Here is a 115,571-nt window from a genome sequence, read left to right as displayed (position 1 = left end):
TCCCCTGTAATATAAACTCATAGAGTATTGTCGGGATTACCAGTCCAGGCTAAATCCCCTGCAACGACAATTACTCTAATGAGCTTGGATCTGAATTACCAGTCCAGGCTAAATTCAGACCCTAATTCAGATTACCCGTCTGGGCTAAATCCATTTTCCACATATTCTTCGGGAGGGTATATCAGGGTAGGATCACCCGTCCGAGCTAGATCCTTTTTACCGTCAATTCCTTCTCAGAGATCCGTCGAAATTTCCTTTCATTCAACCGGGATTTCTTCCCCTTTTTATCAAATATATCAATGTTTCATAAATTTTCATACAATGAACTTTCAAATCATATTCACATCAATAACATACATTTCAAGCATTTAAGAATATAATTCAAGTTATACGAACTTACCTAGCGAAATTGCAAAAATATCAAGATTCAGAGACATTTTGGTAATTTACCATTTTCCCAATTTTCACTCGATCTTAAATTGACAATTTCATTCAATTTATTAATTTGAATAATAAAAAAATTCATTCCCTTCAATTTGGTCATTTTGACATTTTTATAAAATTGCCCCCTGAAGTTTTACTTTTATTCAATTTAGTCCTTAAGCCTAAAACATGCAAATTAGCCATGCTAGCTGAATATTCATATATATTTTCCTCCTCCTCCTCCTCTCTATTCCACATCCTTAATGTATATAACACACTTGGAAGTAACATCATCTATAATTTTTATTATTTACTTTTATGAATATTCAAACTGTCCATCTGTGTCATAGTCACTAAATTATTTATATCTGGAGCTATAGAGCTCCAAATTAAGATCCGATAATTTTTCCTGAAACTAGACTCATATATATTCTTTCCATAAAAGTTTCAAAATTTTTGGTTTAGTCAATAAGTACAGTTTATTCTTTAAATTTACCCCTATTCTGTTGTCTGACAGTTCTGACCCTTCTTCACTAAAAATTAATTATCTCCTCATACAGAATTCAAATAATGTTCCCGTTTGTTTCTCTTGAAAATAGACTCATTTTTTATTCTAAATATATAAATTTAACCCCACAATTATTTTTATCCAATTTTTTTTAATTTTACAAAGTCAAAACAGGGGAACCCGAATTCATTCTGACCTTGTCTCACAAAATTCATTATATCTCATGATTTACAAATCCATTACTTACACAGTTTCTTCTATAAGAAACTAGTCTCAATAAGATTTAATCTCATATTTTATTCATCCTATAATTCAATTTCTAAAATTTCTTGTGGTTTTTCAAAGTTAGACTACTGCTGCTGTCTAGAACTGTTTTAGTGCAAGATATTAATTACCATGTTATAACACCCTTATTTTCTTTTTCTACACCATTTCTCATCACTTTCTCTTATTTTCTCTTCACTAACATATCAAGAACATAGGACCTTATGTAAGAAAACTCTACTATAACATTATTTCCATGCTTTGTTAATAATAACAAACTTAAAAACATATTGAAATCTTAATGTACTTACCTTTTCTTATTGACTTCAATCTTTAACTTGATTTTTCTCTCTCCTCCAGCTTCTATTTCTTGAATCCAACTTGATATTCTTGCTCCCCATCATCTCTTTTCTATCTTTATCTCTTGATGGCTATGGAAATTCTTTCAATTTTTAGGTGAAAATAATGAATTTTTGGAGGAAGGACTAAATTGTAAGAAAATGAAAACTTTCTTTCTTCTTCTTCTTCTCACGTTGGTTGCATGAGAAAGGTGATCATATCCTCCTCCCCTTTCTTTCCTTTTATATATATATATATATTAAATAAAATAATAATAAAATAATAAAATATCATTTAAAAATCAATTTTTATTTAATTTATCTAAAATATCTCCAACATCATCATTGTCTCTAGATTTCTCTCTCTTCCAATTGACCATTTTGCCCTTCGTGATCTTTTAAAATTCCATTCTTGAGTCATCACTTAATTTGGTAAAATTACAATTTAGTCCCTCATAATTCTTCACCTATTCAATTTGGTCCTAATTCATCAATTTTCCTTGGTTTCTAGATCATTCCACCCTTAAAATGTTTGCACTATTAGTCCTTCAAATTTTCATATTTACACTTTAATCCTTCAAATTTTGAGTATTTACTCTTGGGCCACAAAATTTTTCTCACTTTTACAATTTAATCCTTTCTTGAATCAATATGTCATAATATACTTCCCAATATTGACATAACTCAAAATTTCCCTTTTTGTCACTTTATTTCCTTATTTTACTATATCACGGATAATATTTTACTATAAAAATTTTTAGGGTATTACAGGATCTAGTGAAGAGTCTAGGGGAACCGGATTCACATCGATCAAGTCACCACTATCTTATGAATCCACTTTCTCCGTCTTATCAATGTCATCAATGGTCTGATCCTCAATGAAGACAACATCTCTACTTCTCATGAGTTTCTTCTGAACTGGATCATAAAGTCTATAACCAAACTCACCATCTAGACCATAACCAATAAAAATGCATTGTCGAGTCTTGGCATCCAACTTGGATCTTTCATCCTTTGGAACATGAACAAATACTTTACAACCGAACACACGTAGATGATCATATGACACGTCTTTACCAAACCAAACTCTATCTGGCACATCACCTTGCAAAAGAACACTAGGAGACAGATTTATCACATGTGTCACTGTATTCAAAGCTTCAGCCCAAAACGATCTTGGCAACTTTGCATCTGACAAAAAACATCTGACTTTCTCAATCAATGTTTGGTTCATTATTTCAGCTAACCCATTTAACTGTGGAGGCTTTGGTGATGTTCTCTAATGTCTGATTCCCTGTCGCAGACAATACTCATGAAAAGACCCTTTGTACTCGCCACCATTATCAATACGAATGCACTTCAACTTCTTTCCTGTTTTCCTTTTAACTGATGCTTGAAACTGTTTAAACACCTCAAAGACTTGATTTTTAGACTTCAAAGTGTAAACCCACAGTTTTCTTGAACAGTCATCAATGAAAGTCACAAAATAAAGTGCACCGCCATGTGACCTTACTTTTATCAGACCACAAACATCTGAATGGACCAACTCTAGCAACTCTGATCTTCTATGAGAAGGCGGCTTCTAAATAAAACTCTTCTCTGCTTTCCTGCTAGACAATGAGCACAATTCTTCAGTGTAGCATTCTTCAAACCCGAAAGTTGATTCTTCCTTGCTAAACAGTTAAGCCCCTTCTCACTCATGTGAGTGGGTTGTTTATGCCACAACTCAATTAAGGTATCATTCACTGTCACATTCACCGTCTCTCGAGAAGTCAAAGCTTGTATCAAGTATAAATTTAAGCTCTTCTTTCCTCGAGCCACAACCAAGGAGCCTTTAGTCAGCTTCCACTGCCCCTCACTGAAGGTGTTACAGAATCCCTCATCATCAAGCTTTCCTGCAGAAACCAAATTCAAACGGATATCCGGTGCATGTCTGACATCCTTGAGAGTTAACTTTGTTCCATTGTTACTCACCAAGCTAACATCTCCCATACCAATAACCGAAACCAAACCGTCATTACCCATCTTCAATACCCCAAAATCACCAGGAGTATAAGATGTGAAGAAATCCTTCCTCGATGTGACATGAAGTGATGCACCAGTATCAATCACCCTACTAGTCTCGTCGCATGCTAGGTTGACCAAATTCTCATCACAAATAACCATCAGATCTTCACGAGTAACAGTAGCAACACGCTCGGATTTTTCATCATCATTCTGATCGTGTTTATCACCACCACCTTTGTTCTCTTTCTTCCACTTGAAGCAATATTTCTTGATATAGCCTTTCTTACCACAATGATGGCACTCAAGATTCTTGTATCTCGATCTTAACTTGCTTCAGTTTTTATCTGTGCCCTTTCCATCTTTGTCTCTGTTCTTCCCCCTGTTCTCGATAACCAACACCTCGAACTGTGATGTAGGACCCTGAGATCTTTTTCTAACCTCTTCATTCAACACACCACTCTTAGCCAAATCCAAAGTAATAATACCTTGTGGGGCAGAATTAATAAGTGAGACCCGAAAGGTCTCCCAAGAGTCTGGTATAGTAGCAAGCAACCAAAGCCCTAAAATCTCATCATCAAATTTGACACCCATACCAAGCAACTGATTCATCACACTCTGAAATTCACTAACATGGTCAACTATAGATGTTCCTTCTTTGTATTTCAACGCTATCATTTTCTTCAGCAAAAACAACTTGTTATTGCCCGACCTCGAAGCATACTTTAAAGTCCACTATCATCAAATATTCAACTACAAGATCATAATATCAAGCCTACAACAAGCATTCAACTCCAACAAGGCTAACAATATGTAATCTTTAGCAAAAGAGAGAAAAATGGGAGAACATCACCAAAAATACAATAACTGAAAAAGGGTATTTCTGACGCTACAAGGCTCGGATGAAAAATCTGACCGTACAAAGTAAAGAACACCTTACCTTATCGCCTAGCTGTTGTCCAAAAATCAGCTCAATTGAACTACGGATGGACCTTCGATCGAAGGGTTGATCACTGCTGCACTAAACTTGAAAAAAACTGATTTCTCCTCTCCTATTTTGTTTTTTTTTTTTGACAAGCTTCAATCTCTCTGTTTCAAAATTAGATTTTTGGCTCTCAATAAATGGCTGCCCACATCCACACATAAAATCCAAAAAGAATGGCTTTTTGTCAAATTTAAAAAGGGTAATAAATATGTGGCAGAAGCTTTCCTTTTTGTAACCAAACAAAAGAAATAAACAACCACTTTTAAGTTGGGTTGACCGATGTAAGGGTTCCCCACATAATGGGACCCACACTCAACAGCGACAATAAAGAGAGCCATCAATAGAAGCATCTTCAAAGAAAGTTTCGAAAATAACAGAGGATGTCATTGGAGTGGCCACGCCTTTACAATTTTCCATGTTAACTTCATGTAGCAAATCCAAAATATATTTACTTTGACTTAAGAAAAGACCATCAGAATGTGAAAGTAAGTCAACACCAAGGAAGTATTAAAGAGAGCCCATGTCCTTTAAAGAAAATATGTTGGAAAGAGTATAAAAAATGTATCGAACTCTGTTAGGAATATTGCCAGCCACAATTATGTCATTAACATAGACTTCAAAATGATGAAGAATAAATAATGAGGAATTTGACTAAGACTTCACCAACCCCAAACATAAGAAGATAAGTTTTTAACTCATTATACCAAGCACGTGATGCTTATTTCATGCCATAGATTGCTTTGTTTAACTTGCAAACATGTGTTGGTAAATCAATATTTTCAAAACTGATTAATCAGCCAACCATTTTGCAAAGCAAGTTTCACAATGGGACTGAAAGTACCGTGATAATCAAGTCCATGACATAACCTGAAACGAAATTAAATCCAAGTTAGATAAAATAATTAAAACAAATAATAAATCAAAGATTAAGGAAGTGAATAAAGAAGATAAATGGAAAGATAGAACGTGGCGTGTAGAAGTCCTAAGAAGCCTTGGAAACACGAAGAATCCACAACCCCCTTCAAGCGGCTCTAATTTCCCCTCCAAGATAAAAACCTTGGCAAGAAAAAGTTTGAAGATGATCCCTACAATCTAAAAAGATTGTTAAAACTCTTCTAAAAGAAACTCAAGAGAAATTCTTGAAAAGAAAAACTCAGAGAGAATTTATTAACTCAAAAGAGAAATAAAATAATAATGACTTGTCTGTTTTGTATACAATGCGAAGGCCTATATATAGGCTAGCTAAATAAATCTAAATAAAACTCCTAAGTATGCTAGAACTCTAATTTAATCTAAACAAGAAGTAGTTTTAAATTAAACTTTCTTGTTAACATAAAATTCCTAAATAAATTTAAATACTTAATAATTATCAAAAATTCGGAATAAAACAATAATAAAATAATAAGGGCTGATAAATAAAATATTGGGCTCATATATAATAAAAATTAAGCCTAAAACTCAAACCCAATATGATTTAAACTTGAATTAAACTCGTAATTCCCGTCATAATCCCGTTCAGAAATTCTGCTCGCGCAGTCTTCACTAAAACGGTCATAACTTGAGCTCCCGAACTCAAAATCGAGTGATTCAAAATGCATTTCGAAGTTAAGAGATAGATCTTCAAACACCATGAGACATCTCAACCCAGAAATGCCAGGATCCCATCCAAAAAGTCGTCGAAATTCTGCTGATTTCCCAAGCCTGAAAATTGGCAATTTTTATGATTGAAATCTAATAAATTTCACCCCATTTGTGCAAGTATCATTGAGTATATCCTTTGGCAACAAGATAGACTTTATACCTTCAACAGAGCCATCTGGGTTGGACTTTATACCTTTCAACAGAGCCATCTGGGTTATGTTTGATCCGAAACAACCACTTACAGTCCACCACATTCTTAGAAGAATCATATGGAACAAAGTCCCATGTTCAATTGCACACAAGGGTATTAATTTTGGCTTGCATGGCTAAATTCCAGTGGGGGATTAGCTTAGCATGTTTTAAAGAACAAGGTATAGAGTTGGTGGATGTAATGGTGGCTTGGTATTGACGAGGCTTGAGACTATTAGTTTTGGAGCGGGTGATAATTGGGTGGTGGTAAGCAATGTTGGAAGTGTAGGAATACAAGAATAAGACGCCATTGCGGTAGTATAAGGAGAAGGTTGAATGAAAGAAATTAGTGGCGGTTGTTGTTTGTGGTGACATTGGTAAGTGATTAGTTTAGAGGGTGTGGTATTTATGGTGACGGTGGGGTTAATTGTAAAATAGGAGTGAAATTTTGGTGAGTAGAGTCAAAGGGACAAGATAGAGGTAAAGTATTTGATCACCGAGAGGTGTCGCTGGACACGGGAGGTGTCGAGTCTAATATCGATGGATGCGTGGGCAATTGCATACGTAGTGGTGGAACATATAAAGAACTTTAAATAGAATTTAGATTAAGATTTTTATTTTGAGCATTTTGAAATGAGATCGTCTCACAAAATATTATTAATTTTAAGATTAGATATTTGTAAAAAGATAATTATCTTAATAAAAAAACATATCATGATAAGTAAAATTTCGGACTTATAGAATCAAAACAGTGTAGATTATAAATTTTGTTCAAAAATCCCAAGTAAACGCATAGTGTAAAACGTGGCTCAAGTTTATTTTTGACATATGGTTTAAGCCAAGGTAGCATAGACAACCAAATACTTTTATGCATTCAAAATTTGGTGGTTTTTGAAATTTCAAAAAGAGATTGATGTTGTGAAATGGGAGTGGACAAACAATTAATTAAATATACTGCCTGATGACAGGCATAAGTCCAAAATAGTGATGGTAAGGATGCTTGATGTACCAATGTGCAAGCAGTTTCGAGAATATGTTTATGTTGTCTTTCAATTATGCTGTCCTCTGTGGTGTATATAGAGGTGATATCTGTCAGAAAAAATGTAATTTTTAAAAATTTTAACGCATATTTTCAATTGATAGAGGTTTAAAATAAATGACTGAGAAATTGATACTCAAAGTAAGTTACTTGTGAATATTTATTGAAGAAAAGAAAAGTTTAGATCTCACATTGGTTAAATACCAACTGTGGGATATATATATGAGGACCCGCTTCAGGGTTATCGAATGACTAAGCTTGATATTTTGCCTTGCATGCAAGAGGAAATGTTTAGACCGATTGAGCCCAAGAAGGACCTGCAGATATTTTAGCCTAACATAAAAATAAATTTCTCAGTAAATATACAAAATCTGTTTTAATTCAAATTGAGTAGAAGACACAACGAATTTTTTCACTCTCAAAAATTCTTTTCTATTTTCTTTCCAAAATTCCAAACGTTTTGATGATAGAAGAATGCAAGGTTTGTTCGTTGACCATTGCAGATGTACTACTATCGCGATCATTTTGTTGTTATATCCTGTGACACATACGACTAATGTTTCTCCAAGTATCATTAGAGCGGCCGAATCTGTTTTAAGAAAACTGTGAAAACAAACCTTAACATCTAATAAAACCCAATTCCCTTATTCGATTTCTGATTTTTCAAGATCTTATTTATTTAATTGTTTTTCAGATTTGATGTTTTAAATAAATATAAATATTTATTTAATTTATTTTGTTTAGATATGGTGCATTTACGTAAATATAAATATTTATATTTATATTTATTCACTAACGCGTTTATATTTGATGAAGCAATGTGCAAGCAATTTCAAGAATATGTCTCTGTTGTCTTTCAATTATGCTGCCCTCTGCTGTGTATACAGAGGTGATAGCGAATGTTATACATCATAAGAGTGAAAGATAAGATTGAAGATTTTGAAATTCTCCACCATCATCAGTTGTGTGAAATTGATGCTCTAGTAAAGGGTGCAATGTTTTAAAGATGTTTAAATTCTCTATCTTGGTTTTTAAAGTGAACAGCCACATGTAATTCGAAAATTGATAGACAAATAATACATAGTATTGTTTTTTTGCCAATAGATAGAACAGGGGAGAGTCCCCCATAAGTCACTGTAAATTAATTGCAAAGGCTTTTAACTTTGCAAAGAATTTTTTGGAAAAAGGTTGTTTGTGGTTTTTATTAGATCTATATGAGTAACACATGTGCAGAATGGTCAGGTCGTTCACAAAGTTGGCAGTACACGATGTATGTGGAATGTTGTTACTGCTGAGTGTTACGTGGTGGACACCAAGGTTGATTGAGTTCGTTGGGATTGTTATTAGAGTTTTGTAAAGGGTTTTTTGTGTTGTTGCCTGAACGTGATGAAGTGAATGATGAGCTGTGGACAATATTTGCTGTGATAGGTGTTATTAGAGCCTTTTTTGTTGTCTTTATGTAGTAAAAAGATATCATGATCGAGGAGCTTGTTGTAAAGCCCTTCATAAGTGATGGGAGTGTCACTAGATCAGATGGTTGCAGAGATGTTTTTGCATTTGGGACAAGACCTTGTAGGATCCGAACAATGAGGTGAGAATTGGTGAGGGGTTCACCAGCAGTGGCAAGCTCGTAGCAATAGACCATAACTACGAGTTTGAGCTACTAGAGAATATTCTATTGTTGTTGCATTATGATCTATATGCCCTTCTTTTGATCTCAATAAGGGGACATCCATTATGGAAAAAATCAAAATTTTGGTTTAAGAAACACTTATGGATATATAATGGTATATAATGTAGAAAAGAATGTCTTGGGTTTACTTTGAAAAAAAGTACCAAAGGAGATTGGTTATTTATAGATTAGAGTTTTATTAGGATTTTTTCAAGAAACTTGACATCCATATATATCGACTTCAATTGAAATTGTTAAAATAAATTTTCGATAATGGTAAGAAAAAAGAGAAAATAAAACACACAGAGTGAATTCAAATGATACAAGAAAAGAGACGACTACATCTATTTATAGGTTTATAAAACTATATTCTAATTGAAGTCAAATAAAAATAATGCAGTAAGATTAAAACACCTTATTATAATAAACATCAAATAAAGAAAGTATATTTTTATACGGATTTCACTTGTGCAGCCTATACTGTGTCGCAGGAGCCTTCGACCTCCGCACCCCCAATTACAACCTCAGCCTAGTATCTTGTTTATTGGGGATTTACGATGAGCTACGGCTTTCGCCATCATAAAGCCATCATAAATTCCCTTATCTTGCCACTTATATTTTTATTTAACAAAAATTTGGGTCACATATCTTTAACAGAAATAATCACTTTACTTTTCAAATAAATAATTACAATTAATGATAATTTTTTTAAAAATTTTAAAACAAACATCTTCACCACCATTTGATTTGAATTTTATCTAAACTCATCACAAAATCAAATTCTATTGTTGCAATTTGAAATTTAAGTAATTTATTAAAAACTCGACACCCATAAATGCAGGGGGCGATATGGGTTCGATTTCTGTTAATGTTTTTGGATTTTTTGAACTGCACGTCATAATTTAGTTAGGTTCTTGATTTTTCCATCTTAATTTTAGGTTTTAAATTTTTAAACTTACTTCGACAAAGTAAATTTTGTTTTTATGACTTTTGAATGGGTGAATTACCTAAAAATACGGAGAATTATGGAAAATTACTGGATTAGGCCAATTTTTCTAAAATTTACCAGACGTATTTTCTCTAACGGTTACCCCAAACGGTCGAATTCCAATAACTTCCTCTCCCCTCCCCCCAAACGACTTTTTTTTCCTATTTAAAGCCCTAATTTCTTACTTTTTCAATTCTCACTCAATTTTCAATCCTCTCCCAACTCTCATTTTTTATTAAAATTGTATTAAGGTTTTTTTAATTATTTTTGTATTATGATTTTTTTGTATTTATTTAAATTAGTAATTGCAAATTCTCTAATTCATTTAGATGTCAAGCACACTTCGATCGTTCAATTGCAAATGGTAAGAATTTTTTTATTATATTTAATTTAATTATTTTGTTGTTATATTGAAATTTAATATTTTATTTTTTTTATAATTAGCTGGAAGATCGGATTTTAGAGACGTATATTTACAATCTATCCGCTCTTCCATTGTCTTTAATCGAACCATACTTGAGAGATGCGAGATTTTGCACGTGACCTTAAAAAAACCCCTAAACCCTAACCCTAAAAATCCCCTAAATAGAGAAAGAAGGACGTGTTGTCCTAAATTGGCCTAATTCGCTAATTTTTCAAAATTATCAACATTTTTGGGTAATTCACCCCTTTTGAATATTATTTGGTAAGATTCAAACACTTTTCATAAATATTTTTAAAAAATAAATTTTCAAATAAATAAAAAAATCAATAATTTTATATGATATTTTTTGAAAAATATTTTTATATAGAACTTTTAAGTTATTTTTATTATTTTAAACATGAAAGTGTTGTTTTTTACTTCATAAAAATTTAAAATTATTATAAATTAAAGGCATAATGATAAATTTAGCCATTTAATATTCACATATTTTTCAATTTGGCTCTTATTCATTTTTAGCTAAATTTGGCCTTCAACATTTTAAAAAGAGTTGAATTTGACAATCAATCTTTAAAAAAGAATCGAATTATATTTTTTAAACAAAAATAATGGTTAAAACGTTAAATTTTTAAACATGGAGGCCCTCATGGCCATTCACATTTACTTCATGCTAATTTTTTTTTATGAATTTTTTTATATTTAATTTTTTTTGAATATTTTTATATTTTTAAATTATTATTGATGTGGAATATAAGACAAAAAGTGTCAAGACAGAATGAAGTACACATGAATTGCCACTGGTTGCAAGCTAACATAGTTAAAAATTAATATTTTAGTCAATATTTTCATTTTAAAAAAAGATATTTGACTATTTTTGAAAGGTCAATGATTAATTTTAGCTAAAAAAATAAAAGTCAAATTAATAAAAAAATATAAATATTAAGAACTAAATTTATTATTCTACCTAAACTATATAAAAAATAGAATTCAATTCGATTTAAATAACTGCAATTTGTTAACTTTTATTCTATAAACTATCCAAACATCTTTATTCAAATCAATTTTTTCTACTCTAACCTTATATCAATATCAAAATATATTTAAATCATTTGATAATTATTACCTTAATTTCAATAAGATGTGAAAAATTTAAAATTTAAAATTTAAATCGATACACTAAACTCGACACTGATGCAACAAATAAATTGACAACCATTTTTAAAAATACATATTATAATAAACAACAAGTATTTTCAAGTGAAAGTACATAACCGAAGCAAGCAGTTAGAACAAAAAGCACATAAAAGCAAAAGGAAAATGAGTTTAGGAAACCAGAGAAATGATTTTATGACTGGTGAGAGAATTGAAACGGCGAGAGACAGCGCCGCCCACATGACAAGCCATAGTGCCGAAAGTTTTCACTATCACCTGTTTGATATCTATATTTAATTCTTTTTTCCTAATATAATACTTGATTTTGACTTCAAACCTTACTTTAGCACTTAATTTTTTTCGATTTGATATTAAAGATTTTTTATTTTAATTTAATACTTAAATTTGATTTTTATATTTAATTTCCTACATAATTTTTTTGTCCTAATTAAATATTTATATTTTTTATTAGAGAACATGTATCAAACTTTAATTACGTTACATTATGTTATTTGACCTAAATACTAAATTAAATTTTAAAATTGAATTTAAATGCAAAATTAAAACAAAAAACTCAAATATTAAATTAAATATTAAAATCAAATTAACCGGAGTATAAAATTAAAATTCAAAAACGATTTATATTATTAGCCAGCTTTCTTTCGTTACGTAAACGATTATACGGTCGCACCTAACCCAACCATCCTCGTTCCTTTATGGGATACTTTATTTTTATTTTATTTATATTTGATGATGTCCGTATGTTATTATTACTACTATATAAGAAAAAAAGCAATTTTGAAAAAAAAATGTGAAAGGGCAACTTAGTTTTTTATTTAATAAAACAATTTTTCATTGAATGAATTATTTTTATCAAATTACTAATACTCTTTTCTTAAAAATCACGTATGTGTTAGGAATTTATTTATAAAAAAAATCATTTTGTGACATGTCTATACCATTAATAATAAGTTATGGTCATGAGTTAATGAAAACTGAAAAAAAAAAAAAGAGCAACGATATTATTTGAATGTAAAATTATTATTATTTTGTAGATAAGGTTTTGTTTTAAGTTTTTAAATTTAAGTAATGAGTTTGTTTAAGTATATTTTAATTTGTTACTTTAATAGTTTAATTTTTTTATGTTTATTTGATGGTTTATATTTGAGATTTGTAATTACTCTTTTTAATAAAATCGTTTTCAAAGTTTAAAATTATATTCACTTTTTAAAAATACAATATGTTTTACTATTAAATTTAACACATATTGATAATTACTTATTTAATGATATATGAATATAAAGATTTATGGTGATTGATGATAAAACTAGTACTTTTCCATAAAAGTAGAAGACTAGTGGGCATATAAAAAAAAAAAAAAAGAAAGGAATGGTTTCATTTTACATGAATTTTCGTAAATATGATAATAGAGTTATAAATTTTAGTGGAGCAAGTAGCTAGATGTTTTAATGAATATGTGAAATTCTTAGGGTGTAATTGGAGGATTTTGAATGGTGGCATGCACTTTGTGCTATATAATTTAATTTAGACGTAATACTATTGAGTGAGAACCACATAAGTTCATCAACACTTATGCCACCATTAAAAAAACATGAAAGAAAACTTGCAAATCAATACGTTGTCATTTTTTGTTTTGTGATCAAGCAATCTTTTACATCTTATTGATATCGCTAATGAAAAACAAGTTTTAATAAGAAAAGTCATTAACATAAGATTTAAAACCAAAACTGACTTTTAGCGGTGTTTTTTTAGGCCTTTAGCGGCGCTTTTAAGCGCCACTAAAACTATTAGCGGCGTTTTTGCAAGCGCCGCAAAAAACGCAGCTACAGATGGCGCCGCTAAATTTTGCGGCCGCTAAAGGTCAGAACATTTAGCGGCACTTTTCCCACAAACGTCGCTAAAGGTCAGGGCCTTTAGCCGCGCTTTTCCCACGAACGCCGCTAAAGGTCATAAAAATTAAAAATAAAATAAAATATTATAAAACATTGTAAAAGTCCTGAAAAATATAAAAAAAAAATTAAAATTCATTATCAAAATATTGAGAAGAAGAATAATATATGATATAAATACATCCCGCCAAACAAAATACCGCACTTATCATACTACACCAGAAATCTAACAAAATACAAAAAAGAACAAAATAAGGATGAATGAAAGACATTAATGATATATAAAATCATTGTTTCTAATGCATATGTAGAAATCAAGCCATGGTGTGCACTAAGAATTCGGCTCTCGTAATAGCACCAGGCCTTGATCAAAATAATACTGCGTTTGAAAAGATGATCTTTTTCAATTAGCTGGTCAACCTGAAAAACAAACCGTTCAAAAGAAGTCATGTGTCAATTAAACTTGCCACCCTTGATATTGCTATAAGAATTAATGCATGGAGAGTGATGGAGATGGGATTGGGGATTCCTCAAGGCTGCAGCAGTAAATTTAAGCAACAGTGTGGGAAAAGGTGAAATGAGAGATTTTAGACTAAATCCAAAGCATTAATTTCTATCAAATGAAAACAAACAAACAAATATAATTGTTAATGAAACATTAATTTCTCTTAAATCCGGTAAAATCTTAAATCCGGTAACATTCGAACTATTCCATTACTCAGTGCATTCAAAGTTTCAGAATAGAGAGATGAATACAGTTAGCAGTAGGAAGCAAATACAGACAATTGCCACATTTTCAGTCGTCGTAGCTATAAACTTAGTTACTGAATTCATAAATCGTGCCTGCCATTTGCAGCCCAAATGCACACACACACATATATATATTTAAAAAAAGCAGCACTTTATAGTGTTGATTGCAACCAAAGAAATTCAAACATACCATCAAAACCCTCCAAGATGCAAGGGTTGCCAGAATCTTTAGTGGCCTTCAAAATTTTTGCTCGAGTTGGCCCCTTTCTAAGGAAATATTAAGCTTTTGGTTTCTTCCAAACAAATTTCTATGAGAATATGCAAAGCTGCACATAGGACATAACAAATGAGACAAGATAAATAGCATAAAACATTGCATCAGATATATATAGAAGACTCAAATTCCTCTCCCTTTAGTCTCAAGAACAATAGGACAGAAATCAAGCAATGCTAAAGGCTCAAAGCGACATAAACAGGTCAGTGAGATGAAACATAACGGTCCTGCAGTAGCAGCAGTCTCCAAGACTGCACTATGCTGCTACAACCCTGAGAATTTGAATCAGACTTGTAATAGCCAGAAGAAACATAGTAACAGTCTTAAAATACATTAAGCATAGTAACATGTTTATTTCATCATGCTTTGAACAACAATAAACAACCATTAAGCATTATATTAAATCAACTCTTTAACACATTCAAACAACTTAAAATACATCATTCGAATATCATAAATCACAAATTTCAGACACCATAAATTGCAACATTTAACACCTAAATTTTCAGCATTTAACACATAAAATGGTTTTCTCTTTATTAAACACTTATACGACCTTCAAAGCCAAAGTATGCACCTGTAAGCCAAAGTATATCAAGAAGTCACTTAAGTAGATATGCTTAACAGAATTAAAAGAAAGAAAAGAAAAGAACTAGTCTCATCCTTCAAGTCGAAGAAGGGAGCCAAATAACTATAGTACTGTCCGTAATGTCTAATTACTGTAGTCCAGTTCCATGTATGTAGCTAGAAACAGATCGAACTGCTATTTGTATCTTCCTTATGTACCTGTTAAGGAAGAATATGCAAGTGTATCAGAAAAACAATGAAAATACAATGAGTTACTCGCCAAACATTTGTATCTAAAGAAAAAATGAAGAGAGAAACAGAATTGCGCATGGAGAGCATTAAGAATTCACTCATACACCTTCAAATTACTTTACTTCAAGGTTAAACAATACAGTTAAATATCAGTTTAGTAGTGATGGTGGTTAGACCAAGCAGGGTTAACACTCTTAACTACCAGTTGTCGAAGAATTGGTTCAGGTTTTAAAGTTCTTACCTATTAAGTGATGATTAATAGAGAAATGGGTTTAATACAGTACCAACAACAAGACCATATATAATCATATTGATTGGCTATTCCAGTGAATATCTAACCTTGATATGCACGTAGATTGGCAAGTGAACTCTCAATAATAGACAGATCCTGCAGAAAAAGAAGAAAAACAAAAAACAAAGATATCAACCTAAGTTAAAAAAGTTATATGCTATGCTTCTCAAAATATAAAGACCCCATTAGACAACCACACCTTCCCACTAATTTCCTATTGATGCATACCCCGATTGATCTCCTTCACTATCATCGTTCTAGAAAGTTATGAAAAACATGTTAGTAGATTGGTAAATCAAAATTTAAATGCAGAAGGAATACTCCAGAGGTCTTTTGAGGTACTCACCAATCCAGAGTCCTGGTCACTGCAGGACCGAATGTATATGTCTTGGCCACCATAGTAGATCGATGAACTTAGATGACATGGTTCTATTTGCTCCTGATAGATGGAACCCACTCTTCCATTTTCTGCACTTCGAACTTCACCTGCATGCCCTTTAGAATGATTACCTGACAAGTTTGGATTGATTATTTAGAGAGTTTTCAAACACAAAAACAAGGATTCAAGAACCAGTGCAGTGCATCAAGTCATTGAACGACATAAAATAAGTGTATTCAAAACACGAGCAAAGAATATTATCAAGAAACTAATTTCAATATCAATATTGGCACAAGAATATTATCAAGAAAGGCATGCTCCTAATTCAATTTAGCTATAAAAAGGCAGTTCTTATGGTAAAAGAAAAAAAATATATATATATAGCTAGCTAGCTATACCAAGCACTTACTTGATCTATATACATATGCATAATATTAACAAAAAAACACACGCACACACACAATGGTAAAGCAAGTAATATAGTGAGAATGGAAGTTTATTATAGCATAACACTGCTGAATGCTTCTAATTTTGCTTAATTAATTTATCAAAAACACAAAAATAAACCAACTTATAATTAATCACTCAAGTCATGAATGAAGAAAAAAATTGAGGGAAAGTAGGGATTAAAAATGTTATTTGTTAAATATTGTTAATGAGGAATTCAAGTCCTGTAAGACATCAAAATGAATACTCGAATATGCATGAAAAAATTGTTTAAGAAGGAAAAATTAGTTCTAATCCAGTTTAATTAAGCCTATTTAAAGTTTTAATTCACTTTAATTAAAATAATAGAAAGAATAAGAACAGCAGGACAATTAAACAACAACATAATCACAGCCCCTTTGGGTAATTTTAAATTCAGATGGAACATACACAAAAAAGAACACTGGCAAGTTTTTAATATTAACAAATTATTTTCATCGGAACATCCGAAATGGGAAATTTTCCCACTTTCCAAATTCGGCTATTTAATACAAAAGACAAACTTCATTAAATATTGCTCCAAACTTGAATACCTAGTTAAACAGACACCATACATTAGACCCTGGCAAATTCGACACTGACATGGGGAACTCAACCCCTTTATTTAGCAACTTCTGCACATGTATTTAACTAAAAAAACCCACTTATCTGTTTATCTTCAATTCCTTGTCGGAAGCAGTTCACCAATTTTCTTCTTAAAAACTTGTAAGAAGGAATTAGATGACATGGTTCTATTTGCTCCTGATAGATGGAACCCACTCTTCCATTTTCTGCACTTCGAACTTCACCTGCATGCCCTTTAGAATGATTACCTGACAAGTTTGGATTGATTATTTAAAGAGTTTTCAAACACAAAAACAAGGATTCAAGAACCACTGCAGTGCATCAAGTCATTGAACGACATAAAATAAGTGTATTCAAAACACGAGCAAAGAGTATAATCTAATTTCTACCATAATCTCTTAAGTTACCAAATAGTGTTAAATCAAATACCAGAGTTATAAAGACTCTAGCAAGACAAAAACTTGAGCAAATTCTTGTCCATAAATATACGAATGATTTTAATAAAATCCTGAAAAGGCTAAAAATGATGTACAAACCATTGGTTGTAGGCTTTGCATTCTGGGGCACATTCAGGGAATCCTGTGGTAAAGCCACCATACCAGGACGAAAATACCTTCCTCCTGACACCTAAACCAACACCAACATGGTGTAATTAACAAAAACTAAAACTTCAACGATCGAAACAAAAAAGAAAAGCAGAAACAGAAAATTGGGCTGAAAAGAGAACTTACATATGAGATAACACTGGCAAAGAACTATACAAAATACGCTAAAAAACAACAGAACAAGACCAATACTAAGAAACAATGTCAAGTCTTTGTTTCCTTAAGCATCAATAACGTTTAGAGAAGATTAAAAAAATTTTCCACTCGTAAAAAAAAAAAAAGAAGAACAAAAATCTTTAAAACAAAAATCTTTTATTCAGCATCAAATAACCCAATTGAAAGAAGAACGGATTCAACCTTTGAAGCTTTATGTGACTAGAAACTCCATTAACAAAAGAATTAAAGTCCAAAGAAATGAAAGAGAAATCAAACCCCATAAAGATATAACTTTTGAATATGATAAAAGAAAATACCTTAGATTGAGGAGACAATAGAGCCCTTAAAGCCTCATTACTTGTATGTTGTTGCAAATCTCAGCTCCTCTGCTAGACTCAGGATCTCCATGAATACTAACAGGATTTGTGAGCTTTTGGTTCTGTAGCCTTCCTAAATAAGGATCCAAAACTTCGATTACCATATTTTTTACTATGCTAAACAAGTTATCCCCTGTGATTAATTGTTGCATTTGGTTCCAAGGTATCGTATGGGTTTTTTCAAAACCTTAAGTCATAAAACATATATAAACCCTAAACTTTTACCCATTAACCTCTAACCCTTACCCCCTATCATCTAAACTTTAAACGATTAAATTTTAGCATATATTTTTATAATTTTGAAACGATTAAATCAAAAATTTTCCATTATTCAAAGAGATGAAGTGCAATTTTACCTTTAGAATTTTTAAAAATTTCAAAAAATCGAAATAGAAAATTTTTCATTTTAGAAGGGCAAAGACCCTTTCAACCCCTACTTATGCCCCTAAATATATATTAATTATAGGGTTTAAGATTTAATTGAATATGTTCACTTGAGATTAACATACTACCCATGGCCATTAAACTTTAAACCGCATAAAACCCTAAATCATAGACCTTAAATCTTAAATATTAAATCCTAAACCCAAAAATAAATTTAATCAATATTAAGTATTGCTTCCGTAATTTATTATGAACATAAGCTTTTACATTAATATCTATGTATATACACATCAACATCCATATGATGTTTTTTGAGGTTTAAGATTTTAAGGGTTATAGATTAGTGTTTAGGGTTTTATTAGGTTTAGGGGTTTAAGAGTTTAGGATTTTAGAGTTAATTTGATGATAATTCATGTTTAGATAATAATATTAGTTATTAATTTTTGCTAAAACAACCTTAAAATCATAATTAAATTAGATCCATAAATGAAAATTTAAATAAATTCACAATTCACAATTGGCGTTGAATGTTAATTGCTAAGACTCAGTCAACAGTTGGGTGACATCCCAATACCATCAAACATGTCATCTAATTTGTATGCCAACACACCAATGTTGTTCAATTGTAGTTCATGTTTCAAAGGTTTAGACCTTTTTCTTCCCTTTCAAACCCCATTCAGTTTTAAGCTACACTCTTTCAAATTGAAATTCTTTAATTGTATGTGATATCGTTTCAAACCCCATTCAATTTTAATTCCATAATTTATTATGAACATAAGCTTTTACATTAATATCTATGTATATACACATCAACATCCATATGATGTTTTTTGGAGTTTAGGGTTTTAGGGGTTATAGTTTAGTTTTTAGGGGTTTTTAGGATTTAGGGGTTTAGTTTTTTAGGGGTTATAGATTAGTGTTTATTATTTTTTTGGGGTTTAGGGTTTTAGGGATTATATGACTTTTAGCGGCGTTTTATCGAAAGCGCCGCTAATGCTCTAGTTTTTAGCGGCGCTTTACCAAAAGCGCCGCTATTGCTCTGTTTTTAGCGGCGTTTTAACAAAAAACGCTGCTATTGCTCTGGTTTTTAGCGGCGTTTCACCAAAAGCGCCGCTAATGCTCTGGTTTTTAGCGGAGTTTTTGTTAAAACGCCGCTATTGCTCTGTTTTTAGCGGCATTTTCACAAAAAAGCCATTATTGCTTTGTTTTTAGCGGCGTTTTTGGTAAAACGCCGCTATTGCCCTATTTTCCTGTACTACTATGTGAATATTTTGATTAACCTATAATACAATTTTCTATATGTTTAATTACCATGAGATTTTCTACCAATTAGATTAACTTAAAACTAAATTAGAATATTTTGTTCAAGGAATGATTTCCCCCGAAGTCTTGGAAATTTTCTTTGTCATGTAATAGAGTTGTTATTCTTTTTAAGATAAAAGGAAGTCAGATTGCATTTAGTTAGAGCGTACATTATAATAGCATGAGAAAACACAAAGTGAGTTGAAGTAAAACATTTTTTTTACATATCCTTCAACTTAGAACTTCTAAAGAGAAACATTTTTTCTACATATCCTTCAACTTAGAACTTCTAAAGAGAACATTTGTCGCACTGTGAGGCCTTTCCGTTTCTTTGCAAGTTGGCTACAAGACCCCTTGTTTAAGGATTTAGTGCAATCTAACCGAAATGATAAGGGAAATATGGACAAGACTTGGGGGCTTCATAAAATCAGCTCAAGAGTGGAACAGGTGACTTTTGGAAACATCTTCATTCGCAAGAATCATATCATAGCAATGCTTAGGGGTGTTCAACAGGCTTTAGACAGATTGAATTCTAATAATTTGAGGAAACTTGATATTAAACTCAGAGAGTAGCCCGAAGAAATATTGGGTCTTGAAGAACTCTTATGGCGTCAGAAGGTTAGATGTGAATGGTTAATGGATGGGGACCGTAACACCAAATATTTCCAAAGCAGAACGATGACCAAAAGAACTAATAGAATTGAGGCTTTTAGGCTAGAAGATGGAGGTCGGTGCTTTGATGAGGAGAGGCTTAAAAGGGAAGCTGCCAACTTTTTTATAAGTCTATATACAAACGACAAGGCGGGTGATGGGTATTTCCTGATTAAAAGCTAATTTTCGAAAATTTCTGATGTTGTTAGTAATTTACTCAATTTTGATGTTACAAACTAAAGCACTTTTTTGAGATTTTGCCTTTCAAAAGCTTCGAGAAGGGATGGGTTACATGCTAAGTTCTTTAAGAGTCAATGGGATACTGTTGGCATTTCAATTTACAAACTGATTTGGAGAATTTATCGAGGAGAGATTTTGCTCTCAGTAGCACTTTCATTGTTTATTGGCCTAAAGTCGACCACTTAATTCCATCTGATTAGCCTATGTTTCGTCATCTATAAAATCCTAACAAAGACCATTATTAACAGATCAAGGCCGATTTTACAAGATATTATCAGGTTAGCTTCATTGAAGGTAGGTCCATCACAGATACCATCACCATTGCGTAAAAAGTTATCCACACTATGCATACTTGTAAAGGGCATAATGCATGGATAAATATTAAAGTGGATCTTGGAAGGGCTTACGACAAAATCATATAGGAATTTCTCAAAACTGTTTTGCATACAGGTTTTTCGCATAAAATGATTCATCTCAGTATGTACTAAATTTGTTATTCTACTACGCAAATTGTATGAAACGAAGGTATAATTGAGGAATTCAAACCTTCTAAACGGATTCGCGAAGGGGATCCTCTATCACCATATCTATTTGTTACGGGCATAGAAAGATTAGCTCACGATATTAACTAAGTAATTGAGAACAAGAATTGAGTTCCTTCTGAACTTTCAAAAAGAGGGCTAAAAATCTCATACCCTCTTTTTGTTTTTGCAAATGACTTGGTTTTTTTTTGTTTCCCCCGAGTTGATATGGAGCAAGTAGATGTAATTAGCAATATGCTAAACACTTTCTGCTATTTCTCAAGTCACAAAGTTAATGTTTGAGAAACTCAAATCTTCTTTTCAAAGGATACTAAGAAGAGTGTAGGGCAAGCTATCAGTGCAAAACTAGATTTTCATATGGTGTACTATCTAGGTTGGTATTTAGGAGTCCCTTTATTTCACAAGAGAGTGATAAAAGGATACTTATAAGTTTGTTCTAAATACTATTCAGACACGTCTTAATGGGTGGGATGCTAAGAGGCTTTCAATGGCAGGAAGAGTGACACTTACTAAATTGATCATTTTATCAATTCCTTACTACTTTATGATCATTTTGTCAATTCCTTACTACTTTATACAGTTTGCTCTCATTCCAAAAGGCATGTGTGATGAAATAGTGAAACTAGTCAAAAAATTTATTTAGGGCTCTACGTTTAAATCAAGAAAGCTAGCTCTTATTGGATAAAACCGATACATGTTTATTTTATTCCATATAGAGGATCCAATCGAGCTGAATTAAGGGGAGATAAAGTTCACATTGGTTGTAGTTTTGACAAACTAATACATGTTTATTTAGTAAAACTTAAACCATGTCTTGTATTAAAGATTGATAGTGAATTATTTTTTAGGTAAGACTCCACAAACATAACAAATGTAAGAAGTTTTCGAACTACACAACCAACTTTTATATCCATCTATTAATTTTACTCTATTAACTAATAAAGCTAGTTTCAATTAAATATGCAACTGAAAGACATAAGAGGACAAAGGACCTCCCCCTCCCCCTCGCACCTATAAATACCTTGAAAAACGAAGAAGGAATGATTGAACCCTCGACTCTTTTACTAGCCCTAGTCCTTTATCTTCCTCAACATACAACATTTTCCTCCTCCTTTACCTGCTTGCATTTTTCCAGCTTTATATATGTTTAGATGAATTGATCTTCTTTGCACCATCACCTTCTGTTCTTTTATCTTCTCTATTGCTGATACCTATTTCAATAAATATTTTGAATTTCAATACAATTCAAAGAAAAAAATTCCATCACTATCTTTCTTTCTCGTATAGAAGAACTTTTTTTGTAAGGGACAAAAATCTTAAGACATCTCAGGCGTAAGAGGGAAATGATTGTTTTCAAGTTAATTTAGTTGGAAGCTTTTCGACCAGCTATGAATTTTGCTGTTGCTTATTTTACAAGAAAAAAATAAAACAAATTAATTTTTTTCTTCTTTTTTCCCTTGTGATTCCATAAATTTTTTTTCTCGTGAATAACCCTTGTTTTAATAAATAAATAAATAAAAACAAAAAGTGAAAAAGAGTGAACGTACATGATTGGTTGCATAAATCTCGCGTACTTTTTAAATAAACTTCAAATCAAATGCAAGGTGAAAAGGGTAATAGAGTAAATTTAAATAATTCAATATTCGCCTGCCAATCTTTGTCTCATATACGCTTTCCTCCAACTCAGAAATTTTCAGTTCTCTTAAACAAGGAGAAAACAGGGAAAAAAAGCGAAAATTTTCGAAACCGAGTCGTTTTTTTTCCTGTTCTTTTCTTTGTATTTGAAATTTCAAAGAAAAAAAAGCAACATATTTTGATTCTATGCCACCTCATTTCTGGGGATCGGAGGATCAAATTATCATTACATTTCCATAGATTTTTTTTTTAAATTCTGTGTTTGTCTGGCAAAGAGCTCTCCTCCTCTGTGTTTTTGAAGAAAAAAAGAAAGAAGAAAAGGAAAAATGGCTGGTTCGCAGAGCGGAGATTTAAAAATGGAAGGATGGTTACATATAATTCGTTCGAATCGGATTGGATTACAGTACTCAAGCAAACGTTACTTTGTTCTTGAAGATCATCTTCTTAAGAGCTTCAAATCCATGCCCATTTCCAATCTCCAGGTTTCTCCCCTCTTTACTTTTTTAGTATTTTTTTTTGTGCGTGTGTGAAGAAGCTTATATTGCAAGCTTCGTTACTCATTTACGAATATTGTGAACAAATAATGGCATTTAACTTTAATCTGATTCTCTTTTCTTTTTGATTAATCGATCTAGCTGCTATAATGAAGGAATAACGAATTTTTAAAGTAACGGTTCTTATATTTATTTATTGGTCGTATTTTTTTTATTCGTTCATTTAATAGTGGTTTTGGTTGCTTTTGCGAATTAGTTGAATATACTTAATAATTTCATAACAGACGCGTTTCTCACTAGGTATAGTATGAGTATTTCGATAAGGAGGGAGAGTATTTCGATACTATACTAACCCGGTTGAAATTCTTTGCTGACTTCTTTTTTAGTTTTTTTGAATAGTTTCTTTCAATAGAGCTGTCTTTCAAATTTACTACTTTTTTTCTTTTCTTTTTGTTAGAGAAATGACTGTGTACAGGTAAATCTGGGGAATTGTACTGTCAACTTTGTGTCAGGAATACTTTACTTTAGCATACATATGTCAGTCTTGTGTTCTTTAATCTTTAGTTTCTTTTTGAAAGTTAAGTTGATTTGATGATAATTTTAAGCCAAGCTAATAAGTGGCTATGAATAATTGTACAAGTGATGAAGCCAGGTCTTTATTTTAGTGCGAAGTGGCTTAATTTAATTTGATGACTATCATAAGCCAAAATAATACGTTTATACATAATTATACAATGATGATGAGGCCACGTCTTTGCTTTAGTGGGAAATGGCTTAAGCAGCCTCGAAGAATACTCCACGATCAAGCTATCTTGTGCCTCTGTTTCTAGATGTTGCAGTTCATTTTTAGTTTTGTGAAAGTATTGTGTATATGATTTGATTAATCAATAAATGGGGATGCTAAGATAGTATTTAGGCTCAAATTCATTGAGTTAATGTTCTTTTTGTTTGTAGCTTCACATTTGCATACCGTTTATTTTTCAGACATGACAATATTATTGGGCATAAAAGATAAACCTCTGATTTTCTTTTTAGGAACCTGGTAGAAGTGCAATCATTGATTCTTCCATTCGAGTGACAGACAATGGGAGGGAAAGCATTCACAGAAAAGTATGTGGTTTTTTCCCTCTAGGACAGTGGTAAATTTTCTGATTTATGTTTTCTGATTGGTTCATGCTATTGGACCCTTGTAATGACAGTTCTTTGTTCAACTTATAGGTGTTCTTCATATTCACCCTTTACAATAGTTCTAATCACAATGATCAACTTAAGGTGAGGCAAATACAAAGATTCTTAGTCAATATATATCATACTTTCACCTTCATGTATGAGATATGGAATCTAAATTTTATAGCTAGGAGCTAGCAGTCCTGAAGAAGCTGCAAGATGGATTCAATCCTTGCAGGAAGCAGCCTTAAAGGTGCTGAACTGCTTTCTCTTGTTATTGCGCATCTTAACTATCTGGCATTAGATGATATGAGACGACTTGATTGTATATATGCAGGGCGGTCCATACTCTGGAAATGATGCTGCTTATTCAAAGAGCAGATGGCAGTCCTTCAGGTATAATAAAGAGACCATCTAGTATTTCTATTCAGCATGAGCTTCTGCCCCTTTCTTTTTTGTCTGTTCACCTATGCTTGCAAATGATTTGCAAATTGCTTGAATAACTTAAGTTGGATTATTTGGGATAGTTAGTAGTGATGAGTGTGATAGGACATGATGCTCTTTTTTATCAAGTATTCTCTCATATTTGTTCCCTATAACCATATATCAGTTTCTTATAAGGATTCTGTGCATGCAGGTCGAGTGGTTCAACTAATGAACATCACAATAATTCTCTTGACTGGACTCTTTATTCATCCACGAAGATGGACAGAGTGACATCTGATGTTGTAGCACCATCACCTTGGACAATCTTTGGATGCCAAAATGGTAAGTACAAATCAAATATTTGTGATTTTTTAGATTGAGTTATTTGTCTAAAACCATGAGGCAATGCAGGTCTCAGACTGTTTAAAGAAGCTAAAGAAAGGGATTCTCATAGAAAGGTTGGTAGCTTTTGATTCACAAGTCAAGGATATTCGTGCAATTGCATTTGACTTTTTTCTCTCCTTCCTCCATTGGCAGTGGGATGACCATCCTGCAATCATGGCTGTGGGCGTTGTAGATGAAACTTCGGAAGCCATTTTTCAAACACTTATGTCTCTTGGACCCTCAAGATCACAGTAAGCTTCCAATTACTCTTTAGTTTCTTAAAATAAAGCTCTTATATTCTTTTGCAAGAGGCATGGTTTAATTTCAATATCAAGTGGTACTTTAGATCTATGCATATTAGCAATCATAGTAGATCTAGCATTGTGATTTGTTGGAACAGACTGCACTGTGATTGCTATTCTTACTGGCCATATTTAAATGAGCTGTTAGAGCTCATGTGTCACTTCTGTTGTAATAGAGAAGAAATGTCAACTTAAGTTTGATGGATGATAGAAATAGAAACCAAGTAATTATTTCCCTTGTTAATATGAATCCAATCTCTTTAGAAACTCTTAATCCACAAACGTTTATTAGCTACACAAAACCATAAGAAGAAATCCATATTCTGAAGATGACTCTATGCAAGGATTTAGCATCAGTATTTGGTGCCTGTTTTAATGCATATATATTTATTTGTTTTTACTTACTGATGCTCTCTTGTATGTCCTAAAGTTGTGCAAAATTAGAGTAATATTCATCTAGCAATTTTTTTGTCTTATCTGGCAAGCTTTCTGTTTCTTTTTCTAAAACCAAGGGTAATTTTGCAAATTATGTTGCAGATGGGACTTCTGTTTCTACAAGGGTTGTGTGGTTGAACATCTTGATGGTCATACTGATATTGTTCACAAGCAACTCTATAGTGATTGGTTACCTTGGTCAGATCCGAACTTCTGATTTAGTCATTATATCTTGCAAGTCGGAGATTTCTGTATATATGTCTTCTCTAACTCATTATACTTGCAGGGCAACGAAAAGGAGGGATCTCTTGTTGCGGCGCTATTGGAGAAGAGAAGATGATGGAACATATGGTACTAATTGTTCTGAGGGAACTCTTAACATTTGTATTCAAAGTTGGAACAGATCAAGTTAAACTGCAAACTAACTTATTTTGGTTGATATTATGACAGTTATCCTCTATCACTCAGTGTTTCACAAGACTTGTCCCCCGCAGAAAAGCTATGTTCGTGCCTGCCTTAAAAGTAATGTATGCCTGAAATATATAATAAGAAAAGATAACTTTTCTACATTTTCTGAGTTCACCATATTATTCTGTTATACATAAGTAAATACATTATAAGTCGCATGAGCTGGTTTTGGTTTAAATTTAGCATACAAGAGCCTTGTCTCCTTAGTATCTCATGTGTGCATGATCACATGCAATTTACTGGTTTGTGTTTGAAGCATCTTTGGCTTCTCAATTTGGATACTGCTCATTGGTTCATATTCTATTGCTTTAGTTTGGTTTGATCAATTTCGCCATTTTTCTTGTATACCACATAGAAATTTGTGGGTTGCTGCACACATGATGCATTTTTTTTTATGTGTGTGTGTGTGTGTGTGTTAAGGAGCGATGTGGAGATGTATTTTTAAAAGCAGCAAAATCAAAACTTAATCTACAACGTTATTGTTTGATGCTTATTTGCAGGTGGTGGATATGTCATATCTCCTGTGAATGAAGGAAAACAGTCTGTTGTAAAACACATGCTTGCAATTGATTGGAAATTCTGGAAATCTTATCTTCGAACTTCAGCAGCTCGGCCTATTACCATTAGGATGCTTGAGAGAGTTGCTGGTAAATCATTTATTTGTGTTTTAACTCTGTGGGATTTGTCATCCTAAGCTTCAACTGCTGTTATAATCTTATTTATTTGTTCATAATATTTTGTTTGTGGTTTGTGCATCTGTCTTATAACTTTGTGTGATCATTTGAGCCATTAAATTTCTAGGCATTTATATCATGTACTTGCAGCATTACGAGAATTATTCAGAGCAAAGCAAGTAAAATATCCTTCGGACGATCTTTCTTCTGGAGAGTTGACACGGAAAGTTAGGTTGCACCAGAGTGTGGAGGATGGCTCAATTGATATGTGTACACAAATAGAGGCTGGGAAATCTAAGGAAACTACAAGTGAAGTAATGGAAAGGGCTCCTTCAGAACATTCAAGTCTGTTAGGTCTTAATGATGCAGCTGATGAATTCTTTGATGTTCCCGAACCAACAGACTATGAGCAATCAGAAGATGGTTGGACTTCTGACTTTGGTCCTGAAGTATCTCAGGTGCACATCAAAGTAATTATTGTTTTTTTACATGAAAGTGAATTTGCAGTTAACTTGTGGTTGTATTGCTGTTACTCTTAGCATTAAATGAGGCTATTACAAGTTCTGCGTGTATTATTTTGCCATGAGTTTCTCACTTGATTTCTATGTGACTGAGAAATTTGTAGGATACACGTCATCCAAAGTTATCAACTGCTGCTGTTTTTGTGAAGAAGTTACATGGTCTTGCAGGTGGTTCCTTTTTGGATGATCAGTATTTCACCTTAACTTCTTAATGTGGCAATGAAGTTTTTTTTTTTCTCCAAGAAAGTTGTGGAAAGATAAATTGCTGATAACTTACAGTTCTTCCATGTTGCAGTTCAAAAACGAGGCTACATGGACTTACAAGACATGACGAGGGAAGATGGTATATGTTGCTCCTATGGAAACACTCTTCCCAAGGATCCAACTTGTACATTGCCTTGTAGTTGGACAGCTGCAGAACCCTCAACATTTTTAATTCGCGGAGAGAATTACCTAGAGGACCGTAAGAAGGTATGAAGAACAATGCTTAAATGAGGACAAAGTTGAAGTCTATGAGAAAAATTCAGCTGGTGTGTTCTATGATGATTCATCCATTGTACGTGTGATTGCATGATCATGCCGTGAACTGACATTTTGTCTCTGATGATCTCTGACTATACTGTCTATGGCTCTGTACATGTCCTTCCATATTTTGCATATCATGTTTGGATACAATCTATTGTCAGCTTTTGTAGATATCAAATAGTGATCAACTTCTAGAAGTCATGGATATCCCCATTGAATTCACTGACTTTCATTTTATATAGCTCCAATTTTAGTTTTCCTGCATTAAATTTCAACTTCCAGTTTAAAATTATTATATATTTGCTTTGCTTTCAGTTTAAGGCAAAGGGCACTTTGATGCAAATGGTTGCTGCAGATTGGCTAAGATCTGACACAAGAGAAGACGATCTAGGAGGACGTCCTGGGAGCATCGTTCAGGTTCTTTTCATTTCTTTTTTCTTTAAATATATGTCATCACTAATTTTTCAGATTGAGATTTGAGGTCATTGTTTGTGAGTCACCTATAAGCAAAACTAGTTGCATTTGCAATATGCTGCCTGTACGTTAAAATAATGTTACAAAAATTGTTGGTCTTGCAGAAATATGCTGAGCAGGGAGGGCCAGAGTATTTCTTCATTATAAACATACAGGTATTCGAGTTTCTGCTTGCTTTTAATTCCGCCAAGCTATATTTCCATCTAGGCTAATGTACTAAAAAGGCCCTTAAACTACTACACTGTGTTTAAACAAGCCCTTAACCTATTTTTGTAGTTAAATAAGCCCTTAACCTATGATTTTTACTCATAAAAGCCCTTCATTTTAATATTAAAGTAAATATATTTGAAATTTCAAGCTCTTATCTTAATTTTTTGTTGATGCAATAAAAATTATATACACTTTAACATCAACATAAAATCTAAAAGAGTAATCAAAATTTTCAAAAGAGTAATTATATCATGTATCTAAGCGCTTTCAAGAAATTTTAATATTTTATTTTATTTTTTATTTAGTAAACTATTCTCATCAAATTCACATCAGCATAAAATGCAAATTAATTTAATTTTTTTAAATAGTTTTACTTTAATATTAAAATTAAGGGTTTTCATGGGTAAAAATCATGGTTTGAGGGCTTATTTAACTACAAAAATAGTATAAGGGCTTGTTTAAACAAAGTATAATAGTTTAAGGGCTTTTTTAGTGTATTAGCCTTCCATCTATGTTTTCATCGGTTCTTAAGCATTGAAAATAGTCAAACTATTTCCTGCAATGCAGGTGCCAGGTTCAACAACATATAGTCTAGCACTATATTATATGATGAGTAGTCCAGTGGAAGATTCACCCTTGCTATACAACTTCATCAATGGAGACGATGCATATAGAAATTCACGGTTTAAGCTCATTCCATACATATCAAAGGTTGGTATTTGCAGCATTTTGCAGTTGAGATCGGGAATCTTTTCTATTCTAGTGAGCTCACTTGTCACCAGTGGGTTACGTAATAAACTCAAAGAGAAACAAACAATCGAACTTACATTTAACTCCATTTAAATTGAACAGGAGAAACTACGTTTTCCGAATTCTCTGCACCTTTTTTGACAGGTCACTTAGTTTATACTTACTACTGCTTTCAAAGATTTGCATTGTAAGAAATCCCTAAGCTTAAGGTGTCAGTACTGAGCCTACCCAGACCTTATGACCTATGAAGAAAAGTAATTGCATGCAATCTTTACCATGAAGACTAGCCGGTTTAAACTCATACCGCATATAGCTTCATTTCACAATTTGCATTGTACAAAGAAAAAGGGTTTTGATAGATGACTTTGTTTTGTTAGGGATCGTGGATAGTCAAGCAGAGTGTCGGAAAGAAAGCTTGCCTCATCGGCCAAGCTCTGGAAATAAATTACTTCCAAGGGAAGAACTACTTGGAGGTAAATTTATAACATTGCCTCATTTTTAAACAATCAGTGTTCAAAGTGGATTTTGACAATTGTAAATAGCATGAGAAACTCCGGCATACTGAAACTTCGTAATTTTTTGTTTTCAGCTTGGGATCGACATCGGATCATCAACAGTGGCAAGAGGTGTAGTCAGTCTTGTGCTTGGTTACCTCAACAATCTGGTTATTGAAATGGCATTTTTGATACAGGTAAAACAACAAACACTTAGCAAAAACAATGAATGGAAAAATAAAATGGAATTTCAGTGTCTTTGATCTTACACTTCCATAAATGTCCAAAATTGTAAATATTTCATGCGGAAACCTACAGGCAAATACAAAGGAGGAGCTGCCGGAGTACCTTCTCGGGACGTGCCGGCTTAACCATCTGGATGCAGCCAAGTCTGTTCCGGTAAAAGTATGATTGAAAAATAAAATTCTTAAATCTGATGAAAGAATGAATCCCAAAATCAAATCAAACGGGCTTTATCAATCAATACCCATTGATATTAAAAAAACAGCTCTTTCTTTTTTCTTTTTCTTTTTCTTTTTTTTTTGTATAGATGACAGTGTTGGTTAATATTGTATTCAAAAAATTTTCCCATTTTGATTTCTTTCTTAATTTAGTTGTTAGCTTATCGTTTTCTTTTCTAAATTGAGTGATTGCATGGTCTGGTAAAGATTGAGTTCAAATCAAAACCATTCTTTTATTTCCTTAGAGAAAATCAATCATATTTCTAGAAAATTTATTAGTACATTGTTTTTTTCTTAGATTTGATAAACAAATTAAATGATGACAAGTGTTAAACTAAAAATTAATTAAAAAGTTATATGTTCCTATTCTTATTTTCGTGACTATTCTTATAAAGTAGATAAAGAAGCAAGAATTTGTATCTATCTGATAAATTATGGAAAATTTTCAATATTTAATTTTTAAATTGTGTTGGATACTTATTTAACTTTTTAAGTAATATAATTTTCTTTTTTAAAAAAAATGTGAATATGATAAGTAGATGATTATTTAATCACTTGAAAAATATTAGGCATTAAAACTATGAAGAAGTCCATTTATACCGGTGTAAAATTTAAATAGTTTTTCATCCTCTATAATTTTTTATATGATTAGTATTTTAATAATTCAATCATTAAATTTATATCAATCTAAAATAATGTATATATTAATATATATTTAATGGTTGAAATTTTTTTATGTAAAACAAATAGTTAGAACTTTTTAATTAATACTAAACATATATGATCTACATAAATAAAATATGAAATATGACAGTTAAATTATTAAAATATTAATAGTATAAAAAAATATAGAAAAATACAAAATTACTAAAATTTGATATTGGTGTAAATAAATTCTTCCCCTTTTATTAATATATCAAACAATTTTATAATATAAAATTAATGCTAAAACTAAGTAGTTAAATTTTTAATATTAAAATTTTCAATTGATCATACCCTTTAGCTTCTTTTCTTTTTGCATTTACACTGAATTGGACTGTAAATATCAAGTTTTTCTAGAATTATGTATTTCATTTCAGCCCGAAATTTGATTTAAAAAATAATTGAATTTTACTGAAGGTATTATTTTATTTTACTTGGCTGCTTTAAACGTGAGCCTCAATACAAGATGACATTAGATTGAGAAGGAAAACGAAAAGGGATTACTTGTTTTCCGCACTTAAATGATGATGTTGTACAGTTAAAAAGTTCCTTTCAGCTGCTTTGATAGGATGTTCCTTTACAAACACACTTTTCACCAAATTGGCAGACATAGCTGCCTCAATCAATTATTTGCCTGCAATTGCATTTCTCTTTTAACAGATAATATCATAGTAATAATAATAATAATAATTCTCCAAAGATATTTAATATTAAATAATTTCTTTTATTATTTTACTCGTGATTATTTACATTTTAACTTTGTGTTTATAAAACATGGAAAAGGTGTTATGGTTTCGTGGTCAAAGGTCTACTGATGTATTGTAGGCTTGTTATATTTTTTGTGGAAACAGTGAACCAATCTGTACTTAAAAAAGCAGAATCTTGGCTTCTAAACAGCCAGTTCACAATTTGGCAGGTTGTCCGTTTCAAATATAGATACCTATTCATAAAAAACTAAATTATCTAAAGATAAATTTAATAGAAATAATATAAAAATATAAATTAAATTATAAATTCAATAAAAATAGAACTCCATGATAATAGTCAATTTTTTTTCTAATTTGGAAATAAAAAATTTAACTAAACTGAATAAATTATAATAATATTTGATTAAAAAACAATTAGAATCCAAATAGATTTTTGATTTTCTCGGAATTTCTTTAAACCCTAATAAATCTCTTACCAACCCAATCAAATTCAATAATGTTAATTTTCTTTATAACCTAATTTAATCAATACAAACTAATTAATTATGATCTATCAAAATCTTGAAATATTATACAAAATCTCGTTATAATAATTGATTAGATGGTTGACGAAATCTTTTACTGCTTACGTAAATGAGTAAAAAAGAAAAACAAACGGGGAAAGACCAAAAAAATAAAAATCTTACAATAAGAGGAAATAAGATAAAATCAATTTTTAAAATATATATAACCAGAAAAAAAAAAAGGAAAAAGGGACCACAGGCATGTGAGAAGCTACAACTAAATAATAATTGCAATACCAAAAAGACAATGATTTGTTTCTCTTCCTCCAACTCACTCCATCTCCTCTCGTCGGTGATCTCTTCTTTTTCTTTTTCTTTTTTAATTACTTAATATATTATTTGATACTTATATTTCATTTCAATATTTAATTTGATACTGAAGTTTTTTCCCAATTTGGTATGGAGGTTTTTTTTTTTTTGAGATTTGGTACATGATTTTAGCTTCAACATTCAATTTGGTATTTAAGTTTTTCAAATTAATACTTGAGTTTTTTTTGTCTCATACAAGTACCTAATTTAGATTTTAATATTCAATTTAGTATCTGAAATTTTCTTTTGTTCCAATTAAGTACCTATATTTTTTACTAGATCACACATGTCAAATGTTTTGGGCCATAAAATGTTGTTTAGTTTGGATACTGTTAGGATTTTAACCCGATTAAGTAACGAACAAGAAAATAGCAGAATAAATTGAGAAATTGAACACACAAATTTAACGTGGAAAAACCCCTCCAAAGAGGATAAAAACCCATGGGCAAAGATAATTTTACTATAATGCAAAAGAACGAAGAGTACAAAAGATGGAAATAAAAACTAAACCCCGAAAACCCGAAAACAAAGAACCCACAAAACGTAAATACAAAATTCTCTAAATGTGTTATGAGTTCTAATCTCTAATGGGTGTGTTTTCTAAGGTTGTAAAAGAGCCTATTTATAGGCTAAATTCATAGATCAAATAATAATAAAATAATCTAAACTAATCAGTGTTTGATTGAAACAAGTAAACAGAGTTTAATTGAAAGACTATTTTTCAAATTTGACTGAAAATAGGAGTCATATTTAACAAATCTCCACCTTGACTCATATTTCCACAACGCCATCTTTGCCAAAGCCCGCCACGAGCCTATCTTGAATTATGCAGGGAATTAACTGAGTGGAATTTGTGCTTAGAAACTGGAAGACTTCTAGCCTTCGACTTGTACACTGCCAAATCAAAACTAACCGGGTCTGATTTTCACGAACACAGTGCCCTAACTTTTCAAAACCTGCATCCAAAAGAGAACCTCTCTTCAACGAAACAGTCATACATTTTTCCCTCCTATGACTAAGTTGCCTCCGCTCCAAACAAGTTGACTTCAACTCCGTAACGGACGAGGGACGTCCGATTTCACCGGTCACTGTGTAACCTTCCAGAATATAAAGACTGCTGGTTCTTTTACCTTTTAACAAAACAAGAGCTCCACGAGATACTTTAATACCGCTCGACTCGATGTTGATTTTGCATCCTTTCAAGTCTAAAATACTTAAGGAGATGAGATTCTTTCGTAAATCAGGTACATACCTGACATTTAAGAGTGTCCTAATCGTCCTATCGTGCATCTTAATTTTAACAGTACCAATACCAATTACCTTACTAGATGAATCGTTTCCCATGCGCACAACTCCACCTTCAATCGAACTGTATGTGGAGAACCATTCTCTATTGGGACACATGTGGAAAGAACATCCTGAATCTAGGATCCACTCGGACGTGAGCTTGGTGTTATCACTTGTTGACACTAACAATAAATCATCCCCATTTTCATCGGCCAAATTAGCACCAGCTACATCTTCCTCGTTACTCTCAGCAGCTTTTTTATTTCGCAGTTTATAACAATCTGCTTTGACGTGACCTAACTTTTTACAAAAGCGACACCTTTTATCTCGTTTCTTTGATGCTACCAAAACGGAAGCTTGCCTATCTGTCTTGCTATCCAAATGAAGCTCATTGTCGAGTTTGTCTCTACTCAACAAATGACCCTTCACATCTTCGAACGAGAGTTTGTCTCTGCCATAAATTAGGGTCTCCCTGAAAAGACTTGTATGAAGGGGGTAAAGAGCACAATAATAGCATAGCCTGATCTTCATCGTCAATATGAACCTCAACATTCTTTAAATCATTTAAAAGAGTAATGAATTGACTGATGTGATCTCTAAGAAGCTCACCTTTGTTCATGCGAAACCTAAATAGACGTTGTTTCAACACTAAATGGTTAGCTAGAGACTTAGTCGCATAAAGAGTTTCTAATCTTTTCCACAAGGCAGATGAGGTCTTCTCCATCAATACCTCTTGCAATACCGTATTCGTGAGGCACAACTGGATTGCAGATAAAGCATTTTCATCAAGCTCTTCCCATTCTGTTTTATTTAGATTCTCAGGCTTTTTCCCGATAACAACCTTTTTCAAGCCTGATTGAACTAGAATTGCCATCATCCGAACTTGCCACAGATTGAAATTTGTCTCACCATCGAACTTCTCAATTTCAAACCTTGTTGTTGCCATCTCTGAACGGGCTGATCTATGAAAATTGAACTAGCTCTGATACCACTTGTTATGATTTTAACCCGATTAAGTAACGAACAAGAAAATAGCAGAATAGATTGAGAAATTGAACACACAAATTTAACGTGGAAAAACCCCTCCAAAGAGGATAAAAAACCACGGGTAAAGATAATTTTACTATAATGGCAAAAGAACGAATAGTACAAAATATGGAAATAAAAACTAAAACCCAAAAACAAAGAACCCACAAAACGTAAACACAAAATTCTCTAAATGTGTTATGAGTTCTAATCTCTAATGGGTGTGTTTTTTAAGGTTGTAAAAGAGCATATTTATAGGCTAAATTCATAGATCAAATAATAATAAAATAATCTAAACTAATCAGTGTTTGATTGAAACAAGTAAACAGAGTTTAACTGAAAGACTATTTTTCAAATTTGACTGAAAATAGGAGTCATATTTAACAGATACTAAATTGTATATTGAAAGCAAACTTAAGTACCAAATTGAAAAGAAAACTCCAATTAACAAATTAAACATTAAATAGCAAATGGTATATTAAATTTATTAAAAAAATTAAAATCACATTTAAATTATTTTCAATTTAAACAATTACAATACAATTATGTAATAGGAAGGAGAATGAGTTATAAACAGAGATTAAATCTAAATCAAACATGAATGGACTAAAAATCATATTTACATTGCACATACGTAAATTATCAAAAAATTTAATTTCTTTTCTATTTCAAACCCCTTTTTTAATTTTTAATCATAACCTTATTTTCCTCTTTCCTTTGGTTTGAGTTAAAAAATAAATAAACAAACCAATATTATATTTTATCAAAAAATCTACTAGGGGTTACATTATTAATTTCTCATCTAGATACTTAAAGTTTTCTTAATAAAAAGTAATATTTAAATTATTAATTTTGTTTCATTTTGTCCAAAAGCATAATACTTACCAATAAGAGTGTGACATGTGGAATTGTTTAGGTAAATTGAAATGAAATTGATAATTTAGATACGTTTAAATAATAATAATTTAGGTATTTTAGTGGAAAAGTGGTACAGTGTGAGGGTCAATTTTGTAGCTAAGCCAATTAATAAATAATTGACAGATGAGCGGTGATGAAAAGTGAAACCGTACAGTCACCTCCATGTGCGTCATCCCACATTAACTTTTGCTCCCTCTCTCACACACACACACACAAAATCCCTAAAAATCCCAATGTCAGACACGGTAATAATATCATCTCCTCTCTCATTTTCTCTCATTTTCCTCTAATCCAAACAATGCCTCTCCTTCAATTCTCTCCTTGAAACAAGGTCCCCTCTCTCTCTCTTTGCATTTTGTTTTTCTTCTTCCTGTTCAGAGAATAAAAAAACATTTTAAATGTTAGCATTTCATTTGCAATTTTTCTATCAATTTCTCCTCTGCAGTTTAGCTTTGTTCTCTGTTTGATGACTCAGGAAATGAAGAAAATGGCACTTGGAACTCTTTTCTTTGTAATTATTTACTAATTGTTAGAAATTTCATTTTGCTACATTTTTATTTTCCATTTATCCAAACAAGCTCTTGAAATTATTATTACTTTATTTGGTTAAATTTTTTCATGCTAAAATGACGACTTAACTGGTTCTCTAAGATATTTATTTCCTTGTATAAAACCCACCTAAATAGGTTGTTTATTTATTTATTTGGTTAACCTTTCACACCTAGGAAACTTTATTTTTTATTAGTTTAGTCTCCTTAATTTCTTCAATTTTTTTATATAAAATAAATAAGTTGTTGCTTGCTTTGCCAATTAGGCTACTTGTTTAGTAGCAAATCTAAAAAGAGACATTTATTTCCATATATAAAATCACCTGTATTGGAAACTTTATTATTTTTGCCTTAAATAGTATCCTATACTCCTTAATTTCTTAAAAAATAATTTTTATAAATAAAAAAGTTATTGCTCAAGACATTATTGCTTTGTAAATAATAATAAAATGATAAAAGAAAAACGGAATGTTAGCTAGAGAAGCTGATTTCCATATTGGATAATAACTTATTACAAACCCCTTTTTTGTAGGCGTTTAAATTAAATTTTCCACTTATTTTGTCATAAATGTTTACATTAAACGCGTTTTTATCATACTTTTGTATATAATAGTAATTAACATTCATTTTTTTTTCTTTATTTTGTGAACAGAAAAATAAAGAAGAGCAAAATCAGAGAAAAAAACTATGAATAATTCTTGGTTTAACAAATGCTTCGATGGGTTTGGGGTCAATGATGGTTTATTTGATGACTTAGTGAAGTATTTAGATTTCCCATTGGAAGATGTTGAAGGAACGGATGATGATGGTGCTAGTGGTGAAGGTGTTGTAAAAGATTTTCATCTGCCTCTCGATGATGTTGAAGATAAAAGTTGTGTTGGTGGTGGCGGTGATGATGCTGGTGAAGATTGGGATTGTAACTTCCAAAACTTAGAGCCGCCGCCTGCTAATGTTTTGGCTAGCTTGTCTTCTGGTTTTTGTGGCGATTTTTTCAGTGATACTTTGGAGAATAAGTTTCCAGTTTCTGTGAGTTACCTTTGTTTCTCCTTATGCTAGTGATGTCTAATGATATTTATGGAGTTATTAGTTACTATGCTTTAGTGTGTATTAGATTAGTGTTCTGTGTTTTGGCAATACAGTTTACAAATCTAACATGTGCACTTTCAGGATGTACTTCCCAGAAAGCAACCATTAATGGGCAATATGTTAATTATTCGTTAGTCTTTGTTAAAAAGCAATGTTATGCAAAACAATTTTGTTTCGCAGGAGTTGTGCAGTGTTTCTCAACCTCCTTGTAGTTATTAAACATTAGGCTCTTTATTGACAAAATTCTTCTGTGAAGGATGCTCTGGGAAAAGCTTTGGTTAAAGCTGGTTATATGGTGTGACAAAGAGTCACAAATGAAAATACTTGATACAATAAGAGCATGAGGCATATTATGTGCACTGGTGCAGTCATGCTGTTATAGTGTGGTACATGTTTTTGATCAGAGAAAGCAAGCAGGTTAATCAATGCTTGGTTTGCCTTACCAAGAAATGAAGTTGATTGTGACTCTCTGGTTACTGTTCAATGGCACAGTGGTTCTTTTTAAGATAAATTTTAGTATTAGAGATTCATGCAATTGTTCTAGTAGCCGATGGTGTTTTCTATTATCATTTTCAATTGGATCCTCGTACAGCCACTAAAATGAATGACTAATTCTTTAGAGTGTATTTTTTCTTCCTATTAAACTCTTCCTTAACCTCACATCCGACTTATTGCTTAATTCTTCTTCCCTTTTGTATCTAGTGTGATGAGTCTTCAGAGCTAAACCAGTTGTCAGGCATTACCAAAGCATCCTCCAGCAGAAGCACTACTACCCTAAACGGAGAATCTGTGGGTGTCAAAGGTTCAACTTGGTTCCAGACTTCTAGTCCAGTGTCTGTACTTGAAACCAGTAGCGCTTGCTCATCTGCAAAGCCTGCACCTATCAACCCTAAGCTAAGTTTCCTGGTGAAACGTGACCGAAGCAAGCGCAGGCGAGCATCTACCTTTAACCTGCAGTTCACATTGCCTTTCATATCCTCCACAGGATCTACTTCCTTGGTTGGTTCTGAATCAGAATCAGAAAGCCATTTAACAGAGAAATCTGCCAAAAAGAGACAGAAGAAAAAGAACCTGACATGGCTTTCAGGTTCCAGTGAGAATGACAGATCCTCCTCCGAAGAGGCTGCTGTTGTTAGGAAATGTACGCACTGTGAAGTTACAAAAACTCCACAATGGAGAGAAGGACCCAAGGGTCCAAAGACCCTTTGTAATGCATGTGGGGTTCGCTACAGGTCTGGCCGCCTCTTTCCAGAATACCGTCCTGCTGCAAGTCCTACATTTGTTGCATCATTGCACTCCAACTCTCACAAGAAGGTGATAGAGATGAGGAAACAATGCCAAGCTGCTGAAGTCGGTAACACCATCTACGGTGTTAATTCCACCAGAAATAGCAACCGCATTGATTATTAGTTTAGCAGGCATTTAGCAGGGAGCTTCCTTGTTCTGTGTTTTACTATTACTATTATTATTATCATTATTTTCCTTGTTTGTCAGTGTGTACATTAGTGGAATAAGTAGGATGTTAGATGATGACATGTTTGGTAGGAGGAGTAGGCAGAAAATATAAAATCAGCGGGAAGTAGAGGGTGGATTTTCAAATTAGGGTTAGTGAGTGGTAATGCCATTTAGATGTTCTTTTTAACATGTTTGACAGTATCAGGTCTCACCCTATTCATTTATTCTTCTTAAATGCAATTAATTTAGTGTCTTTTTCTCCATATTATCTTCTATTCTTCCACTTCTCCCATACTCACCCAGTCTTCCTCAAACTCTGCAATCCATACACTATGTTTTGGAACAAATTTGCCCAAAGGGTTCATAAAACTAAGGCTGAGCAAGAAAATTCCATCCGAATATGGTTACTCGAACAAAATTAAAAATTATTTTTATTTAGTTTATAATTTATTTTATTTTTGTAAAAAGTAATTTTTAGCTCTTTAAATTTTATATAATTTTAAGTTTGTAAATGATATCTTCTAAAAATGATAATTTTTTAATTTAATTCTTTAAAAATTGAAAAAAATATAAACTATTAAAATAATAAAATTATATTTTAACTCTCATAAAAAATATAATTTCATTTCAATCCCTCTTAAAATTTTCTAACTTCGGCCTTTTTCAATGGAAACAAATGTTGAACTAAAGAAGCCCTAAGAAAACAGATTGGTTGGGACTTTTGGCAAATGCAAAGGCAGTGCAACCAAGTGTAGAGAGTGTAGGCACAAAGATTAACAAATTTTACTAATTGAATTAGATTTTATGTGCACTTTTAGTTTGAACTTCGTCTTGTCATAGAGTTGGAAATCTCTACCACCACAATATCATACACCATCTAGTAAAGTTTGTCAAAGACTTTTAATTTACCATTCATTTTCATGGTAAGATTGAACATACACTAAGTTATTTTGTTTTTCTATCTTGATACATATACTACTCAAAATTTCTCCATCCATTCTAATAAATCCTTTACTCTCTCCCGTAACAAGTTCTAATCTCAAGTATGACCACTCATCAGGTTAACTGTCTCTATATAGATATTCTTAATTCCCTTTTCACACGCTAGCTTAACTCCCTCAAAAGCCAGCCCCCCCCCCCCCCCCCCCAAAACTCAGCTTCCAACACCGGGCAAATCCCTATTTTATGGGAAAACCCCTATAGCCAACGTCCCATTGTCCCTGACCACTCCCGCCACTGCAGCAACAAATGAGCCCACTGCTGCATCAGTATTTACCTTTATCGACTCCCATTTCGGCACCTCCCATCGTATCCCCACTCCTCCCCTACTTATGCTATCCAACCCCTTTCGAAATAAACATTCGGCACTACTAACCTTATCCACAAGCCACAAACACCACTGCAGAAATCCTGCTTTCTTTTCAAAGTTAGGATAAAAACTTCTTTTGTTTCGCGCCTCAACAAATAATCCCAAATACCACATCGCAATTATCACTTACTATTGGAAAGTACTCCGGTCTAGATATATTAATGAGTATCCAATCTTTGAGGCTCAAAGATATGAATTCAGTAAGTTTTGAAGGCTGAATATTAGCCGACCGAGTTTTAACTGCCCTAAAACAAAGCCTCAACACATGATCCGTGTCTTCCACCTACATCCACAACTGCTGCAATTTGCCTCCTCCGTCATATGTCTCCGCACTCGTGAGGAGTCCGTCATTCAATACTAGCCATTGGAAAGATCTCACCCTTTGTGGCCCTTTTAGCCTCCATGCTGCCTTCCACAGAAAGTCATTTACCGTCTGATTATTCTGCTAAGAACTGTAAGCAGACTTGACACTAAAACATCTTCTCGATTCCCACCTCCAACACAACCTATCATCCTCATCATTGTTATTTGGAGGTACGGTCACCCCAAGTCTCTGAAGACCATTCTCCGAAAACACAAATTGCAGTCGAGTCCAATCCCATCTTCCATCCCCCTCCACCATCTTTGATACTGGAGTGAATTTACATGTTCTATTAACAGGCCCGATCCCGGAATCCATTCATCATGCCAAAAATCCACCGACCTACCATTTCCAAGCTTCCAACATATCCCTTTCTTGACAAATTCCCAGACCTGAGCTATTCCCCTGCACAACCTGGAGCAACTGCCTCGTATGATGGAGGCCGGGAGGACCTCTTGCTTGTTATGCAAGACTTTGACTCATAAATGATTGACATTCTGAGCTATTTTGAATCCCAAACTTCATTAGAAACGATTGGTTTAATTCTACCATCTTTCGTAATACCACTCCTCATTCACCCCTTTGCACAATCAGTCCCATCCAACCAAATGAACTCCCTTCTTCTTTTCCGTTGATCCCCAAACAAACCCACATATAATCTTTTCCATCTCAAAGCAGACTCCTTTGGGAACCAACATGGTTTGCATAACATAGGTCGGAATAGTAGCTAGCACAGACTTTGCCAACGTGATCCGTCGTGAAAGCGACAAACTTTTTGCCTTCCAACCTAACAATTTCTGTCGCATTCTATCAATCACGTACCGATAAGTCTCGCTAGTAACTCTTTTGTGAAGCAAATGTACCTTAGATATCGACCCAAGTTCTACTTTCTTGAATCCCAATCCATTGCTCAAATTTAATCCCATCATATTCGTCACATTCTTGCTGAAAGATACCTGTGTTTTTCACGGTTCACTTGATGTCTAGAACTTTCGCAAAATCGAACAATAACAGAATTAATAACTCCCATTTGTTCCGTCGAAGCTTCTGCAAAAACAATTAAATCATCCGCAAAGAAAAGGTGGTTAATTACTGGCCCTTCCCTATTCAACTTAATCGGTTTCCATCTACCATCATTCACCTCCAACGCAATGGCTTGGGCCAACCTTTCCATACACAAAACAAATAGATATGGTAATAAAGGATCCCCTTGCCGTATACCACGCGAGGTTGAAAACGGTTCTGAAAGCTGCCCATTCCAACTCAGTTTGCATTCGTACAGCACTAACGCATTTCATAGTAGTTTAACTTAACAAGTCTAGAATCCCAATATCCTGCAACGTGTCATCAATAAAATCTCATCTTAACATTACCCGTGATATGTGGACTTGGTACTAACAAAAATCTTAAGGACGAAATTAAAAAATATATTTTCATGATAATAAAAATATAATTTCATTATTTTAATAAATTATTTTTTATAATTTTAAAAAAATTAAATTAAATTTTATTATTTTTGAGGTCAAAATATAATTTTATTATTATTAATTTAAAATTTTATAAATTATGAACAACTTAAATAAAAAATTTTCTATTTTAAGGGCCTTGCCCTGCTTGATCCTTGGCTCTGCCACTTATAAGTCACCATGCAGAGACTAATAGACCCGAATTGCCTAACCATTTCTGGGCTTTTTACCTTCGGAATCGGAACCAATATAGTCTTATTTATCCATTCCTCAAGATTACCTCCCTTCATCACCCCTTGAACCGTCCCCACTACACTTCTCTTCACTACCTGCCAATTTTTCTGAAAAAACATAGCAGGCAACCCATCAATCCCCGACGCTTTCAATGGATGCATATCCATTACTACCCTATGCACTTCTTCCTCCGTAACAATGCTAGACAAACACCTTAATTCATTATCCGAAAATTTTAAAATATTGACCCGAACTGCATAATAAGGTGTTGCCAAGCTATCCGTTTGGATTAGATTAGTAAAGAAATCTACCGCATGTTGACGTAGCAGTTTCGGATCCTCACACCAATCCTCATCCCCTACTTTCAGGGAATGAATAGTGTTCTTTTGCCACCTAGCCATCGTACTCAAATGATAAAATTTCGCATTTCTGTGATTCTGTCCCCCTCAATCAACCACTGACTTGATCTTTGTTGCCAAAGCATTTCTTCCTGACACCTTTGGTCAAGTTTTGATTCTTCACCAACCATGCATTATATTTGTTGTGGTTTAGGGTTTTCCATTTGCCATATATCCACACCATGTTTTCCTCTTGCTTTTCTAACAAACCTTATCATCTCTGCATTCATCCACTTGGATTTGCTTGATGTCCCATTGTCGGTTTTGATGTTGTTTCTTCACCAACACCTTTCAATTTGTTCCTTTTATCCGTTTAATGTTGAAAGACAGCATTTCCAAGGGTTGATTAAAATTTTGAAGAAAATGAAAATCGATTTGATTCAATTTTGGTTCCATTATTTAATTCGGTTTGATTATTATTTAAATGAATTTAGTTGTTGTAGAAAATTGTAATTATTTGAATTAAATTAAATTTTACTTTTATAATCATTTTTAATTTTTATAATATAAAATAAATATTTTACATTTAAATCGATGAATTTAAAAAAAAATTATAAAATATAATGTTAGTATTTGGTACACTCTGCACTATAATTTTTTTATTTTACAAACAATCTAGAAAATTTGACAAATATATTTTTAATATTTTATTATATTTTTGTAGGACAATTGTTAACCTTCCAACTCTATTTATAATGTCTAGAAACTCTACTTACAATATACTAAATAATTTCCTATAAAATATAATCAGATAAAGATTTTTATCGGCCCTTCCAGGTTCCTAAAACACATTTTGCCACTGTCCAAGAGGGAAAAGAATTCACATTTCGCTTAAAGCTTTTTCTCTCGTTGTCTGTTAGCATAGATTGTCATGTCAGCATATGTTGGTTGATTCAGCATTTATTAACAATCATGTTAAAATTCTGTTACAAATTGATAATTAACATCAATCAAACAGCAGATTTGATAATTTTATAAGTTTTAGAGTTCAATTGAATATAAAAAGTTTGAAAAGACTTAATTGATTTTTTTTAAATTTTTTTAAGGTTGTTTATACCATTAAGCCAACAATAAATAAGTGTTGTAATATGCTGAATGCTTTATCAGTTTTTATGTTGGCGTTGGTCATGACCCTTTGCTTCGCCATTTTAATAGTCAAGCCCTTTGCTCGTTGCCACCTCTTCTACTCTCTTTCTAATCAACTTGAAACAAAAGGAGGGAAGCACCTGAACAGACGGAAAACTAAGCTAAATATACCACTTGTAGGCAATACAAATACATATTTCACGGGTATATTATGTAGTGGATTTGGAGGTTGATCAATGCCAGAAACAAGCAGAACACTTTTCCAAAAAAAAAAAAAAGGAAAATTAATAAATTTGATTCACTTCATGAAATGAGGGTAGTCAAAATAGAAAACGATGATGATGATGAGCGAGAAAAAGATAACAGGGCTTATACAATCATCCAATAAAAAGTTCCAAACATGCAATGAAGCTTTGATGATAATGATAAAAAAAAAAGGTTTGGCTACATCTCTGATTGCAAAGAATTTAAATAATTTCTGGCATTGTCCAGTTTCTGGAGTTGAACTTTAGATAACAAGTTAGTATTGTCGTCAGCCAAAAACATGAATGACAAGCCTTGCATGTCTGAAAGTCAATTAGTTGCAGGATCATGGTTGATGGTAGTACCAATCATCCTTCGAGAAAAGCCAAGACATTCAAGAAACAGCAAATTATAGCAGTCAATTGGGTACTATAACCTACATCATGGATTTAAATACAAAAAGCAATTTATGGTCGTTATTGTGGTCGCTTCGGCACTTATCATGATAATGATATTCAACAACGAAAACAAAAAAAACTAAAACCACAAAGTAATGACACTATTTCATGTTACAACCCATGCCACTACATTTTCATATAACTATCTTTATCCTTTGACAATAAAATGGCTAACCAAGATTATTTAACGATTCATCACTAAACATAAGCGAGTTTTCAGATATATATATGTATGGCACACAACAATTAACACTTATTAAATATGGCAAAGAAGTGCTAGATTAGACATGTCCATAAACTTCAACACTTTTATTTATTTATTTATTTTTTTGGTATTAGCCAAATTAGAAGTATCTGGATAGGTGAAAAGTCCATTAACATATTACAAAAATTATTACTAGCTAAACATCAACACTTTCCTGAAAGGCATGCCACTCATCTCTCCCTGTAGTTGAAATACATCTTTACTCCCTATTGCATCTTCAAACCTGCAAAAGGGTAAATGGAAATCTCAGAACTTATCATGAAGTTGAAGCTACTGAATTGCAAATGCTTCATAAAAGTTAAAGCTAAATAAATTCATAATCATAAGATCCCACATGGTAAAAAAAAATCAATTATGATCAAACAGATACACACACAGCAGGGTCTAAAACAACACATGATCAACAATGAATCCCTCTATTAGAAGGGATTCTCCATGCCACAAAAACCAGAGGAAGGTAAACATAAAAGGTTTGTGAAACTTCTCTATGGTAAAATCTTTTAGCCTACGAAAACAATGGCCTTATGACCAACAACTACAAGCACACTTCCTTGTAAAATGCAAGTCGCTAAACTATATATTATCTGCTAAGACTCAACATAAAAGAGAATAAATTTTGAGTTTGCTAATAAAAACTGAGAGGAAAGAAAATAAAGTGAGATCGTTATAACAAATCATTCCGAATTAGAATGATAAGAGGAAGGAAAACAAAAATGATCCAAGTTTAGCCTTTTCATCTTACCAAGTAAAAATGAACTGATTAACAAAATTCAGAGATTTAAGAGTCATTGAAAATAACAAGGGAAAAAAAACATTTTCGCTATTAGCTGAATCAACAAGAGATTTGATGGAAAACGATTTGTTAGCTGCATCAAATCGCTTATTGATTTGTTAATCAGTTAAGTCTTCACTTAGTAAACCTCAAAACTCAGAGATTTATGCGTCATTGGTTCATTAAAATAAGCATTCTGGTATTAGTTTAACGGGTGATGCATTATTTGAGTGTAATTCTTGAGTGAAGGCTACGTAACCGTCTACGCTATTGGCTCACATTTAATTTAACAAAAAGAAACATAAAAGATAAGAGCCATTGATCTCTGGTTCTAGATTTACAGATGAAGTTGGAATAAATTGAAGATAATGCAATCATAGACATTGAAATAAGTGAATGTATCAGTAGTAGAAAAGAAACTACCTGAATAAAGGGGATTGATTGAAGGAGAGGTTAGTTGTAATAGAGCTCGAGGCCCATGCCATCGTGAATCTCGTAGTCTTTGAGGGTGATATGGTCCTTGTAGATGGTGTACCACTTCTGGATTCGAATCTTATCGACTCGGGTTCCAGTCTGAGCAGCAACCAGCTTCTTGAGGTCGCCGATAGTGTCGTCCTCGTTGCACTTCACCCTCACCTTCTTCCCCAGCCTGTCGTTCAACACTACCTCTATCATCTCCTTTCTTTCTTTCTTTCTATTTTCCTGTTAACACAAATTACCAAATATTATTGTTTGTTGCTGTATCGTTGACGCGTCCATCTCTTAATTTATGTAGTTACATACGGGATACGCGGGTTCTGGAAATTTCTTTTGAGGGTATTTCCGCACTTTTATCCCGAGCAAAGATTCGTATGACCAGTTAATGCTTCACACGTGTCTACACTTTGGTGAACCATGCAAAAGTGAGTATGTTTAATGCATATATTCGTATATCTATATGTGATGGGCTTTTATTTTTATAAAACCCAAAATTATCACTATATTATTAGTAAGTTTACATTTTGGTCACTTAATTTTAAAAAATCACAAAATGATCATTGAACTATTCAAAAATTTTTATTTGAGTCATTGGGTTGTTAAATTTAAAAGAAAAATTCTAGCTAGTGAGCTCCAAGTAACGATTTAATGATTTATTAGTTGGATTAGTACTTATCAACAAGTAGGAATATACCTTATATCCAAGTAGATCTAACAATTAATGTTGGAGATTGAAGAATAAAGTTGCTTGAATTTTAATTCGCATATTCGTGACGTTCAAAGTTGATTCGTGAAAAAAATTAAACTGTAGAAGTAAAGGGAGAGGAGAGCTTTTGATTAGTTTAGATAATGCAAACAGAAAAGGCGATATGGCAGTGATTTTAACATGCTAATGACTTAAATAAAATTTTTTAAATAATTCAGTGATTATTCTGTAACTTTTTAAAGTTGAATGACCAAAATATAAATCTATGAATAATTTAGTAACCTTATATGTAGTTTACCAAACATATAAAAAACACCGGTTAAAAAATTATAATAATAAAATTATAAAAAAAAACACATTAGGCTTATTAGTGAAAAAAGCCCTCAACTAAAAATTAATAAATCAATCAAGCACTCAATAAATTTTAGCACCTAATTGAGCCCTTCAAGATGAAAAATTAATCTATCAAGACCCTCTATTAAATGTTAACCAAGTTTGACCATTGAATTCTGCCGACATAATTGATAAACCAATTGGACGGTGACATGTGACGACCACATGTAGTAAATATTTTATAAAAATAATAATTTAAAAAATCACATCTAGGTTTCTAGGTTCATATTAGATATAGTTCTTTAGACAATTACAAAAAGAATAATGAAATTTTATTATTATTATTATTATTATTATTATTAATTATAAGAAGTAATAAAAATTATTAAAAATATTAAAAATTTTTAAAAATTTATTAAAAATCACGCCTAAAATGCACTTAGACAATTGGTTATCCAGATTTATTTAAATGTAGACAATCATTTTTCTTAGCTCATTCCCTTCATGGTTTTTAATAATTTTTAAATATTTTTATTTTTAATAAATTTAATATTTATTTTATAATACCTTAGAATTCTAAACTTTTTTAAATAATTTTATAATTTTCCTATAATTTTTTAAATAATTATTGTTTTAAAGAATTAGAATTTTAAAAAATAAAAATAAAAATACTTGCTGATGTGGGCCACGTCAAGCATGATGTACATGTGGGTGCCACGTGTTGTCGTCTAATTGGTCTATCATTCACATCAGTAAAATTTAATGGTCAAATTTGGCAACATCAATGGAGGAGTTTGATTGATTATTTTTCATCTTTAAAGGCTCAATCGGGTGCTAAATTTTGTTGAGGGTTAATTGAATTTTTTTTATTTTTCACTAAGGTTTTTTTTTACTAATAAGTTGTAATTTTAGAATAGAATTGAGATTCAATTAATGGGTAACATCAGCTCAATCAAACACATTATAATAGTACAAATATATATTTATCTATCTATACATACATATATTAAGCCCCTAATTGAGTTGATGCCTGATGTTGAGTTGGTATCATAAGTCTAGCGAATATCAACTCAATTGAGAAGTTACTAAAATACCCCTATCTATCTATACATAATATATTAAGCCCCTAACTAAGTTTATGCCTGGTGTTAAGTTGGTGTCACAAGTCTATGGAGAATCAACTCAATTGAAAAGTTACTAAAATACCCCCTATGTATCCATACTTGTATTAAGTCTCTGGTAGAGTTGGTGCACAGTGCTGAGTTGATGTCACGAGTTTATCGAGCATCAACTCAGTTGAGAAATTACTAAAATACCTCTTTAAATATAAAAATAAATTATATTATTATGAGAGTGTTTTTTTTTTATCTTTTTATAATTTATAAATCAATAAAAACTCAATCATAATAAGATTTAAATCCATGACACAATAAATTATCAATATTTGACTTTATCATTTCTTCTTCTTTATTTATAATGACTTTATCATTTCAATCAAAGCATCATTTGATTTTTGTATCAACTTTTATTAAATATGTTTTGTTACATAAGTTTTTATCCACATAGTGGGTATACAATAATATAATTTAATATAAAATTTTTAATATCTTTATTAATTGTATTTACAATTCATAATTATTTAATTTATAATATTTCTCTCATCACATTTACACATTGTTTAATTCGGTCTTTTTTACAGTTTTGATATTAAAGGTTTATTTTAAAAGAACGAGAAAAGATGAAATTTATTATCTTAAATTTTTGGGTGTTTCCATTTATATATATAATATGTATATATATTATCAAATTCAATTGATAAATTTGTGTTTTTAAATTTTTAGGTGAAAGGGTCATAAAAAAAATAAAACTCCAAAAAAAGACCAAAATACACAATTTGTAAATATTCTAAAATCAAGACTAAATCGACACAATACATAAATGATGAGGGTTAAAGTTACTATTATGCTAATTTAAAAACCTACATTATCATTTGTTTTTGATGAAAAAATAAAAATAAATAATTATTTTATAATTTTTAGAATTAGAAAATAAAATCTTATCAATAATTTAGTTACCCTTATTTTCATCCATATACTGAATGCCTCTTCAATTCAACTATACCTAAATTTTTATATTGATAGCAAAGCTCTACAATTCCATTTGTTTACAGAAGGTGATTTAGTCTTTTAGGCTCTACAAGCCCTTTTGTTTTTCATTTTTTAAATATTGGCGTGTTAAATAATTATTTTTAATATAAATAATAATTTGTTATTCACTTTCAGAATTATAAAACTTCTCACTCAGTTTTATTCATTTATTTAGATAAAAAAAAATCAACCACTTACAGTTTAAAAAGGTACAACTATAAGAGTTACGGAGTTTCCTTTTTTTTTCTTCTAATTTAAATATCCTTATCTACTCTAAATTTTCTTGTTCAAACATTCTAATTATGTTTAGCGTATAAATGTACAATGACAATGTATATTATATTATATTAATCCCTTTGATAACACGTTCGTCAAGTTCTAAGCCCATTGTATTAAGCCGAATAAATTATAAAAGAAAAGCAAAGATCTTGTCATTCTAAACATCAAAACCAAATGAAAACATCCCCCCCCCCCAAAAAAAAAAGGGGGTTAAAATCTGGGGGAAAGGGAGAATATGAAGAGAGAAACACCAGAGCCATTAAAATATTGATTTCATATGAGTGTTAATCAGTCACAAGGGAAAAAAAAACAAAACAAAATCTTGAATGGTAAACAACTAATGAACATGTAATTAACCAAAATAGCACAACCTACCGTTTCAACACCATCAGGAAACAAATTATACTGTACATACCAATTTTGTTACTTCAGCCCTTCCCAGCTTCCATAAGTACACATTGTCGTACTTTCTAATTCCATGTTTTGCCACAAATATGTTTGGCAGGCATTACTCCGAAACCGCAACCTCTTTGTCAACCCTCCAATAGTTTGCATCGTTGAACTCCTTTATCCCAGCACCAACTTCATCGGACTTCTCCTTTTCGGGTACGTGTGGAATGATATTCCTTTTCAATGGTCCTGCTTCCCCAACTATCCCTTCTTTCAAGGCTTGTTCCATTGCCTTCTCCGTACCTTCTAATTCCATGCCTACAAATTCAACATCCTCTTCAAACAATGAGCGCACAGATGGTGGAGATTTTTTACTTGAATTGCTGCTCACTGATCCGTCACTCATATCCATGGAGTCTGAGGAACCATTTGCGAGTATGGGTTCCCCATTCGAGGGCTGTGCAACATCAGTCATCACTGTCTCTATATTTCTGGGTAGGTTGACATCTGAGCTGTCATCATCAAGAAACGGATTCTTGCTCAAACCACCCACTTGGAAATCTGATGGTTCTCCCCAACCCACCCATTCAGGTAAAGGCCTATCTCCAAGCAAGTCCTTGTTTTCAGTAGTATCAAACCTAAAGAATCCCATATCATTAGAAGCATTTGCTTTCTCCCCTTGGGGATCCAAGACTCCACCGTTCATCGAATTTTTAAATCCATTCATTGCATCAGAAGTAGATGTGCCATTCATTGACTGTTTGCTTTCATTTAACTCATCCTCCTCTCCAACTATCACCTCATCATCACTACTACTGTTACCACCGTTTGCAGTGCCATTCAAGTTAACATCATCAAATACCTCTGTGGGTGATGTGGCCATAGGTTCATTACCGATTTTATCATCTTGGAATGCAAACCAATTGGAATTTGTAAACAGACTGCTGCATTAAAACATGGGTTGTAATCACCATTAAAATGGTTAGTTCAACAGAAGAATTCAACTGTGATATAGTCATGAAGCTAAGGCTACTTGAACAAATATTAATCAGCCAAATTACTCCATTACTATTGAGTAATAACAAGAAAACTCACCTCCCTTGGTCATCACTGAGCCTCAAGGATGATATGACAACCTCAGCAGATTCATCATCAAAGTATACATCCTGAATCGTAAAAATACATTTGCCATCAAATTTCACATTAAAAATGACAAAAAAATGCCAGCTTGTTTGGCTTCTCCATCACTCAAGCTGATCTTAACAAATAGCCCTAAATTATGTTACCACTGATTTCTCTTTAATAGACATTCAGAAGCCACTGGAAAAACACCCTCTTGGCCTCATATTAAACCATAGAGAAAGATTTTAAGTAAATTAAAAGAAAAAGAGTTGCTTACCTCGTCATCTCGACCAAGACCACCATGGTCCTGAAAGGAGTAAAACAAAAACATTAAGTATAGCAAACAGGTAGAATTCAAGAAATATTCAGGAGAAGCAAACTACACACTTCTTCATTATCATCATTCCCATATATTTTGTAACTGAAAGCCTGACTTAGGTTATTTGCTAAAGCTGCAACATCATAATCTCTATCATGAAGATCATCCTCGTCGCTATCCCTTGTTCTATCTTGGAATGCTGTTGGGCGGCTGGACAGGAGAAGGAAAAATGCATTACTCTTTATGTGATTTTCTGTTAGCTCTCACAACTATGCCATTACTGCAACTGGCAACAACGTGCTCACAACAAATATAAGTTCAAAAATTGGAAATACCAACTCTTCATATTAGCAGGCACTATATGGCAGGCAAAAGCCATAAATAAGCAAGAAAACTAGAAGCAACATTTCATATTTCATTATTATAAGTTGGAAATCTGTCGCAAAGACCATCTAGAATCCATTAGTGCTAGCACTCCTTCAAATGGCATACCAAGCACAAAATCTATAGCTAATTGACCCAAAATAAAAATCCAACTAATCAGACTGAAATGCCAATCAGAAATGAAACAAGTGGGTACCCACAAGCCCATCGATAAACATTTTCGACTGCATTACGTTCTTGCAAAACATTAGCTTGCCACTCGTTCCATTCGCTATTTTCCTATAAAGAAATTTATGAAGACGTCTCAGCAAGAAAAGAATTAGTCAAATAATTCAACATTGCAATTCCAGCCAATGAAAGATACCACCAATGTGGCAAATAACAAAATAATAGAGCTTAATTCATATTTACCATACCACATAGAGAGATCCATTCTCTAACTTTGATTATAACAAAAGTAGTTAGGTTAAGCAATAATGCACCTAGATCCTGTAAGATCCTGACAGAAACTGTCATACAACATTAAACAGCATCCAATTCCCCACCTGTATACATGCCTGAATGCGGCTGTTGCTGCTTCCCAACTGTAAAATTTTATTTGAAATGCGTGTAATATGTCCAATGTTTCCTACCCGAGGTGCACATTTTCTGGCAGCAGGTAAAGTAGGCTGTTTGAGCAAAGAAGAGTTAAGCTGACTGCATAATCATGTAGCTTTATAACAGCTCCTGATTCTTTATTTATAATGGCTCTTAGGAAAATGGGGAAAAGTTGCATGATTAGAGCATCAACCTGATTACTGTCACCAGAAAGAACTGGATTTTTGTCAGTTTGAAGAAATTTCCCAATCAAATCACATTCTTGAAGAAGATGATCAACTATTGCATCATTCTTGCTTTCAAGACACGATAATATTATACTCCCCACATGATGATGTAATGCATTGTTGTATGGGTACCTGCATAATTTGAAATAAAGAATCAATCTTGAGCCTGCTGGCAGAAAAGATCCAACATCTACCTCAGGAAGACATCAAGCACTTTCTTCAAGATTCAAACTCCAATAAGTTTTTTAATTCAATTCAAGACGCCGGTTTTAAGCAAGAGCTTACTCAAAGAAAAGATCAATAACTCGCTGAATGGTTCCTGTGTTGACCAATTCCTTCTCTGCAGCTTCATTTCCAATTCTCAACAGCACAGCAATAAACTCCACAATCTGAAATAAAAGCAAAAATTCAGAAATAACACATGCGCCTATTGCACCTACAAAGTTTGATATGCATTACAAACACCAAAAGAATCAAACAAGTGTCAGTCATCAGATTGAGTATTCCATTTTGGTTGGTACATGAGACTTATGATGAGAATATAGTATGAACCTTTAGACGATGCTTCCCAAGAGGCAGCCTCAAGTCTCCATATGTGGTAGGCAAAATTTTCTCATCAGAGGACACATTCAAAAGCATGAGTAAGTCACCTACACAAACAAACGCAGCCTTCAAGACCATGGCTAAAATGAAAGGCAACAGGTTCCAAGCACCTAGGAATATACAAAAATGATTACATACAACTTTCAGCAAAAGAGACCCACTCACCAAGCTTAGGCAGCATAGCATTGACAGTCTCTGAATTCACAGGAATTGAAGGTTCGTACATATGTTGATGTCGGAAAGAATGCATCAAGGGAGAAACAATTGCTGATCTTTTGGGATCCAACAACGAGATGCAAACTGAGAGTGAGTGTATAAGGCCAGATTTTGAATGTGAATTTTCCAATGCATGACCAAATATTCTTGCAACAAAGCTGCATATGAACATATACAAAATTACAGGTCAAGTCACAAACATAAACAAAGTAGAGAATTGAAATGGCAATGCATATAGGGAGGGAACACAAAGTAACTGAATCTCAGAAACCTTGGACTAGAGAGTTTAGTGGCTAAAGCTGATGGGGAATTCCGTGTTATTGTACATAATGTTTCTGCTGCATTAGCATGAACTTCAGGAGGACACTGGTCAATTTAGAAAAATAAAAAGCAGGTTGTGAGGTATTTGTTACGAGAAGAATGGCATGCCGTGAAAATATTAAAACAACATTACGCTAGAATACAACAGAAAATTCTCTTACTGATGGACTCAATTTATCCACAATCATTTCCAGCAAATTGCTATCAGCTAACCATTGCATTACATCCAAAAAATTGGGATATACATGATCATCACCTCCTACTAACCGAACCAAAACCTGTGAAAATAAGCATCTCATCTCAACGCTCATCCAAAACGTATGAAAAGACAAACCATATAAAACTCACTACTGCACTAAACCAGGAAAAAGAAACTACTCAGGCACCTCCATGATGGATGTGATTCCTATCAAATCAACCAGTTGGCGAAACACGTCTTGATGTACCAGTTACAAAGCTGTCTCAGTAAATCCATATAAACAAAACATGCTGTCTTTCATAGTTCAGAGATTATAGACCACAAAGAAGCCCAATATTGTCATGCAAGTCATTACACTTGTAGTGTCACTACTGTACAAAACTCAGAGAACCAACTCACCAGATGAAAAGGATCTATAATCTACAGAATTGTTAACAACACCCATAATTTAGCACGTTTAAGTTAACTTACAGGAGACAAATTATGTAGATGCATCATGCACATCCATGCCAAAGTTCAACTGAGGCACAAGATGAAGTTCAAACTGACAGTCTACATTCATACATGTCTCGGTTACACTAATCATCCAGATTTACAGGTTCTCGAATGCATCATCAAACAACATGAATGAAACAGATAAGCAAATTTCTGAGGAATCTAAGAATGTGATGGTAAGCACAAAATGTTTACTTACTTGAACATAGTTCATAATTGGAACAGTCTTCCGTAGCATAAGGCAGACAACAACCTAAAGTGCCACAGCAAAAGAAACCTATTAATAACCAAAGCAGTAATCAAACTAAAAATGATTGAACCAGCACAGAAACTACCTTACTGAAATAACCAGCTAGCAAGGCACTATGAGGACGGTTTGGTTCCAAGAAGGAGAAGAGTAAGTTCCATCAACTGCAACAAGGAGACAAGCATAAGAAACAAAATCGTGGCAGTTTTCATAACTAAAAATGCATAATCAAGAACGAAAATGAAATACCTGTTCCTCCTCCACTAAAGTCTTCAGAATAACATCTATCTCACATGTAAATATCTCACAGGCTATGAATGGAAACCTAGATACATAAAAGAACACATCATTATGAAAGGAATGACTAACATCAGATAAGTTGCAAGCCAACAAACTAGAAAGATTTATTTTTCCTGATTCTTCGTTAAATGAAAATTACTTACTTGAAGACCCGTTTGCTGTCAGCATCCTCTGGAGGTTCTTCAACAACATATCGCAATAACTGCTCAACTTGAGCTCTATCTCGCAGACTGCAAATAAAATATTGAGCACATCATGAGCATCAAGCAAGACTAATCATCTATTAGATTCTACAAAGACTCCGACATTCACTAATAATCAATTGAAAAGAAAAACTTAAGGAAAAGGCACAATGTTATATAGTGGCAAGAATTACAAGTTGATGAGCCGACTGTTTAAAGCTTTACACTCTTGGATTATTTCTTCCTCATCCAGAAGCTCTTCCAAAGTAAAGTTTTCCTTGTCTAATATTGACTCCACCTACAAATGAGTATCGAGTCAATGAAATTAACCAGAATCCCAGTAAACAAAAAAAAAATCAATAACTCGACAAAATTCTTTGAACAAGTCGTAGAAAATGGAGAACAAAAAAGAATAAAAAAAACAAATGCAGGTAAGCATATCTACATAACTCAACAGATTTTCTGAATTACATGCAAAAGCAGATAAAACTAAGTAAGAAAGTTCAGCTTCAAATAAACAGAATTCCAACCATTTCCAACTAAAGAAAGTACTTAAAATTCAAAGTTAATTCATCGAGTTGAACAAGGAAATTTCCCAAAAAAGCGGACAAATTTAAGTCGTCGAAACTAGTCTGCTATGGCATCGATGAATCCAAAGTAAATTTCAAATTAACTAAGCAGAAAGAAAATCAAGAATTCGAACCTACAAGAACAAAAGGAAAAAAAAATAGAAACCTAATGAAAAATGACAAGTTCATTACATACGATAGAAAATTACTAAATCAATGTAGTAAGTAAAGATTAAAGAAATCAAGATTTTAAATTAAAAAGAAACAGTGAAATTAATTTAATTAATCAAGCAGTATAAAAAAATCACTCACCGGAGAAGAGGCAGATAAAGATGTTAGCTTCCAAAACATGGTGAAGAGATTAAGCAGAGAAATAGATCTGTAAACCTTAAATTTTTACCAGTGAATCTAGGAGTTGTCCAAAGAGGAGGAGAAAAAGCGCGAGAAAATATATAAGAAAAAAAAAACCCTAATTTTTGCTGTTGTTTAAAAAAGAAAGAGAATGAGAGATCGAAAAAACTATAAAAGAAATTATTATTTTTTAAATGTCGGAGTAGCTGAGGGAACGAAGAAAAGGGAGGGGAAGAGTTTATTTTTTTTGCTGTGGAAAAATACAAAATGAAGCATGTCCCACGTATTTCACAAAATTATTTTTATGTCTAATGGATTGATGGGCCATGTATGTAATGGATGTGTGGATGGATGGTCATGGTATGATGGTCATGGTCATGGCCTCAAGGTGACTTGTGAAAAACTGATCCACCAGATTCTAAAAATGGAGAAGACTCTAAACTCACAGCATCATTCAAGTTTTTAAGGTCACGAACTCTGACTCCGGTTTTTTCACAATTTTTTTTAATTATAAAATAGTTTCTTTAAAATTACTTATTTTTTTAATTTCTTGCGGAAAGAATTAGTGCATTTAAACTAATAACAAAGTGAATGATGGAAAAATGGTCGCTTCAGGAGGTGGTGAGAATGCCGATAGTGGTGGACACGCAAGAATGCTACTGGTGGCAATACAAGTTAGCAATTGGGCAACCAAAAGAGTTCACTTAAGAGAAGAATATATGTCCGATGCCTGTAGAATGTCTATTGACTCTCCCTTCGAGGGTTGGGCTACTTACAAGGCTATATTGATGAATGTTAATAAGAACAACATTCCTTACCTCTTTGGAGGTTAAGGACATTGATCTTCTAGAGGATGATATGATTATTGAGACCATTGAGGTATAATAGAGATTAAAATGTATAAAATTTGAAATTTATAGTAGAAATTAGAAATAGGAGATCCTAAAAGGACTATAGTGAAACCGGCTTGAAAATGCATAAATTTTGAAATTTATAGTAGAAATTAGAAATAGGAGGTCCTAAAAGGACTATAGTGAAACTGGCTTGAAAATTTGAATTTTAAATTGAAAGTTAGGTTAGTCTCAATTTTAAGGACTAAATCGAATAAGTTTAAGAATATGTGTGACTTTACAATTGATTGTGAATTGAGTTGAAAAATAAAGTTAGGCATTGTTGTATTAATATTCGTAGCTAAAGACAACGCGAGAGCGTCAAAAGGAATGGGGAAGGCGAAAATTAGCAACAAGTAGTTCAAGTTTTTTGTAAGTGTTTCTGTAACATAACACTTATTTGATTTCTATATTTCTTGATATTATGTGTTGTATACTATTTAAGGTAGAATTATTGTAGTGAATGGAAAGGAATTGGAGTAAATTGAATCAAATACTAAGATACGTACCTAAATAAATATACTTGCGATAATGGAATAGATTTTCGTGGATTGATATGAAGTTAAGTAGAAGCATACTGAAAAATATAAAATGGAACTTGCAAAATGGTTGAATTATAGCCGTACAAGATGCGATGGAGATGATCGAGGGGCTATTAGGCCAAAATTGAGAAACCATCGTTGCCGAGCAATCTAGGATGGCAGGTCACTGTTGTCAAGCTTTCTGGGATGACATAAATGACTTATGAAACCACCGTTGCTGGGCAATCCGAGGTCGTAAGCTATTGTTTCCTGGAAATTCGAGATGGCAAGTCATCATTGTCAAGCAATCCGGCATGACAGTTTTAAATGAGCTAAAAAAAAAGAAAATGGGCTTACAAGTTTGGAAATGTATCAGTATGTTAATATGGAACGATATCCTTAAGTTAGGCAAATGTATAACCAGTGACAAACTCATGTTGAAGTTCAAGCTATATAGTTTAGACATTCACTCAAGTTTATGAGGTTTTCCTATCCTACCTCGTTTGAAATAAATAAATTGAATTCCATACTCATCCTACAATTTGTCTTTCGTGCGTAGGTTAGGTACATAGCTTTGTTCAAGTCACACTTTAGCATTCAACCGAGATCCTAGATTCCCTAAAGTTTGTTGTCTTTTGTTATACTTATTGGAATGTACCTAAGGAAGTCATTTTAGAATTTTGGATGGTCTATGTATGTCTAATATGTGATCATGTACTTAGATGAATGGTTAGCTTTGGTTTAAGTAATATATATACATCTTGCCATATATATACATCTTGCCATTTTATTGTGGAACCTTGAATGATATTATGAATATAACAATTTGAAGTTAATTGGGTAAGGTAGATGATAGGGTGAACGCTTAAGGTAGATATCATGTTAAAATGGTATTGAATGGTTTTTGGTATGCTTTTGTTTGAGAAATGGTAGTCGATAATTTTGTTGTGTTTTGGTGCCAAATGTGGCATATTGATTAGATGTTTAGAGATATATTGGATGGCATGTTTTAGCATGATTTTGACATGTTATAGGTAGGTTCCTAGTGGCAAAATAAAATGTATTTTAGGTCATTATTAAGGGTTAGATTGTATCATGCATCAAATGACCTATTTTGCACTACATAGGTTGACACACAGTTGTGTGTCACACACAGGCAGGTGACACGGTCGTGTGATCACTGAAAATTATTAACCATTTGTACCATACATTTTTCGATAGTCACACAGCATGGCCACCCACCCATGTGAGTACTGTAGATTTGGTTATTTAGTTTTTCACACGGTCCCAGTTTGTTACACAGCCTAGCCACACGCTCGTGTGATTTTGTTTTATATTTGCAAATTTAATCCACACGATCATAGTGAGTTACATGGTCTGGGAAAACGGCCCATAATTGCCCATTTTTGTTGTAAAAGTTTTAAAATGGTCCTTGTTGATGCCGTGTCAATTCTAGAGCTTTCGTCAACTCAACTTAAATCTGATTTTGTTTGCAAAGCATGATTTTATGTGAATGTATGTAATTATTCAATGTTTAATAGAATTTTCAACTTATGAATCGCGTGTAACTATTCTGTTAATTACTGTAACATCTTATTGCTCAGGTCCGATGACCGGACCAAGAGAGGGGTGTTACACTAACCTCTTAGAAGGGACGTCACAATTTGCTTAAGAAAAATTAATCAGTCTTTATAATGATGTCTCTACTTCTTCTAACAAATCAAAGAGCTCAGTGATTAAATGGGGTCAGGCCAAGAAAAAGTTCAAAAGGAAAGGTATTGAAATTAGTCAAGGAAAAGGTCATTTAGTGCCGACTAAAGAAGAAATTGACTCCATTGTTGAAAACCTACTTGCTATTAAGTACAATAAGGGTGCCTCCATGAATGAATATGTAGAGGTTGTTGATCGTGATGTAGTGGATGGGTCTGATTATGTGTAATACTAAGGTCAGTCAATACCACTTTCCCTTTTTTATTTTATTATAGCCTTTAAAGTATTTGATTGAAATTGTTAGGGATGTGGAAACCCCTATTTTGATTTATACATTAAGGAATATTATTGGGAGCATGATACGAATATCTTAACTTTGTTTCAGAATAGAATTAGTTGGCAACAAGTTGATCGGGTGATTTAGAACTTTGGATTTTCATTCTCACATCGTTTTGAAACTCATGGCATTGTGGGTGGAATATGAATTTTTTAGAAAGTTTTTGCCTTTATGGAAATTTTGTATAATCATTGGAAAATTAATAAGTCTTGGATTTGGAAAAGTATACTTTAAGGGAGGGACATATGCTAATTAGGTTTATATATTCAAATTTGGAATGGTGATAAGGTGGCAATGGAAGGAAATTCCTTTTTTGTTTCACACAATACCTATTTTCAAACAAGCAAATAGGAGGGTTGTTGATCTTATACATCCAAGTTACTAGGTTTGGAGATCATCTCCTATATGAGAAAAGTTAGGGGATAATTGGTTGAATGAGTGAACTTCTCGCAGTTTCTCAATCTTTGATGGCGTAGATAGACTTTTATGGAAATATTATTTTGATGGATCTTTCTTTGTGAAGTCTGCTTGTGAGCTTATTTGGACACAAAATACATAAGCTAGCAATCCTTCCCTACAGACTTTCAATTGGAAATCCTTATGGAGAACTAAAGTTCCTTTCAAGATAATTGTATTCCTTCGGAAGAGAGGTATGTCAATTGATGACTGTTTTATTAATCATTAATCTAATTTAATACTTAATTAACTATAAATTAAAACTAACTGGACTCATCATCATTCTCCACTATCAACATAAAAAAAAAGGTTTAATAACCATTCTTTGGATAATTTCTACCTAGGTCATTAAGTATTTTCTTAATTAAAACTCAATAATGATTAGACTTTTATAATTTAGTCCTTGAGCTTTAATTAACTATTTTCTCTGTTAAATTATTTAACTAATTTTTAATATATTTTTATACTAACTTTCTTAATATTTATATTTTATCCTTATAGACTTGGTTTATGAAAATGAGGTTCCGAAATCATGTTTTTTGACACCACTGAAAATTGGATCGTTACACTAGTGCTCAAAATCTATTCGAGTTTGACTTGAAAAATGTAACACCCCTTACCTGGTCTGGTCGTTGGACCCGAGTTACGAGATACTACAACAGCTATCGGAATAGTATCATACAAATCACATCGTTTAATTTAACTTGAAACCTACCAGAGACGTATTCAACAACGGTTTTAGGGAAGAGATAAGGTAGGAATGAGAAACAACAGAATCGAGGTTGAGAATTTGGAGCTCCCCTCCCCAAGAAAAAGTTGTTCCTACAGAAAGAAATGGCATTAACTTAAAAGTTCAAAAAAAAATTATCACACCCGATTCTCCTATGGACCCGAATTTAAAGAAAAGTTGGAGAGCTGATTGTATAGAAACATGAATTTTCCAGCTTTACTGAAATATTTAGAAACTTAAGTGGCTGGTTGGGGAGTAATTAGATTTCAATTCTAGTTTAGTTAGATTGGAATTGGTTGGTTTCATAATGGGAGACATAATGATTATGATTTAGTGGTTGATTTGGTCTATGAAAACTGTGCACATAGAGTATATATATATGGCTTGTAAGGAAATAGAATTCTTCTAAGTTCTATTTATAAATTATTCTTTCTTTATAGTATTGTCTTCTTCGACCACTCCAAAAAAGAAAGGGATAAAGCTGAAGGAAGCTCTACATGTTGTAGTCATCGTGTGATTTGGAGTTTGAAAGTAGAGAAATTAGAATTGGTCGGTTTCCTTATCCCTCCGAACTCGTAAATTAAAGGAAGGAGTAGTGTAATGACTCTCAAAGTTTCTGTATAATTAAGGATTTTAGGTTTTAAGGTTTGAATGCCTTTGAGTTAGTCGATAAATGGTTGTTATACTTAGTTGCTAGGACAAGGGAGGCTTTAGAGTTTGGACAAGCTAAGCTGTCAAGAATAAGGAAGCAATGTGAGTTTCAATGCTCCACTTATGAGTGATCGTTGACAATGCATTGTTTGAATGGTCTATATTTAAGTTGTTTTGAGTGTGTCTGAAACTGTTGTTATGTATGGATGTGGTACGTAAACGTATCGAGCATGAATTTGTGTTGAGTTTTGTGATGATGTATAATTTTCATTGATTACGAATACTAGGTATGTATAAAATGGTGTAGGTAATTGAGTACCTATAAATGTGTTTTTATGCATGAATTAGTTATGGTACTACATATAAATTTAGTGCTCCACGTTATTATGTTATGTGATTATATGTTTGTGTTTACGTGCTTATAAATTGCAGAGTACGGAGGGGAAACTATTGATGGGTTAGATGAAGTTAGGATTAGGAAAGGGTGATTTTGTATATCGTCATCCAGAATTTTCTATATGCAAACCGTAAAATGCGAAGCCCTGGGCCTGACAGAGGGGCCACTATGGTGTTCATGTATTAAGGTTAAAACTGGCAAAATGGAGGAAAAGGCAGATAGATAGGGAAATGGAATTTTTGTTAAATTTTGCAATCCAGTATTGCTGGGTGCAAACCGAGATATGCGAAGCTCCAGGCCTAGCGGAAGGGACACTTCAGTGTTGGAACATCAAGTTTAAAAGTGGTGAAATGGATGAAAGGACGGATAGATAAGGAACTATAATTTTCATTAGATTTCACAATTCGATATTGTTAGGTGCAAACTGATATGTGTGAAGCTTTGGGCCTTTCTGGGGGGGATACTTTGGAGTTCGAGCATCAAGGTTAAGTAATGATATCAACTGGCTCACTAAAGTGACACTATGATGGTGCTTATTAGGTTCCATAGAGCAACACTGCGACAACAAATAGTAGGCTCTATGGGGCGACCTTGTGATGACAATGACGGTAAGGTCCTTCAAGGTGACACCTCAGATAAGGTTTAACATGTAAGATCGTAACTCGGCTATGACATATAAAGTGTCCGCTAAGACATTAAACATGGGGTTACAAGGTATAAGATCATAACTCGACTTTGGCAACCAATAGAGTCCACCAGGACATTAAACATAGGTTCAGATTGTGTAAGATTGTAGCTAGGCTATGGTGTCAAATAAAGTCCGCCAAAATGGGTGGGCTAGGAAGATGACATTACAAGGTAAGAGAGAGACCAAAGTATGATCTATTTGGAGAGTAACACGAAAGGTCGAGTACGACTTGTCCGAGAACGCGGGTAAATGAGTTAGTCCAAGAATTCGCCAAATTAAGAAGATAAGAAAAGTGAGTAAGAACATATGAGTCTACAGGTTTTGGCAAGTAAACCCAAGTCGGGGGTCAAAATAGAAGGATAAAATGGAACCTAAGCCTAAGGGGTCTGCAGGTAAAAGATAGCCTGGGCGGGTAAGTTTGTTGGGGTTCACTTGGGAACAATGATAGCGTAACAGTCTGACTGGTATAGTTTATCAGAAACCTATAGAGAGGAAGGATGTTTGACCAAGACTAGATAATGCCAGATAGATCGTGTGGAGCTAATAAGAGAAGTGTTTGCCAAGAACTAACCTGGGACAAACAGTTTGTCAAGAATAGTGGATGGTAAGGATTTGAAATCTAAGGAAGTAAATGGAAGACAACTAATGGTAGACAATGGAATTTATATCCAAGGTTATGAGTAAAAAGGGAATATAAGCTTGTTAAATAGTAAGGGAAATTGGGATGAAGCAAAATCAGACCTATACCACTAGAGGACCATTACCGTAAAAAACATGCTTATGTCTCAGATAGAGAATAAGTCCGCTAGTGGTGAGCTAGGGGAAGAGGGGGAGGCATCGACCTTGTCGGTGAAATCTGTGGAAGGCCAAGGATGATCAATGAATTGAAATCTTTGCTTAAAATGTTGTTTCTTAAAGTTTCTGGATTTTTACAATAATGTTGTCTTGCATATTCTCACTAAGCTCATTTGAACTTACAAATTTATTGCTTATTCGTAGGATAAAATTTTGACTCAAGAATCGAGTAGAGGGATCAAGCCAGATATCGCCAGTTTGTGGGAGGGGTGTGATTGTCATTCATGTATATAGATGGGCACTCCTTAGAGGCTACATCTCGGGAATTAAATTAGATGTATTAGTGTCATAGGCTTAATTAGAATGGCAAATAATATTAGAGATTACCAATATAATGAATTTGTAATAATTCTAAAGTTTGTTTGAAGTGGGTTATGGCTGAAGTTAAATTTTGAAAAAGAAAGTGGAAATTAAAACATTTAAATAGGATAGTCAAAGAGTTTAGTTAAATTACACGTCGGTTGTGACATTTAATACCCAGATTGATGGATCGGGTTGGGAATAGGGTGTTACAAAATCAATTAAAAAAATGACATTAGCTAGGTATTTCTTTTTTTTTTCATTATTACCTTCGAGATAGGAAGATGAATGTTGTCACCAACTGGTGTAGTGTAGATTTTGGCAACGAAAGGTGGAAAAGGGAAAGATCAAAGTGATAAGTCGTAATTTATACATATTTTATCCCATGCTTAAGAACATTTTTGGATGAATTATCACTAGATTTGTGGAATTTGATGCTTCTAATCCTTTAATTTCATGTTTCATACTTAGGTGAGCATAAGAGAGTAAAAAGAGCGAGAAACGAACCAAAAACGGAGAAAATGGGTCAACTTGGGAAATCAACACGGCCTGGACTTCCTCACACAGGTAGACCACATGACTGTGTCTATTTAGCAGACTCTAACACGGCCTAAGCCACCCCACACGGGCGCGTCCCTGTCGAGCCCAAGTCTAGTTCTACTCAGAAAAGGCCACTTTTGAGGGTTTGAAAGCATTCTAAAGCCTATATAAACACCCTAGAAGGGCACCTAAGGAGACACGGAGTAGGAGGCAAGGAATTACTCGAAAAAAACCGATTGATCCATCTCAGAAGCCGAATTCTCCTCCAAGACTGAAGATCTCCCTTCAATTTCCTTCAGGGTTTTTAGGTTTTCTTTATGTTTTGTTATCATTATTCTTCTTAGATGTTTTATTTTACACATATGAACTAAATCCCCTAAAAACCTAAGGGGGATGAAACCGAAGACGGATCTTATTATTATTTTCTAAATTATATGATAAATACTTGATTTGTTCTTAATTATGTGTTCTTAATTCTTACTTTAATATTCCAAGATATTGATTCAAGTACTGATGAGCTTATTCAGAGGAGCAAAAGTCCCTGTCTAAGAGTAGATCTAGCATAATTAAGCGGATTTGATTGCACCCCTAGACATAGGGTGACATAAATCTACCGGATTAGGGTCAAACTTAATAAGGGAATCCATAGATCGAGTTAATGCAACACTAGGGGTTTTAATTAGAAAGAGATTTCAATTAATCAACCTAGGGTTAGACATTGTTAGTCTCGAGAGAGATAATAATATAAATTAGGGATTTCTATGGATCGAGTCAAGTGAATAAATCGTCTAATTCAGAGTCAAATAACAAGTGAAGTCTTGGTGGATTCTTCCTGGGTATTGTCTAAATTAATCAGTTTCCCTAAAAGTATTTTCCCAATTTACTTCGTGTGCATTCTTAGTTTAGTTAATTAGTTTAGATAAAACAAATCCTCTTATTTTTAGGCTAGATAATAAAAAGAAGGTTAATACTAGTACCTTTAGTTCCTGTGGGTGCGACATTCCGGTCTTGCTATAAGTTATACTTCTGTTCGATAGGTGTACTTGTCTTTATCGTGATAATAGTTAGTTTTCAAATACGATCAATCATAAATATAAAACTTATCAAGCACATCACAAAGATAAATGCCAGTGACTGGTGATGAGAAGCATTGCTAGCTGGTGGCAGACACTAGGTTAGGAGGGATTGGAGGCGACAAAGGGACGGGTAAAATGGGAGGAACAAAATGGTTTGTTTGTCAGGGATGTGAAAAGGAGAAACGGGAAAATGTCTTACGGGATTTGAATTGGTAAGACATTTTCCTTAAAAAATGCCTTCATTTTACTTTTTTTTTTAGAATGATTTCCTTTAGTAACTCATTTTCCACCAAACAAACATAGGAAAACAATTAAAATGTTTTCCGTAAAACGTTTTACATGTAAACAAATGGACCTTTAGTGTTAGCAAGAGATCCAAGCTTTTGTATGGTATGACATTAGCAGAATATAGATTAGGCAACAATGTCATTATTACACTTAAGGGATATCCTAAATTAAATAAGTGGTATAATGTCTTTTTCGAGAAAACAAAAATACACAAGTTGGAACTGGTCATGTTAGGTATTCGACAACTACAATACAATTGCGACATCTCTTTTCAACAAATGTTTGGCTCACCCTCTACACAATTTGGTTATTCAAATAGCAAAGAAAGCTGCTATACTTAATTTAGCTGACATACTTATCATCTTTTTTTTATTTTTGTCATAACATTAAAATATTTAAGAGAAAATACAACACATTATTACATTTCTTAGTTAACAATTTACACTACTTAAATACCAAGCACTCTAACATGGTAATTATATAATTGCTACATATCATTTATGTACTATAATGATACTTTTTTTTGCCATTTTTAAATTTTTCAAATTTATGTTCTTCATTTTTTTTAACAAATAAATATTTTTTTGTTTTTTTTATAATTTATTACCATTAATAACTAGACATTGTTATTAAAAAAAACACTAAATTTTGCTATGATGTACAATGTATGGTATGTGTGAACGCTTGTCTTTTATATATTTATGTATATGTTATTTGTATTTGGCATTACCATTTATAAATTAATATATCAAATATTTATGATTATTTTTTAAATATGGTTTAAATATGTTATTAGTCATTGTATTTCTAACAAAATTAAGATTTGGTCCCCGTACTTTAAAAGTTAAAAGTTTAATCTCTTATTTTTTTTCAATTCAAAAATCTTAACCCCATCATTATCATTGTTGATACTTTCTGCTAAAATTTATCAACTTAACATGATTATTTTTCATCAAATATATACCATGTCACATGAGGACAACTTAATCAACATGCTAAATGAGTAAATTTTGATGGAAAATATTTACAGTTTTAATCACTAGAATAAGTTTTTTAAATAAAAAAAGTTGGAGGAAACAAAGACTAAATCTCAAATTTGGTTTGTACAGGGACTAATGTCATATTTTTTATATTACATGATTTATTTAAATACATAATCATGAAAGTATTTTTTTATCACTTTATGACTAAATTATTTAATATTATATGATTCCTATATATAATATATATGTGAATAATTGCATTCTGTTTTACCATTTACAATTTCAGGTAGACGTCAAGATCTTCATTGATTAGACTTATATATGCATTATATATCTGTCATTGCCATATATACATTTATATATAATACTTATGATTCCTATAAATACATAATAAAAATTATTTTTATCATTTTATAACTAACTAAATTATTCGATATTATAAGATTTTTATACATACATAATGTAAAAAAAAATTGTAATACAAATGACATCACTTTTTGACTAAACAAATTATATATCTACATGATACTTTAATCATTGTAAACAAAAATAAAAACCAAACCTAACCCATTTAATAGAATTTATTGCATTACAACTTCATTATCTCATGATATCTTTTATAAAATTATCGGCTATTATCGTCATTTAATTTGAGAAGATTTTCACTCACTTCACCTTTATATAAAGCATCCATTCTTTGTTTGGGTAAGCAATACATAAGAAAAAAAAACCATTCCAACGTTCCCCCTTTGATTTGTAAGGCATGACGAGAAAGAATGTCAAGCTTGCTTATATCACCAATGATTCAGCAAGGAAAGCCACCTACAAAAAAAGAAAGAAGGGTTTGATGAAAAAGGTGAGTGAGCTGAGTACCCTTTGTGGGATTAATGTTTGCGCTATCATGTACAATCCTTATGAGTCCCAGCCCAAGGTTTGGCCATCCCCCATGGGAGTCCAACGAGTGCTCTCCAAGTTCAAAGCGATCCTAAGATGGAACAAAGTAAGAAGATGGTGAACCAGGAGAGTTTCCTCTCCCAAAGGATTTCCAAAGCAACTGAGCAACTTAAGAAGCACTGCAAGGACAACTGGGAAAAGGAGATGACCCAAGTCATGTTTAATAATATTTCTGGTGAAAGGGTCATCCATGGTTTGAACTTGGGGGACTTGTACGATCTCAACTAGTTGCTCGATGAAAACATGAGGGAGATCGACAAGAGGATCGCTGCACTTGCTAATACACCCCTTAATCCCAAAGGGGCATTACCATCGTTGTCCTCATCTGTGACTGCACTGCCACCAATGACAATGGTAACGCTCGAAGTGATATCGAGGATCATTATAAAGGACATGTTACAAACAAAGGTGAATAACATGGATCAAATACAGAGGCAACAATGGATCATAGAGATGATGAACAACAACAACAAAAATCCTCAAACTCATATGGCATTTGGTGGCAATGAGATGATGTTCCAGTTTGGTGACAACATTAATCTCAATAATGGCCTCTGGTCCAATACTTTTTTCCCTTAAAAAATAAGATTTCATTTGTGTCATCTATTTGCTTCTATTATGGCCTTTGATCCAAAAATATTTTATCATTTTATGTTATGATGGTGTTGTGCTTGTTTGAACTTGCTAGCAAATCACATATGACACATACAGGGTTCGTATACAACAATTAATAGGGTTTGAAGAACATTATCTTAGGGTTCGCATGTAATAACTACATAGTTTGCACATAAGGGGTTCACATACCTAAGGTTCGCACGTAAGGGTTCACACACCTAGGGTTTGCACATTCATTCCTCATATGGGTTTGCCTAGTATTGCTAGGGGTTCACATACTTAGGTTTCGCTCAAAGGTATGCTAAGGCCTTACCATTAAACCAGCAAACTCATTCTTGTAAACTTTTAACATAAATAATTTTGAAGGCATTTTAACTCTCTTACCATTTGCTTTTTTATTTTTAAATAAAGTTCTAAATTTTATCTCTATTTCCTGTAACCTTATTTTGGGATGTGGTGGTAGTTTAAATAAATTATAGTACGATAAAACAATAAGTAAAAAAATTGGTTTTATAAGAGAATAAATAAAATCACATAAAATAATGAAACTAGATAACTAATATGTAGACTTAATCAAATCTAAGCATGGGAGACTAACTCACTTTGATGGTCATAACTAATTCCTATATCAAGTTTTACTCAATCAACTAGTCGCTAACCTATAGGATCTCTTGATCTTCCACTAAACTAATGAGTCAAGAAATACTTGTCTCTCAACCTCACAGTCCAGACCGACTTGGGTAAGGGTTTCACGGATAGGCAATACCAATTTTGGGTTAATTCCCAACTAGATGACCCAGTGTTGTCAAGCCTAGGGTTTAAGTTATTCCTATCCTAAATAGTTGATTCGCTAAGAAACCCTACATAGAAATTAATTAATTACACATCCACGCCCTGAGAATTTGCAAATTTTACAATTGATTTTCTTGAAAATTTTGATTTAATAGATTTTAAAGACATCAACATGGATAATATTGTAAACTATCTCATTAAGGGAAGGGGCGAATGGAAACATCAACTTGATACTGGTTCCCCAACAACATTTAACCAAGTAATTATGTTCCTCATTGAAAAGATATGGATACAATTCATATGTACCAAAATATCTCATTCAATGAATGTTTTTAATGTGAATACTTTTTGAGCTATTTTTCAATGAAAATATGTAGATACAATTCATATGTAACAAAGCATGAAAATATGCATCAGCTGCTAGAAGATCAAAATTTTCTCCCCACACCTTGTGACGACCTTATGCAAAAGGGAAAGAGTTCCAATGACTGCCACTGAATCATTGATAAAGCTAACAAAGAATGTTCAAAGACTTCATGTTCACACAATTTACAAAGCTTCATCGAAAATAAATTAAAGAATAGAACCGACACCGAAAAAAAAGATAGATGTCCCTCAATCCTTAAACTGGAATAGCAAAGCAAAGGCTCAAGGTACAAACATAAATGAAATACTTGACTCAGAATGGATTATTCCTTGGATGCATGTGAGGTTGATTGGTCAGGACTATGAAAGGAGGCACAGTATGCGAGTACCATACCTTTTATCAAACAAGTATACCCTTATGCAATTTGGCACCCAATCGGAAGAAGAAAATGAGGAGGAAGATGATGATGATGATAAGGAAGATTAAGGAGAGGAATGAGAGGAAGAGATGGAGTAGGATCCCCCATGCGCTTATAACTATGAGGAGACCATCCAACCGAAAAGGGTCTTTATGATAGTTTATTCTTGTTAAACTTTGCTCATAGATCACAATTTTTTCTTGCAACTAAAGCACTTAAATCATGTTCCTTTTTAAGACTAAAACATTATGTTTGTTATTTGAATTTAGAGTTGTTACGTTATTCTCCTAATTTGGGGTTTTTGTTTATCTTTTAATTTTTTCAATGCTTGAATCTTAATTACTTAAATGAAAAAAAAAATATTAAGATGAAATCTAAGTTGAGAATTTTGAGAATGAGAAGTCCTATAACAATTCATAAAAGCTATCTTTAATGCATGCTATAACTCAATCTAGGAAGATGCCTTTTTTTTTTAGACAAGTCAGTGGAGGGATTAAAAGTGATGAGGGATAATTAGGGAATGATGAAACTAGATTTGATGTTTGTTTGGTTGGTATTCTTATTTTTTTAATTCAACATAATATAAATTTATATAAATTGTTATTAGTACATTTTAGTCTTTATGGTATTCATGTGTTCTTTCAATCATTGAGGTGTACCGGTTTTTCACCTTGGGGTGCATCGGTTCTGTTTGTGAAGAAGAAAGATGGATCGTTGAGGTTGTGCATTGATTATAGACAGCTCAACAAGGTTACAATAGAGAACAAGTATCCATTGCCTCACATTGATGATCTGTTTGACCGGTTGAAATGTGCCATTGTATTTTTAAAGATTAATCTCCATTCTAGTTATTATCAACTACGAGTGAAGCAATCAGATGTTCCAAAAATAGCTTTTAGAACTAGATACGGGCACTATGAGTTTCTTTGTATGCAGTTTGGTTTAACAAATGCACCTGCAGTGTTTATGGATCTGATGAACAGAATTTTTAGACCATATCTAGATAGGTTTATGGTGGTATTTATAGATGATATTCCGGTTTACTCTCGAGATTAAAATGAACATGTAGATCATTTGAGAATTGTATTACAAACACTGCGAGAGAAACAATTATATGCTAAATTCAGTAAAAGTGAATTTTGGCTACGAGAAGTTGGATTTGTTGGGCATATAGTATCTGCAGAAGGTATTCATGTAGATTCAAGTGGATCCGAACAAAATTTCAGCCATTGTTAATTGGAAGCCACCAAAGAACGTGTTTGAAGTTAGAAGTTTTCTGGGACTAACTGGATATTATCAGAGATTGGTTAAAGGGTTCTCGATGATAGCTTCTTCGGTGACTCATTTGTTGCAGAAAGATATGAAATTCGAGTGGTTTGATAAATGTCAGCAAACTTTTGATAGATTGAAAACCTTATTGTCAGAAGCACCTGTGTGTTAGTTTAGCCTGAATCGGGTAAGGAATTTGTAATTTACAGTGATGCATCGTTAAATGGTTTAGGCTACGTTTTGATGCAAAAAGGTAAAGTAATAGCCTATGCTTCAAGACAGCTAAAACTACATGAAAGAAATTACTCGATACATGATCTTGAATTGGCAGCAATTGTGTTTGCTTTGAAAATATGACAACATTATCTGTTTGGTGAAAAATGTCACATATTCACTGATTATAACAGTTTGAAGTATTTGATGTCATAGAAAGATTTGAATTTGAGACAACACAGGTGGCTTAAGTTATTGAAAGATTATGATTTGGTTATTGACTACCATCCGGGAAAAGCCAATGTGGTTGCAGATGCTCTAAGCAGAAAATCCATGTTTTCTTTGAGAGCAATGAATACCCAATTGTCATTATCTGATGATGGTTTAATCATAGCCGAGTTAAAAGCTAGACCGCCATTTTTGCAGCAGATTTCTGAAGCTCAGAAAGATGATAGTAAGTTACAAGCAAAACTGATACATTGTGAGTCGACTTTTGATTCAGAATTTCAGATTAGGTCTAATGATTGTTTATTATTCAAAGGCAAAATATGTATTCCAAAGAACTCGGAACTGGTACAGAAGATTTTACATGAAGCCCATAATGGTAACATGTCTATTCATCCTGATAATAATAAAATGTGTAATGATCTGAAAAAGATGTATTGGTGGTTGGGTATGAAACGGGATATTTCTGAATATGTATCTAAATTTTTGATATGTCAGCAAGTAAAAACTGAACATCAGATGCCTTCGAAATTATTACAGACAGTTACAATACCAAAATAGAAATAAGAAATAATTACCATGGACTTTGTATCGGGATTACCCCTATCTCCAAAGAAGAAAGATGTAATTTGGGTAACTGTTGATCGGTTGACAAAGTCTGCACACTTTATTCCGGTATGTATGGATTTTTTCTTGGATAGATTGGTTGACTTACATGTTTTTGATATTGTCAAATTGCATGGAGTACCTGTCTCCATTATTTCAGATAGAGATTCTCGATTTACATATCGATTCTGGAGCAAATTGCAAGAAGCTCTGGGTATACAGTTACATTTCAGCATTGCATTCCATCCCCAGACTGATGGTCAATCTGAACATGTAATACAGATTTTGGAAGATATGCTTTGGTGTTGTATTTTAGAATTTGAAGGTAGCTGGAAAAAATATCTGCCTTTAGTTGAATTTTCTTACAATAATAGTTTATCAGTCCAGTATCAAAATGGCACCGTATGAAGCTCTGTATGGTCACAAATGTAGAACTTCATTGTATTAGACAAAACTTAGTGAGAGAAAGTTACACGGATTTGACTTAATCCGTGAAACCGAAGAAAATGTAAAATTAATTTGATAAACCATAATACATAATATTTTTATCCCATGCGTGGCATATTTTTGGAAAATTTATCATAAGATTCATTGAATTTGATACTCCTAATCCTCTAATGCATGTTTTATACTTAGGTGAGCACAGGGAGGCGAAAAGAGCAAGAAACAGGCCAAAAACAGACAAAATGGGACTAATTCAGCGTGGCACACGGCCTAGGCACTACCACACAAGTGATCAACCCGCCCATGTGTGATGCACGAGTATACCACACGCTCGTGTATCATGGCCGTGTTGAGGCTAAACCAAGTCAGAATTGCACACGGCCTGAGCACCTTCACACGAGCGTGGCACACTGCCGTGTTCCTATCGAGCCTAAGTCTAATTCTACTAGGAAAAGGCCAATTTTAGGCTAATTTGGGCATTCCAAAGTCTATTTAAAGACCCTAGAAGAGGATTAAAGGGACACGGAGAGTAGAACGCAGAAAACACTCAAGGTCAGCCATCGGAATCATCCCGGAAGCAAGATCTCCTTCAAGACTGAAGATCTCTATTCAATTTCTACCAAAGTTTTTGGTTTTCTTTATGTTTTGTTGTTTTCCCAATTTTGAGATATTTCCCTCTATTGTTATAAACTACATTCTGTAAATACCTAAGGGAGATGAAACCTAAGACGAATCTTATTACTATTTGAATTATATGATAAATACTTGTTCTTATTCTTAATTGTGAATTTAACCCTTGCTTTAATATTCTAGGATATTAATTCAGGTTTTTTGATGTGCTTATTCAAAGGAGGAAAATTCCCTGTTTAAGAGTAGATCACTCATAATTAAGCGGAGTTGCATGCAATCCTAAAGATAGGACGACAAAAATCTGTCGGATTAAAGTTAAATATAATAAGGGGATCCATAGATTGAGTTAATGCGACAATAGGGGTTTTAATTAGAAAGAGATTTCGATTAATCAACCTAGAGTCAGTTGTTTTTAGTCTCGAGAGAGATATTAACATAAATCAGGGATTCCTACGGATAAAGTCAAGTGAATAAACCATCTTATTCAGAGGTAATAAGTGAAGTCTAGGTTAATTCTTCCTTGGGTATTGTCTTCTTTATCGGTTTTCCAAAAGTATTTTCCAACTTTAATCTCTGTCACAATCTTAGTTGATTAGGTAATTAGTTTTAGATTAAGAATTCTCTTAATTGTTAGGCTAGATAATAAAAAGATAGTAATTACTAGTACTCTTAGTCCTCGTGGATACGATATTTCCGATATCACCATAACTATACTACTGTTCGATAGGTGCGCTTGCCTTAGTCGAATTTTTAGTTAGTTTTACGACCATTATAATTCAGTACAGTTTGAAAGCAGCCTCTGACCGTCAGAAGTCATATGCTGATCTTAAATGAAAAGAAATAGAATTTCAGGTCAGTGACAAGGTATACTTGAAAGTATCACCTTGGAAGAAAGTTCTCCGGTTTGGCCATAAAGCAAAATTAACTCCACGGTTCATTGGGCCATATGAAATCAAAGAAAGAATTGGATCTATTACATTTAGCCTTACCATTAGAGCTTGATAGAAGTCATAATGTTTTTCATGTGTCTATGTTACGATGATATCGATCGAATCCTTCACATATTATTTCTCCGTCAGAGGTAGAGATTCAGCTTGATATGACTTACAGTGAAGAACCAATAAAAATTCTAGCACGTGAAACAAAAGAGTTAAGAAATAAAAAGGTAGCATTGGTAAAATTTCTCTAGTAAAGATATGATATAGAAGAGGCTACATGGCAACTGGAGGATACCATGAGGAAGCAATATCCCAATATCTTTACTGGTAAGATTTTCGAAGACAAAAATTTTTAAGGGGGAGAGTTGTAACAGCTCATTTTCAGTGAAATCGGAACAGTAGTTTCGGGACCACAAATTTAAGCTAGAAAGAAAATTTATTTTAATAGATTTATATGGTCTGCATTATGATAGGAATGCCATATGAAAATTCTGATAAGAAAATTTTACCGATTATGTGCTTAATTATGGAAAGGACTAAATTGCATAAAATGAAAAAGTTGAATTCTAGTAGCTAGAAGTATCAAACAGCTATGCAGTTCAAAACTTGAGGTCCTTATATGGTAATTAGACTATTAATGAAAAGTTAGTAGATATTTTTGGATGATTCATCCATGGAAATTTAGAAAAAGAGCAAGGACTAATTTGAAAATTGAATTAATTAAAAGATGATAATAGAAAATATCATCTTATTTTGATCATCTTCCCCAAAATTTGTATGGAAACACTAGAAGAGAGAAAACAAACTAATCAAGCTTAATTAGATTCGGATAACTCAAATTCAAAGCTAGATTGAGGAAAAGAGAAAGTTTCAGATTAGTAGATTTTCTTATACGAACTATTATCGAGGTAAGTTCGTGTAACTTAATTATGCATGTTAATATGTTTCAATTGAATGTTGTATATGATTTGAATATGGTATATGTTTATTTGATTTATATGAATGTTATAAATACATGAAGCGATCACATGATTGGAAATGTATTTAAAATGTTAAGTTCCATCGGAATAATGAAAATAGATTGATACACATGATTTCTCATATGTGAATGTGATTCTGCATGTGTTACAGATAGGATTTAGCTCAGACGAGTAATCCTGATATAGCCCTCTCGAGCATCCTGATGTATAGTTCCTGCGAGCATCCTGATCGGTAGTAATTTAGAATGTATTGCGCACTATCGCAGCTCTTTGTGAGCGTCCTATTACATGTTTTGATCGATTGTGATCCAGCATATAGTGCAGACACAAACGCAGCTCTATGTGAGCATCTTGATATGAACTCTTAAGAGTTTCTTGACATGGCTCGCTTGAACTCTCTGTTACATTATCCGGTGCTCCCTAATATTATCTCTTCGGAGATAACTGATAAGCTGTATGAGCTCCCTGAATAAAACTCTTATGAGTTTATTAATTAGCCCGGATAAGTGTCCTGTTACATGATGACATGGCTCATTTGAGTATCCTAATATATGGCTCGAGAGTGTGCATCTTGAGTAATTACCCTACAGGGTACCTCTGATTATGAATTGATGAATTACAAATTTGTACACCTTGAGTGTACTATTTGAGTATCCATTGATATTTCAATAATTCAATGGATAAAACTCTCGACATGAGAAAAATGATGAGATAAATAGAAATATGCCTTGAATGCTTTTGAATTATTTGATGAAGGGTTATATGATGAGTTCATCTATGCTTATTTGATGTACAAATACATTATATGACTAACTTACTTGATTGAGTATATGTGTTTAGGTAATACTTGTCAAATTGATGAAAAGCATGTTAATTGTATGCTTAACAATAATAAATGTAATTGGTAAGTTTTAATTTCTGCTATACGAACTTACTGAGCATTAAATGCTTACTAGGTTTTATTTTCTCTGTTTTATAGTCCTTGGAAGCTCGCGAAGGCTGGCGATCAGTTGGAGCATCACCACACTATCCACTAGTTTGTTGTGGTATAAATAGCAAACTCATTTTGGTATAATGGCATGTATGGGTAACTTGGCTATTGTTGGCATATAAATGTGGTTTGTAAACTAGCCATTGGAATGGCTAGTAATGATTTGTTTTGGTATATTTATGAGGTTATTTTATGACAAATACCTATGTGTTAAGTATATTAAGTATAGTTGATCAAGTTATGCTTAACATATAAATTAAACAAGGGTAAGACTATAAACATGAATGCATATGATAAAATATCATATTAGAAGTTAGAATGGGCTTGGATTTAATGCTTGAATTGATTGGTATATACTTGTAAGTTTTGGTATAGGTTATTGGCAAATCTGGGTGAGAAATAAAGCTAGGAAATGACTTTATTTTGTCCACATGGGTAGACACACGGGCGCGTGTCTTGACCGTATGTGACATACGGCCTGGCACATGAGCATTTAGTTTGGTCGTGTGTCCCCTGCATCTTAAATTTAAGAAACAAAATGCTCAGAATTGAGCACATGGGCATGTGTCTCAGCCGTGTATGCTACACGGCCCATAACACAGGCGTGTGTCTTGGCCGTCTGAAACCTATACTTAATTTTGGAAAATTAAATTAACCACACGGCCTAGCACACGAGCGTGTGGCACAAGTTAGAGAGTTACACAGGGTTGAACACAGCCTGCAGCACAGGCGTGTCCCTTGACCACACAGGCATGCGTGCCCTGCATCTAAGACAAATTTTGGAAATTTCGCGAAAAAAATTGTTGAGTTCCCGATTTAGTCTCGACTCGATTCTAATGTTTATATTGGGTCTCGAAGGTCCATTCAAGGGACAATATGATTAGTTTTAGATATGAATATCAATTGACATGAATTATGTGAAATTATTCTATAAACTCTAGTAATGCTTTGTAACCCTGTACCAGCGACGGATACAGTTTAGAGGTGTTACAATTTGATTCGAAAAAATCAAAAAAAATAAAAATTTGAATTACATGTTAATTGAATCGAGTTATTCGAGTCAACTTGAATAGGTAACTCGAGTTTTGAATTCGAATCGAAATGAATTTTACAATTCGAATAACTCAACTAATTCGAATAGAAGATTGGAGTAAGTACAGTCCTTGCCAATTTTAAAAATGAGCAAATTGATCTCTGAATAACGAACAATAGCAACAATTAATAGAATTTTGGCAACCAAAAGTTATGCTGATAACCTTTTAGACAAACACAAGAAAATACACAAGTCCCTCGACAAAACAACAACAAAATTAACGAAAGGAAATAAAAGAAAAAGACAAACAGAGGAGAAGGAGAAAATGATAGGAAAGACGAGAAAGAAAAGAATAAAAGAAAGAAGACGGAACGGGGGGGACCAATTTAGTTCATTTTAAAAATAATCAAATTTTACAGAATAGCACAGAAATTATACTTTCACATTGATTACACAAAAACTCGAACTTCGGATCTCAATATACAATTAAGGCTCTAAACCACTAAAGCATATACTTAGTCATTAATAGAATTTAGCAAGCAAAGGTTCAATTTTTAGGGTGTTACAGGAATCCTTACGGAGAATTAAAGTTCCATTCAAGATAATTTTATCCTTTGGAAACTATGCAATTAACTTTTTTCCATTAAAGTTTAGCTTCGGAAGAGAGGTATGTCAATTGAAGACACTTGTTTGATTTGCAGATTACATACTAACTTTTTGGATCAATTGTTTCGCACCTGTACCTCTTCTTGAGTTGGGGGTTGTAAAAGAGACAGTGGTCTTCGCAAGCATTTCTATTTTGACTAAAAAATAAACTCGATTTTTTATTTATCAAGTCGAGCTTGAGCTCGAGCAACTTAAGCTATCAATCGAGCCAAATTTGAGTTTAGTAATCTTGACTTGGACGGCTCACGAGCCTTATCAAGCTTTTCATATTTTTACATAATTAAATTATGATATTAGCCTTAATATATATTGTTATACCTAAGCTTAATCATTGGGCTGAGCTTGAGCTTGAGCAGAAAAATTGGTAAACGAGTTTAATCAAACTCAAGCTCAAACTCAATTATATCTAGAGCAAAGCTCGAGCTTAAACATATATGCTCGATTAAGCTTGAGTTGAGTATCGAGCTCGAAATTTCAAGTTGAGCTCAAGCTCAAGCTTGACAATATTCAAGCTCGGCTTCGCTCGATTACAACTCTAGCTTGGGTTGTTTGGATTGATTGCTTAGCTGCAAATATACTGGAAGCTTATAATAAACAATTCGACCAACATATATTACGTCAACATGGATATGTAGATCAACCCAATGCTTCCATCTTGATAATTGCACTATTCCAAGTTGATGAATGTTAGCATTAGGGATTGTACATAATTGGTGATCTGATCTTTTTCGTGGTGCAAAATTAGCAGAAGATAAATGATTACAACATCTCTTTTCAACCAACAATTGGCTCACCCTTTACACAATTTGGCTATTCAGATAGCAAAAATAGTTGCCATACTTAGTCTAGGTGGCTTACTTATCATCTCTCTTCTATTTTTGTCATAACATTAAAATATTTACCAAATTTATAAGAAAAATATATAGCATATTATTACAATTCTTAGTTAACAATTTACACTACTTAAATACTAAACACTCTAACATGGTAATTATATAACTAGTACATACCATTTATGTATTACAATGTTATTTTTTTGCCTTTTTTAATTTTCCAAAATAACTTTTTTTTTCAAAAATTAAGTTTCTTTTTTCAAAAAATAAGTTTTTTTATTTTTTTTATACTTTATTACCATTAATAACTAAAAATTGCCATGGTGTACATGCATGTATGGTATGTGTGAACACTTGCCTTTTATATACCTATGTATGAGTTATTTTTATCTGGCATTACCATTTATGGATTAATACACAAAATATTTATGATTCTTTTTAAAATATGGATAAAATATGCTATTAGTCCCTGTACTTCTATCGAATTTAAGATTTAGCCCTCATACTTTAAAAGCTAAAAATTCAATCATTTTACTTTTTCAATTTAAAAATCTTAGTCCCATTATTATCATGGTTGGTGGTTTCCTTTGAAATTTATCAACTTAACATGACTATTTTTCGTCAATCATATAACACTTTATATGAGGACAGCTTAATAACTTGTTAAATTGACAAATTTTGAAGGAAAATACTTACGATTTTAATTATTGAACTGATTTTTTAAATAAAAAGTTGGAGGACTTAACTTTTTACTATAAGTACACAGACTAAGTCTCAGATTTTGTTTGTACAAGGACTAGCACCATATCTTTTATATTATGTTATTTGTATAAATACATGATGAAAGTCATTTTTATCGTTTTATAACTAACCGAATTATTCGATATTATAAGATTCGTATAAATATGTAATATTTTTTGTTGTAATATTTATGACGTCACTTTATGACTAAATAAAATATAATCTACATGAAAAATTAATCATGGAAAAATAAAAAAATTAAAACCTAACCCATGCAATTGAATTCTTTGTAATGCATTACAATGATATCTTTTATATACTAAAATTATTGGCTATTACTTTCATTTAATTTGATAACATTTTCACTCCCTTCACCTCTATATAAAGCATCTAATTTCTGTTTGGGAAAGAAATACATAAGAAAAAGAAAAAGAAAAAGCCATTCCAATATCCCCCCTGCTTTAAGAGCCATGACGAGGAAGAAGGTTAAGCTTGCTTATATCACCGATGATTCAGCAAGGAAAGCCACCTACAAGAAAAGAACGAAGGGTTTGATGAAAAAACTGAGTGAGTTGAGCACCCTTTGTGATATTGATGCTTGTTCTATCATGTACAGTCCTTATGAGTCCCAACCTGAGGTTTGGCCTTCCCTCATGGGAGTCCAACAGGTGCTTTCCAAGCTCGAGACGATCCCCGAGATGGAGAAAAGCAAGAATGTGTTGAACCAAGAGAGTTTCCTCTCCCAAAAGACCACCAAAGCAGCTGAGCAACTAAAGAAGCATTGCAAGGAAAACTGGGAAAAGGAGATGACCCATGTCATGTTCAATACGATTTGCGGCAAAGGGGTCGTCCATGGTTTGAACTTTGAGGCCTTGAGTGAAATCAACTTGTTGCTCGATAAAAAAATGAATGATATTGACAAGAGGATTGATGAACTTTCTAAAACACCCCTTAATCCTCAAAGGGTGTCATCATCATCATCCTCGTCCCTGGTTGCACTACCACCGATGATGATGGTAACACCCGAAGTGATGCTGAGGACAGGTACGGAGGATATTGTGCAAGCAGATGTGAACGAAATGGATCCAATGCAGAGGCATCAATGGATCATGGAACTGATGAGCAACAACAACAACAACCCACAAACTCATGTGGGAGGCGATGGGATGACGTTCCAATTTGGTGAAAACATCAACCCCAACAATGGCCTTTAGTCAAATGTTGTTTTCCCTTGGGGAAAATGAGAGTTCATTCAATTTATCTATTTGCTTCTATTATGGCATTTGATCAAAAGGTATTTTATCATTTTATGTTAGGATGGTGTTGGGTTTGTTGAACTTTGCTCACAGATCACAATTTTTTCCTTTCAACTAAAACATCATTTTACTTTGTAAGATTAAAAAACTATGTTTATTATTTGAATTTAGAGTTGTTATGTTATTCTCATAATTTGGAATTTTTTATTTTATCTTTTAAATTTTTCTATGCTTCAATCTTAAGTTAGATTAGATCTTATTTGATAATTTTAAGAATAAGAGTTCCGATAAAAATATATGGAAGCTATCTTGAATGCATGCTATAAAGTTATTTTGGGTGTCCTTAGAAAGATGTAAATCTACTTTTAAAAAATTAAAATATTTCATTCCTTTTCCTGATTGAGTACTTGCATACTAAGATTTCAAAACCCTTTCCTATATATTTTGAAATGACTTTGAGGCTTCAACAAATAATAAATATATTTCTTTCTTTACTTTATATCTGTGCTGCAAACCTAAAGGTATTCCCTTGTCACTTTTTATTATCCTAAGATAATGATTCAATTCTAGGATTTACTTCTACAAATAATAAATAAATATCCTTCAACGGATACGTTCCAGGCATACCTTTGCATAAAGAAGAAAATCCATCTCAGACAATATTTTTCTTAACAAGTTCAACTTCTTTAAGGAGAACATAAAATAATGTTTGTACTTTTGAATTTACTTCTATGAATAATAAATACATATCATTTACCACATATGTTTCAAGCTTACCTATGAACATATGACAACACCATCTCACACGAAGTCTCTCTTAACAAGTTCAACCTTTCTAAGGAGGCAATCATTGCAAATTTTCCAAAAAAAATAGAATAGTTTTAAAAGATAATGTACGCTTCTAGTGAACCTCCAACGATCCTTTAATGTATGTTTGCATATCTCCCTTATTATGTTGATATTTCCAAAGAAAAAATGAGCTTCTTTAACCAAGATTTTTCCCCTAAGGTCATCAATCCAAACAATCCGGTCCTTCCCCCTAAAAATAGAAATAGATTTACCCAGAAGATCCTTAATACCTACTATGTTCAATTGCTTCCCAACTTTGTTTAGGTCCTATCTACTTCAATTAACCTTGCACAGTTTTTCGATCCAGTAAAAAAAGTTTGGTGTTCTCTTTGTGTCAAGACAGATGCTTTCTTGAAGAGACATTAACCAACATTTATTTTTCCCCACAATTTGGATATCTTTCCCTTTTTTACAAATATCCCTCCTGGTCAATAACCCTTTTCTAAATCCATGTGTCATAAGGTTATGCTTCAAGCTTGTTTGCAAATTTCAATTAATTATCAAGCAAGCTTAAATTAAATAATTTTAAATTTTATTTCAAAACTAATAAATAAATTTCCTTCTTTCCCTTGGATCAGTGTTACACCCGCAAAGGTATATTAATTTTTAGGATCCAAAGAAAGTGACTCGACTTTTGCATTTATATATAAAAATAATAAATATATTTCGTTCGTTGCATACGTTTCAATCTTGCCTTTGCACATAAAACAACAAGCCATCTAGGACAATGTTTCTTTTAATAAGTTTAACTTTTGAAAAGAGGCAATCATTACAAATTTTCCACAACAACAAGACGAGGATAAAAGGTAAATTGAGTTTAAGGAACCTTTCATGATGTACTAGTGTCCAATTGCACATTTCTCCTATTATGTTTGTAACAACCTAATTTCTAATAGTGTCAAAAAATATGGTGTCAGGACCTCGTTTCCATAAAATAATGAATTTGTAAATATTAAATAGAGATATTTACGGAGTTATTATATAGATATATTGAAATTTGGTTAAGAAATTTAGCCAAAAATATGGTTAATTAAGACATAAGGATTAAATTATAAAAATTTAATCACTATAGGTTTTTAATTAGGCAAATGCTTGGGAGTTAGATAGCAATTGTCCAAAGGAATAAAATGGCTAATAGACCAATTTTAAATATACAATAATGGGATGTGATGTTAAATGTCATTGGATTAAGTTAATTAAAGCTTAATGCTTAATTAATCATGATTAAGTAAATTAATTAAGTTTAATTATAAATTAATCGTGCTATATAAGTGAAAGTAAGTAAAGAAAGCCATCATCTTTTCCATTTCATGACCTTACACCATAGCCAAGAGAAAAAAGAAAAGAAAGCTTTGAAACCTAATTGATATTCGTCCACTTATTTCAATTAACATCGATATGGAATCATCAAGAGGGAAAGGAAAAGCAAAGCTGTCAATGAGTGATGCGAGACCGTGATTTGTACCCTTATTATTTGAGGTTGATTTAATTGTTTGCATATACTCGTTAATTGAAAATTTGAATATTAAAGTGAGTATATAATGATCGTATGGATTGTAAAATGTGAAAACAATAAAAGTCATCATTTTTGAGCCATCCAGAATGGTAGAATATTGAAATAGTGCAAACCATCATTTCCAAGCCATCCAAGATGGTAAAATATTGAATAGTGTAAACCATCATTGTCGGGCTACCCGGGATGGTAAAATGTGTATATGGTAAAAGTCATCGTTGTCGGTCAACCCGGGATGACAAGAGTAGAATAAGAGTTATGGAACAATGATATGTGTGGTTCATGATAGATAAGGCAAGCAAACTATCATGTAAACCAGTTGAAAACGAGTCTTGAAGACTGAAACATATATGAATGAGTCAATAGACTCCAGAAATAGATTTGAATGATAAGTTAAATGGTTTATTGATGTTGATTGAATATGGAATAAAATGACATAATGTCAAGGATACAAATGTCTGATTCATGAATGGCATTAAATGATTGGATGGCTTTAAGATAGATATTTGGCAAAGGACATGAATTGGTTTAACAATTTTTTATTTGTATGCTCACATGTGTATGTTAATAGAATTGCTTGACATTATAGGATATGATTGGATAGTCATTGATACTATATGCTTTGTGAAAAATTACTAATGCTTATGTTATATTATCTTGAATAATGAAAGTATCACTGAACTTTATTTCTTAGCGTTCGGTTTGTTTATTCCTTGTAGAGATATAGGTAATTCTCAAAGCCCAATAGGTGAATCTAACATCAAGATCGTAGCATTCAACTCAGGAAATTTTGTAAAGTTCCCTTTCATTTTGTCAAATGGCATGTACCTAAGACTATCTAACTTAATTATTAACTCTAAGCTTAATTATTGAGTTGAGCTCAAGCTTGAGTACAAAAATTCTTAAACATTTTAAACGAGCTTGATCCACTCGATTATATCTCCAACCAAGCTAAAATTTAAAAATAGATGTTCGATCGAGCTTAAGCCAAGTATTGAGCTCCAAATTCTGAGTAACGCTTAAGCTTGAGTTTAACAGTATTCGAGCTCAGCTTGGCTTGATTACACCTCTAGCTTGGTTTGTTTGGATTGATTGCAACTTATCTTACAGATCCAATAACAAATTAAGGTATAAGAATTATAGAGTATAGAAAGACTATTGTGGAAACATTGAAATAATAGTTTTTAAGGGTGAAGAGACTAATCCTATACATGTCGTTCATCATGAGCATCATTTAGCTACAAATATAGTGGAAGCTTATAATAAACAATTCAACCAACATACGTCAACATGGATATGTGGATCAACATACGCTTTCATTGTAATACCCCAAAAATTTTTACAGTAAGATATTATCTTTGATATAGAAAAATAAGGAAATAAAGTGACAAAAAGAGAAATTTTGAGTTATGACAACATTGAGAAGTAAATTATGATATCTTGATTCAAGAAAAGACTAAATCGTAAAAGTGAGAAAAGTTTTGTGGCCCAAGAGTAAATACTCAAAATTTGAGGGATTAAAGTGTAAATATGAAAAAGTGGAAGGACTAATAGTGCAAATATTTTAAGGATGGAATGATCTAGAAACTAAGGAAAATTGATGAATTAGGACCACATTGAATAGGTGAAGAATGATGAGGGACTAAATTACAATTTTACCAAATTAAGTGATGACTCAAGAATGGAATTTTAAAAGATCACAAAGGGTAAAATGGTCAATTGGAAGAGAGAGAATTCTAGAAGGCAATAATGATGCTAGAGACATTTTGATATTTTATAATTATTTAATTAGATAAATATTATTTTATTAATATTTTAATAAGATATTTTATTATTATTTTATTAGTATATAAAGAAAGAAAGGTGAGGAATTCTCATCCATCTTTCCCATGCAAAACCAACGTGAGAGGAAAAAGAAGAAATGAAGTTTTCATTTCTTTACAATTTGGTCCTTCTACCAAAAATTTACCATTTTTACCAAAAAATCAAAAGAATTTCCATAGCTACCAAGAGAGAAAAATGTTAAGGAGACAATGAGAAGTTAGAATATCAAGTTGGATTCAAGAAATGGAAGTTGAAGGAGAGAGAAAATCAAGATGAAGATTGAAATCAATAGAATAAGGTAAGAACATCATCATTTCAATATATTTTTAAGTTTGATATTATTGAAAAAGCATGTGATTGATGTTAATGTAAAGTTTCCTTACATATGGTCCTATGTTCTTGATATGTTAGTGAAGAGAAAATAAGAGAAAGTGATGAGAAATAGTGTAGAGAAAGAAATAAGGGTGTTATAAACATGGTAAATAAGCATCTTGCACTAAAATAATTTTGGACAGCAGCAGTAGGCTAACTTTTAAAAATCACCATAAATTGTGGAAGTCGAATTTGAGGATGAAAAAAAAATATAATTAAAGCTTATTGAGTCTAGTTTCTTATAGAAGAAACGGCGTAAGCAATGAAATTGTGAATTATGAGAAATAATAAATTTTGTGAGACAAGGTCAGAGTGACTTCGGGTTCCCCTGATCTAACTTTGGAAAATCATAAAAAAATGGATAAAAATAATTAAGAGCTTAAATTTATATGTTTAAAATCTTTAATGAGTCTATTTTCAAAATAAATAAACGGGAACATCATTTGAATCCTGTACCAGGAGATAATTAATTTTTAGTAAAGAAGGGTCGGAACTATCAGACAGCAGAACAGGGGTGATTTTAAAGAATAAACTATACTTATTGGCTGAATCAAAAATTCTGAAATTTTATTGTAAGAAGATATGTGAGTCTAGTTTTAGGTAAAATTAGCGGATCCAAATTTGGAGTTCTGTATCTCAAGATAAAAATAATTTAGTGACTATAACATGGATGGACAACTTTGAATAAATTTATAAGTAAATAGTGAAATCATAAATAATGTTACTTATAAGAATGATATATACATTAAGGAAATGGAATAGAGAGGAGGAGGAGGAAAATAAATATAAAAATAAATATATGAATTTTCAGCTAGCAAAGGTTTTGTTTGGTTTTTCACTCAGGAAGAAAAATAGAACCAAGTTATCCGGATGAAATATGAAGCTCTTGTTGAAGCTACAGCAACAAAATAATAATTCCGGATGAAGTATGAAGTAAGTTTGAAATTCAAGGACTTGAGAGTTGCAACCAAACGAATAGAAGCAAAAGGGATGAAAAATTGAGAGAAGTATTTCATCCGGGTAACATACATACTGCTGTTTGTTGCCCCCTTTAACAGGTTTACATTCAAAATGGATAATTTGTATGTTTTAGACTCAAGGACTAAATTGAATAAAAAAATTTGTAGGAAAAATTTTGTAAAAATGTCAAAATGACCAAAATGAAGGAAATGGATTGTTTTATTGATTAAATTAATAAATTGAATGAAATTATTAATTTGGATTAAGATTGGGTGAAAATCAGGGAAAAATGAAAAATTTACCAAAATGCCCCTGAATATTGATATTTCTGCAATTTCGCCAGGTAAGTTCGTGTAACTTGAATTATATTCTTAAATGCTTGAAATGTATGTTATTGATGTGAATATGATTTGAATGTTCATTGTATGAAAATTGATGAAACATTGATATATTTGATAAAAAGGGGAAGAAATCCCGGTTTAATGAAAGGAAAATTCGATGGATCTCTAAAAAAGAATTGACGGTAAAAAGGATCTAGTCGGACGGGTGATCCTATTCTGATATAGCCCTCCTGAAGAATATGTGGAAAATGGATTTAGCCCGGACGGGTAATCCGAATTAGGGTCTGAATTTAGCCTGGACTGGTAATCCCGACAATACTCTATGAGTTTATATTACAGGGGATTTAGCCTAGACTAGTAATCCCGCTGTAAGGATGAGGTTCGCGGAAGTGTGTTTTCTGAAATGAAATGTGTAAGACCATGGTTGAAAGATACCATGGCAACATGATATGAAATGTGTAAAACCATGGTTAAAAGATACCATGGCAACGTGACATGAAAAGAATAAGACCATGGTTGAAAGATACCATGGCAACATGACAGAAAATGAGTAAGACCATAGTTGAAAGACACTATAGCATCATGTCGAAGATAAATTGTAACGACCCGAATTTTACCGTTACCGAAAAAGTGTATTTTCGAGTCTCCGTTTCTAAAAAATGGATTCGTAAATATTTATTAAAAATATTTACGAAGTCAATTGAGTGGTTAATTAGACTTTAATTAAGTAAAATTAGCTTAATTAAGAGTAATTAGTGGAAAGGATTAAATTGAATTAAGTGTGAAAGTTTAATTATAAATTAAAGAAAAGTTAAAGGGACCAAATAGGTAAATATACCAAGTCCCATAAATGAGGCGGCAAATGTGGATAAAAATCTTAGATTTTTTTTCATGAATGTATTATTTAATAAGACTATATATTTATTTTATTATATTGTAATTTATATTAATGATATTATAATATTATTTTAACAATTGTATGGTAATTATAAATACATGTGTAATAAATTAAATACATACACTTGTAATACAACTAAATAATTACTTAAAATATAAGAAATTATTATTATATGATATTATTATTATATTATAGTATATTATATTATATATTATATTATATAAATAAGTAAAGAAACATAAGAAACAGAATGAAAGCAAATGAAACAGAGAAGAACAGGGGAGAAAGAAAAGAAAGAAAGAAAGAAAGGGAGAAAAGGGAAAATCAATGTTTTGAAGCTTTAAACTTTAATTGGTAAGTCAATTTAGCCCTTTTTACTTAATTTTGATGTTTTAGAAGCTTTGGAACAAGATTTTGATGAAATTAAAGAAAAGTTAAAGGGACCAAATAGGTAAATATACCAAGTCCCATAAATGAGGCGGCAAATGTGGATAAAAATCTTAGATTTTTTTTCATGAATGTATTATTTAATAAGACTATATATTTATTTTATTATATTGTAATTTATATTAATGATATTATAATATTATTTTAACAATTGTATGGTAATTATAAATACATGTGTAATAAATTAAATACATACACTTGTAATACAACTAAATAATTACTTAAAATATAAGAAATTATTATTATATGATATTATTATTATATTATAGTATATTATATTATATATTATATTATATAAATAAGTAAAGAAACATAAGAAACAGAATGAAAGCAAATGAAACAGAGAAGAACAGGGGAGAAAGAAAAGAAAGAAAGAAAGAAAGGGAGAAAAGGGAAAATCAATGTTTTGAAGCTTTAAACTTTAATTGGTAAGTCAATTTAGCCCTTTTTACTTAATTTTGATGTTTTAGAAGCTTTGGAACAAGATTTTGATGAAATTAAGTTGATATTTTAAAAGTTATTAGATTTCTAGATATTGTCCATGTTAAATAAAATGATGGATTAAGGGCTAAATTGATAGAAATTCAAGTTAGAAATGATATAAGGATTGAATTGTAAAGTGATTCATAAGTTTTATGCTTTAAGGACTAAATTGAAAGAATTTTGAAATTATAGTTTTATGATGAAAAATAGATAATTATGTCCAAGTTTGGTTAAAAATTGAGTAGAAATAAAGTATGAATTAAGATAGAAAAGTAAGTGAATTTAGTTAGAATTAAATTGAAATTAAAGTAAATCAATATTTTGTACTAAGACTATTTTGGACAGCAGCAGTAGTTTAAGTTTGAAAAATCACCAAAAATTGAAGAAAAATAATTAGAGGTTTAAAGTTATATGTTTAGAATTCCTAATGAGTCTATTTTCAGGAGAAATCAACGGGAATATTATCCGAGTTTTGCACTGTGAGATAATTAATTTTTAGTGAAGAAGGGACGAAACTGTCAGACAGCAGAATAGGGGTGAATTTAAAGAATAAACTGTACTTAATGGCTAAACCAAAAATTCTGAAAATTTTATTGTAAGAAGATTTGTGAGTCTAGTTTCAGGAAAAATTAGTGGATCTTAATTTAGAATTCTGTAACTCAAGATATGAATTAGTAATGTATTAATGATTATGAATTGTATTAATTTCGTAGTCAATGTGGTACCAGAAATCTCGGCTAAGAAAGGACAAGACAAAGCCAACGGGAGTTAGCTCGAAAATTACGGTTTGTATTTCTATAATCCGAACTTAGTTATTATTTGTTATATTTATATACATATGGCAATTGTTAGTGTTAGAATTATGATGTTTTACAATTGGAATGGATTGATTTTGGTATGCGATGAATTTATTGAATTTATATTGATTGAAATTATTTTGATTGAATTTATATTGATTGAATTATATAATATATATGACTTATGTAGAAATTTGAATATTGAATGAATGTTATATTGAAATATATATTGATTGGAAATATGAGAAAATTGATATGAATATATGAGATTGTGATATTTGAATATTTGGTATTGAAAAGTGAATTGAATTGTATTGAATTATGAATTAATGTGCATAATTGAAATATATTTGTTGAATTGAATGAAATTGTATGAATTGTGAAAATGGGTAAATATGTGTAATTATCGGAAGGAGATATTGATGAAAGAATTATTAAATTGAGAAAGTGAATGAAACACCCTATTAACTAGTCAGGCTGAGTCGGATATAATTGGCATGCCATAGGATCTGGAAGTGTACGGGATTTGCCGGCTTTATCGATCAGGCACTTTATGTGTCATATTTCAGGCACCTCGTGTGTCGTATCAGGCACCTCGTGTGTCGTTTTAGGCACTTTATGTGTCGTATACTGATCAGGTACTATGTACCGTTTTAGGCACAATGTGCCGTACTGGTGTGTTTGGGTTGGAATCCGTGTATCCGTCAAAGTCCGAGTTTGTTAATAGGGGTAAATAAGTGAAAGATAAATCGAATAAATTTGATTGATCAAGCTATTGAAATGAAACGAGAAATTGAATTGAGAATTGAAAATTTAGATATGAAATTGAAAATATGAACCAAAGGTTCATGAAATGATTGGAGTTCGAATTGATGATATATGATGCCACTTGATGGATTGAAATGTGATTTGAGATATATGAATCGTATGTATATACTGAAAGCTATCAGGGATAGTAAGTTGATATGATATAAATGAAATTGACTGTTGTTGAAATGAATTAAAATGGAATATGATTGATAAGTGTATAGTTGAATATAGTTTAATGATATTGAATTGTGAGTAAATTAAGGAAAGCTATACCGAGTAGTAAGTGAAAGAATGGAGTAAATAATAATGGATTTAGTTAAGAATTGAACAATTATGTTATTGTGCTTATTATATTATTTGTATAAAATTTATATGGTAAGTAGTTGAAATTTATCTATGAATAAATAATTGCATAATTGTAATTGTTATTATGATCTTAAGTATTTGTTATATTATTAAATGTTCGGATTTTAGAAATACCACTGAGTATACCATACTCAGCGTACGGTTTGTTTCCGTGCGCAGGTTAAGTAAAGATAGTACGTTGAATCAGCATCCCAGGACGATCCCAAATTCATTAAGTAAAGTATGTTGAGTATTGATAGTGGCATGTACCCAGGATGTTTAATGAGAGTCATTTAGGTTGTAGAAGTATTGATGAAATGAGTAAATTATGGTTGGCAACGATATGTAGTATGAATTTTGAAATTTACTGTTCATATTGGACCGCGAGGACCCATTAAAGGGATGACATCTTAAAACTAGGATGTGTGTGAATATTTATTTTAATTAATGACCGAAATTGGACTGTACTGACTGGTAAGGTAATGTCTCGTAACCCTGTTCCGGTAACGGTATAGGGTTAGGGGACGTTACATAAATAAGACTGTGGATGGGAGATGCTATGACATCAGTTGAACAATTGATATTCAGGTAATATGTATCTGATGATGAATGGTTATATATGTACAAAATAGTTGTATGAAATAATTAAGAAGATAGATAAATGAAATAAGTGTAGGTACATGGAATTTAATTTATGTTAAGTTTAATATGAACTATTACCGAAATAAATATACATAAGATATAAGGAAATGATGGTGCATGAAATATTGATATAACGAAATGAATGATATATGCTTATCAAAAAACGGTAAGAGAATAATATGTTTCGTGACATGTACATATATGATTATCTTTGATATGTTGATACAAGGAAACTATGTAAGTTGAGACTATTATTAAACTCAAGTGTGATATGTCGAGAAAATAGGTATATCAATATTAAAATTATATGAAATATGTACAAGTATACTAACAATGTTGATGTTTGATACTTAGACAAGTGCCAAGCTATTGATTGAACGGTAATATGTTTATTTGTATGATGCATTGAATTGGTAAGTATTTAATTGAAATTTTTGTTAAATGGTATGTAAATCTTGTTAATGCTTCGAAACCCTGTTCCGACAACGAATACGGGTTAGGGGTGTTACAATTATCTCAATAATTGCAAGTATGTCAAGTAGATGACTGTTAGCATTAGGTATTGAATTTAATCGAAGATGTGAGCTTCTCAATGGTATGACATTAGCAAAATATAAACGATTGTGGCATCTCCTTTTAGGTAATGGTTGACTCACCCTGTATGTAATTTGGCTATTCAAATAATAATGAAAGTCGTTTATACTTAGGCTTCGTTTGGATGGGCGATTGACTGCGGTGAGGTGCGTTTAGCTTACTTTTTGTCTCACGCTACAATATCGCTACAGTATCTAATCTCACCGCCACCGCTGTTTTTACACTAACCGCAGCTAAACGCACCGCCCATCCAAACTCACTGTTAGTCTAGTTGGCATTCTTATCATATGTTTTTATTTTTTATTTTTTTCATACCATTAAAATATTTACCAAATTTAAAAGAAAAAATTACAGCACATTATTTCATTTCTTAGTTAACAATTTACACTAATTAAACAACAAACATTCTTATATGGTAATTATATAACTACCGCATACTATTTATGTATTACAATATTATTATTTTTCTTTTTTTAATTTTGCAAAATAATTTTATTTAACCTTTTGTTTTTAACAAATAAATATTTGTTGTTTTTATATATTTTGTTATCATTAATAAATTTTTGAAGAGCAATTACCATTAATAATTAAAAATTGTCATGGTGTAGATACATGTATTGTATGTCTGAACACTTGAAATTTATTTACTTGTATATACACATTATTTTTATCTGGATTACCATTTATAAATTAATATATAAAACATTTATGGCTTTTTTGTAATATGGATAAAATATGCTATTAGTCCCTCTACTTCTTTCGAACTTAAGATTTAGTTAGGATACTTTAAAAGCTAAAAATTAATTGTCTTACTTTTTCAATTTAAAAATCTTAGTCCCGTAATTATCATCATTGGTAGTTTTCGTTAAAAATTATCAACTTAACAATATAATTTTTCATCAATCATATACCATGTTACATGAGGACAACTTAATCAACTTGTCAAATTGATAAATTTGGATGAAAAATACTTACGATTTTAATTATTGGACTGAGATTTTTAAATAAAAAACTTAAAGTTGACATTAAGATCTTTCTTCGCTAGACTTATATATACATTATATATTTTTCGCTGCCATATATACATGTATATATAATACTTATTTTTAGTATAAATACATGATGAAAGTCGTTTTTATCGTTTTATAACTAACCAAATTATTTGATATTATTTTATTTGTATAAATATGAAATAAAAAATTTTGTAATACAAATGACGTTGCTTTATGACTAAACAAAATATATATCTATGTGAAACTTTAATCATGATAAAAAATAAAAATAATAAAACCTAACCCATTCAATTGAATTCTTTGTATTACTTTACAGCGATATCTTCTATATACTAAAATTATTGGCTATTATTGTTATTTAATTTGAGAATATTTTCACTCCCTTCACATCTATATAAAGCGTCCATTTGTTGTTTGGCCGGGTAAGTAATACCATGGAAAAAGGGGAAAAAAAACCATTCCAATATTCCCATTTTATTTGCAAGCCATGATGAGGAAGAAGATTAATCTTGCTTATATCACCAATGATTTAGCGAGGAAAGCCGCCTACAAGAAAAGAAAGAAGGGTTTGATGAAAAAAGTGTGCGAGTTGGGTGCCCTTTATGGGATTGATGCTTGTACTCTCATGAACAATCCGTATGAGTCCCAACCCAAGGTTTGGCCATCCCCTATGGGAGTCCAACAAGTGCTTTCCAAGTTCAACAATATCCCCAAGATGAGGCAACGTAAAAAGATGGAGAACCAAGAGAGTTTCCTCTCCAAAAGGATCGTTAAAGTAGCTAAACAGCTCAAAAAGCATTGCAAGGAAAATTGGGAAAAGGAGATGGCATAATGTTCAACAACATTTGTTGCAAAAGGGCCATATGTAGTTTGAACTTGGGGGACTTGAACGATCTCAATAAGTTGCTTGATGAAAAAATAAGGGATATCGACATGAGGATTGATAAACTTTCCAAGACACTCCTTAATCCTCAATGTGCGTTGTCATTATTGTCCTCGTCCGTGATTGTACTAGCACGATGATGATGGTAACGCCTGAAGCAATGTCGAGGTCAAGTATGGAGGAGATCGGGCAAACAAAGGTGGACAACATGGAGCTGATGAACAACAACCCCCCTTAAACTCACGGGGGAGGCAATGAGATGATGCTATAGTTTGGTGACATCTTCAACCCCAACAACAACCTATGGTCCAATGCTTTTTTTCCTTGGAAAAAAATAAGAGTTCATTTGGATTATTTGTTTTCGTTTATTATGGCTTTTGATCCAGAGGTATTTATCATATTATGTCATGATAGTGTTGTGCTTGTTCAACTTTGCTCATAGATCACAATTTTTTCTTGAAACTGAAGTAACTAAATCATGTTCCTTTTTAAGATTGAAACATTATGTTTGTTATTTGTATTCGGAGTTGTTATGTTATTCTCCTAATTTGGAGTTTTTTATTTATCTTTTTATTTTTCTATGGTTGAATCTTAATTACTTAAATGAAAAAAAAAATTATTAAGTTCGTAAGTTAGATTAAATCTAATTTGATAATTTTGAGAATAAGAATTCCTATAACAATTCATAAAAGCTATCTCTAATGCATGCTATAACTCAATCTAGGAAGATACCTTATTATTTTTTAGACAAATCGGTGGAGGGATTAAAAGTGATGAGGGATAATTAGGGAATGATAAAACTAGATTTGATGTGGTTTTTTATAATTCTATGGGGACCAAAACTATATGTTTGATGTGTGTTTGGTTGGTATTCTTTTTTTTTTAATACAACATAATATAAATTTATATAAATTGTTATTACTACATTTTAGTCTTTATTGTATTCATGTGTTTTTTCAATCATATATTTCTATTGTGTTATTTTTTTTTATGTTCAAAAGTTTATAAATATGTATTGACAACTTGTATAAATATTAAAAATATTATATTAAATTAGATGTTATTGAACAAGTCAAATTTGTTTTGATTGGGTTAATTTTGATTGATTAATTCAACTTACAAAGCTTTTTTTTTCATTTGGTTTTAAGAGTTAAGATTGGATTATTATGTGTTTGGATTATTTTGAATTTAGATAATTAGGGTTACTTTTTCAATAATTTCAAGTTTCGATCAATTTAGGTTAGGATTGGACAAGTTTGGGTTGTTGACTTTTTAAGACTAAATTAAGTTGAGTTCTATTTGGGTTCAGATTGATACGGATTAAAATTTATAGGCCTATATAAAATAATATGAATATATAAATAATTTAAAACTTATATAATAAAAACTATTAAAATTCTAAAAATAATTTAGGATAAATTACAAAATTATACATTAACATTCATTCAATGTACATTGATATGTGAATTTTATGCAATTGTATAAATAAATTTTTCCTTTTAATTTATTGTACAAACCACTAGCATTATGATTAGATGTAAGTAAAATCCATTTCGATTCAAAAAAATAAAATAAAAATTAATTTCGAATTAATCGAGTCAATTAGAATAAGTAATTCGAGTTTCGAGTTCGAATCGAGTTAAATTTTACAAATTGAATAACTCGAATAATTCGAATAGTAAATTGGTGTAAATATGATTACTATCAATTTTGAAAATGAACAAATTAATTTCTCTTTCAACAAAAATCACAAAAAAAATTAAAATAATTTTTAAAATTTTAAAATTCAAAATATTTATAAAAATACTAAAATTTAAGGTTTTTTTAAAATTATATATTTTTTTAAAATTCTAAACAATAACAAAGAAAGTTAAAAATTTTCTAAAATAATAATTATGAAAAAATTAATTAATTATCGGATTTATATTTGGAAGATTAAAATGAGAACTCCTTAGAATAAATTTACCGTGTAATCGGGTGGACCTTGAAAATGTTGACCATTCTGTGACAAAAACAAAGCAGTAGAGTTAAAAGTTGACGTTTTATTACTCTATAATCTATAATCTCTCTTTTTTTTTTCTCTTTAATTTTTATTCCTTTAATTCACACTTATTTTTTACCTTTTACTTTCTTAAACCTGAAGGCAATTAAAAAGGCATCACCAACAATCACTTTCTTAATACCAGATTTTATTTTTTTAATTATTTTAGTTTGACGAATCTCTGTTTTTATTTGGTAACTGTGAAAATTTGTTGTTATTTCCTTTTTCTCGATCTGTTAGTAGCAAACAAGATTCGATTTTATTTTTTTTTTTTACCTTTTAAGGAATGATTACTTGATTAGAGAAGAGTTGTTTGATTATCTCATTTGTTGATAAGTTACATGAGCTGATTTTCAATGGCGATGTTTTAGCGGTTTTGAACTCTTATCTTTTTTTTCTTTTATATTTCCATTTGATTACGGTGTAAATCAGTGAAAAAGATAAAACGTGTTTGGTTATATGATAAGTTTCTGGAGCTGTGAGTATTAACTGAAGGAGATTTAGTGGCAGAGATGAATGTAAGCCATGCTTCGGTTCACCCAGCGGAGTATCCACCGACCACGGACGAAGGCGGAGGCGGAGGCGGAGGCGGTGGCGGTGGCGGTGGCGGCAACATCGAGGTGCCGAGAGTAAGGATGAAGGATTTTCAAGGGATGCCCGGTACCCAAGGAGGACTTGCGTTGCGGATATGTCAGTTTGTTTTTGCCGCTGTGGGACTTTCTATTATGGCAACAACTAGTGATTTTCCATCCGTTACCGCCTTTTGGTAATTCTTTTGATTACATTATAAGGGTTTGTTCTCTGCTTAATATTTGTTTGGATTTGCTAGTGATGATGAGGATCTCCAAAATTTGTATGGTGATGCTGATGCTATAAATGAAATGTCAGAACCTTGCTTGTGCTTATATAGATAGGATTTTAGAATTTAAGAATTTGAATATATGAAGCTGTGTGGGTATATATAATGAGGAGGGAATAGGGAGATTGGGTCATCCAGATTTGAAGCTCAAATCCTAAACCTAATGTCAACCAAGACTTTAAATCAATGGAACTCTTTTGCCGCTTATTGAGTGGCTTGGTTGACATGAAGCTGTGTAATTGGTTACTATAGTCATTGCCATCATTCAATCCAAGCATTCTGGTTTTTCTTTTGGTTACATCTCTAGTTATGAGTTAATTTACATATAGTTCAGTCATAGTATGTCTTGTAAAAGCACCAATATTTAAATATATTTAAATTGTAATTAGTATCTTTAGTTAACGGGAATTTAAATTTTTATGGAATTAATTGTTGAAAGTTAAAACTACACTTCGATATCGTGTAATTTAGTTCTTACTATGTCAGTGAGCTTTTTGGATAATGAAGGGAAAGAAACCAATTTCACATATGTTGTTCATGTGAAGATTAGCATCTTTCCCTTAATTCATCTTTGATTGCTTTCTGTTTATGGGTTTGTTTCTAGCCTAATTCCAGTGGGTGCCAAAATCTTAGTGTAATTTGCTAACTTGACATGTTTTACATGCTTAGTATCAATCTAATGCCAAAGAACCAGAGTGGGAGTTCTTAGAAAATGGCAAATGCTGATAATAGGATGTCTCATGTGGCACTCTCTAGGTGCTCTACTATCTGGGCTTGTTAATAATCTTAAAATGCGGTGTGCAAGAGATAGATTTTCATACTCTAACTAGCACTTCAGAGGAGAACCTAAATTGATTTCTCTTAATGGATTCTTTACAGGAATGTTTATTGTTCAGCATGGTTCTTACATGCATTGCTATTTGAACCTTTTTCCATATTCTGGATCTTTTGTTTGCAAGCTTTTAGCTTTTTTGGAATTCATATACGATTAAAAAAGTGAAGCTGCTAGTGTTGTTGTATAGTCTCAACTGTATATTGATCTAACATGGAATTTTTTATTATTTTCTACATCAGCTACCTTGTTGCTGCTACTGGCTTGCAGAGTTTATGGAGCTTATCATTAGCTATTATTGACATTTATGCTCTTCTAGTGATGCGTTCACTTCAGAATTATCGAGTTGTTACTTTCTTTACCATTGGTGATGGGGTAAGACATTTACTTTTTGCAGTTACGAATGAAGCTAGAAGGCTGAAGAACATGTGATGTCCTATCAATTTCTGTTGAAGCACATATATGTCTCTAGCTTGCATGTCTGGCTTTCTCATAATCGTGTAGTATATCTACCTTTGTTATTGTACATTTGGCACATACTTATATGGCCTCAACTATGACTAGTTTCTAGGATGTCTACCTTGTGCCTCCTTTTGGAGAAAAGCTTCAATCTTCGTTTTGAAATATGCAGTAAATCATTACTCATTCCAGTATTCTTCAACTTTCTTTCCTCTTTAACAAATTTGGCTTTAAAGCAACAAAATTGTATTGACAGTCTTCATTTCAATGTGAATATTCCAATCAAACTCATTGACTTGCCATAGGATCTGATCTTAGCTGCTATAAGACATTGGTATTTGCAATGGCCAACAACTAGTAGAAGACTAGTAGTCTCTAATAACTCTTAAGTTATGCTGGTTGGATTTTCAGCTGGCACTTTGGTATGTTTTTTACTCAACTGAAAATTATTGTTCATACTTTATACCTGTCTCTGTTTGAAGAAGCCTTAGGGTTGCCATGATTTTCTCTTATTACTTATATAGCTATTCCTTAGACTCCTCCAGAGCCAATTACTAATTTACCCATTAGAACAAAGAACTTCACAATAGTTCCTGTTATACATTACACACCTCTCCATTGTCTTGATACTAGTTTTCTGTAATTTATTTGTCCTGATGATATGTTTTCTGCACTGCAGATCGCATCCACTTTGACATTTGCCGCAGCTTGTGCTTCTGCAGGCATAACCGTTCTTATTGACAATGATCTTGATATCTGTTCGCAGAACCATTGTGTGCAGTTTGAAACTGCTACTGCAATGGCCTTCATTAGCTGGTTTACTACATTACCTTCATTTCTCTTCAACCTTTGGTCACTGGCATCCCGATAGAAGGTTACACAGAAAAAATCGGTGTAAATGATGCATTTTATTATGCCAAGTACCATTTTCTTGTAACATTCTCGGGTGCCTTGAAAACAAAAACTTGTTTGTGTGATTTTAAAAGTTGTATAGTTTGGTCTATAACTATTATCAAATTGAATCAACAGCATCCCCTATTTAAAACATACTGTATTGTAATTATTACAATTCGATGAGCCCCAATATTGCAGGCCATTCATGATGTTATATCCTTTTCTGATTCTTCGTTAATTAGCCAATGTCGGGTTTTTAGCCAAGACTCTGATGGAGATTGAATTGCCAGGAAACTTCTACATGGTTTAAACTAAAGTTGGGTTCACCAGGAAGGAAATTTTGAATTAAATTAACAAAAGTTGCATACCTGATCTGGATTGGGTGTTTGAATATTACAAAAGGCTCAATTGGGGATTGAAGTATACTTATTTTTCTCATTTTGATATTTAATCTTATATCCAATCATAAAGCACCATAATATCTTTTGTATTAAATGTATATCCATATTTAAAAAATATAAATATATAAAATTTAGAAAAAAAAAACATAAATTATAAAAATTGATAAAAGTAAAATCTTCAAGATAATACAATAATTGAAAATAAATTAGTTGAAATTAATAATATTATTAAAAAATGTAAAAAAATTATAAAAAGAAAATTGCAATTTTTTTAAAAAGTTTTAATTTTTTTTGTAAAATTCTAAAGTTTTAAAATAATCAAAATAATATATAAAAATGAAAAATATTATAAAAATTAAAAAATAAAAAAAGACACATTTATTGTAATAGATGTGATAAGTCAGCATCGATTAACGCACAGTCAATGTTGGTCAACTCCAATCAACTAAAATATTTTTTACTTTTAACCTATTGTCGACCCAAAGTTGACCAAAGCGTGAACCGGCCACGTGGCACTTAGAATTCACGTAGCCTTTTTTTTAACTTTTTTTAATACTATATATACTATATTGATTAAAATGTAAAATATATAATATATAAAAAAATTAAAAATATGTTAAAATAATTCTTTTTATAAAATTTTAAAATATATAATTATAAATTTTAAAATTTTAAGATAATATATAAAAACTGAAAATGTTATAAAAATTAAAAAAGATAATCAAATTTCAAGTAATTGCAAAAAAAACCCTTGAAATTTAAACTCTTTTTAGAATTTTAGAATTATATATTTTATAATTTTATAAAAAAAATACTCTTTTTTTAAATTAAAATTTTTATTAATTTTTACAGTTATTGTACATTTTTTAATAATATTATTAATTTTAACAATTTACTTTCAATTATCATATATTTTTTGTAAGTTTCATTTTTTAATTTTTATAATTTATATTTTTTTGTAAATTTTATATATTTTTTATGCATTTTTATGTATTTATTTTCTATTTCTTAATATTTGCATATTTAATAGAAACAAAGTCGCTTTGTTATTGACTATAAGATCTTTTTTAACATCCATCATAAAAAAGACCAAAAAATATAACGAAAGCATACATACATTGAGAGGTGATTGATACTTCAGATACCAGATTGAGACCAAAAAAAAAAAAATTAGGTACAAAGTAAGAAAATAGGTATACTTCAGGCCAAATCGTGTATTAAGCCATTACAAAACTTCTTTTTTTTCCTTCTCTACTGGGGAAAGCCTGAGGTGTAGAACATATAAATTACAGTCAAATGTTTTTACACAAAAGACCAGTTTACAAAAGAGAAAGCCAAGCAATGGACAGTGCTTTCATCAGCTTCAAGGACTTTCCAAGCAACTGCTTGTTCATATGAGACATGGCGTCCCATTGTTGACATGCAGATTCCGGCTGGTAAGTATGCCAATCCCTGTTTAGAGAAGGTACGAAATTTTAGCCAATATTTACGAATCGAAAACTTGGTTGAAACAAAACAATGCTATTTTAATAGGGAGTATGGTGGTGTTGTTTAGTTTCAAACCTCCTGCATCAACTTGGCAAAATCGGAGCATAACGTCTTGCGTCCAGTCTCATCAAATATTTTATCCAATGAGATGTCTTGTAGAGCCATTAGAGTTGTCTCGAGCATGTCAAGTCCGGCTTGATTTGCGAAGATCATAACCGGTAGCGGCTGCAAGTCCGAACAGAAACATTAATAAAAAAATGCAGTTTTCTAGATTTTTTGATAACATTGTTGCCGTACCTTCAATGAACAACACAATATGGCATCCTGATGTTGCCAGAGATTCTTCAATAACGAGTCACCAACAGGTCGTTCAGGTCGCAACAGTTCTGCCCCAAAATGGTAACTGAGGAAATGAGAAATGAAAAATATATATTAGCACTACAAGGATCATAGAGGATGGAAAGAGCTGATTCTGCGTAAAATTGAAACTTCCAGGATAGCAAGTTAGCAAAATCTAGTGATTTTTGAAACGTTGAAGACTCGCCTATAACTCCGGCAGATCCAGTGAGCCAGTGTAAGTGCTTCCGGAGAGCTAGGAGATTGCTTTGGTCCAACAGCTGGGATCAATCCCGATGGAGATATGGCAATGGCAATCCTCTGGACAGAAGATATGATGCTACGGACATATTGGTGTGCCATGTTTGCTACATTATCCTCAAGATTGCTATCAAAAGGGAACTGGAAGGCAATTGTCAACACTGATCGGATGTTTGGACATGATGGGGCATCTACTGCAATATGGTTCGTTGCAGGCCCCGGTTCAAGACTAGAAGTAAGATCCAAAGTTCGATTTGTTGCCAGTGAATCTTGTGTATCGGACTGTAAAACAATACCGTTAGCACTAGTAAAAAAATATGAGTCCTATTATGGCACTTATTATGTCGTATTTCAATGGCATTAGCATTTTTATAGGACTTTCATCTCATTGTCTCAAAACACCAAGGAAAAAAGATCAAGTGAAGTGCAGTGAAACCTAACTGATTTTGTATCCAATGGTATAACACGGAATCCCGAAGGTAACAAAGGAGCATCATCCGGGAACATCTCATTAATTGGAGCAAACAAAAGCTCAGAACAGCCCCCCACGGCATTCTCATCAATTCCGCTGCATAGCTGCAAAGATGATAATGCAGATATATTGAATTTATATATACATACGCAAAGTCAAATTCAATCAACACATTTGGGCATTCCATACAACTTTAAAATATGAGGGCAATTTAAAGGAACTGAGATCATATTAAAACAGCAGTAAGTATAGATTAAGGCAATTAATCAGAATACAATTTATCATAAACATCAAAGGCGGTTAAACGAAGGACCTCTGCAAATGCAGTCACGGATGGTTTCAAGTAATATGAAAATATTGATTTCATGATAAACATGTTATAAAACTGGTAAGATGATAAAAAGTGTGAAGTTCAATATTCTGATTTAACATGTAATTATGTAAATAAACATCAAAATTCAATATGTACCTGCAATAGATGAATGTCCCTTGACAAGAAGGCATTGTCTTCTGCAAAAGAATGGCCTTCGAGTCTTACAACTTCGAGTAACTGATGCACAATAATTACAGAATTAGCAAACCTTATTGGAAAAAGTTACAAAGTGCTTAATACTCACATATCTTAAATTTTTAAAATCGCCTGGGAGGAATAGAATGATCACATAAGAGATGTACCTCTTCGTGCTCAATCGTGTGGCCAAGTGGCATTATGATCTGACTCCCAGTAAACCTTGTAGGCCTCATCCCAGGATAAGCATATGATCCGGCCTTCAATGATGCAGCAGAATAAGCGTCAACGTTGAAATCAGCCCACTCTGAACGATGCTCCCTAAGGAAGCGAATAAGCACAGCAGGAGAAACATTCTGACAAAAAAAAGAAGCTTTAGAGCCAAAGGCATGGTCCAGAAACCTTAATTACTAAACATGCAATTTCATTAATTTAATATAGTTGTTTTTATAGATTATGGGATTGGGTTCAGTTTTCAGCGCCTTTTTAGAACTCACTTGGATCAGCATTGATGCCTTTGCACAAAGAACACCCCCAAGTAGCGGAAGAGCATTGACAGGATTCGGAGTGCTGTTCAAGCTCTTGTTTGAATTAATTGCAATTATCACATCCTCGGCACCATCACAATTCATTATTGACCATCCATCATCATTGAATCCATTTATTGCATCGTTGAAGCCTCTAAAAAGTATATGATAGACAACACAACATTTCAATGAAACAACAAACATGGAACATCTCATAATGCAAATAGAAACGGGGATTTTATATTCAATATTTAACATAATATTCAGCTACCGGCTTAATCTTTGGCTAAAAGTTCTCAGGACAGCTGGCTGCCTGCCTGGACCATAAACCACCTCACCACTTGTCTCCTGAGCAATCTGCCTAACGTAACGTAGTGCCTATGCATTGATCAATTAATCAGTACTTCCAGAAAATGCCTTTCAAGGCAATAAAAGATAAAAACAAAGAACTCTTCTTTATATTTTGGAGTTGTTTTAGTGTTTAGACTACCAAACTCGATACAATACATGCCAAAAAAGAGAATTAGCACCAACTGTAAAACATGAATCTGCATTTAGGTCCTTCGGTTTAAATGTTAAATGATCCATGTTTTACAGTTGCACTAAATTATTATTTCACCTTTAACTAAGGATTCTACTCACCGCAATTGTCATTTTCTGAGCAACCACTTTTGATGATTCGTAAAGTGGGCGTAGCACCTCTGGCACACTCCATGCCTGGAATGAGGAGTTTAGTAATTTAGCCTTACCACAAAAGAGGCATCTGATGAATACCGAAAAGAAGCACCTACTTATTAGAAGTCCTACCTCGAGATTTAGATGGTCAACAATATGGACTATTGATCCTCCACCCTCACAGCTTCTGATCAAGTAGCCACTAGTGAGCATTTCAGCTCTCACAAACTGAGCTGCAGCAGCTGCATTTGGGCCGGCACCAGAACCAGAAAGAGACCTCTCACAGACCTTGGAAAAGAGAGCATAAAGAGAAAATCCCGTCAGCATCTCTAACCATGTTACTCTCACAAAGAATGCATATCAAATTACATGGACCTTCAAGGAGGAAAATAAGAAGTTCAAGACAAGCATACCACGAGACTGCCATTCTCTAAAGTCGTAGTGTATCTTAAAGTCCAAAAGTCCCTTGCAGGAGCCAGCGTAGTTGGAGCAAACATCTAAACAAATCTCATTTTAGTCACCCCTCGTGTCAAGAGGATTAACATTGATAAATATAAAAAAGATATAAATCAAAGAATGGTTCTTCTTTGACCTGTGTGTATATAAGCTCAATTGTTCCGCCATTGCCAGCTCGAAACATGGTGAAAACTTCGAGGTTCCGGCAGTCCCGGAACCAAGATGGCCGATCTTTGAGAATTTCTGCAATCTATGAACAATGACTTAAGGGTTTTGCTCAACTCAAATAGTTCATGTGCAATAAAGAAAATAAAATGCTTCAAGTATTTATAGTGACACTGTAACTCATACCTTAGTAGGTTCTAAACTTACAAGACCACAGGCTCGGGCCGCTACTCCACTACAACTTTGGGAAATCGCAAATATCCCAACCGAATCCGGACCAGGCTGAGAACAGATTTAAGTACATGAGCATAGAAACATTTCCAATTTGTGACACAAGAAAAATAGCATACTAGATGCATACACAAACCTTCATCCCAGGCATTTGGACCCAATCTACAGCAGTTCCTGTAGCCTTAGAAAGGAACTCTTTTAAGGTCCCCTCTGCAATGGACAAGAGTCTACCAAGAGCATAATGAAATCAAAACATGTATTATGTCTACATATAGAGAGGGGGGACGGGGTTCATTGTAGCTAATAATGGAACTTACCCAGCAGGGTTATTGGCATCTTTCAGTGAATGCGACGGAGTGGTAACCACAGAGTCACAGCTTGCATCATTTGTTGATGCCTGCAAAGCAATCCCAAAATAAGCAGCGATTATGTTAAAACACCTAAAAATGGAACAGGCAGAAAATGCACAATCTTTGTTTATAGCAAAAGGCCCGAGTAATCCTCTAAGACAAAGAAAGCAGCAAAAAGAACAAAGCCACAAAAATGCACAATTTGAGGCAAACATCACAGGGGAGCATAGGACACAATATTCACATATACCCATGAAGACAAATTAAAGACAATTCTCAGGGAAAAAAAAAAGCCAACACCAAAAGAAGTATAAAACAAACTAAGTTACTATATACAGTACCATGATTCAACTGAAAATGCACATAGAGGACATAAATTATCACATGATACATTTTGAAACAGTACATTAGACTACAATGCAATGGAGAAGATGAAAAGCAAGAGACTAAAAGAATATACATTTACAGTATGCAGTTGTTGCTTCATATACCCATTCTCGTTCACCAGCTGAGACACCTGTTTTTGCAACCGATCATTCTCCTCCATCAACAGCTTGTTCATGGCATTTAATTTCCTATTCACCGTCTGCAGCCTTGAAGCCTCTGTTTTTTGCTTATCTCTACATCTGCACGCCCCCAATGATAACAACCCCATTACCGAAATGTTCTAAAAAAACAACTTTTTTCAACAGAAGACGAAAACCAAGTCCTACCGGCGATTCTGAAACCAAACTTTGATCTGTTTAGGTTCAATGTTGGAAAGAATGGAGCACTCCCTTATCAACTGTTGCCGACGCAAAGAACTTGGCTTGGGGCACTCAGCATACACTCGTTCTAAAGCTTCAACTTGCTCAGCTGTATACCTAACATACTTGCCATTATCAAGATGCTTGTTGATGTTACTGCCACTACTGCTCTCCCTGTGTTGGGCCACCGCCATAGCCATTTCTTGCTAAAACCCAATCTTTCTTATATACGAAGAACTGATATATATATATAGTGAGAGAGAGAGAGAGAGATGAAGCTGTGAGCTGAGTGATAAAAGAGCTGCTTGTTTTGAAGGAATTTTGCTTCAGAACTAAGGTTCTTTTGTTTCTTGGTAAAGTCCGCCCCTTTTATATATGATGTACGCAACAAAAGGGCATATAAAGAACGGGGAAAGCTAAAATGAGGAGTTTCAATTTGAGACAACCTCCTCGAGTGAAAGCCAATTCGGGCGGGGGGAGGGGGGGTTGTTTGCCTTTTTTATGTTTCTAGCTGATGATGATCATCAGTCAAGCTGCTGATGAAATGAAAATAAAATGGGTCCCAAAATCTGAACTAAAAGATCCAACTTTGATGACAATTTTTTTAAATCTTTGATCCCAATATCAAGCAAGCTCGATTTCACTGAAAAACAGAAGGTCTTTGAGAAAGGCTATATCTCAAGAATATGAGAGCCTGTAAATAGTATTAGTAAAAAGAGGCTGGTCTTTTGCAAAAACCAACCACGCAAATGTGAAGAGAAACTGAATTGCAAACCATTTTGAAGAAGAAGATGAGTCTCGAAAACACAAAAAATATTTGAACTCTCACTAAAAGGGGTTTTTTTTTTCAGAAAAATAAAAACACAGACAAAATATAATGTTAGAGAGAGAGAATGAGAAGGAAAAAAGTTGGAGGGGTTGAAACAGTAGTAAGAAAAAAAGAGAGTTTGATTTGCAGGCAAACCGACAAAGTTAACAGAGATTATTATTATTTTGCTTTATGCTTTGCTTTTTTTTATATTTCAGTTAACCAGCTCACCTCATTTACTTTACTGCCTCTCTTGTCTATATGAATTGACATGTTATGTTATCCCTAAATCTTCTGACAGTAAATAAAATCTCACCATTAATTAACAATCTAAATGAAATTAGTAATAAGAAATAAAAGTTAGGGCCGGAACCGAGAGACTATGATCCCCAAATTTTTTAATGTCTTTTTATAAATTTAATAATTTTTAGTTATATAAACAATTATATCAATCCTCACGTCACTTAATTTTGATGTAATTGACAAAATAATTACTTTGATTTTAATTTGATTACACAACTTTTAAAAAATAATAAATCAATCTTTTTTAACCATTTTATGTTATAGAAGTAACATATGTAAACGAACCCAATTTAAAACCCTGGCTGAGTTGGGCAGTAAAAGAAAAAAAATGTAGGAAAGAAGAATAAAAAGAAGAAGAGGAGAAGAAAAAGATGAGAAAAGTTCTAGACTGGTTAACAGTAACATAAGGTTGTGGATCGCGATGACGGCAGTGGGGAAAGCTTCACAAAGAACGGTTTCAGTAACGAGTAATGAGAAACGTCAAGAGCTTTTCTTCACCGTATCTGGCCAAATGCACAATTTCATCTCATCTCAGGTCATCTATTCTTCTTCTTCTTCTTCTGTTAACTAGCCACGTCGATAGCTCAGATCGTAGAGCATTTGCACCTGATGCTTTGGACGTAGAATTTGTCATGGTCTAGGGATAAAACGGTATGATTGTTGTTGTCATAGTCAAGTTTGAACCGATGGTTGTCGTATTTGGGATGTTGGGTTGGTAATTGAAAATGGTAGCTTATTATGATATTTCCACAAACAGGTGGGTTGCAATATTTGCTTCTGGTTTCAGCGACATAAGATTGGAAGTTGTGGTTTGGCGACACAACAATGGCGGCCACGAGGGCATAGATCGGAAGCTGTAGTTTGGGTTTTGGCATGACAGAATCTGGATGAGGAAATATTGGAAAGTAGGAAATGAGGCATTGATGGTAGAGTGAAGCAGATCATTATATTTGAAAATAGAGATTGTTGGGATGGAGAAAAAGAAGTATAAACATATTGGGTCATTTACGCAAAAATAAACATGTTGGGTCATTTAAGCAAAAATAAACATGTTGGGTCATTTACGCAAAAATAAACATGTTAGGCCATTTACGCAAAAAGTAAAAATATTGGGTCATTTATTAAAAAATAAAAAGGACAAAAAAATAGTCACTCAACTTGTCTCGTCCAACGTGGCAAGTTAACTGGCCACATAAACTAGTTAACTGGCCACGTCAATGGTCCCGTTAAGTCTGTAACGGAAAATGTTAATGGGTGACTGATTTGTTATTTTTCAAAAGTTGAGTGACTAAATTGAAATCAAAGTGATTGTTTTATCAGCTGCATCAAAGTTAAGTGAATTTCTTAGAAATTTTATATTTTTAAAAGCTTTTTTGGATTTTTTTAGAATCATCATCAATTTGATATAATGTGTAAAGTTGATGGTCAAATTTGTAAATTTTGGACTAACGTTACACGAGCTGGCCACAGGCTTGTGTGACTTATTATTGGTATGCTCATTGGTTTCACACAGCACCAATTAGTTACATGGCTACCAACACGACCGTGTGATTATTGTTGATAAATTGCATTTTTGACCCACATGACCACAATGAGTTACATGGTCTATTCGCACGGCCGTGTGACTCCAGCTCCACATGGGCTCAGTTTATTATAGGGTTCATTCACATGGCCGTGTGACTCTAGCCACGCACGACTTCAGCTTTTCACATAGCTAGGGGACACAATTGTGTGATCCCTATTTGTAATATCTTGTTTATTTTACAGCATGATAAAATTAGTGTGAAAGTTTCGTCAAGAAATCTTATTGTTTAAATGGTTAATTCAGTAAAAAGGACTAAATCGCGTAAAATGTAAAATGCATGTTCTATTAGTTAAAAGTATTAAATAGCTATGAAATTAAATTATGGGATTCCTTATGTTGAAATTAAACCATGGCTAAGGTTAGTGGACATTTATGTCCATGGTTTATGTGAAATAATAATGTCTTATTAAAGGTTATTAAGGTAATTGTCAAATAAAGATTAGTTAAATAAAAAAAAGGAAATGAAAGGCTTCCATTATCATCTTCTAACCGAAATTAAAAGAAGAACAAGAAGAACTAGGGTTCTTCATTCGAATAGGAAAAATTCAAGCAATTAGGTATGAATTTTGTTCCGTTTTTAATGATTTCTACGTTTTTTAGATCGTTGTTTCGTATTCTAGCTAGACCATACCCTAGATTTCGAAACTGTTAAAGATTTATCATGTTGCCACTGTTGAATGCTTGAGTAATTTGATGATTTATGATAGATTTGGAAGGTTTAATGTTAGATTAATAGCTTCTGTAAAGTGATTTTTGACAAAAATGTCAAAAAGGTGTTAAATTGAGGAAATGTGAAATGTGGTGGTTAAAAGTGTGAATAAATTAAAAATATTGGTTGCTAGTAACATGTATTAAATTTGGTTAGGCATGGGTTTGTACTAAATTGTATGAATTTGCAATTTTATGTGAAAGGACTAAATTGAAAAAAATGTGAAATATGTGGGGAAAAGTGAAAATGTGTTTCGAAGTATGTTTTGGACTAAATTGAATGAATAGATTATCGAATAAGTTAATTTTGAATATATTTAGATTAAGAAAAACGGAATTCGGATCAAGATTGGGGAAAATAAAAGTTATCGACTAAAAGGCTTATTTCGTCATTTATACATCCGAGGTAAGTTCATATGAATTAAGAATTGTAATAATTATGCTTTTAATGCTTTGATATTGCACAAATTGTATATACGATACTACAAATATGTTCGAAGATAAATCGATTATTTGTGGCACTTAATGTACAATTTGACATAGCTTCGACTATATATGGCACTTAGTGTGCGAGATCGAGATACCTTCGACTATATTTGGCACTTAGTGTGCGATTTAAGATAGCTCCGACTATGTACGGCACTTAGTGTGCTATATATCGAGTATGGCACTTAGTGTGCGAGGCATTGAGTAATCAACGACATTCTGTGTATGTATGAACTTGTTATGGATTGGTACAGGTATGTACATGTATATTATAAGCTTAAAATCGAAGAATTTACAAAGTTTGTATATAAGCTTATGAATAAGCAGTTGAAAGGTTTGTTAGTAATCTTAAAATATATGATAATATGTTTATATTGATGAATGTTGTATTTGTGATTAGTTAAGTTTATATCATACGAGCTTACTAAGCTATGAAGCTTACTTTGTGTTATTTTTCTATGTTTTATAGTGAATCAAGGCTCGCTCGAATTTAGGAGTCGTCGGGAACATCATCACACTATCAAACATCTAAGTTGGTACTTTTGGATTATACATTTTTGGCATATGGCATGTATAAGCTAGATGTGGTATTTTGGTTGTGATTATAGCCATGAGATTTGGCTTGTAAATTGTATATGTTTTGGTTTGTATATATAGTCATGAGTGATGACTTATTTTGGTATGTTTGGTATGAATGTGGTTATGGTTTTATAGTTACTAAAATGGTTACTTATAAGAAGTTATGTGAGTGTGAAATATGGTAAATGAACTCTATAGATTGATATTGTTTTGGTATGTATTTGGCTAAGTAAATGGTAGTCATTTGAGATTTGGAATAGATGAAATTATAATAGCATAAAATGAACATTTGGTTGATGATTTTTGCTGCATAATTGTATGATGAAATGGTACCATTTTGGTTGTTTAGGTGAGCATGAATAAGGGTGGCAAATTGGCCTTGCAAATGGCCTATTTTTGTCCAGACGGGCGTGTGTCTCAGTCGTGTGTGACATACGGTCTTCTTACACGGCCGTGTGTCCCCTGTTGATGAAATTGAATTGAAGTCAGTATGCTCCACACGATCTCATACACGGACGTGTGACTGGCTGTGTGGTACAAGTCAGAATACTCCCTAATTGGCACACGGCCTAGCACTTTGGCCATGTTGCATAAGTCAGTACACCCTACAGTTTTAGCACTGCCTGGCATACGGGCATGTGCGGCCACTTCAAAGGGTATACGGGCTAAACACAAGGGCGTGTGGTTGGCCGTGTGACCAAAGTCAGTATGTATGCCCTATTTCCACACGGCCTAAGACACGGGCATGTCTGGAGCCGTGTGAGGCACACGGCCTATGTTATGGTTGAAATTTTTCTAAGTTTCCAAAATTTTCATATGTTATCTGTTCAGTCCCGAACTACTTCTAAAGCATGTTTAAGGCCTCGTAGGCCCTTATAAGGGACAATGCAATTGTGTTGAATGATTTATGAGAATGAATACTTTATATTTGAGTTATGTATGTTAAATGTTGTGAATTGATCGGTAATACCTCGTAACCCTATTCTGGCAATGGATACGGGTTAGAAGTGTTACACTGTTTTTCAAATTTGCCTACCTTTTTGCAATAGTTTCAAAATGATCCTTCATTAATACTAGGTTAATTTTAGAGCCTTCATAAGTTTGATTTAAATCCAATTTTGATTTTATTACATGAGTTACTGTAAAAGCCCATTTTCAGTAAAATCGGAACAGTGGTTTTGGGACCACAAATCCCAATCAGAAAGAATATTTATTTTAAAATTATTTTATGGTCTACTGTATGATAGGAATATTGTATAAAAATTTCATTAAGAAAATTTTACCGATTACATGTTTAATTGATAAAATGACCAAATTGCATAAAATGCAAAAGTTGAATTCTAGTAGCTATAAGTATCAAATAGCTATGGAATTCAAAATTGGAGGTCCTTATATGGTAAATAGACCATTAAGAGGAGTTACTAGATAAGTATGACGATTCACCCATGGAAATTTAATAAAAGAAAAGGACTAAATTGGAAAGTAAATAAATAAAAGATAAGAAATAAAGTAAATATCTAATATCATCATCTTATATCATCTTTCCCAATTAAAAGACATGGAAACCCTAGTTTTTGGGTGTTGAGTTCAAGTAAGTTGTTTTGGCTTAATTAGGTATGGATTCTCGTCTCATTTTTAGTAATTTTCATATTTCCAAGATTGTAACAGTTTAATCTAACTATTTTAGGGATTAATTTGTAAATTTATCAAAGTACTAACGTTTTGCCATGGATGAGTATGCATGAATTATGAAATTTTATGGTAGAAAATGAAAGGTTGTTGATAGATAAACAACTTTTGTAAAGTGAATTTTGATGAAATTGTGGTTTAGGGACTAAATTGAAAAGTTGTAAAATTCATGAAAAAATTCTAAATTTTGTGAAATACATGGGTTAGGGACGAAATCATAATTAAATAAAAATATAGGGGTAAAATGGTAATTTTACCTAAGATGTGAATTGGATTGAATTGAATATGAATTGTATTAAATTGAATTAAATTTACTCGTATAGATCCGGATAGACCAAATACGGAATTGGATCAATGAAAGGAAAAAGTATCAGATTAGTAGATTACAATTCACGAACACTTGTCAAGGTAAGTTCGTGTAACTAAATTTTGTATAATTATATGTTTGAATTACATGTTATATATGTGAATGGTGTAAATGTCATATATATGAAATTGATCACATATCCGATAATGTCTGAAAAATATAAAGTCTCGTTTTAATAAATGAAATTCGATGGATACTGGGTTCTCGTATTAGTTGTGGTCCTGCATATATTGCAGACACATCACAGCTCGAAAGAGCATCCCGTTACTAGCCCTCTCAAGCTTCCCGTTATATGGTTCAGCGAGCTTCCCGTTAATAGCTCTTCGGAGCATCTCGATTGGTTGTCATTTTGCATGTGTTGTAGACACACCACAACTCTTATGAGCATCCCGGTATATGGCTCTTCATAACCTTCTTGATTAATGGCTCTCAAGAGCTTCCCGATATGACTCGCTTGAACTTACTGATATATGGCTATCTGGAGCTTCCTGATTAATGGTTTTTCGGAGCTACCTGTTATTGGCTCGCATGAGCTTCTTAATTATGACTCTTATGAGCTTTCTATTATATAGTTTGGATAAGCTTCCTGTTACATGGCTCACATGAGCTTCCCGTTATATGGCTCAATAGAGTGCTTCCCGATTATGTGTTTTAATGAACACTCCTGAAAATGAATTGACGGATTACTGATTCATACACTTCATGTGTAGTACCGTGTATCCATCGATATTTCAAATGGTTCAACGGACAAAGTTTTGATATAAGTTAAGGTGAAATCTAAATGAGATACTACCTGTATACACCTGAAAACACATGGAAATTTGATATTTGATGAGCTTATCCCTTATTCTTGATATTCACATGAAATACATGGCTAACATGTTGATGAAGTTGTGTGTTTAGTGTAACGCCCCCTAACCCTATACCGTCATCGGAACAGGGTTACGAGACATTACCAGTTAGTACAGTACAATTTCGGTCATTAATTAAAATAAATATTTACACACATCCTAGTTTTAAGATGTCGTCCCTTTAATGGGCCCTCGCGGTCCAATATGAACAGTAAATTCAATTCGGGACTAATTTAGAATCACTACGAATTTTTAGTAAATTTCAAAATTCATACTACATACCGTTGCCAACCATAATTTACTCATTTCATGAGTACATCTACAACCTAAATGACTCTCATAAAACATCCTAGGTACATGCCATTACCAATAATTAACACACTTTACCTTAATGAATTCGGAATCGAACTGGGATGCTGATTCAACGTTCTATCTTTACTAAACCTGCGCACGGAAACAAACCGTACGCTGAGTATGGTATACTCAGTGGTATTTCCATAATCCGAACACTTAATAATATAACAATTAAACTTAAAATCACAATAACAATTATAAGTATTCATTTATTTGTTTTATAGATAAATTTTCAATTACTTACCATATAAATTCTATACAAGTCATGTAACAAACACAATAACATATTTGTTCAATTCTTTTCATTTACTTACCGTATAAATTCTATACAATATATTCACAATTCACTTGTTTTCACACTTTATTTCTTAACAATATATCATTTTAATTCATTCTAACATCAATCATCATCCATTTGAACTTCACTCATTTCATGAACCTTTTGGTTCATGTTTTCAATCTCATATCTCAATTTCAATTCTCAATTCAATTTCTCATTTCATTCCAATAGCTCAATCAATCAAATTCACTCGACTTATCTTTTCACTTATTTACCCCTATTAACAAGACTCGGACCTTGGCGGATACACGGATCCAACCAAACACACCAATATGGCACCCAGTGCCTCATCGGATAGTTCGAAGCAATATTTGACACCCAGTGTCTCATCGGCCTAGCCGAAGTAAAGTTGGTACCCAGTACCTCATCGAATCTATCCGAAGAAATATAGTGACACCCAGTGTCTCATCGACTCGAGGTCGAAGAATCCCTGAACACTTCCAATCCTATGGCATGCCAACTATATCCGACTCAGCGCGATACTGTTAATAGGGTATTCAATTCACTTTCATTTTTTTCAATCAATACACATTTTAATTAATCACATAAATTCATAATTCAATACAATTCAATTCACTTTTCAATAACAAATATCCAAATATCACAAATCTCATATTTAAAATTTTCAAACAATTTATATTTCAATTCAATTCAAATAATCAATATATATTCAATATTCAATATATATATCTATATATATACGCCAATTCAATCAATATAAATTCAATAATTTCATCACATACTATATCAATCCATTTCATTTGCAAAACACAATAATTCTTACTTCAAAACACTTAATATACATATTAAGAAATAAATTCAACAATTAAGTATTAGGTTCGGATTATAGAAATACAAACCGTAAATTTTCGAGCTAACTCCCGTTGACTTTGTCTTGTCCTTTCTTAGCCGAGATTTCTGGTACCACATTGACTACGAAATTAATACAATTCATAATCATTAATACATTACTAATTCATATCTTGAGTTATAGAATTCTAAATTAAGATCCGCTAATTTTTCCTGAAACTAGACTCACAAATCTTCTTACAATAAAATTTTCAGAATTTTTGGTTTAGCCATTAAGTGCAGTTTATTCTTTAAATTCACCCCTATTCTGCTGTCTGACAGTTTCGTCCCTTCTTCACTAAAAATTAATTATCTCACAGTACAGAACTCGGATAACATTCTCGTTGATTTCTAATGAAAATAGACTCATTAGGGATTCTAAACATATAACTTTAAGCCTCTAATTATTTTTATTCAATTTTTTGTGATTTTCCAAAGTCAGAACAGGGGAACCCGAATTCATTCTGACCTTGTCTCACAAAATTCATTATATCTCATAATTTACAATTCAATTGCTTATATCGTTTCTTCTATAAGAAACTAGACTCAATAATATTTAATTTCATATTTTATTCATCCTCTAATTCAATTTCTACAATTTTGGTGATTTTTCAAACTTAGACTACTGCTGCTGTCCAAAATAGTCTTAGTACAAAATGTTGATTTACTTTAATTTCAATTTAATTCTAACTAAATTCACTTACTTTTCTATCTTAATTCATACTTTATTTCTATTCAAATTTCATCCATACTCTCATTTAAATATTAAATTTCCAGCATACTTTCCTAATTTCAAAATTTCATCAATTTAGTCCCTACAACATAAAACTTATAACTTACTTTACAATTTGATCCTATTATCAATTCTAGCTTGAAATTTACTCAATTAAACCCTTAATTCACTATTTTATTCAACATGAACTATACTTGAAAATCTATAAACTCTCAAAATATCAACTTAATTTCATCAAAGTCATGTTCCAAAGCTTCTAAAACATCAAAATTTAAGAAGAAATGACTTAATTGACTTACCAAATTAAACTTTGAGCCTTGAAACCCAAATTTTCCTTTTTCTTTCTTTCTTTCTCCCCTGTTTCTTCTCTGTTTCGTTTGCTTTCATTCTGTTTCTTATGTTTCTTTACTTATTTATATAATATAATATATAATATAATATACTATAATATAATAATAATTTAATATATATATTTTAACACATAAAAAATCTCAGATTTTTATGTTTATGCCGCCTCACTTAGGACAAATGGCATAATTGCCATTTTGGTCCTCTTCATTTT

At 32.5% G+C, this 115,571-nt stretch overlaps 9 protein-coding genes, 1 long non-coding RNA gene and 1 pseudogene across 23 annotated transcripts; 6 read left to right on the top strand and 5 right to left on the bottom strand.

Moving 5' to 3' along the window:
* Positions 1 to 13,654: 13,654 nt before the first annotated feature.
* Positions 13,655 to 18,460, bottom strand: LOC107940106 (uncharacterized). 8 transcript variants are annotated; one of them, XM_041075064.1, is made up of 8 exons: positions 18,177 to 18,451; positions 17,635 to 17,725; positions 17,179 to 17,346; positions 16,016 to 16,179; positions 15,898 to 15,926; positions 15,717 to 15,765; positions 14,475 to 15,344; positions 13,655 to 13,954 (listed from the first exon to the last, which is right to left on the bottom strand). In XM_041075064.1, exons 2-7 carry the CDS (start codon positions 17,693 to 17,695, stop codon positions 15,303 to 15,305), a joined length of 513 nt encoding a protein of 170 aa, XP_040930998.1. In that variant the 5' UTR covers positions 17,696 to 17,725; positions 18,177 to 18,451; the 3' UTR covers positions 13,655 to 13,954; positions 14,475 to 15,302. The 8 variants fall into 8 exon arrangements, 5 of the variants coding, with proteins under 5 accessions (XP_040930998.1, XP_040931000.1, XP_040930999.1 ...); XM_041075066.1 differs by having other exon boundaries at positions 14,475 to 14,610; positions 18,177 to 18,445; XM_041075065.1 differs by lacking the exon at positions 15,898 to 15,926 and having other exon boundaries at positions 14,475 to 14,610.
* A 4,506-nt stretch (positions 18,461 to 22,966) lies between these two features.
* LOC107940124 (protein ENHANCED DISEASE RESISTANCE 2) lies at positions 22,967 to 30,923 on the top strand. 3 transcript variants are annotated; one of them, XM_016873553.2, is made up of 21 exons: positions 22,967 to 23,472; positions 24,520 to 24,594; positions 24,703 to 24,756; positions 24,839 to 24,904; positions 24,989 to 25,047; positions 25,289 to 25,419; positions 25,489 to 25,535; positions 25,615 to 25,712; positions 26,301 to 26,396; positions 26,485 to 26,549; positions 26,649 to 26,720; positions 27,167 to 27,313; positions 27,491 to 27,798; positions 27,966 to 28,029; positions 28,157 to 28,332; positions 28,702 to 28,803; positions 28,965 to 29,015; positions 29,638 to 29,781; positions 30,198 to 30,293; positions 30,410 to 30,511; positions 30,633 to 30,923. In XM_016873553.2, exons 1-21 carry the CDS (start codon positions 23,317 to 23,319, stop codon positions 30,723 to 30,725), a joined length of 2,202 nt encoding a protein of 733 aa, XP_016729042.1. In that variant the 5' UTR covers positions 22,967 to 23,316; the 3' UTR covers positions 30,726 to 30,923. The 3 variants fall into 3 exon arrangements, 2 of the variants coding, with proteins under 2 accessions (XP_016729042.1, XP_016729041.1); XM_016873552.2 differs by having other exon boundaries at positions 27,491 to 27,810; XR_005899891.1 differs by lacking the exon at positions 30,633 to 30,923 and having other exon boundaries at positions 27,491 to 27,810; positions 29,615 to 29,781; positions 30,410 to 30,481.
* Positions 30,091 to 30,804, bottom strand: LOC107940125 (uncharacterized). Of its 2 annotated transcripts, none has more exons than XR_005899892.1 (2): positions 30,663 to 30,804; positions 30,091 to 30,481 (listed from the first exon to the last, which is right to left on the bottom strand). It is a non-coding gene; the product is annotated as an uncharacterized lncRNA (long non-coding RNA). The 2 variants fall into 2 exon arrangements; XR_001695365.2 differs by having other exon boundaries at positions 30,584 to 30,725.
* Positions 30,924 to 36,428: 5,505 nt separating the features above from the next.
* Positions 36,429 to 39,639, top strand: LOC107940120 (GATA transcription factor 11). 3 transcript variants are annotated; one of them, XM_041075063.1, is made up of 4 exons: positions 36,457 to 36,618; positions 36,763 to 36,798; positions 37,488 to 37,861; positions 38,624 to 39,639. In XM_041075063.1, the coding sequence occupies exons 3-4, from the start codon at positions 37,523 to 37,525 to the stop codon at positions 39,329 to 39,331; spliced, it is 1,047 nt and encodes a 348-aa protein (XP_040930997.1). In that variant the 5' UTR covers positions 36,457 to 36,618; positions 36,763 to 36,798; positions 37,488 to 37,522; the 3' UTR covers positions 39,332 to 39,639. The 3 variants fall into 3 exon arrangements, with proteins under 3 accessions (XP_016729037.1, XP_040930997.1, XP_016729038.1); XM_016873548.2 differs by lacking the exon at positions 36,763 to 36,798 and having other exon boundaries at positions 36,429 to 36,618; XM_016873549.2 differs by lacking the exon at positions 36,457 to 36,618 and having other exon boundaries at positions 36,647 to 36,798.
* A 5,640-nt stretch (positions 39,640 to 45,279) lies between these two features.
* LOC107940108 (ubiquitin-like protein 5) lies at positions 45,280 to 46,775 on the bottom strand. Its single transcript, XM_016873534.2, has 2 exons — positions 46,452 to 46,775; positions 45,280 to 45,479 (listed from the first exon to the last, which is right to left on the bottom strand). Exon 1 carries the CDS (start codon positions 46,701 to 46,703, stop codon positions 46,482 to 46,484), a length of 222 nt encoding a protein of 73 aa, XP_016729023.1. The 5' UTR covers positions 46,704 to 46,775; the 3' UTR covers positions 45,280 to 45,479; positions 46,452 to 46,481.
* Positions 46,776 to 50,206: 3,431 nt separating this feature from the next.
* Positions 50,207 to 56,763, bottom strand: LOC107940111 (serine/threonine-protein phosphatase 6 regulatory subunit 3). 2 transcript variants are annotated; one of them, XM_041075062.1, is made up of 19 exons: positions 56,454 to 56,763; positions 55,767 to 55,870; positions 55,534 to 55,620; positions 55,335 to 55,415; positions 55,179 to 55,248; positions 55,043 to 55,096; positions 54,536 to 54,595; positions 54,311 to 54,427; positions 54,100 to 54,194; positions 53,778 to 53,986; positions 53,562 to 53,659; positions 53,295 to 53,398; positions 52,976 to 53,141; positions 52,731 to 52,853; positions 52,382 to 52,464; positions 51,870 to 52,011; positions 51,760 to 51,789; positions 51,456 to 51,526; positions 50,207 to 51,304 (listed from the first exon to the last, which is right to left on the bottom strand). In XM_041075062.1, the coding sequence occupies exons 1-19, from the start codon at positions 56,490 to 56,492 to the stop codon at positions 50,479 to 50,481; spliced, it is 2,559 nt and encodes an 852-aa protein (XP_040930996.1). In that variant the 5' UTR covers positions 56,493 to 56,763; the 3' UTR covers positions 50,207 to 50,478. The 2 variants fall into 2 exon arrangements, with proteins under 2 accessions (XP_040930996.1, XP_016729028.2); XM_016873539.2 differs by lacking the exons at positions 54,536 to 54,595; positions 55,179 to 55,248; positions 55,335 to 55,415; ... (1 more) ...; positions 55,767 to 55,870; positions 56,454 to 56,763 and having other exon boundaries at positions 55,043 to 55,092.
* Positions 56,764 to 67,677: 10,914 nt separating this feature from the next.
* LOC107940112 (agamous-like MADS-box protein AGL80) lies at positions 67,678 to 68,447 on the top strand (annotated as a pseudogene).
* An 11,652-nt stretch (positions 68,448 to 80,099) lies between these two features.
* Positions 80,100 to 80,843, top strand: LOC107940113 (agamous-like MADS-box protein AGL80). Its single transcript, XM_016873540.2, has one exon. The coding sequence runs from the start codon at positions 80,100 to 80,102 to the stop codon at positions 80,841 to 80,843; it is 744 nt and encodes a 247-aa protein (XP_016729029.1).
* A 12,417-nt stretch (positions 80,844 to 93,260) lies between these two features.
* On the top strand, positions 93,261 to 93,605 carry LOC107940114 (agamous-like MADS-box protein AGL80). Its single transcript, XM_016873541.1, has one exon. The coding sequence runs from the start codon at positions 93,261 to 93,263 to the stop codon at positions 93,603 to 93,605; it is 345 nt and encodes a 114-aa protein (XP_016729030.1).
* A 2,006-nt stretch (positions 93,606 to 95,611) lies between these two features.
* LOC107940115 (CASP-like protein 5A2) lies at positions 95,612 to 98,950 on the top strand. Its single transcript, XM_041075061.1, has 3 exons — positions 95,612 to 96,463; positions 97,631 to 97,763; positions 98,527 to 98,950. The coding sequence occupies exons 1-3, from the start codon at positions 96,210 to 96,212 to the stop codon at positions 98,716 to 98,718; spliced, it is 579 nt and encodes a 192-aa protein (XP_040930995.1). The 5' UTR covers positions 95,612 to 96,209; the 3' UTR covers positions 98,719 to 98,950.
* Positions 98,951 to 100,291: 1,341 nt separating this feature from the next.
* LOC107940121 (homeobox-leucine zipper protein REVOLUTA) lies at positions 100,292 to 106,347 on the bottom strand. Its single transcript, XM_016873550.2, has 18 exons — positions 105,325 to 106,347; positions 105,072 to 105,237; positions 104,579 to 104,658; positions 104,398 to 104,488; positions 104,217 to 104,312; positions 104,002 to 104,115; positions 103,823 to 103,906; positions 103,542 to 103,697; positions 103,377 to 103,451; positions 103,006 to 103,112; positions 102,705 to 102,888; positions 102,375 to 102,563; positions 102,169 to 102,249; positions 101,669 to 101,803; positions 101,175 to 101,509; positions 100,928 to 101,033; positions 100,706 to 100,855; positions 100,292 to 100,594 (listed from the first exon to the last, which is right to left on the bottom strand). The coding sequence occupies exons 1-18, from the start codon at positions 105,555 to 105,557 to the stop codon at positions 100,445 to 100,447; spliced, it is 2,532 nt and encodes an 843-aa protein (XP_016729039.1). The 5' UTR covers positions 105,558 to 106,347; the 3' UTR covers positions 100,292 to 100,444.
* Between the last annotated feature and the right edge of the window lie 9,224 nt (positions 106,348 to 115,571).

This window comes from Gossypium hirsutum, chromosome A08 (assembly GCF_007990345.1).
Source record: "Gossypium hirsutum isolate 1008001.06 chromosome A08, Gossypium_hirsutum_v2.1, whole genome shotgun sequence".
Taxonomy (NCBI): Eukaryota; Viridiplantae; Streptophyta; class Magnoliopsida; order Malvales; family Malvaceae; genus Gossypium; species Gossypium hirsutum.
Note: the sequence above shows the minus strand (reverse complement) of the source record. Positions and strands in the feature narration are given on the sequence as shown.

Coding starts and splice junctions, on each gene's coding strand:
- LOC107940113 (XM_016873540.2), top strand. CDS start 80,100: ATGACGAGGAAGAAGGTTAAGCTTGCTTATATCACCGATGATTCAGCA.
- LOC107940120 (XM_016873548.2), top strand. CDS start 37,523: ATGAATAATTCTTGGTTTAACAAATGCTTCGATGGGTTTGGGGTCAAT. Junction 37,862..38,623: donor AGAATAAGTTTCCAGTTTCT/GTGAGTTACCTT, acceptor TTTTGTATCTAG/TGTGATGAGTCTTCAGAGCT.
- LOC107940111 (XM_041075062.1), bottom strand. CDS start 56,492: ATGTTTTGGAAGCTAACATCTTTATCTGCCTCTTCTCCG. Junction 55,871..56,453: donor CTTTATCTGCCTCTTCTCCG/GTGAGTGATTTT, acceptor ACTCATTTGTAG/GTGGAGTCAATATTAGACAA. Junction 55,621..55,766: donor AACAGTCGGCTCATCAACTT/GTAATTCTTGCC, acceptor TTTTATTTGCAG/TCTGCGAGATAGAGCTCAAG.
- LOC107940106 (XM_041075064.1), bottom strand. CDS start 17,695: ATGGTGGCTTTACCACAGGATTCCCTGAATGTGCCCCAGAATGCAAAG. Junction 16,180..17,178: donor AATTGAAGATAAACAGATAA/GTGGGTTTTTTT, acceptor CAAACTTGTCAG/GTAATCATTCTAAAGGGCAT. Junction 15,766..15,897: donor AGTGAAGGAGATCAATCGGG/GTATGCATCAAT, acceptor CTTTTTCTGCAG/GATCTGTCTATTATTGAGAG.
- LOC107940121 (XM_016873550.2), bottom strand. CDS start 105,557: ATGGCTATGGCGGTGGCCCAACACAGGGAGAGCAGTAGTGGCAGTAAC. Junction 105,238..105,324: donor GTTTGGTTTCAGAATCGCCG/GTAGGACTTGGT, acceptor GGGGGCGTGCAG/ATGTAGAGATAAGCAAAAAA. Junction 101,034..101,174: donor TGGATCTGCCGGAGTTATAG/GCGAGTCTTCAA, acceptor TCATTTCCTCAG/TTACCATTTTGGGGCAGAAC.
- LOC107940124 (XM_016873552.2), top strand. CDS start 23,317: ATGGCTGGTTCGCAGAGCGGAGATTTAAAAATGGAAGGATGGTTACAT. Junction 25,713..26,300: donor CTTGGACCCTCAAGATCACA/GTAAGCTTCCAA, acceptor ATTATGTTGCAG/ATGGGACTTCTGTTTCTACA. Junction 26,397..26,484: donor TATAGTGATTGGTTACCTTG/GTCAGATCCGAA, acceptor TTATACTTGCAG/GGCAACGAAAAGGAGGGATC.
- LOC107940115 (XM_041075061.1), top strand. CDS start 96,210: ATGAATGTAAGCCATGCTTCGGTTCACCCAGCGGAGTATCCACCGACC. Junction 96,464..97,630: donor CCATCCGTTACCGCCTTTTG/GTAATTCTTTTG, acceptor TTTCTACATCAG/CTACCTTGTTGCTGCTACTG. Junction 97,764..98,526: donor TCTTTACCATTGGTGATGGG/GTAAGACATTTA, acceptor TCTGCACTGCAG/ATCGCATCCACTTTGACATT.
- LOC107940108 (XM_016873534.2), bottom strand. CDS start 46,703: ATGATAGAGGTAGTGTTGAACGACAGGCTGGGGAAGAAGGTGAGGGTG.
- LOC107940114 (XM_016873541.1), top strand. CDS start 93,261: ATGATGAGGAAGAAGATTAATCTTGCTTATATCACCAATGATTTAGCG.